Source organism: Quercus lobata, chromosome 5, assembly GCF_001633185.2.
Source record: "Quercus lobata isolate SW786 chromosome 5, ValleyOak3.0 Primary Assembly, whole genome shotgun sequence".
Lineage (NCBI taxonomy): Eukaryota > Viridiplantae > Streptophyta > Magnoliopsida > Fagales > Fagaceae > Quercus > Quercus lobata.
The window spans coordinates 63550116-63694294 of NC_044908.1; the positions used below are offsets into that span (position 1 = coordinate 63550116).

The following is a 144179-nucleotide window of genomic DNA, read 5'->3' on the forward strand; positions in this document are numbered from 1 at the left end:
AGTTACAAAACTTGAACTAGTCCTAGTTACAAGGTTTGTAGAGTTACAAAGTTTGTAGTGAACAAGGGTGAACAAGGCAGTAGTAGTAGAAGTAAGGTGAATTCTCTTTCTAAGAAGGCTTCCTGAGGGAAAGAGTTCTAAGGGAAGAGAAATTTGAAGTAAACTTGAGTTAAAAACCTTTAAGGGACAACCCCCCTTAAATAGGCAAAGTTTCGAGTAAACAGTACTTGTGAACAGTAAAAGTTAACAATGAAAAGTAAAAGTTGGTGTGACTAAAAGTCACGTGAAACATGGAGAATCACCTTTTCAGAACATTATCATCAGAAGTGGAAAATAATAGTGGAATTTCAACAGTAAGTAAACAGTGTAGCATTTGGCCTTTGTGCAGGCCAGACAAATAAGTTCAATCTTCTTGAAGATCTGGAGTGTTATCCTCATCATGCCCGAACAGCTCCTGATCATATGGGAAATAGGGGTTGTGGGCAACATATTCTTCTAAAGAAGGTTTGGATTCTTCTAAATTAGCAACAACTTCTTCTGCCCATTTGAGTAAAGCCAGAAGAGCATCAGGATTTTTTCTCAAATTGTCAATAGGGGAGCTCTTGTTCTTTGCTGGAGGCTTAACATTCTTGCTGGAAGAAGAAGAGGGAGCATCAGTAGGGGCAGGTGTTTGAACTAGGGAATGATCCTTGGCAATAGGCAAAGCAGCAGCAGATGAAAAATCTCTGGAAATAGTAGCAATAATACGTTGAGTGTGAGGGAATTTGCCCCACCATTTTACATACCAATGCCTAGAGAGAACATCACCTTCTTTCTCATATTGCCATTTTAATATCCAAGGTATTTTATGTTTTTTTAACAAAATGAAGCAAAGCAGGGAATTTGGCTCCATAAGCATCACACCTATAACATTTCTTGAAACATTTGAAAGCATCAAGCAATGGCTCAAGAAATATTTCATCAATAGGACCAAATTGGGTGCACCAACGGTTGAACCAAAGAGGCAAATAACCAGTGAAATTTTTGTCAAAGTTAACAAACCAGGAATGAGACATGTTTTCATTCTGATGCAGCATGAATCTTAACCAAGCAGTGATATAATCATAATATAAATAGGGAATGGGGGAACTTGGCATTATCCTGGTAGAAGTAAGAGAAGAGCCCCATTTTTCTTCAGAAATAAAATTGACCAAGTAAACACTGTGGTAAATAATTTTGGAAGTATCAACTCTGTCAGAGATGGTGTTAATAATAATATATTTTTCATGACGTAGAAGATCAGAATAATAATTTAAATTCTTTTCTCTGTGCTCCGGAATCCAGTGAAACATCGGAGGGAAATAACTTTTAGCAAGTTTCATCAGTAGAGACACCACAAAAAATGGCATTAATAGCTTTGCTATTGGCGTTTGCCAAGCAAGAGTAGCCTTATCCCATTCGGATTTGGCTGTTGTGGGTCTTACCCATCCATTCTCAACAAAATCCCACACCGTCTCATCAATAGCATAAAGAAAAGCACGCATACATATTTTCCAAAAAGCATAGTTACTCTTGTCAAAGTAGGGAGGTGCATTAAGAGATTGAGATTTATCTATCTCACATGGGATCTTAGATCACACTAGGATATTGAAATTCGACAAGTGTACCCATTCTGATACCAATTAAAAGCTCAGATTTGTGCTAAAACACAAGAGCTTGTTCAGACCCACAATTAAAAATTATGGCTAAATTGCTTTTACTCTAACTTAGACTAAGTGCGGAACAAGAGTAAATAAGCGCAATGAACCAATAACACTACCCTAAGCCAAATTCATCCATCATCAACAATAAAATGAAAGTTTAAAGAGTTGAGAAGAGAGATGCAAACACAAAAATAACACCGAGACGTGTTATCAAAGAGGAAACCGAAGAACTCTGCAAAAAACCTTTACGCAACCCTCCAAGTCGAAATCGATTCATTAGAGAATAAAGTTGGAGTACACGAATAACAAAAGACCCTCCAAGCCTAGTCTACCCCATTTACTTGAACCTCCTAAGCTCCTACTACCAACAGACTTCTTAAAGTCTTGTCTTCTCTAACTTCCTAGATCCCACAATTCAGCCCAATTGCATCTGCCAATAAATGGCTCCTTCCAAAGCTTCCTAACAACACCAAAATCTCACTTGACACTCAAAATGGATGTGGTAAGTGTTTGTATTTCAACTAACAACCTCGCAAAGATTTAGAGATGGAGAGGTAGGAGTTGAGAAAAATCACAAGAAAATGTGTAAATGATTGTGGGTATAACAATCTCTAAATCTCAAGTGTATTTGCTAGGGTTTTCTCTCTGAAAAGCACTCCTTACAATTCGTGGATAATGAAGGTATTTATAGTGTGAGTAAAGAATTTGGTAAAGCAATACAACTTTTTGCCAAACAGAAAGTTTCTCGGGTACTTTGCGGGTTGGCCCTTCTTGCGAAACACTCGCGAACTTGACAGCCTGGCATGACTCCTCAGCTTCCAGTCATGTGCTCTATACGTGGCCTTTTCGCGGATTGCATCTTGCTAGCTACTCACAAGCTAGTTGCGAATTCCACTGATTCACCTTTTGATGTTTGATTCTTTACCGATTTCTCACACTCATCCCTTACAAATAAACCCACATACATACAAGGAAAAATGATTGAAGAAATTACAATCAAATTTGGCACAGAATTAAAATCAACACAAGATAGTTGAAAATTACAACTTTACAGATTCGAACACAAATATGCTTCAATTTGTTTAAGGAATGGATGGAAAATTTTTAAAACAGAATTATAACGAATTTCTAGCTATGAGCTTGTTAGAAATCCTTTATTCTTCATGCATTCTTCCTCTTTAAAGGTTTGTGGTGGAAATTCTTTAGGGCTTTGAAGGTTTGAATCCATAAAGCTTCTTCGATTTATGGTTTCTTAAAGTTTATAGAGGCTTTTGAGCTTGATTCCCATGAACTTTGAGATATAAGAAAATAATTTAGATGATATCTCTTTCAATGTTCTTCTTATTCCAGCAGAGCTTCTACATTGCTGAATCTTCTTGATGCTGCTTGTGTTGTGGGTGTCTTCCTTGATGTCTTAGTGTGTCAATTTGTGATAGGTCGGAAACTTTCCCTCTCTACACCCCCTACTAAGAAGCCAATTTTTTGATTTTGCACAAGGCAATGGACATGCACCATTTTCAAGCATTGGTTGCACCCCATTTTTTTGGTTTTCGAAATAAGATTTGGTTGGGTAATTTTGTTTTATCCACAAGGGAAAGGGGGTTACATTTTCCATTGAATTAGTTAGCTCCTTTGTGAGGATGAATGAAGGAAGCCTACTTTGAGATTGCATGGGTAGTTGGGCAATAAATGTATAATATGTTGCTTTTAGAGAAAAAGGAAAAGCAAATTTAGCTGTATAGGTCACATTTTCAGTTGTGTTTTGGGCATCAAGCATTTGCACACAAGGTATGCAACTAGTTTTTCCCTATGGAATTGAATATACCCGTTAACGCCCTTGGCTCGAGGGCCCCCAATATGGCACTTAGAGTGCGTTTGGGAAGCGCATTTTGCGCTTCCCAGACGCACGTTTACGTTTCACAAATTTTTTTTTTTTTTTTTTTTGTCAAGCAGTAACTTTTTGACTTTTCTGGTGTGAACAGTGCTTTTATGTACCATTCATGGGTCCCACAAAATACACTTTTCAGCAACTTTTTCATTAAAAATGGGTCCCACGATACTATTCACACATTTAAAAATTATTTTGCTACAGTGTTTTTCAGTTTCAGTTTTCAGTTTTCAGCTGTATCCAAACGGACCCTTAGTTAAAATGAAAGGACAGCATTAATTATACACACATCTATCCACACAAGTAAAAAACAACTAAAATCGTGCATTGAAGACATAATTTCAAGTTAGAAATCGTGTCTTCAAAGCACAATAAAAGTTTTTTTTTTGCGTGTGTCGGCAACAGATGTTACAAAAAAATGAAAATGGCACATCAGCAAAAGAGAACTCCATATATGCCTTAATCATCTAGGCGTTAGTAGCGATTGATGGGCTGGTGTTGTATTAGGTGGTAGTGGGCCAACAGATCCTTCGTTTTGTTCATCCATTTCTCCATCTAAATAGGCCTCATTTCATCTGTTCATTTTCGGCTTAAAAAAGGTGCTTAGTTTCGTCAATTTGGGCTGGGCCTTAAAACTCAGAGAAGTCAGTCATGCAAAAACTTTCAGCCCTCAACAAATAATATATATTAGTAAGTTGCTCGTGCAACGCGCAAATAATGTTATAATTTTTTATATAATTTTTTTTTTTTAGAAAATGTTATACATAGATTATAGTATATTTGTTATAAAACTTTGCCAGTAATGAGTTTAAATAATAAGCACAAAAAAAAACACTTTGGAATAATTTTGTATAATAAAAGATGATAAAAACATTAATTTATTTCATATTATTGATCTTTATTATGTGATGTAATAAAGAACTTCATTACTAAATCTTGTTTTGTTTTGTTTTTTTTCTTCAATGTTTTGTTATTGTGGTATGGCGATGCTTGGGGGTTATGTACATCATCATCTATTTCTTTATTTTCAATGTTTGAAGTTTGGTCCACCCCTATTTGTTCAATTTTTGAGCTTTCATCACTTTTTCCTTTTGTTGCATTATTTGTATTAATCACTAATGAATTGGTACTGAAAGACTCTTGACTGGATCTTACAAAGTTTGGATTTGCAAATTTGTTGTCGCTAAGATTTTTCTTAAGTATTTGCATTCATATTAAATTTCAATGATATGACAGTTTTTTGTAAATGTTTTTATATTTTTTTTTTTAATTTAGGAATAGTGTAGCAAAAGAGTTAATATAGCACATTGGGTTGTGTATTTTTTTTTCTTCCATACCTTTTTGTTATTTGAAGGTGAATCAAAAATCATAGTAACTGTGTAATTTTCAAAACCATTCTATAGATTGAATTCATTCAAATGAAGTATGAAAATGAATTTTTTTTTTTCCTAAAATTTTCTTCAAATCATGTGGGATTCCTTCTCTAATATCAATATGCATATGAGGAATTTAATATATATTATGATCAATAGTTTTACAATAATTTAATTATTTAAATAAGTTGTACCTTAGTTTATTTCTCAACATCTTAATCACAAAAGTTTTTTTTTTCAGTTGCATCAAAAACTTCAATTTGAATCTTGTATCAATGTTGCTTATTGTTCCTATAGAATCATGTTCTTTATCATTCCTATCATTGGATTTTTTTGAAAGAAAATATTATGTAAATGACATTTTGTGAGATAGTATATGCTATTTATTAGACTTTTTTTATTATAACTTTTAGAAATATGCACTTATGAATTATTTCAGCCACCTCAAGAATCTCAAGATATATATATATATATATATTTTTTTTTTTTTTGCACTGGTCAATGACAAAGAGGATTTGCCTACATAAATTGCATAGAACATTGTGAATAGACAAAAGCATATTGAATTGAAATTGAGAAAAAAAGGAAGAGATGATTTCATGAGAATGAAATTTTCTAGAAGTATCATTTATATGGGGGAGGAGGAAGAAAGTTTGTAAGTGAGTAAGAGATTTAGTTTTGATTCACTTGTGGGAAGGGTTAGACTTGAATCATAATATGTAAAGTAATAACTAAGCTCAGGTTTGTCATAAGGTTTGGTCAATTTTTAAAAGGAAGTCAATATTATAGAGAATAACATTTAGTCTAATTGTCAAGAATAGCCCATTTTTTATATAATAGTAAAAATAAGTTAATATGATTTATTGGGTAATGGTAAAAATGGCTAAATACAAAATTAGAGCGTCACATGGCAGGACCTTAAGAACTCTCGCATGAGCTCTTTGATTTTATATATATATATATATATATATACACTAGTATTATGCCCGTGCAATGCACGGCTTAATCAAAATTCATATGTAAATAATTATTTTATTAATTTACTTAAAATAAATAATAAAAATAAATGAATATTTTACTTTTAAGTTACATAATGAATGCATGATGTGTGAGACTAAGGTATCATAAAATGCATATATATATATATATATATACATATATTATTGAATGGAAGATGGTAGAGGTACCTAAAAAATATACTTCGTATATAAAACGATTTTCAATAATACATTGAACTTTAAGGCTCAATTATTCACATATATTTAAATAGAAAACCCTTGAATTTAATAGTTAAAAACTATCCAAAACAATAATTTAAATCATGTTTAAGTAGAAACCTCAATTCAATAATAAAGAACAATCTAACTTTATTAAACATTTAAAATTTAGAAGTAGAGAGAGACTCACATGAGAATTTAATTTTTGTCCTTGAAAGCATGGAAGAAGAAACTTAAAGTTTAAGTCATGTGCATTGCATGCTAAATGTGTGTGTATATGCATGAAAAATGATATGAATTTAACATTTATTATAGAAAAGAGGTGATGAAGTCTTAGCCCTATCTAGTTAATTCTTGTTATAATCCATTTGTGTAGCATGTGTATATGCATGAAAAATTATCTTTAAAAGTTTGAAAATTAGAAAATTACTTTAAAATTACTTTGAAAATTAGCTTGTGTAGCATGTGTAGCGTGCATATAATCCCTTTGTGTAGTAGTTAATTATTAGAAAATTACTTTGAAATTTTTTAAAACCAATCCCTTAAAAAAGTTTTAGCAGAATTTAAGTCACATTAATAAATTATGTCTCTTCAATTTTTTAAAAAAATCATGTTAATAAAAAGTTACTAATAAAACTATTATTAGTAAACATTTCTTAAGCTTATCTATTTAGCTTTATGGTCAAATTTATATAAACTCTTTTTTTTTTTTTTTCTGAAGAATATAAAACAACCAAAAACCTATGAACAACTATTTACATTGAATATAAAGAATATAATCAAACTTATTCATAATTTAAATAAGAAATTAAGACAAATTATAAATTAAGATATAAATTTAGAAAAATAAAAAAGAATAAATCTGTTTGTTTTCTCTATCACTTTGAGAGATGAAAGAATGAGTATGTAACTAAAACCCAAACTAATTATTGTAAAAGAGAATAAATGAGTACAAAAGTTTAATATTATGAATTGGGTTAAAACATATGTGAGAAGTTTTTATTAATTTTTTTGAAGTTAAAGAAAAATAGCTTAAACAAAATGAAAAAATAATAATAAAGAAAGAATGCATACCTGTCATGGGATTTAGGCATTCACGTATTGGAATAAACTTCACTTCAAAAAGGATATATATATAGGTAGAGTTTCATTTTATATAGAATATAAATCCTATTGGAATTAAGATTTCTAATCAATTTGTTTGTTGCTATCTCATAAATCCCATAAAAAGCGGAATAAAAAAAGGTCATATGAATAGAAAGAAAAAAGAAAACTTTTTTTTTTTTTTTGGAAAAAAGGAAACTTTTCTTTTATAACTAAAACAAACAAACAAACTCTTTTTTTTTTTTAAGAAGAACAAACATTTATTATATATAGATACATTTTTTTTGGAGAAGAAAGAGAAGGTGTTTACTTTAAACTCAAATACTTATCACCTTATTTACAATTTTTTTTTAACTTTATCCAAAAATATTTTTGGTAAATCGGTATGAACAATAATTATCTAAAAAAAAAGTCACATGTGAAGAGGAAGATTTTGTTGTTGAATATGTTGCTTTTTTTTTTTTTTTTTTACACGAAGTAATATAATTTTAATTTAAAAAAGGAATAGATGATAATTGTTGCTGTTTTTTTTTTTTTTACGTGTATTATGTTGTTGTTGTTTTTTTTTTTTTTTTTTTAATTACATATAGTAATATAATTTAAATAAAAAAGGATTAGATGAAGAGTTTGAATTGTAATCAAATTAAAAAATTTTATCAACTTATAAATTATAATAATAAAAGGTTTAGATGAAAAGTTTGGATTGTAATCAAACTAAGATTTTTATCAATTTAGAAATTATAGGAGAAGAAGATAAGTACAAAAAAAAAATTATATTTATTTTTTTAAAATTTTAAAAAAGTTTATGCAATGTGATATAGCCATTTGGTACAACCATAGCTTCTAAACTCAACTTTTGTTATATAGTATATGATTGATTGATTGATTGATTTGATCCATTCTATATTGTAACAACAAATTAGATCAATTCACCAGTCATATTTCACTTATTAAACATCATAAATTCATTTTTTTGTTTTGTTTTGTTTTGTTTTGTAGAAGTTGTTCTCCTTTTTGCTGATTATTTCAAATCAATGCATTCTTCAAAATAAAAATAAAGAAGTTTTTAAGTGAAGTGAAGCACTTATATGTATGTACCGTCCTTGTAACTTGATGACATATGTAATGTAACAGCAGGCCTTATAATAGGTTTTGGAAAATTAGATATCTAAATTTAGTTGCCTTCTTGCAGTTGCAGGCACACTGTAATACTACCAATTCTGGTACAGTCTTAACTGGCCAAAGACTCTTTCTTTCTTTGATTTTCTATTTTAATTGTGTCTTAATTTACACTATACTCTCTCTGCCCTCACCTTATATATATAGGAAGCTACATACATAAGTCTTTCACAACCAAAATCTCAATTGCTTTTATCTCCCTAATCCTTTAGAACTCCTTCTTCCTTTGATTCAAAGCTTCCAGATGGCTTCCCCCATTCTCTTCTTCGGACTTTTAGCTTTATTTTTCCTTGCTGCATCGGCATCTGATCCTAGCCCTCTCCAAGATTTCTGTGTTGCGGATACAAATAGTCCAGGTACAATATGAGCCTTAAACCTGTATACTTCTACTGAAAATTTCACCCTATAAGGTTAATAGCAGTAGCTCCATAAATATTTGTTCAAACTCCTTTTCACCCGCTCGCACCACGATATTCACAATTGTACACATAATGTATGCATTTTTAAAAAAGTAATGACAGTGACACACTACTTGTTATATACTCACCTTACACACACTACCACATAAATTAAAATCATGATTTTAAAACATAATTTCAAAATAAAGTGTGTATGTAGTGTGCAATAATAAGTATTATTTAATAAAAGATTTTCTGATTTAAAAGTTTAAAACATAGAAAAGGAATATATACAACCGTGTGAAATAAGTTGTGCGAGAAAAATCATTATCTTTAAATAGTATGGCTTTCATGTTTCTTATTTGCAAATGTGGTGGTTGGTGGCAGTGCTCCTAAATGGTTTGGCTTGCAAGGATCCTAAGACGGTTGAAGCCAATGATTTTTCAAGCAGTGGACTTCATATAGCAGGCAACACATCAAACCCTGAAGGGTTAAGCGTGGCCTCTGCACAAATACCAGGACTTAACACTCTTGGAATTTCCCTCCTCCGTTTTGACTACGCACCAGGGGGTATCAACGCTCCCCACATTCACCCTCGTGCCACCGAAATCTTAACAGTCTTGGAAGGTAGCCTTGAAGTTGGGTTTGTTACATCTACTCCTCCAAACCGTCTTATCACAAAGGTGCTACAGAAGGGTGATGTGTTCGTATTCCCAATTGGTCTCATCCACTATCAAAGAAATGTTGGTAAAACAAGTGCCGCCGCCATTGCTGCTGCAAGCAGTCAAAACCCTGGTTTTATCCCAATTGCCAATTCAGTGTTTGGGTCCAAGCCTGACATTCCTAGTGACGTTTTAGCTAAGGCCTTCCAGGTGGATAAAAATGTTGTCAACCATATCCGGTCTAAGTTCTAGACAAGCTATGATTATTTTATTTCATTAATTTAGGGTACGTTTAGTACACTGAATGGAGATTACGACAGAAATTGTAATCTTTATTATTAGGAATAAAATGTGTTGTAATGTAATAACTAAACTTATTCATTAGTTTGGTTATTAGTTATAACATTAGACTGAAACTTAACATTTATTTTAGGAAATTTCTTACTCATACAATTATATCTCCTTAAAAATTGTTATTTTTAAATTTAAGAGAGATATGTGTTATTTTTTATGATTTTTTATTTTTATAATTGTTAGATATATATATATATATATATATATATGGAAAGTTTATTCACTTGGAAATATATTAAAATTTGAAATTATTGCACTTACTAAGGAATAGCTAATACAATCTTTTAAAGATGAATAGTTATTCCTCATTTTGAAGAATAGCTATTCATAAGGAATGATTATTTCTTGTAATAAAAACATAATTAAACTAAAAAATAACTAAACCATAGGAATAACTATTACATTACAGAACCTATATTACAGTCTACCAAACATGCCATTAATTAATGATAAAGAACCTACTCCTCTCCACATTCTGTTCGAGTGTGTCAATTTGTTATTTTACAACCTCATTGGAAGTTTGTACGCATTGTTTTGCTGTTTCTATGTTATATTTGTAATTTTATTATTATGATACTTTAGGTTTCCTTTTCGATTTTATTTAATAAAATATAGTTTTTATGAATTTTCCTCTTTTCTTTTTCTTTTTTTTTTTTTTAGAAGATTTATGTACTTTCCTTTATTCGTCTTCCATTCCATCTAGAATCCTTTGCTTCAAATTATGAACCACGTTAACAGCATTTTTTTTTTTTCATTTTTATATAATTTCCTTAAAACATTTTATTTTCACATCACAATAATTATCAAATCTGAAAGCAATAATTATGAAAATAATAAAAGTCACATGAAGAACTTCTTCAAATGAAGAAATTGTTACGGTAGCTAGTTCAGACACAAGGTACAAGCCTCCAATTATTCGCATATATAAGAGGAGGAAAAAACAGAAGACAGCCCAACCTATAACCTTATGAATGGAGCCTAATAGTAATTGGGCATGAAGATTAAGCAAACCTAAACATTTAATAATCAGGGGTTCTTAATACACTTCGTTGTTTGCTATTTAAGCACATTTTTTTTTTTTTTATTGTAAAAGAGTTTCGTTTATTTTGATCATAAGATTAAATGTGTATTTCTCTTACACTGGTGCCAACTATAGTTTTGTTTAGTGCTAACTCTAAGCAACCCTTAGGTGCTTACTCCTAAGATTTATCCTTTGTTTTGCAAATGTTTAATTTTCCCATTGATATTGTGTTGTTGTCCTTCGTTAGTAGTCTACTTACAAAACCTTTGTAACTAGACATCTTTGTATCCTCAACAAATGATCCACTTGCCTTCCTATCATAGGGATCCCCTAACTCTGGATTTCTTCTACATAAACTTTTTCCACAAACAATCCTCATCTGCAACAACCTGGACTTTTGGTGTTCCAAAGAGCTCTCTAGAAGTTTTCTGACCAATGAACTTACTGGCAGAGGATTGTAGTTTTTTTCTGGTTTGGATGAAGAACACTTACAATCTTTTAATCTCACATATAAAGTTCAAGGTTTGATTCTTGATATGCTCTTGTTTGGCAGCCTCTCTCGAAAAAAAAAAAAGTTTTTATAGAAAAAAATGGGTTAAATTAAAGGCACAACAAATAGGTTTATTATTCACGCAATTCACTCGAGCGAATGTCAAGCAAAGGTCTCGCAAACATCCTGTTCAACTTTTAGTCAACGAAGTTTGTACAAGGTCTCGTAAACTTTATATCTAAGGCTCTAACATTCACTTGAGCGATAATGATTTCACTTGATTGTGTCTTCTGAAACTTGAATTTTTCAATTTTCTTCTAGACTCAACTCAATGTTCTTTTTGTGACGATTTTATGGAAAAACATCACAAAACAACAAATCAATGAAATACAAAGTAACTTTATAACTCACTGAAAAAGAATTAGGACTACTTTCTATCACATGAGACTTGAAACATGCCTTCTTAAAATATGAACAAATACATTAAACTCATAGAGAACATGTATGGAAAAAAAATGACCAGCATAAAATAAGCCTTAGATACATAAGATTGTATTCAAAAACACGGGAAATTATTGTGTACTTCCGGAGTACCATAAGTGCGTACTCCCTTCTCTCACATAAATGGTGGATTCCACTAATTAAATTAATGGTGGGACCCACTATTTATGTGAGAGAAGGGAGTACGCATTTATGGTACTCCGGGAGTACCTAATAATTTTCTTCAAAACACATGAAATTAAGAAAATTAGCATCAACTCACAATACTACTTCCCCTTTTAAAACGAAATGACAAAGAAGATGAAGTGTTTAAGTTCTTACTCTTAAGCAAACAAATTTAGGACTCCCCCTTAGTATTGACCCTCTCTATGCTTTCTTTTCTATGGGAAAAATCTTTTTGATTTCAAAATAAACTTTTATAAAACTATTTTTAGGAAAAATTTTGGAAATAAGAAAATATCCTGAAAGCAATGAGAGTTCACAATGAATGGTAAATAATACTCTCTTTCACTATATGCATATTGAAGCTCATGTGACTCAAGTAGATATGCATGGAGACACATCCAATTATAGTTATTTACGACTATGCATTATAGCTTTCAATGATATATAGTTCATACATGCAAATTAATTTTATTATTATAAATCTGTCTCTTTTTTATTTTCTTTAATAAAATATGATTAGATTCTATAAGGATCCTAAGTTAAAAATCATTACATACCATCTCATAACATTACGCCACATTTGAAATTTTCAAAGAAAAGCATTGGGAATTTGGGTTTAATACCGAAAATCATGGTTCCAATTACCATATTCAACTAATATAATAAAAATATTAAATAAAGAAAAAAAAAAAGTTGAGAAGCCCAAAAGATTTTGTTGGAGACTGGGTCAAAGTCAAACTACTAAAGTTGTCCAGATACAATTAATCCCCTGGTTAGTAATTTAGGGTCTAAATCTTCAATGAGAGAGAGAGAGAGGGGTAAAACTTAGGGAAAGTTCAATTAGAATTCAATTTTGCATTATATATCTAAAGAGAGAGAGAGAGGTAAAACTTAGAGAAAGTTCAATTAGAATTCAATTTTGCATTATATATCTAAATTTATATGAGAACCACACCATAATTATCAACTTGAGTTTGTGTCATTTGTCCACTTAAATTTTTTTAATATTTATGTCAAGTGACTTAATAAGTGCAAAATACTTAGAATTTAATATTAATGAACTATAAAATATTTTAAAAAAATCAATCACATATCCTCAATAAAAATAACCATAGGACAAAGATCACCACTCCTTCTATCTTATTTAAAATTATAATAAAAAAATTATCATAAGTAGTATTAAATTTAGATAAAAATTTTAATATGTGACTAATTATGTTTACTTTTTAAAAAATTGACTAATTATTATATTTTTATGATAAAAATTGTGTTTAATTTTAAATGCATATATATGCATGCATGTGTTACATGCTTTTTTTTTTAATAATTTGACTAATTATTTATATTTTTATAATAAAATTTGTATTTAATTTTAAATTCATCCATGCATTTGCATGGGTTACATGCTATTTTATATATATTAATAGATAAAGCTAAGAGAAAATCAAATTAGGTTTTAAATTTGATTCCAATTATTGTCTAATTATACACCACGTGTCTTTTTTTTTTTTTTTTTTTTTTTTTTTTCTGTTCTAGGTAAGCTAATGAGGTGCAAAAGACGAATGGTCTAATATAAATAAATCATCAAAACTCGAAAAAAAAAAAAAAAAAAAAAAAAAAAAAAAAAAAGTAAAAGTAAACACATGCATATATCCAAAAGAAATTAAAATAAAATAAAATAAGAGAGAGAGAGAGAGAGAGAGAGAATAATTTGAATCCATATATGTGTGTAATTGTAAATTTTTTTAAATTTTATCATGCATATGCACCGATTATACACTAGTCTATATATATAATAATAGGTGAAGTTGAAAGAAACTCAAATTAGAATTTCAAATCAAAATTCCAATTTTGTGTCATGTGTCTTGAATTATTTATTCTTAAAGAGTATTATTTCGAAATTTTATAATCAAATATGCGATCACATCATAAATATTCATCCAAGTAAGTTATTAAATAAAAAAACTAAAACGTCTAAAATAAATTAATCGTAAAAATAAATAAATAAAGTGCTTCACTATAATAATAAAAATATATATATATATATATATATATATATTTTGACAATTTACATTTTATACCTAATAATATCCATACAAAATTTTATAAAGAGTTAACAAAATATAAAAATGACTATTAATAGTATTTAAATTATATATATATGAATTATATTATGCGTCTTATTATATATTTTTAAGTATATTCATACATCTGCATAGGGTTACAAGCTAGTATATATTAATAGGTAAAGCTTAGAATAAAATTCAATTAGATTTTAATTGGATTTTTAATTTTGTGCCACGTGTCTCATTTAATTTTTAATTTTTTGCCAAGTGAATTACTGAATATAAAAATTGAAGAGTTCAAATCCAATTAGATTCTAAATTGGATTTCAATTGGAGTCTAATTTTCTGCCATGTGTCCATCTAAATTTTTTTTTTTGTAGCAAGTGAATTATTGAGTACAAAAACCAAAGAATCTAAATCCAATTAAATTCTAAATCATATATATAATGAGAAATTATTACATATTTTAAAAATGTATGGTTTAAAAAAATGTAAGATAATACCATGCATAATTTGAACCTCTTCTAAAAAAAAAGTAAAATTTGAACCATATAATTGTAATTGTTTTTAATTTTATCCATGCATATGCATGAGGCTAAACATTAGTATATATTAAAGTAGAACATCCAAATATTACAATAATTGCACAATAAGCTGTCAATATCATTGGTTCAATACCTATTTAACGCTTTAAGACTTAGTAGGGTGTTGTGAAATTTTAAAGTACTCGCAAGTGTACAAACCATACCAAAGTATAGTTTGACAAGAACGAGATCAAACCCACAGGGACTTAAATGAACGTAGAAAAATTTATCAAATCTTAACCAAATTAATCCTAATCTAGTTTAATAAAAATTGGTTGTTTGAAATTAAATATACTAAGCAAAGATGTAATATGAAGCAGTAAAGAAATGAAAAGAATCTAGAGAAAGGAATTAAGGTTTTGGAATCCGGCTTGTTAATTCATATTAGCATATATTTACGATCATTAATTTTTCCCAACCACTACATGATAATCTAAAAATCAATCTTACTACCATGGAGAATATTATCATTAAAACTTCTATTTAAATATCTAAAGCATGCTCTTCTTCGCTTTCGAGGATTAAAATCAAATCATCAATTATATCTATAGCCAAACAAATCACAAGAGATATCCAATTTTAAAATCAAGAAATAAAAAACTAAGCATTCAATTAATTAAGGCAAATCCTAAATCATGAGAAAAACATGATTGAACTCATATCTAAAATCCTATCTTAGTCAATTGATATGAAGCAAAAACAATTTAAATCATTAAAGAACAACTATCGTGGGAAAAATCAAATCACATAATTATTATTGATAATCCTTAATAAGGTTTCATCCTCGATCCTAATTTTAAATTTAGCTACTCTTGGTAATTTAAATAAAACACAATAATAAAATACTAAACATTAAACTAGACAAATAAAATAGAGAAAGAAATAATCACAATGCTATCATGGAGAAAAGCTATAGAGAAGCCACATGTGGCACTACCTCTTGCTCCAATTTTTTGTTTTGCATCCCAACCCTAACACTAGCTTCCTCTAAATTTTGCCCTAAAGAGCCTTTAAATAGATTAAGAAATCTTATTGCAAGTTGAATTCCCGTTTGAAGAAAATCGAAAATTTTTAGGCTTCACTTAACCGATGATTTTGGCCCATTTAAGATCAGAATTTGGACTTGTGGTAAACACAAAGTTGTAGCCCTTTAAGTTAACTTTCCAAGCCAACTTGAATCATCTCGATTGGACATCTAAGCCAAAAGTTATGCCAAACATACTAACTGATGGGCAAGCTGGAATCCTAATCTGAATTGGACTTGGATTTGGTGCAAATTTCCTTTGATTCCTTGCTCCAATTGGATTTAAATTTAATTGGGTTGGCCTTCTTTAACTTCATCATGGCCCCTGTAAAAGTAAAGTCTATTAGCTATCTTCTTTGCACAAATCCATTTATTTAATCTCATTCTCCTACAAAAGAAAAATTCACGCGATAAAATTCAATTAAGCACAAAATTGATTATTCAGCATTATTCAAAAACCAAATATAAAATACATGAATTTTCTCAAAATAAATATGATAATGCTTTCTAATAATGATATAAATGTGCAAAATTAAGCTATTATCAATGCATATCATAGGGTATGGAACTAAAATGTCTTATGGAAATTATATCAAAAAGAAAAACGACATTTTCGAACGTAGTTCTTAATTTTAATTAGCATGAGATGGAAAGCCAAACACTTCCTTCATTGCAATTAGAGATTTCGTATATACAGTCTTAAACTTTTCCTAACACGAAAATGGTTGAATTGCTGGGATAGAAAGGCTCCAAACACAAAAAGAGAGAGAGAGAGGGAGAGAGAGATTTGGGATGTTACTTGGACGATGAGATGTCTTCTAGCTAGATGGATAAAGGGTTTATGCTAAGTGTCTGAATAATCTTTAGTGTAATCTTCTCCTGATTTTATAGTGGGGATTGGCATGAATGTAGGAAGCCTACTTTGAGATTGCGTGGATAGTTGGGCAATTAATATGTTGTTTTTAGAGAAAAATGGAAAACAAATTTAGTTGTATGATATGGATAAGGGTAATGTTATTGCACACGCTATGTGCAATTGCATGCTGCCCAAAACACAACTGAAAATGTGACCTAAAGTCACGTTTTCAGTTGTTTTAGGCAACATGCATTTGCACACAAGGTATACAACTGGTTTTTCCCTATGGAATTGAATATACCCATCCTAGACTCGAGGGCCCCTAATATGGCACTTAGTTAAAATGCAAGGGCAGTGTTAATTACACACACATCTATACACACGTAAAAAAACAACTAAAATCGTGCATTGGAGAAATAATTTTAAATTAGAAATCGCACCTTCAAAGCACAATATTAGTTGTTTTGTTTTGTTTTGTAGAACTTGTTCTCCTTTTTGCTGATTATTTCAAATCAATGCATTCTTCAAAATAAAAATAAAGAACTTTTTAAGTGAAGTGAAGCACTTACAAATATGTACCGTCCTTGTAACTTGGACTTGATGGCATATGTAATGTGACAGCAGGCCTTATAATGGGTTTTGGAAAATTAGATATCTTAATTTAGTTGCCTTCTTGCAGTTGCAGGCACATTGTAATACTACCAATTCTGGTACAGTCTTAACTGGCCAAAGACTCTTTCTTTCTTTGATTTTCTATTTTAATTGTGTCTTAATTTACACTATACTCTCTGCCCCCACCTTATATATATAGGAAGCTACATACATAAGTCTTTCACAACCAAAATCTCAATTGCTTTTATCTCCCTAATCCTTTAGAACTCCTTTATTTGATTCAAAGCTTCCAGATGGCTTCCCCCATTCTCTTCTTCGGACTTCTAGCTTTCTTTTTCCTTGCTGCATTGGCATCTGATCCTAGCCCTCTCCAAGATTTCTGTGTTGCAGATACAAATAGTCCAGGTACAATATGAGCCTTAAACCTGTATACTTCTACTGAAAATTTCACCCTATAAGGTTAATAGTAGTAGCTCCGTAAATATTTGTTCAAACTCTTTTTCACCCGCTCGCACCACGATATTCACAATTGTACACATAATGTATGCATTTTTAAAAAAGTAATGACAGTGACACACTACTTGTTATATACTCACCTTACACACACTACCACATAAATTAAAATCATGATTTTAAAACATAATTTCAAAATAAAGTGTGTATGTAGTGTGCAATAATAAGTAGTATTTAATAAAAGATTCTCTGATTTAAAAGTTTAAAACATAGAAAAGGAATATATACAACCATGTGAAATAAGTTGTGTGAGAAAAATCATTATCTTTAAATAGTATGGCTTTCATGTTTCTTATTTGCAAATGTGGTGGTTGGTGGCCAGTGGCGGAGCTAGGATTCTAGTTTAGGGGGGGCAAGATGAAATAAAGAGTTGAAGGCAAATAAATTTCAATTTTTTTAATTAGTATAATTAAAAAAATACTTAACTAATTTATCAAAAAATTTGATTAGCATATAAAATATAATGTAAGTGATAAGTTGTTTCTTTTTTTTTTCCCCTCGTGCATAGCATTAGATTTATTTATTTATTTTTAATTTTTTTTTAAATTGATTGTATGGCATTTTTTTTTAAATCATAAAAGTATTGATGTTTATTAATTCTATGCTATATTGTGTTTATCGTAAAAGCATTATAGAAGAATTAAAGAAAGCAACATAAAAAATTTGGCATATTGGTTGGAGATGTTGTGATAATATACCATTTTTTTAGTTCCAAGATTACATAGAGTACACATAAGAATTTTTCTCTTCATTACATTAGCCGAGTTTGAAATATTTTCAAAATAAAATTTCAGGTCAAAGCTATTATTACTAAAAATGATATTTGTAGGGGAATATAATGAGCTTCTTGGTAATCATGAGCCAAGAAAAGTACATTACAAGTGGAGCCAAAAGTCACAACCCAGTAGCACAATATTACATGCAGAGTTGCAGAATATAAACTTATAGCAAACAGAAACATACACAAAGAAAATATAGGAAGATATGTATATTAAGGGGGTATGAGTTTGGGTGAGGTCAGGGGGGGCAATTGCCCCCTCTCGACCCCCCCTAGCTCCGCCCCTGTTGGTGGCAGTGCTCCTAAATGGTTTGGCTTGCAAGGATCCTAAGACGGTTGAAGCCAATGATTTTTCAAGCAGTGGACTTCATATAGCAGGCAACACATCAAACCCTGAAGGGTTAAGCGTGGCCTCTGCACAAATACCAGGACTTAATACTCTTGGAATTTCCCTCCTCCGTTTTGACTACGCACCATGGGGTATCAACGCTCCCCACATTCACCCTCGTGCCACTGAAATCTTAACAGTCTTGGAAGGTAGCCTTGAAGTTGGGTTTGTTACATCTACTCCTCCAAACCGTCTTATCACAAAGGTGCTACAGAAGGGTGATGTGTTCGTATTCCCAATTGGTCTCATCCACTATCAAAGAAATGTTGGTAAAAAATGTGCCACCGCCATTGCTGCTGCAAGCAGTCAAAACCCTGGTTTTATCCCAATTGCCAATGCAGTGTTTGGGTCCAAGCCTGACATTCCTAGTGACGTTTTAGTTAAGGCCTTCCAGGTGGATAAAAATGTTGTCAACCATATCCGGTCTAAGTTCTAGACAAGCTATGATTATTTTATTTCATTAATTTAGGGTACGTTTAGTACACTGAATGGAGATTACAACAGAAATTGTAATCTTTATTATTAGGAATAAAATGTGTTGTAATGTAATAACTAAATTTATTCATTAGTTTGGTTGTGAGTTATAAAATTAAATTGAAACTTAACATTTATTTTAGGAAATTTCTTACTCATACAATTATATCTCCTTAAAATTGTTATTTTTAAATTTAAGAGAGATATATGTTATTTTTTATGATTTTTTATTTTTATAATTCTTAGATGTATATGGAAAGTTTATTTACTTGGAAATATATTAAAATTTGAAATTATTACACTTACTAAGGAATTGCTAATACAACATTTTAAAGAGGAATAGTAATTCCTCATTTTGAAGAATAGTTATTCATAAGGAATGATTATTTCTTGTAATAAAAACATAACCAAACTAAAAAATAACTAAACCATAGAAATAACTATTACATTACAGAACCTATTACAGTCTACCAAACATGTCATTAATTAATGATAAAGAACCTACTCCTCTCCACATTCTATTGATATATATATATATAGAGAGAGAGAGAGAGAGAGAGAGAGAGAGAGAGAGAGAGAGAGAGAGAGAGAGAGAGAGAGGGAAAAAGTTAAGAAGCCCAAAAGATTTTGTTGGAGACTGGGTCAAACTACTAAAGTTGTCGAGATACAATTAATCCTAGTTAGTTATTTAGGGTCTAAATCTAAAATTTTCAATTATATAAGAGAGAGAGAGAGAGAGAGAGAGAGAGAGAGAGAGAGAGAGAGAGAGGTAAAACTTAGAGAAAGTTCAATTAGAATTCAATTTTGCCTCATATGTCTAAATTTATGTGAGAACCACACCATAATTATCCACTTGAGTTTGTGTCATTTGTCTACTTAAGTTTTTTAATATTTGTGTCAAGTGAGTTAATAAGTGCAAAATACTAAGAATCTAATATTAATGAACTATAAAATATTTAAAAAAAAAATCAATCACATATACTCAATAAAATTACCATAGGACAAAGATCACCACTCCTTCTATCTTATTTAAAATTATAATAAAAAAATTATCATAAGTAGTATTAAATTTAGATAAAAAATTTAATATGTGACTAATTACGTTTACTTTTTAAAAAATTGACTAATTATTATATTTTTATGATAAAAATTGTGTTTAATTTTAAATGCATATATATGTATGCATGTGTTACATGCTTTTTTTTTTTTAATAATTTGACTAATTATTTATATTTTTATAATAAAATTTGTGTTTAATTTTAAATTCATGCATGCATTTGCATGGGTCACAAGCTAGTTTATATATATATTAATAGATAAAGCTAAGAGAAAATCCAATTAGGTTTTAAATTTGATTCCAATTGTTGTTTAATTTTACGCCACGTGTCTTTTTTTTTTTTTTAATTTGTGTTCTAGGTGAGCTAATGAGGTGCAAAAGAAAAATGGTCTAATATAAATAAATCATCAAAAACTGAATAAACAGAAAAAAAAAAAAAAAAAAAGAGTAAACACATGCGTATATCCAAAAGAAATTAAAATAAAATAAGAGAGAGAGAGAGAGAGAATAATTTGAATCCATATATGTGTGTCATTGTAATTTTTTTTTTAATTTTATCGTGCATATGCACCGATTATACATTAGTCTATATATATATAATAATAGGTGAAGTTGAAAGAAACTCAAATTAGAATTTCAAATCAAAATTCCAATTTTGTGTCATGTGTCTTGAATTATTTATTCTTAAAGAGTATTATTTTGTAATTTTAGAATCAAATGTGGGACCACATCATAAATATTCATCCAAGTAAGTTATTAAGTAAAAAAACTAAAAAGTCTAAAAAAAAATATTAAAAAAAAAAAAAGCGCTTCACTATAATAAAATATATATATATATATTGACAATTTACATTTTATACCTAATAATATCCATACAAAATTTTATAAAGAGTTAACAAAATATAAAAATGACTATCAATAGTATTTAAATTATATATATATATATATATATATGAATTATATTATGTATCTTATTGTATATTTTTAAATATATCCATGCATATGCATGGGGTTGCAAGTTAGTATATATTAATAGGTAAAGTTTAGAATAGAATCCAATTAGATTTTAATTGGATTTTTAATTTTGTGCCACGTGTCTCGTTTAATTTTTAATTTTTTTCCAAGTGAATTATTGAATATAAAAATCGAAGAGTCCAAATCCAATTAGATTCTAAATTGGATTTCAATTGGAGTCTAATTTTCTACCATGTGTCCATCTAAATTTTTATTTTTATAGCAAGTGAATTATTGAGTACAAAAAACCAAAGAATCTAAATCCAATTAAATTTTAAATCATATATATAATGAGAAATTATTATATATTTTTAAAATGTAAGGTTTAAAAAAATGTAAGCTAATACCATGTATAATTTGAACATCTTCTAAAAAAAGGTATAATTTGAACCATATAATTGTAATTGCTTTTAATTTTATCCATGCATATGCATGAGGCTAAACATTAGTATATATTAAAGTAGAACATCCAAATATTACAATGATTGCACAATCCAAATATTACAATGATTGCACAATAAGCTGTCAATATCATTGGTTCAATACCTATTTAACGCTTTAAGACTTAGTAGGGTGTTGTGAAATTTTAAAGTACTCGCAAGTGTACGAACCATACCGAAGTATAGTTTGACAAGAACGAGGTCGAACCCACAAGGACTTAAATGAACGTAGAAAAAATTATCAAATCTTAACCAAATTAATCCTAATCTAGTTTAATAAAAATTGGTTTTTTGAAATTAAATATACTAAGCAAATAATTAAACTAAGCAAAGATGTAATATAAAGCAGTAAAGAGATGAAAACAATCTAGAGAAAGGGAATAAGGTTTTAGAATTCGGCTTGTTGATTCATATCAACATATATTTACGATCATTAATTTTTCCCAACCACTACATGATAATCTAAAAATCAATCTTGCTACCATGGAGAATATTATCATTAAAACTTCTATTTAAATATCTAAAGCATGCTCTTCTTCGCTTTTTAGGATTAAAATCAAATTATCAATTGTATCTATAGTCAAACAAATTACAAGAGATATCCAATTTTAAAATCAAGAAATAAAAAACCAAGCATTCAATTAATTAAGGCAAATCCTAAATCACGAGAAAAACATGATTGAACTCATATCTAGAATCCTATCTTAGTCAATTGATATGAAGCAAAAACAATTTAAATCATTAAAGAACACAAAAATAAAATACTAAACATTAAACCAGACAAATAAAATAGAGAAAGAAATAGTCACAATGCTATCATGGAGAAAAGCTATAGAGAAGCCACATGTGGCACTACCTCTTGCTCCAATTTTTTTGTTTTGCATCCTAGCCCTAACACTAGCCTCCTCTGAATTTTGTCCTAAAGAGCCTTTAAATAAATTAAGAAATCCTATTACAAGTTGAATTCCCGTTTAGAGAAAATCGTAAATTTTTAGGCTTCACTTAACCGACGATTTTGGCCCATTTAAGTTCAGAATTTGGACTTGTGGTAAACCACAAAGTTGTAGCCCTTTAAGTTAACTTTCCAGGCCAACTTGAATCATCTCGATTGGACATCTGTGCCAAAAGTTATGCCAACCATACTAACTGATGGGCAACCTGGAATCCTAATCCGAATTGGACTTAGATTTGGTGCAAATTTCCTTTGATTCCTTACTCCAATTGGATTTAAATTTAATTGGGTTGGCCTTCTTTAACTTCATCATAGCCCCTGTAAAAGTAAAGTCTATTAGCTATCTTCTTTGCACAAATCCACTTATTTAATTTCATTCTCTTACAAAAGACAAATCCACGCAATAAAATTCAATTAAGTACAAAATTGATTATTCAGCATTATTTCAAAACCAAATATAAAATACATGAATTTTCTCAAAATAAATATGATAATGCTTTCTAATAATGATATAAATGTGCAAAATTAAGCTATTATCAATGCATATCATAGGGTATGGAACTAAAATGTCTTAGGGAAATTATATCAAAAAGAAAAACGACATTTTCGAACGTAGTTCTTAATTTTAATTAGCATGAGATGGAAAGCCAAACACTTCCTTCATTGCCAATAGAGATTTCGTATATACAGTCTTAAACTTTTCCTAACACGAACATGGTTGAATTGCTAGGATAGAAAGGCTCCAAACACAAAAAGAGAGAGAGAGGGAGAGAGAGAGATTTGGAATGTTACATGGACGATGTCTTCTAGCTAGATGGATAAAGGGTTTATGCTAAGTGTTTGAATGATCTTCAGTGTAATCTTCTCCTGATTTTATAGTGGGGATTGGCATGAATGTAGGAAGCCTACTTTGAGATTGCGTGGATAGTTGGGCAATTAATATTTTGTTTTTAGAGAAAAATGGAAAACAAATTTAGTTGTATGATATGGATAAGGGTAATGTTATTGCACACGCTATGTGCAATTGCATGCTGCCCAAAACACAACTGAAAATGTGACCTAAAGTCACGTTTTCAGTTGTTTTGGGCAACGTGTATTTGCACACATGGTATACAACTGGGATTTTTCTATGGAATTGAATATACCCGTCCTAGACTCGAGGGCCCCCAATAGGGCACTTAGTTAAAATGCAAGGGCAGTGTTAAATTGTTAATTACACACATCTATACACGCATGTAAAAAACAACTAAAATCGTGCATTGGAGAAATAATTTTAAATTAGAAATCGCACCTTCAAAGCACAATATTAGTTGTTTTTTGCGTGTGTCGGCAACAGGAGTTATTAAAATTGAAAATGGCACATCAGCAAAGAGAACTCCATACATCTCTTAGGCGTTAGTTACAAGGACTGGTGTTGTTTTAGGTGGTAGTGGGCCAACAGATCCCTCATTTTGTTCATCCATTTCACCGTCCAAACAGGCCTCATTTCATCTCTTCATTTTCGACTTAAAAAAAGTGCTTAGTTTCGTCCATTTGGGCTGGGCTTTAAAGCCTAGAGAAGTCAGTCAGGCAAAAACCTTCAGCCCTCAACAACTAATATACATTTGATCCATTCTATATTGTAACAACAAATTACGATCAATTCACCAGTTATCTTACACTTATTAAACATCATAAATTCACCTTTTTGTTTTGTTTTGTAGAACTTGATCTCTTTTTCGTTGATTATTTCAAATCAATTATCTAATACATTCTTCAAAATAAAAATAAAGAAGTTTTTAAGTGAAGTGAAGTGAAGCACTTTTGTATATGTACAGTCCTTGTAACTTGGACTTGGTGCCATATGTAATGTGACAGCCGGCCCTATAATGAGTTTTGGAACATTAGATATCTTAATGTAGTTGCCTTCTTGCGGGCACACTGTAATACTACCAAAGACTCTTTCTTTCTCTGATTTTCTTTTTTAATTGTCTTTACACTATACTCTGTCTGCCCCCACCTTATATATATAGGAAGCTACATACATAAGTCTTTCACAACCAAAATCTCAATCACTTTTTATCATCCTATTCCTACACAACTCCTTCTTCCTTTGATTCAAAGTTTCCTATACTCACAATTTGCATATGGCCTCCCCCATTCTCTTCTTTTGACTTCTAGCTTTCATTTTCATTGCTGCATTGGCATCTGATCCTAGCCCTCTCCAAGATTTCTGTGTTGCAGATACAAACAGTCAAGGTACAAAATGAGCCTTAAACATGTATACTTCTACTCCCTATAGGCTTAATGTTAAAACCATAAGTAGTAGCTCCGTAAATATTTTTTCAAACTCTTTTTCACCCGCTCGTATCACAACATTCACAATTGTACACACAATGTATGCATTTTTTTAAAAGTAATGACAGTGAAATACTAATTATTATACACTCACCATATACACACTACCACATGAATTGAAATCGTAATTTTAAAATATAATTTCAAAATAAAGTGTGCATGTAATGTGCAATAATAAGAAGTATTTAATAAGATTTTCTGCTTTAAAAAGATTAAAACGTGGAAAAGGAATATTTACAATCATGTGAAATAAGTAGTGAGAAAGTTGTGTGAGTAAAAATCATTAACTTTTAATAGTATGGCTTACATGTATCTTCTTTGCAATGTTATGGTTGGTGGCAGTGCTCCTAAATGGTTTGGCTTGCAAGGATCCTAAGATTGTTGAAGCCAATGATTTTTCAAGCAGTGAACTTCATATAGCAGGCAACACATCAAACCCTGTAGGGTCAAGGGTGACTCCCATGACCGCTACACAAATACCAGGACTTAACTCTCTCGGAATTTCCCTTGTCCCCACACTCACCCTCGTGCCACCGAAATCTTAAGAGTCTTAGAAGGTAGCCTTGAAGTTGGGTTTGTCACCTCTAATCCTCAAAACCGCCTTATCACAAAGGTGCTACAAAAGGGTGATGTGTTTGTATTCCCAATTGGTCTCATCCACTATCAAAGAAATGTTGGTAATGGAAGTGTCATCGCCATTGCTGCTCTTAGCAGTCAAAACCCTGGTGTTATCACAATTGCCAATGCAGTGTTTGGGTCCAAGCCTCAAATTCCTAGTGACATTTTAGTGAAGGCCTTCCAGGTGGACAAGGATGTTGTCAACTATATCCAGTCTAAGTTCTAATAAGCTATGATAATTGCCATAAAAAATTACTATACAGAACCAACTTCTCCCAACTTACTTTGCTAGTGTGTCAATTTGTGTGCCATACCCTCATAGGAAATGTGTGTCCATTGTTTTGCTATTCTTTTGTTTTGCTTGCTGTGTATTCGTTACATTTGTAATTTTATTATTATAATTCTTGTTGTCTCCTTTTGATATTCATTATTAAAATGTGATTAAAACGACTATTTGAAAGATTTGTGAAGTGAAGTCTGAATGCATTTAGAGAAGGTATCTAAGTTGATGAGAAATGAGATTTATTCAGATTAATTATGATGCAGTGGGTGCTCTGTTCTTATTTACACGAAATAAAGCCCCTTTCAGTTACAACAAACTCTAACATAAAGAAACAAATTCTTCTCAAAATAAAATAAAGTAAAGAAGCAAACCAACAGTCAGTAATAAAAAACAGTAACAGATTTGACAAAGTGATGAACAGCTAACTAACTCTACGACATGTAGTTTACAATGTAGACTATTAGTCACGACTTGTAGTAATGCAGAACAGAACTCAGCGTGGATAGATGTTCTAGCTTAACAAAACTTTGATGAATCAAGGAGAAAAAGAATTGTGAATTCACCAGAAATTTGAGAAATTTTCCGAGAAATATTTTATTTCAGTCTTCTGACAGGCTTCTAAGAAAGTAAAAAAATTACAAAAATATTTTTTAAATTTCCTATGACTTCACTAAAAAGACCAAATTTCTTGAATGAAATAAGCTAAAATAAATTTAGGCCTAAATATATTTAAATAAATAAATAAATAAGCGAAGAAAAATTATTTAATCATACAACCTAACTTCTACATATCGAACCTCTCAAGAAATTTCAATAACACTTGTTCTACATCTCAATCTCCTCCACTTATGAAGAACATGCCCTCAAATTAATCTTTGGATAAAGTGACTAGTATAAATCCGCCATATTAAATTTCTTTGAAATTGTCATGTCACTAGGAATTAAGATCAACTACATGCGCATTGTTAATGATTTTCTTCATAATTTCGTAAGGGTCGTATTTCGTTGGCTTCAGCTTTTTGTAGATACCAATAGGAAACCTCTCTCTTTGCCACAAAAGAAAAAAAAAAGAATACATCGTGCTCTTAAAACACCTTGTGCCTTTGAAGTTTGTCGGCTGCTGCCTTACACTTTACATTGACTTCCTCAAACTTCTTCTTTTACCTTTGCTTGAATTAAATGTTTCATCATAGTGTTTGATGCAGTGCTTAAACTAGGGACTTTAGGCAATCTGACTATAAGTCCAATGCATGCTTTGGGACCTTCTAGTAGTGATCATCCAATAGAATTGTGGGTAGCATTGTATTAGGCAAATTTAGCTTTGTGCAAGTGCATTATCCCATTGCTTTGGCTTATCCTAACAAATACTACGAATTTAATTTCTCAAAGTTCTACTCATCACTGTTTGCCCATCAAAATCCATGCTTCTATATTTAAAGCTCTTGTCAAATCTCCTCCACAAAGTGAGCAAGACGTTTTAAGTCACAATCAGAAGTATTGGAATTTGGAATTCCATGTAACCGCACAATGACCTTGAAAGCTTTTTTTTTTTTTTTTTTTTTTTTAATGACCTTGAAAGTTGAAAGAATACTTTTGCAACATGCACCGTATTGGAAGCCTTAAGGCAGGGAATAAAATACACCATCTTGGAAAACCTGTCAACAAATCAATCACAGAGTTTACGACCCTTTGAGTCTTTGTAAGTCCTAAAACACAATGTCCTTGTTCCAAGAAGCCCACCTTACATACAATTTATTCAAGTTCCTTTGATTCCTGAAATACTTCATTGATTTATGATTAAAAAAAAATTACAAATACCTTCGGGATTAAATATTGTTTCCAATGCTTCAAGGCCCAAATGAAATAACTATATATACTATATAGGTCTTGTTCATAAGTCGAACATTTATCCTAAACTTTCAAGCATCACACTCCAATTCAAACACCTTATTAGAATTAGGGAGTGTCAAAATTGGTGCTAAAGTTAATTTGCTAGATCTAGGAGAAGAAACATTTCTAACTTGTTCAATGGAACTCATATGATCAACTTTCACTAGTTAGTCTTTGGAGTAGAAAGTAGTTCTTTTCTATCTTAATTACAACTTTCCAATACAATGAAACAAGCGTGCATGGCCCCACCCGGAGTCATTGCATGGTTCCGCCAATTTCGTTGCCTCAACCCACCTACAGTATATATATATTTATGTACATATATTGTCATTTATCAAAAATACGTAAGTACATAAGTAAATTGCTTATGATACTTGTAAGGACACGATTTAGTAACGAACCTACACAGTATTGGGTTCGCACATAAAAAGCCCAGACAATATGATTTGTAGAGCGTGGGTTTGAAAGGTTAGGCCTTGGTCACCAGGCGGTGGGTTTTTCGTGGTGTTCATGCATGGTTAAGTTTTCTTCACCCCTGGAGTCTTTCTCCTGGAGGTGGGTTGGGAGGCTCTGGTTTTTGGCCATTATTCCCAGCCTCTTCTTTAGATTGCTTATTTTTCCTTTTATACTAGCCTGCGTTCACTGTCCTTCGTCCATGTATAGAGTCAACCTTTCCAAGACTGATACTTGTCCCATCAGCCCATACCCAAAGTCGTTGGGGGTGGTTGTAAAAGTCGAAAAATACGGCTCTGTCAGGTTCAGAGTATTGAATGGCAGTAAGGGCAGCTTTCCCTAGATATTTTAGATTTTTCTTCCAAGTTTTGGTCCTATACCGTTTTTACCCCTCTTTCCGATGGGACTTTGGGTCTGCCGAGGACTGAACTGTCCTCGGCTGTATCTCAAGGCTATCTTGTGCTTTATATTATCGAGCTTGGGCCATAGTCCTCCTCGGCTTGGGCCTTTGAACTCCCCACGGGTAAATGGGTCTGGCCCATAAATTATTTGGGCCCCACAATACTATTTATCGTTAGGTAGAGATAAACACTGCAAGATTTTTATGTTTATTTTTATTTACATTATTTAAGTTTACCGTACGTGTAAACTGATATTTTGGAAATAATAAATATATCTAGATTAGGAGAAATTTCTATATAAACCTTTCCTCTCACTAATATGTGGGTCTTATTTGTTAATGGAAGAGATGATGCACATGAATACGATATACCTTCCCTTAAATTAGGCTCTTAGAAGTAAATTAAATATACATGTCAATGAGAGAGAAATGACGCAAGAGAATACGAGATACCTAATTACATTTATGAATATAGAGTTTTATTGTATTCTTAAACCAAACTAAACTAAATGTTGACCTAATTACATTTATGAATATTAAAATTCTCATGCATCATTTTTCTAATAATTTAGAAAATAAAACATAGATTTCTCAAATTAAACGTTACATTAAAAATTATATAATTGATACTGTCTTAATAAGATATAATTAGGAGGAAAAACTTTTTGGAGAGTGATTGAGAGGGAGAGAGGGAAAAAACATTTAGGCCCACCATAAATTTTTCTCCCCAAATTGGGGAGAAAACTAGGAGGAGGGGGGAAGTCTAATTGAGGCCAATTGATGAAAATGTCATGTGCCTTACACATAGGCTTTCATTCAGTACGTTGCCCCTTTTTTGTTTGTCTGGTTCCTTTTTTTTTTTTTTTTTTTTTTTTGCTATTTTTTTTTAAAAAAAATTTGAAGTGTTCATACACAATTTTTTTAATTAAAAAATGTGTTATTTTTTATATTATTTAATGGGGATATAATTGTAAGTTTATACTAATTTCATTTTCCATCATCTCATTTTTCTTCTAAACCAAACAAATAAGTGTTTTAATCGCTCTATTTTTCCATCCTCCTAACCAAACACAAATAAGCCAGAAGAAAATTAAATTTTTTTTATCCTCTCACTTTGTCACTCCTCCAAGCAAACAAACCCTTAAATTAGGCTTCTAGAAGTAAATTAAACATACATGTCAATGAGAGAGATCGATGATGCACAAGAATATGAAATACATTCCCTTAAGTTAGGCTTTTGGAAGTAAATTGAATATAGAGTTTTATTATATTCTTAAATCAAACAAAACTAAATGTTGACCTAATTACATTTATGAATATTAAAATTCTCATGCATTCAATTTTCTAATAATTTAGTAACTAAAACATAGATTTCTCAAGTCAAACGTTACATTAAAAATTACATAATTGATATTCTCTTGATAAGATATAATTAAAGTTTCAAAAAAAAAAAGATATAATTAAAAAAAAAAAGATAAAGGTTGTACGAGTTTTTTTTTTATATTAAAAAAAAAATTAACCGATATCTAAGAACACAAGTTACACTGTATAAGTTTATTTAAAAAAATAAATAAATAAACAAAATTCAACTGTACAGGCGTGCCTTGCTAAGATAGTCACTATTAAAAGAACAATAATTAGGTCAAAAACAGCTGTAATCAAAAGAACCCAAAAACAATCAAGCGAAAAAAGGAAAAAAACAAAAAATCAAAGAGAAACAAAGCAAAACAGGACAAAATGTCAGTCAAACGTCATCATACCACGTGTTTCTCACCATGATAATGTCTCCATCACTTGCGTTTTACACTATCAGTATTTTGTTTTTGTTTTTTCAATAAAAATTCCACAACCTTTTTGTCTCTAATTATTATTTGAAAAAAGGAAAAGCAAATTGATACCTTGTGTGTGCAAAGCGGCCGGGCCCACTCCTCTTGCCGCCTTGGCTTCACCTTCACACAGTAACATTCCACGTGCCCACTGCACCATGTTTCTTTTTTTTTTTGAAATTTAAACTGAATTTCATTCCATAATGAGAAAGGAGTACAACAAGGAGATAAAGAATACACTCAAGGAAACTTAGTACATACAGTGAGAGTAGAACAATCCAGCTAACATAGGAGGACAAACACCTAACCAAACCTGAGAAGTTTCCTGCAGCCTTGCAAATTGAGCAAGGGAGTGCGCTGCCTTGTTGTAGTCACGTCTCACATGATTCACTTTCCAGCTGCTGAATGAAGCAAGGACAGTACAAATTCCTTGATAAATATGACCAACACAGCCACCAAAATTGCCATCTAGAACACCCGAAACAGCTGCCATAGAATCAGACTCCAATATAATTTGGGTAAGCATAAGCTCTTTGGCAAGAAGGAGGCCACATTCCATTGCTAGGCCTTCAACTTCCTCCACCGAATATCTGCCTTGAAAATATTTACAGTAGGCAGCTACAAAATCACCAGCTGCATCAATAATCACAACACCCACACTAGAGTTCTTTCCACTTTCCGAAGTAGCACCATCAACTTTGATCTTGAAAAAACCAAGAGGGGCTGCGTGTCCTATGTCAACTTGCCGAGACAGATCCTGAGGGCTAGCTGACAAAGCACTCCTCGACTCCAAAATAAATTTCTTTGCAAAACTCCAAATGTAATCCGGAATTTGGCTTGAGGACTCATACAGAATTCTATTCCTATTGGACCAAATAGCCCAAGCAGCCCCAAAAAAGAACTCCAATTCGTTGGACGAACCACTCCCCAAGATCTCCAAGGCAATATCTACAATATCCATGTTGCCATTCAACACCACAAGAGGGCAATCCAGCCAACATCTCCAAACTCTCTTAGCCATTTCACATTTGACAAAAACATGAGAGATAGTTTCAGGCTCCTTCCCACAAGTTGGACAAATATCACACTTTACCACCCCTTTACTTTGCAAATTCACAAGAGTAGGAAGAGCATTCAAACATAATCTCCAAGCAAAAATACGCACCTTAGGAGGAATGCTTAAATGCCAAAGTTTTCTCCAAAGAGCCGTCCTAGAGTCGCCATTAGAGCATTCCCCTTCATCTGAGGAATTCAATACATCACAAGCAATGTAATAGGCACTTTTGACACTAAATTCCCCTATTTTATTACCCACCCAAATAATTTGATCATCCGGAAGGCTGTGGCAAAGGGGAATGTTTAGTATAGTTCTAGCTTCAAAAGGTAGGAATAGAGATCTTACTATCTCACCTTTCCACCTTTTAGTTTCTTTGTCAATAAGTGCCGAGACTCTAGGATAATCATCAAAAGACTTCGGGGGTGAGACCACTTTGAATGTGGTAGGAGTCGGAAGCCATTTGTCCTCCCATATAAGAATCCTTTCACCATTACCTACGCGCCAACGGGTGCCTCTTTTGACAACTTCCAACCCATTATAAATGCTCCTCCATGTGAAGGAAGGGCTGGAACCAAGCTTGGAGTGGAAAACATCCCCGTGTGGATAGTATCTTGCTCTATAGATTTTTGCTACCAGAGAGTTTGGATTTGAGATTAGCCTCCAACCTTGCTTTGCAAGCATAGCAAGGTTAAAAGCTTGAAGATTCCTGAACCCCATTCCTCCAACCAATTTAGACTTGCACATTCTCCTCCAACTAACCCAAGCTATTCTAGATTCTTGACCCCTTTGGCCCCACCAAAACTTTCTCATCATTGCTTCCATTTCAACACAAAGACTCTTCGGAATTTGGAAGCAGCTCATCGCATATGTCGGAATAGCTTGGGCAACAGCTTTAATAAGAATCTCCCGGCCACCTATAGATAACATTTTCTCTTTCCACCCCGACAATTTCTTCTCCACCCTCTCCTTAATTTCAGCAAAAATTTCCACTTTAGACTTCCCAATAATAGAGGGTAATCCCAGATATTTCTTATGGTGGGTATCTTGCATCGGCCCCAATAAATTCAGCACTTCCCTTCTTCTTTCATCAGAGGTATTGCTGCTGAAAAATATGGATGATTTGTCTGCATTAATCTTTTGGCCAGAAGCATCTTCGTACAGTTGGAGAATATTAACAAGGCTCTGACATTCTTGACTATTTGCTTTGCAAAATAGGAGGCTGTCGTCCGCAAAAAACAAATGGGTGATCTTGGGGCAGCCTTTGCAAATGGATATTCCACTAATCTTATAATTCCTGGCAGCATCATGGATAAGAGAGGAAAAGCCATCGTCCGGTCCCGGAGCTTTTGTTGGGTGCATTTGATTAAGGGCCACCTCAATCTCCTCTCTAGTAAATTCTTTAATGAGTGCTTGATTCATGTCCTCGCTGACTTTTGTTGGAATAGAATCAAGAACTTCCGGTATGCGAGTCGGGTAGGCGGTGGAGTATAAATTTTTGAAATAGGAAACAGCCACCTCCGCAATGCTGTCAGGAGAATCATGCCAAACCCCTCCATCATCCATAATACAGTTGATGGTATTTTTCCTTCTCCTATCTGAGGCCTTAGAGTGGAAATATTTAGTATTCCTATCCCCAAGTCCTAACCATTGAACCTTAGATCTCTGCTGCCATTTAATTTCTTCACTATCTAGTAGCTCATTAATTTCTTTTCGTAATTTATTAATGTCACCCCCCAGGCTGCCATCTTTGTCTCTGCTGACCAGATAATTAAGAGTTTCCCTCTTCTCCTTGATTTTCTTTGGGATTTGCCCAAACACCGTTTTGTTCCATTTGGAAAGATTTTTTGCACAATTCCTTAGTCTAGCAGCTATTCCAGAGGGGGAATGTAAGTCCTGGCTGTCAACCCAAGCTCCCTGTATGATATCTTTGCATTCCGCCCTTTTAGTCCACATAGCTTCAAAATGGAATCTACGCTTAAAGGATAACTCCTGAGTAACAGCAGTATCAGTTAAAAGAAGAGCACAGTGGTCCGAAGTGGATTCCACCAAATGGTGCACTTTAACATTCTTATAGTGATCAATCCACTCGGGGGTAGCTAATGCTCGATCTAATCTTAATAATACCCTGCTATCACCCTCTTGCATATTACACCAAGTGAACTCGGGACCCTCAAAACCAAGATCCTTGAATCCGCATTGATGAATAACTTCTCTAAAATCATCCATTTGTTTCTGCGATCTTGGAGCTCCTCCCAACTTTTCTTCCACTGAAACTACTTCATTAAAATCACCAAAACACAGCCAGGGCAAATGGTACATTCGGTTAAGGCTTCTCAAAAAATCCCAGGATTCCTTTCTACGCCAAGTTTCAGGGTTACCGTAAAAACCGGTAATACGCCATTTAAAACCCGACTCAACTTCAGTCACCACAGCATCAATAAAATATCTGGAGTAACTTTGGACTTCTAAATGTATATCTCTATTCCAAAGCATAGCTAAACCCCCACTCCTACCCGTACTAGGAACAATCAATCCATTCAGCAAACCAATTTTGAATTTTACTTTATTCATTTGGTAATTTTTCATCTTTGTTTCCGACAGGAAAACAATACCGGGCTTCCAACGTTGCACAAGCTCGCGCAACACTCGAACTGACCGGGGGTTCCCAAGCCCCCGACAGTTCCACCCTAAAGCAATCATTTATCTAGGCGGTGCTGCTCAGCAGTCACCGCCGTTTCAAAATTTTCATAAACATTCCCCCCCTTCTCACCGAAGCATAAACGCTTCTGTGCAGTTTCCTCAGAAGCAAATAAAACATCAGTTAAGGCTTTTCTTTTATTACTCACCTCTTGGGCTTTTTCAGCATTCACAGACTCTTGGGCTTTCCCTTTATCCCTTGCCATTCTCTTGAACTTCCTTCTAATTGTTTGAGCTAGCCCACGTTCCTGACAAAGAGGAACAGCCTCTTCCCCGTGACAATTAAGTTCTCCATTTCCTCCAGGCCTCATATCTTGAGCTGCATCATTAACTTTCAGGTCCGGCCCAAAGTTCTTTTCCCCACCCAAGCTTATAATTTTTTCTTTTAAAACAGGCCTTATCTTATGAGTAGCATTAAGAGCTTCCATAACCGGCCCACAATCCTTCTCCCCATTAAAGCTATCTGCCCCTTTTATTCTTTGTGGGCTTAAATGAACATCCACACTAATATCCGGGCCAGCCCAAACATCAACCATCTGCTGACTTACCAAGCAAGTTGGATTTGCGCTGGGCACTTCACGTGACTTCTGCACTTCTCCACTTCTCAAGGCATCAGCAACATCATCCTCTGTTCTGACCTTCTCTCCGTGTTCCCTGGGATTTGACTTCACACACTCCATCCGGTCAGTATCCATCAAGCTCACCGTCCCCTTCCTCCCTTCAGTTCCTCCGCCCACTGCCAGAGCTGGACAGCTATGACCGCTACCTCCGCCCACTGCCAGAGCTGGACAGCTATGACCGCTACCTCCATTTCTTTCTTTGATATTGCTATTCAGTCCCACAGAGTCAGCGCCCCTCATCTCTGCGTTGGCCTGCTGCTTCAGTTTAAAATTTCCACCTCCATCCTTTAATGCTCCACCCGCTTTCAGCCACTCACCATACTGGTTTCCTGCTGGATTCTCCATGGGATTAACTAGGCAATGTTTATCATCATGCCCAAGGATTCCACATTTGTAGCAGAAAATGGGTAATCTTTCATATCTAAAATCAACCCAAATCCTATCATTTTCATCGTTTTTAACAAACCCACCCCTCCGGAGAGGTTTATCCAGCTGCACTTCAACTCTTACTCTAAGGAACTTAGCTTGATCAGCTTGTAAAGCTATTTTGTCGACCTCCAATACCTTTCCGATTTTGCTGCCAATCTCTCTTCCAAAGTCTTCAACCATGTTCTCAAAAGGCAAACCCCAAATCTGAACCCAAAAAGGAGAGTGGGAAAAACAAATATTCTTTGAAGTCAGCCCCTTCCTCCATCGGCATAGAAGGAGAAGGTTATTTTCAAAGTTCCAAGGACCACTCTTTTCAACCCACTCCAACTGACATTTAGACCCAAACTTAAATTGCAAAATGCTATTCCCAACTTCCACAATTCTTAAGTCAGAACCCATCTTCCATGCTGCCCTAAGGGTATTCTTTAAAGCTCTAAGATTTTGATGACGATCTGACAGTAAACGACCAAACAGACTTAAAGAGCATTCTTCTAAATTTCCAGAACTACTACTATTTGCAACAACAATATCTTCCTCTTCTTCTCTAGTGAGTTTCAAGTTTCCTAGGCTATTGACAACTTCTTGATCCATAGAACAACAACCAAAAGAAGAAGAATAATAGACCAAGAGAGAACCCTCAGAAATCAGAGTTTATTGAGGAGGAAAGGCTCTTACCTAGGAGAGAGGAAAAAGGCTCTTACTGACAGAGAGAAAAGGAGACTCCTACGAGGGAGAGAGTCACAAACTCCACTGCACCATGTTTCTGCACTTTAGATTTATTTGCCCCCAAAACTGAATTTTTGAATATATAAGTTTACTTATAGACACAATTTTTTCAAATTTTTTATTACAATTATGAATTATCAGTCAATTGATAAGGTTTTTTTTTTTTTTTTTAAATTCCATAATTTCAATGGTGGGAGGAAGAATTTTAATTCTAAATGTTTCCGTTGAAGATACTAAAAAAGTCAATTAAGCAAGTTACAAAAATTTTAGCATTAAATTGACAAGTTTTTTTATTATAATATCAAATTTCATATTAATTTTTACTATGGTTCCAATAAAAATAATGCTACTAATGATTTCATGTAAAAATAATATTGCATTAATTATAATCAACCATCTTAAGAAATTATGAAATTTGCTGCAGTTGTAATCTTGAATAAATAATAAAATAGTAATAATAGTAGATTCATGTAAAAATTAATAACATCTAATCACTTTTGTGTGGGGCAAGATTCAAATATAGCGTGGCAACTGTCTCTACCGTAACAAAAAGGAGAAATAAGAGAAATAAGTGGTACCACTATTATCGTACCACTATTATTATTCATCCAGGACTTATGTAAGAAAAATAAAAAGTCCTGGATGAATAATAATAGTGGTACTTTCATCAAAAAAAAAAAAAAAAAAAAATAGTGGTACTTAATGAGAAATAAGAGAAACTCTTTTCTAATATTATTTAGAAGGCATCCTCGAAAAGACTAAAGAAGGATTATGGTGGATTAAGATCACACTTGAAGTTTCTTTACCATATTCTACACTTGTTCTGACCTCTTTTATAAGATAAAAAATTTCTGGATCCCTTGTGCATAGGGGATCTATTCCTATTTATACCCTTGGAGACACTCTCCCTGCCGTCCACCTGTAGGACCAATATAAAGTGGAGAAGATACTTGAGCATTATTTTGATATGTCATTCAACCATTAATTTGGCTTTATTGGTAGGTGAGGTGCATTTAATATGGAGGGATGGTTGCTTCCTCTAGAAACTTCCCTTTTCAGACTGAATAAGTCTATTGCCACAACTTGTATCATAACTTGTGTCACAACTCACTCATGTGGCGAGTTATGGTTGGTGGAGGGTCGTCTCCACATGGACCCACCATCACCCCTTCACAAACCACAACTTGCCACATGGGCGAGTTATGACACAAATTGTGTCACAAATTGTGACACTAGACTTATTCCTTTAGACTTCTTAGATTGCTTATTGTTTGGAACTTACAAACCCTTGCTTATATCTAGAAGCTGAGCGAGCTTCAACATGTCATCGAGGAGGGAACGCTCCTTGAATAGATTCCAAGGGATGGATCCTCGACCAGTGCTCCTTCTCGAGACTTGTAATGGTTGTCTCCTCCCTCCTTTTAAGTTGGTCTTTATGGAGGGGCCATTGGGGGCCATTTTGATTAGGCCTGTCCTCATTGGTCTAAGACTTCTCTCTTATTCCGGTCTTTTAGGCCTCGTAACCTAGACTCATTTGCCAAAACTAGGTTCTCTTCCCACAACTTTTACAAGTTGTAATATAGCCCCAAAGAGTTTGCTTAGTGGTTCCTAAGGCATCATGATATTTATGAGATTTTAGGTTTGAAACCTCCTACTAGCATCTTGAGACCTCTCCCATAGGATTCCTCCCTGTAATAACCCGATGTTAGGGATGACAATTTTGCCCTGTCTTGCTTGACCCGTCTTTCCCCACTTCGTCCCACGCAAATTTTCCCCTCCTCATAAAAGTGTTAGGGCGAGATTTTAGCCCCGCACCACGGGGCAAGGCGAGGCGAGGCGAGGCGAGGAAGGGTTTAGAACTTTTAGACCTAACCCGCCCCGCCTCACATTGATAAAAGTTAAACTGTAAATTTTTCATACTCTAAAATCCTATTATTTAAACAAACATATCATCAGCTTATTTTATTCTACCCAATAAGGATTTCTGCCCTTTTTTTTCTCTAGCAAGGTTGGAAATAAAGTACCAATTTTAACATTTACTTTTGTCTTTATTATACACAAATTTATATACTATTGAATCATTGATTTTGTATTATGAGATTTTTGTTTTTGTTGTGATATTATCTTATTAAACACTTTAATAAATTATTCAATTTTTTCTAAAATTAATTTGATTTGATGGGATAAATTTATTTGTAATTTCAAGTATATTTTTATTAACAAAACAAGTTTTATTAAAAATAATTGTAATAGTTGTGGATAAATTTCCTCGACATGCTGGGATGCTAAGCGAGGTGGGAATGAGGTAAGACAAAACCATGTGCCCGGGGAGAGGGGGGGTGAAGACCTCATCCTTCAACCCGCCCCACCCCATTACCATCCCTACTCGGTGTGTGTGGGACCAAGGGGCAGTTGCGCATGCCCAAGGAAATAGTCAAATACTAAAAGAAGTTTGAATACCGTGTTTATCAAAAATAAATAAGTTGTAATGTTTTGTAATAAAAGAATCCCCTATGTCATTCTAATAAACTATTTGTCATAATTGGGTTCTCCCCCCCCCCCCCCCAAAATTAAACTTTAATAGGTTGTAAAAGCATCCTTTATGTCATTCTAATCAAAAGGGTGATGTCTATTACTCTATGGCGCCCTATTGCCATCCCTACTTGGTGTGTGTGAGACAGAGGGGGCAGTGGCGGCTCTAAGAATTTTGTTTAGAGTGTTCCTTAGAAAGCATAAATTACACAATCTTATTTCTTTTTAGCATTTAGGTAATTAGGTTTGATTCAATGTTTTTAATTCCTTTCCGTTCCGGCCATAACGGCTAGAAAATACTGTGCTGGTAAACAAACCGAAACAATAACCCACCCTATTCCATTTCGGAAAAAATTCGGATCATTCCGGTCTATTTTAGGTGTTTCAGTAAATATTGGCCGAAATTCAAGATTCGGCCGGCATGAAGTTTGTGCTTAAAAAAAAAAAAAAAAAAAAAAAAAAAAAAAAAAAAATTGTTCTTAAAACCAAAACAAATTTGCATTATGTAAACCAAAAAAACCTCAAAAGGAAAAAAATGAAAAGAAAAGAAATGAACAAAAGTACCTGTATAGCTAAAAAAAAATCGTATTGAGAAATTTGAGACTCAAAACTTGAGAAGAGCCACTGCCGCACTGGTACTGGTAGAAGACACAGAAGTTACGAACAAGGAGGAAGACAAAATGTGGATGTAAAAGTGTAGACAAAGATGTGATAAAATTTAAAAGTATTAAGTGTAAAAATCGAGGAGACAAAAGATATGTGTGGTTAAGAATAAACAAGAAAAAATAATTAAAAATGAGAAGTAAGTAATATATGTCTAGTGAAGAAAAATAATATTGCAATAAAAAATAATAAAATGTTGAAAATTGTGTTGTATTGGGCATTGTGCTTAGTCGAAGAAATCAAGCCACTGCCCAGTCTGTAGTAGTTTTATTATAATTTTTTTTTTTTAGATTTTAGTTCAATTTTTTTTTTTTTTGAGTTTTTCTTTTTTGCTTGAAAGACTCCAATATATTGTTAAATTACTCAAATTATGGACCAAAATTTAATTTTATTGGCATGAAAAAAATTCAAGATGGTCCCAAAATTTTTTTTAGAGAAATATATATATATATATATATATATATTTTTTTTTTTTTTTCAAGTCAGGGTGGTCCTGGGACCACCCTGACCATAAGGTGGTGCCACTGTGAGGGGGGCTTGTGCATACCCAAAGAAATAGTCAAATATTGAAAGAAGTTTTTTTTTTTTTTTTTGAGAAACTATTAAGTGCCTTGTTTATCAAAAACAAATAAATAAATAAGTTGTAATGTTTTGTAATAAAAACATCCCCTATGTCATTCTAATAAACTATTTGCCATAACTGGGTTCTCCTCCCACAACTTTAATAAGTTGCAAAATTTTGTAATAAAAGCATACTTTACGTCATTCTAATCAAAAGGATGATGTCTATCACTCTATGGAAATATCTTTTAATTATTGGATTAAACAATGGTAACAAGTTGTGGAAGCGGCCAAAAGTTTTTCACTTTGAATTTTGTAAAGAGCCTTTGGTGGTAGTTTGCTATGCAGCGTGTTTTTAAGCTAATTATCAAATTCAAATTCCTAATCACTTTCTAAAGGTAACCAATTAAAGGATGGTTCCTATTATTGCTTTGTTGGGTTGAAAGATTTGTTAAATTAAATTATAATGTGAGTGCACCATTCTTTTTATTGCTTCTCTACATTTTCTATCCATTTTTTTGTCCACAAATGCCTTGTCCCCACTAAGGTTCCTTACTTCTTATGTAAAGATACATGTTGTTTGGATGTGTTTATTTTTATTGTTATATATTTATTAAAATAAAATTTTTGTAAAAATACACTTATAATGGAAAAAAAAATTAAAACTTTAAGTATAATATCTTAGATACAGTATATTAAAATTTTCAATCGAACTCAAACAATTAATTACATTAAATAACATTATTTATATCTTATTGGTCAATACAATCAGGTGTTTAAATCTATTTGAAGAATCTTTTGTTTTTTTGCTGAAATTTAATTGAATAATCTAATGTGTTATAATTTATAACCAAGGTATTGTATCTGATTTTTTCTCTTGTAAAAAGCATAGTTAACCACAATAAATAATACTAATAATAATCTAATATAAAGAACAAGAAAAAGAAAGTGACATGAAAGCTTTAAATAATACCTAAATTACTCTTTACCCTCCTAACCTTTCGAATTAACTTTTCTTAAAAAGTCATCCGACGTTTGCCAACTCTTTCAGATTAATCATATTTCCCATGTGCAACAATATGTATTGAAGAGCCGAATATTAATGCTCATTAGAGGGTTCTAAAGTTGAAGCCAGCGTTTTTGAGTGAAAAAAAAAAGGTTATTCAGAGAATCTGAGATGTTTGGTGGATTGCAACATTGTAATATTTCTTTCAACCTTTCAGGGATTTAAAAAGTATAAAATTACAGAAGGAAAACATAAAGAAAGAAAAGTCGACAGGAACTTATGAGTTATGACCTCATGCATAGCATGAGTAAGCTAATCTCTATTGATTCAACTAAAATTGAGCGAGAAATATTACAATTTTTACCATATAACCTTAGAAATTATTGATATATCACTAATTACAAAATGGTAAATCAAATATTCGTTTATTTTGTTGTTGAAGTCCACCAGACATACTTATTGTCATAAACATAAGTATGTCTACAATAAACTCTCCATTAAAATTATGTCTTTAAGTCATAAGATTATGATCATATAGAGTTCTTAAATTAATTCCATCATAGAATTTCTAAAATCAACCATTTTGAAAGTGTATTAGATTTTATGATGTTATCACTATTTAAACAAATTTGACTATTTTTATTATGATTTCTATATAAATTATTGATGATGTGATAAAATTTAATTAGCTCATTTTAAAATGGATAGATATAATTTTAGCTCGTAACTCTATAGCTACTGTGAAGCTATCCTATCCTAAAACCTCTAACTGTGATTTATCCGTGAATATAAAAAAATTACTGTGTGTCCTTTTCTTTTTTTTGTTTGAGATAGAATTACTGTGTGACCTTGATATTGTCTAATCAATGTAACAAATAATAAAGTTAATAAATTATTAAAAGGGTTATGATGTGACATGGTGGAACCCCCCTCATATTTGACATAGACATTATTTAGTTTGATCCATAGTCTAAGATGAAAAATACAATTAAAATGGAAAACCACTAGACGGTAGTGAAACCCAAGATAAAAATATAGCCAAAATTAGTGCTATATAACCCTCTTTACATTACTTCTTGAGCTAGATATACTCCACCACAAATCGAGAAACAATTTTTTTTTTCCCTAAATCCATTTATTAGTAAACAAAAACTCTACTAAAACCCAGTTATTGAAGTCCATTTTCCCTCTCTCCCTCCAAAAGAACTTACTATTTAGTAAACATCAAAACATTAAATAAATAAAATAAAAATAAAAATAAAAAATTATAACTTATCCATATGTGATTTGACTGAAATTTAAGTTGTCTATTTTTGGTTTAAAATTTGATACTTTACCACTTGAGGTTTGACCAAAATTTAAATTTTCTACTTATGATTTAAAATCTCGTGATACAAGTGTTCTGTTAAATTCTTTTTGATCTTGTATTTTTATATTTTTTGTATTTTTGGAGGAGAAAGTGGAGCAAAATTACATATTTAGCCATTTTTTTGACAGAGGTGAGTTACTAAACTCTAATTGAGCTAACCTCAAGTAGATAAAGTGTCAAATTTTAAATTATAATTAGGCAACTTAAATTTCAGCCAAACTATAGGTGGATAAGTTGTAATTTTTCTCCAAAAAAAAAAAATAATTAAACAATTAAAAAGAAAAAGAAAAAGACGTGAAAGAAAAGAAGGGGGAAGCTACCTACCAGAGGCTTTAGAGTTGAAACCAGCATTTTTGGTAAGGAAAAAAAAAAGTTATTGAGTTATGCTTGGTTGGTGGCAACATATTAATATTTGTTACAAGAATTTAAAGAAAGTTAAAAATGAGAAATTTCAAGGGAAGAAGCATCCTAAGAAATTTGGATAAAATTTAGTTACAAATTTGGTTGTAGATATTGGGTAAGGATTTGCTGCAAACTAAATTGCAGCAATTCCTACAAAATGCACACATGTCAAGTGGCTATTTGGTGGAAAATTCAATTTTGACATGGAAGTTTTTATTTAAATAGGTGTTTATCTAAAGTATTGATATACGTGCATTTTTGTAGGAGTTATTGCAACTTAGTTTGTGGCAAATCCACATCCATATCCATATCCATATCCGTATCTTAATTATGAAATGATTTTTGTCTATTTGAAATTAAATATAGAAAGCATAATAATTTTTAAGTCCTAGCATATTAACACAAGCTACGTCTTAATTATAAAATGATATTTGTCTATTCGAAAGCAAATATAAAAAGGAGAGTAATTTTTAAGTACTAACATCTTCACACATGCTATTTGAATGTTTAGACTTTTTTCCCCAATAAAAAATATAAAATTTTCAAATCCTAAAGTTTAAAACATGTTTGAATCCTCTTTCTCCGCTTACTGTAATAATGGAATTATCAAAAAGATAAAACCCTTAGCAAACACATTTATTTGTCAACAATATTATGAATTGTAAACAACTTCTTTTTATTCAATTTTAAAAAAAAAAAAAAAAAAAAAATCTTTGAAGAAATACACTTAAAAATATATAAGATTTCTTCATACCCATAACATCAAAATTAAAAATAAATTGTCCAACAGTGCTAGGGGATTCTTTAATATCAATACATATTAGTGGAGAATTTTTTTTTTTAGAATTTAGTATATTCATAGAACAAACAAGACACAAAGCCTACAGACTCTACAAAAAACAAAACTAACACCCTCTTGCGGACTTTACAACATGCAGATACCAAAAAACAAACAAAAATTTCAATTAGCACTCCTGTTAAAAATTGATACTAAAACATCTGCTTAAAGTTTAAACTATAGAATAGCACTAGTAAACACAGTTGGCAACAAGAGCCATTAGGAAATCAAAGGAATATACTCAGGTAACAAGGTGCACGCAATCCCATCTAGAACTTAGAACTTTGTTTAATGGAGATAAGTAAAAGGCTAGAATTAACAACAAAAGGAAAACATGTGCATAATAATAATTATTATATTTTTATTATATGATAATTCGATAATTTGGGAAGAAGAAATTTGAATATTGAATGTCTCCATAAATTATGCAAAGTTATGTCAATTGAGGTATAAAACTTTTGGCATACAATTTCGTTCTTCCATCTCACAATAATTTATTATTTGATAATTCAATTATTTGAGAAGAGGAAGTTCGAATATTGAATGTCTCCACAAATTACGCAAAGTTATGTCAATTGAGTTATAAAACTTTTGGCATACAATTTCGTTCTTCCATCTCACAATTATTTATTATTTGATAATTCAATTATTTGAGAAGAGGAAGTTTGAATATTGAATGTCTCCACAAATTACGCAAACTTATGTTAATTGAGTTATAAAATTTGTGACAGACAAATCCGTTCTTGCATCTTACAATTTTTATTCCCAACCACTTTAAGATTATTATTAGTTACAAGAATACTCTAAAAATTCCTTCTTATCTTAAGATTTGTAACCTTTGTTATATTCCCTCTTCTTTATATTTAACATTTACTAGTTTTAGTATAAATAAAAAATAAAAAAACATTTAAGATTAGTTAATCAATAATATCTTCTTTATATTTTAAATAAATACATATTTAATTATTGTTTGAGTAAAAAGGAAAATTAATAATAAAAAAAGTTCTAAAAAAAATTCACCTCCCCATAACTCAATCCACAAATCCGGGATAAAATATACGCAATAAATAATAATATAAATAAGCATTATTTAGCTTACTTCCCCAGCTAGATTTTCTCCTCCAAAAATTAGGAGACAAAAATTTGCTTTCCAGATCCAGTTAATTAAAAAAAAAAAAAATCTTATTTTAAATTCCTCCAATAGAATTTTATTAACAACATTCAAGGAACCGACCAGAAAAACAAAAAACCAAAAAACAAAAAAACAAAAACAAGAACAAGTATTAGTTTTTGTCTTCTGGTAAACGTTGAAGTTTCAAAGCTTTTGTAAAATTCAAAGCCAACTGCTAACACGCGGTTCTCATAAAAAAAAAAACTGCTAACACACGCGGCTATAGACTGTCTGACTCTCAATTTCCTATTTGACATTTTCCCACAACACTGTCTCAGTAACTTCCTATACTCGCTTTTCTTTGCTTTTGCTTTTGCCAAACTTCTTTGCCTTGGCCTTGGGTTCGATTACCAAACTTCTTTTCTTCGTTAAAATAATACTACTAAACACAACAACACACAATGTATAAGATCATCAAAAATCCACTCCATTTTTCTCACCACCAACAACACCAAGTCTCTTAGTACTAATAAGTATCATTGGATATACTATTCCTTTTATAAAACAAAACAAAAAACAACATCATAGGATTCCACAACTCACTTCCCAACCAAAAACCCAGAAAAGAACTACTCTCAAATCATCGTCAACATCAACTTCAACATCGAGATCAAAGAAAACGATGCCTCTTCCATGGAAGAAGCAGAAGGTGAGTCGTATATCAAGAATAGTGGCGGATCTTCAGTCCTCACCGAAGCGAGGTGGGTCTCTTGTTGTTCAGACTGGCTTTCCCACTTCTCTCATCGACCTCTTCGTCCAGAACCGTGACCGACTCAACAAAAACAAGAACAAGAAGAAGAAGAAAGAGAAATCTCCCTCCTACGAAGACGACATACCCACTAGTCCTGTTGAGATCCAACAAGAAATTCAAGCCGATCCGGCACTTTCAATTTCACCGACTCCATCTGGGTCGGTGAGTTTTGGCGTTGACGAGGATCTGACGCCATTGAAGTTGAAGGAAGCAGAGGTTAGCGAGGTTTGTAGCAAAGAAGATCAGGTTTTTAAGAATTTCGGTGTGGTCTTGAAATTTATGTTTGTGGGGGTGGTTGTGGTATTGGGTTTCATGAGTACTAAACGACTTGCCGTTTGTATTACCTTCTCCGCGTTTCTGCTTATTATCGCTGACTATCTTTGTAAGCGGTCCTGTTTCTTCTCGGCTAGACCTGCTTTGGAGTCTTTGGTTCAAAGGGTGCAGAAGGGTTTGTTGGTAATCAAGAATATCAAAACTTGTGAGGCTGTGAATGGTGTTGTGGAGGAAGTGATTGGTGGTGGGGCTGAATCGAAATCTGTGATCGACGAAATCCAAATTGTAGAGACTAGTTTTGTTGTTGATGATTCCAATGAGATTGTTAGTGTTGGACCTGAGATTGATTGCTTTGAAGATGAGACAAAAAAGGCGGCGAAGGAGGTGGTGGTGGATGGATCACAAGTGTTGGTTTGTACAGATGAGAGTTCCAAAGGTTGTAGTAGGAGAGGAAAAGCAAAGAAGATCTTCAAGAAATTGGTGCCGAAGAGGTTGCGAAATTTGAAGAAGGAAAAGAAGGGGAAGAGGATGATGGAGGAGGAGTCTATCAGTGAGGCATCGAGCAATTTGGGGGATGAATATGATACATTGGGGAGCGGAGTTGATGAGGAGAAAGAGGATGGTATTGGTATAGACCAAAATCAAAGCGTACGTAAATTAAATTCATTAGAAGAAGAAGAATTAGGTGGTGATGGAAATTCTAGTATTGATCAAGTATCACGGGCTGGCAATGAGTCGGCAGTGATTGGTGAAAGGAAGGAGGGGAGTTTGGGTTATATAACTCTCCTTGTGATTGTTCTTTCTGGACTTGCAGGAGGTAAAGTTGTGGCTTTGACAATCACAATTTCATGGTGTTTCATCTTGAAGTTTTTGAAGTTTATTGGAAATAGAAGAAGATCTGTAAATGTGTCTTAAGGCCAGGTGCTATGTCCCTATCTCAAGTTAGAGTTTTTGGGTAAAAAAATTTTCCACTTTATAGTGATAGTGTTGTTTCCATTTTGTTAAAGTGTTAATTGAATCCTCAAAAGTGTATTCCGAAAGCTCTGTATGATAGAAATGCCAACCATTTTGTTGGCAGTGTAGCCAGAGCTTTTGTACTTTGAAATGTAAATTCACAGATACGAAGTATAGTGCACAATTTTAACTCTTTCTTTGTATGTTTGTAGTGCTTGGTTGGCAGCTTTGGCCATCGGTTTCCTTTTATTTCAGTTTTTTAAGTTTATCTATGTTTGTCACTCAAACTCATGTGCCTCGATGTTCGGTATTGCCCTGTAAATTGCATAAACTACATGTATTTCAATGGTCCTTTCTCCTTGCCCCTTTGCTCATAATTTATTAGAGAATAAACAAAACTTAAAATACTATAAACTAGTTTAGGTTTCAGAATTTCTCAGGTGAAACAGATAATTGTATGCGAGTGATTCTGTGATTATGTTGAAAACTGTGGAATGAACCCTCGTGTAAAACTCTACTTAAACAACAACAACAGGGCCCAAACTCCAAAGTTGTGGCAGAGTCCTGTGTGTTTCATTTGGAAATGTAGAATGCACAAAATCTCACCCATTGCTCATCACAGTTCTTATATTACAAATATGTGTGAATGGGATTTAGATTTCTTCTTCATGTATCATTATCTTAGCCTTGTACATCTTCTTAAAAGAGAATTAATTGCTTAGAAATTTGGTATCCACCTTTCCATTCTAGTTTCTGTATTGGCAGATTGAAAATTCAGTTCTACATCCTGCCTACATATGAACTTGTCATCTGATGGCTTTGTAACATAAATTGGGGAAGGAATGGCATCCTTTAGATTTTTAATTTTTCCATTTTGGTTCTGCTTCCCTTTTTTCTCCTTCCATTCCATTCCATTACTTAGATTTCGACCACTTGTTATTCAGATTCTCTTCACTTTTATGTCTCCAATTCATAGAACTGATGCCTGCCTACTTTTTCCTACAAAGTTTTAGACAATTCTTGTCTCTGCAAGTCCATCCATTGACTAGCAATCTACCACTAATTTGAAGGGGCAAGATTTAACAACAGTCCATGAAGTTTCCCTACCAATATCCCCTTTGCCATGGAATCAATAAAGTTTGTTTTTTCCTTTTTATGAAGAAAGTCCTAAGATACTCCTTTGCAATTTACGCCTCGTGCAACGCTAAGTTATTCACTTATTTGAATAACCAATCAATAACTCAATTAAAATCCCAGCATAACAGAAAATTTGATTCCCATATAACCTCAAAAAACATATCAATAATAGTATTCTTTTTTTTTTTCTTAAAATTTGCTTCTGAAAGGACTATAGCCGACTTAAAACTTTTCATTTTTTAAAACTCGGATTGATATCATTGGATGCCTATCATAGAAAGTCATTCTATTTTTTCAGTCTATGTATTTGATTGTTTTGGTCCCCTGCTGTATACTTCCTGACCTGATATTTGGGTGACTCCTGTTTATGACTTTGAATTCAATTTTCTTTACTTATCAGAAAAAAGTAATAGTTATTATTCTTGGCAAAGACATTTCAACATCTGTGGAACTGCATTAGAGTGGTTCCCCAGTTGGTCTCTCCAAGTGCCATACAAGTCTAAAATTGTTATTTTGAGAGCAAAATCATTAGTATCTGGTAGGCTTAAAACTACTAATAATAAAAATAAAAATCTCCCAATTTGCCTTTATCCCACATCAGAAATTACTCTTATCATGAAGAGGAAATCCTGCACGTCTTCTTGGTGAACCAAATTTGTCATTATATATTCAATTCTTAATAAATTTTGTCTTAGTCTGTTTGTCATTACTTCTAATAGTGGTTTCACATTGTTCCCCCATCAGCAACCAGATAAAATTGTAAATGGAAAGTTGCACTATATGTATAAAAAAACATTGTTTATGCAAAGAAATTTCAATAGTGCTCACCAACCAGATAAGATTTTATTCTCTTCACTAAATCCTATTGTCATTTGCTGTCTATATTCTAGCGTATTGAATTTTGTTTCTAGATTGCTAGTGTTATTAATTAAATCTAAAGGAAATCTGAATGTTCAGAAGGATTACCACACCTATAATATAATGGCTTTTACAAATATTAAATGGAGTATGAACTTTCACGATGCCCACACAGGGGCGGCTTGATGCATTTGGGGGCCTAAGGCGAAAATTTATTATCTTGTATTAGATGCAAATTTTTTTTTTGATAAGTGTATTAGATGCAAAATTAATACTAATTAATATGAACTACGTAGAATTTTTTCTTTTTTTAGAAATTTTATAGACAAAAAAAGTTTAACAAAATTTTTCATACTTGTTGATGTGCCAGATTAATAGTGGTAAGTAAAAAAACAGTGTTAGTGGTAGACTTAGATGAAAACTTAGATTAATATTTTTTACAACAAATTCTAAATTTTAAGTTGCTTTTTGTTTTCTATTTGAAAATATCACTATAATTATTATTTTTTTCCATCAATAACAACCTACTACTTAACATTAGTTGTAAAAGTGTTGTAAAAAATATTACAAACGTTGCATTTTTCTCTCTTTTTTATTTGTTTTTCATCTGGTAAAAAAATATTATTTTATTTATTAATTATAAATAACCCTATTGGTTAAAATTTGAGGGCTTTTTTTTACTTGGGGCCTTAGGCGACCAAATTTCTTGCTCTAGCATTTAGCCGGCTCTGTGCCCACGGTGACTGCAAAATTTGCAAGAAGGTTCTTTCATCATCTAGATAGAGCAAAGCTTTGGTTTAGTACATTGGACCGGACACTATGTGAACACATTAACCAATTTTAGATAAGTGTTTAAATTGTGTTCAAATCTTCTGTCCTACTTTTTTTGCTTCACTCTATATTCCATCAATAAAAACTTGTCACGTATTCACCTAATTAATTAAATACTATCATTAATTAATAATGATAATATTAATAAGTTAATAATGATAGTATTTAATTAATTATGTTAACACGTGACAAGCTTTTATTAGTAGAGTATAAAGTGGAACAGAAAAAGTGAGACATAATATTTGAATTCGTTTAAATTGTGTCAGGTTCAGTGTACTATACCCAAGCCAAACCGGTATAAACTATAATATATCACTTTTGACTATAGGAATACAAACATGGTCCATGACACAGACTTGAACCCATATTCAATTGATTACAATCCCAAAGCCATGGAGATATTTGCAAAAGCAAAAACGTGATAGTCTAGAAAACTAGTGTCGTGTTTGGCCACGATACTTAGAACCTGTTTGGATAAGCTTTTTTCATTACTCAATTTTCGTCACTCAATTTCCATCACTCATCACTCCTTTTTTCACACTCATTTGGCAATATTACTTTTATTTTCATCACTCAATTTTTTCATACTATTCATGGGTCCCACACCTATCAGCCAGTACAATTTTTTTTTTTTTTTAGTACCCAACTCACCGAAGCTAATATAAAAAATAAAAAAAAAAACCCAAACAGCCAACCTTGGAAAGAAAAAGAAAAAGAAAAAAAAAAGAACAACGCCAACCTAGAAAAAAAAAAAAAAAAAAAAAAAAAAAAAAAAAAAAAAAAAAAAAAACTGAACAGCCAACCCAGAAAAGAAAAAAAAAAAAAAAAAAAAAAACAGCCACCGCCAACCCCAAAAAAAAAAAAAAAGTCAAAAGGTGGTCAAAAGTTGCGGCGATGGGTCCCCTATGTGTGTTTAATTACAATATTACCATTGAGTTATGAGTTATGGAAACTGAAAACAGCTAAAAGTTATTTTCAGTTTCCATAACTCATAACTCAAAAATCAGAGAATTGAGTGATGGAAACAGAGTTATTGTTTGCCAAACAAACTTTTTACTATGGGTCCTATCATTTTTGAGTTATGAGTTATGGAAACAGAGAATTGAATTATCAAAAAACTTAATCCAAACGGACTCTTAATACTTCAACACTCAAGTCAGATTCTCTTTTTCTTTTCTTTTTTCTCTTATTTTCTTTTTCTTTTTTCTTTTTTTCTTTTTTGTGGGATAAAACGAAACTTTTATTGAAATCACAAAATAAATCCATGTGCACTAGGGATGTACTATAGGAGATACAATCAGGAACCCATATTACATATTACAATGGTCAAGCAAATTAGGAAGAGAAAGACATGAAAAGAGTCTGTAAGGCAAAACTCCAATCTAGCAAAGTATGAAAAAATAAAGACTTAATCTTGAAAATGGACCGTTCACATCCCTCAAAATAAGATTAGTTCACGGATTATGTTGTTTTTTATTTGTGTAAAATTGTATAAAACAGTTTGTATGTAAATTTTCTTTCTTTCCAATTAGGCCACCACCGATTATGATCTCTATTTTGTCCCACTTTCCTTTTTTCCTATATGGAAAATTTAACAAATGTCCTAAAAGTATTAGTTTAGAAATTATTTTAAAAAAAAAATTTATAGGAAAAGAAAAAAATAATTGATTTTTGGGATAAATTTTTATATTTTCCAAAAAAATGACAACAAATATTCTAAAGGCTATATGGCAAAAATCCAAAACTAATTCTCTAATTTTCAATTTTTTTCATTTTAGTCTTCTAACTTTCAATTTTATCAGTCCTCTAACTTTTAATTATTGTCAATTCGGTATTTTGTTAACTATTTGTTAAGTGGCTCCGTTAAATGAGCAAAACGATATCGTTTTAAATCTTTTTTTTAATTTTCGTAATTAAAAGAAATTAAAAAACTGTTATTAAAATAAATAATAATAATAATAAAAAAATAAAAAAAATAAAAACTTCACAGACTGTGTTTGTTAAAACAATGGTCCCCATAGGAATCGTGTACGACTCGTTCAACGGAAAATCCTTCGCCGCGATGTGTGGGACCAAAGGCGTCGGAGCTCTGTACCTCAGAATCTCACGCGCCACCGCGTGCGTGTACTTCATTTGCGCTATCTGGTCGCTGGTTATCAAAGAATCGGACTCTAGCAGCCATATCGACTCGACTTCTTCGCGCACTTTTGCCAAAACCTCCAGATGCGAGTCTAGGAGAGTCACGGCCCAGAGGAGCGATGAAGTGGAAGCGTCCTGAGCAACGAAGAGGTAGCTTCCGATTTCGACGTCGCTGGGCAGCGCCGTGGTTTCGCCGGATTCGGATAAAGCTGTTAACTCCTTCACAGTCTCTTGCATCCAGAAATCGATCAAGCACGTGGGTTCTTTTCCTTTCTTCATGTTCTCGTTGCTCTGTTCTACACAGACAGAGTTTTTACTAAACGGTCAACGCCGAGCCTCGCGTTTCGAAACGCCGTACCAGGAAAATCGAAGGGTAGCTTCATGAGGCCAACATTGAAGAAGTTGTAATCGGTGTTAAACCTCTCACGTGCCTTTGGGCCAGATAAGGCCCAACAAACACAGTCTGTAAAGTTTCAAGCTTCATCAGTCAACCTTTTTTTTTTTTTTTTTAATTTTTAATAACAGTTTTTTTAATTTCCTTTAATTACGAAAATTAAAAAAAAAAAAGTCCAAAAAGGCTGAAAGTCACCAGATGATTAACATAATACCGAATTGATAACAATTGAAAGTTAAAGGACTAAAATGATAAAACTAAAAGTTAAAGGACTAAAATGATAAAATTGAAAGTTAGAGGACTAAAATAAAAAATGCTGAAAGTTAGAAAGTTAATTTTGAATTTTTGCTTATACATAATGCAAAGATAGAGTGAGAAAGGAGAACTTTTTTCCATAAAAATTAAACAGAGCTTAATACTTCACCTTTCTTTTTCTTTTTTTTGTTTGATTCTAAAAAAAAATTAAATAGAGGAGGGGATCTCAAGAATTATTGGTGGGTTAGTTTATTATTTTGTTTTGGGACTCAGCTTTTTTTTTTTTTAATTAAATCTATCCGTACGTTTAATTTTTAAATTGTACGGAACCCATTTTTCATAGAAGCACTCATCATTGAACCCTACAAAAATGTCTTTTGAGGGAGTGCAATTGCATTCACTCACCACAACGTGGCTTGGTCACTGCTTATCGTTTCTTACCAGGGTTGTATGAAAGGTTATAGGTAGGTATATATAAAAAGTAAAATTGAAAGAGGTGAAAATGGTGAATTAAAATGCAAAGGGTTTTGTGTGTACGTGTGAAGGATGAAAAATCTTGAAACACTGAACTAAAAGTTACAAAGAATATTTATTTTGTAATTAGAAAAGTCTTGAAATGTTAAACCAAATAAAACAAAATGTCAATTGTGGGGACCGGCCTAGAATAACAGGTTGGCTAGGCCTTGGGCCCGTCCGAGGACCATTCTGTCCGAGGAGACGTCACGGCCCAGAATCCCTGCTCAGGCCCACTGGAGCAAAGAGAACACGTCCGAGGAGTAATTCCTCCTCGAACATTCCAAAATCCAGGTCAAAGGTGCATCCCAGCTACTGTAGTCCTCCCTCCAAGCACGTAAGAAGAAAGAAGTCCCAAAATATCCCAGCAAAGACTGTCACCACCACATTAAATGCACCATAGCTACTCTCCTGGCCGCATTAATGAAGAGAAGACCCCTGAACAGTGCTACATTGGTCACTGCAACTCACAAAGAACTGATAAGGGTGTCTGATGGGACAGGTGCTCAAGTAGGGGTTTGGATGATTAACAAGTGTAAGGCCCAGATGATAAAAGAGGGCCTATATAATATGTAAGAGTCCCCCAAGAGAAGGGGACGGAGAAAAAGAGGAGAGAAGAAACAGAGGAGCAAAGGTTCATTGTACGAATGCATGCCCATGAATAAAATTCCACCCTTCACATCCACTTTCTTCATTCTTGTTTCTGTATCTCTTGAGCCCATGCAACGAACCGTTTAAGCCAACCGGAACCAAGTTCTTCAGCCCACACTCTACAAAAATTCATTGTGTGGGACCTTTTGGGCCAAGGCCTGACCATCCAGGATCGGGTCAATTAAAATCGTGTCCCTACATCAATATTTAATTTGTTTTTATCTCTGATTTGGCATTTGAGAATATTTCAAAGTTTTTTATATAAAATGCGCCACTTAGCAAAACCTCATACTTTCCCATATTAGGCCTCTTCTTTATTTTTTATATATATATTTATATATTTTGATTGTGAAAATTTAGAAATCATTGTTGACAAATTAGAGCAGCATGGCAATAAGCTTGCAGCTTATAGCTCTTTGACACTTTAAACAGTTTCGCCTCTATTAATTTTGCGCCTCTCTTCCAATCCTATTGGTGATAGCACCCAAACTTTTGACAACACAAACTGAATAAAAATTCCCATTCCCAATCTTTGTGTTTTACTTTGTATCATATGTTTCTTTTTTCTTTTTTTTCTTTTTCCATTACTTAGAAAAGATGCGTAGCAAGTTAGATTGGTATCATGTAAAGTAGAACACTCAAATTAGAACAAAAGTGTAAGCTTGCTTTCAGAACATTTTCATAGGAGTATTGTTTATTACACACATTTCATTTTTGAATTGAAATCGTGAATTCAAGTCACAATTTTAGTTCAAAAAATAAGTTGTGTACAGTGTTTGCAATAAGGTGTGTGCATTAACAATTACTTTTTTTTTTGCTAGATAATTATGGGGGATAGAAAACCCGAGCTCAAAGATACACATGGTACCGGGTACCACCGAGCTACAAGGCCCAGTGATTGACAATTACTCTTTTCATATTGTCAAGACAGTAACATGCATCAAGCTACAGAGAAAAGAATGATATTTAGTTAAAAATATAATCCATATATTATAGAAATTGTAGGTGACATATCATGCAACCTTAATCAATGAAAATCCTAGTACAACCTTAGAAAATAAATTTGTGTGATATAAAATTAGCATAATGAAAACACTCGCCTAGTAATATGATGGCTTAGAGCTTCATAGTATTCTGCTCGGCTAGAATTTTACTTGAAGATAATCAATTACAGACTTGTCCACCTGGAAAGCCATGGACAGAATATCATCTGCAATGGATGGTTTTGATCCAAAAACGGCATTAGCAACAGTAATGATTCCAGGGTTTTGGCTACTCAAGGCAAAGATGGAGATGGCCTTTCCTTGACCCACATTTTGCTGGAAGTAAATGAGTCCAACTGGAAAGACAAACGCATCACCCTTCTGAAGGACCTTTGATATGAACTAGTTGTTGGGATTAGAGGCCAAAAAACCAACGTAGAGGCTGCTTTCTAGGACTGTTAAAACTTCGGTAGCACGAGGATGAAAATGTAGTGGAATAAGACCCCATGGAGCATGGTCCAAGCGAGCCAGTGCAATACCAAGTGTGTCTAGTCCAGGAATTTGAGCAACAAACACTGGAGTAACGCTAGAGCCAAGGGGATTAGACGTGTTGCCTGCTTTGTCTAGTCCACTAAGGAAGAAGTGGTCTGCCTGTGCAAGTTTAGGGTCCAGGCAAGCAAAGCTGTTAGCTGCCATAATCACACTAGCACAAGTAAGATTTTAATGCAAAAAAAAAAAAAAAAAAATTGAAACAAAACAAAACGTAAACTGTTTTAATTTTTGAAGTTTAAAGTAATCGATTTTAGTCTCTAAAAAGCTTAAAATGAGCGATTTTAGTCTCTAAAAATCTAAATGAAATCAATTTTGGTCCTTGACAAACTTAAAGTGATTGTTTTTCACTACTATGGAGTTATGACGCATCAGTATTTAGTTTGGTTGTGCCATCTAAGAGACTAAAAGCAATCATTTTAAATTTCATTGACTAAAATCACTCATGTACTAAACTTGAGTTTCCAACCATGTATTTAAACCTACAAAAAATTTGAAGTTTGCATTATGGATAGAATAGAAGACAGTATGAATAATCTTTAATGCAAAATAAAGCTAAGCATGTTATTGTTGGGCCACAACCTGAGCTAGTAGGGTCTGCAATGCAGAAATCCTGCACAGGACTAGGATCCGATGCAAAGGCCACAGCACAAGCGAATGCAAGCAGGCTCAATACGAAAATAATGTGGTTTGCCATTTTGATCTTGGTTTCTAGTAATTTCTGTAAGCTCATAGAAGATATCAAATTTAACTACCGAAAAGAGTTTGAGATGTGAAGCAATCCTTACATGAACTCTCTATATATAGACTAAGAAGACAGAACTTCATAGGCATATGAGTAAGAATGAGTCCAGATGAATGCTGGACAAGCTGCCGTCCTAATACCAGATGCTGAGAAAAAGTCTGAGACTCTCATCTTAAGCCAATTGTAGCTAATAGCATTTTCCAAAAGTTTATTTATGATATGCACCAAAATAATTACCATGTCCTAATATGTCAAATGCAACAGTCCAGATTTCAGATTAATTTTTTGTGAAAAATCTGGTCTAAGAGAATTTTGTCAGTTTTTTTAATGCCTCAACAAACACCACATGCTTCACTGCTATTTTTACTTAACATAATCTACATAATATAGTTAAGAGAAAATTAAGCTTGCCGTTTAAGAATAGCATATTAATTAAAAACATTATTCTCAAGATAATTGCTTTTGTTCAGGATGCAGGCCTGGTTTGGGTTTAAAATGTTCAGATTATGACTTGATTACAATGCAAGAGAGGTACGTCATCCTTAACCTAAAGAGAACCATCACCACCATCATATAAGTTAGATTCATAATCCAAATTGGCCGAGTGGTTGAGCACTCGGTCTCAAAGTAACTGTCTTGGGTTTGACTAGGAGCTCCCTAATTAAAGTCCGGACACCAACACTTTGAAAAAACTCCCTGGGCCAGCAATTTACCCCGTTAAGGGCCCACAATTTAGTCTCTGGTTGAAAGATTTGAGAAAACACCGTGGGAAACCAAAAAATAAAAATAAAAAAAAGATCTTCCTATGTTATACTATTTAATTCTCGACAATGAATCAATTAATTTGATAGCTTAGATATTGTTATTCATAAAGAGTCCATGCACTGAGAATGACAGCACTGTATGTTGTATGAGAGCGTCTTTTTGAATGAAGTCTTTCTAAATAAGATGAAGTCTTTCTGAATTAAATAGCAGATGAAGTATGATTCTCATAAATGAAGTCTTTCTGATTCAAATCTTACTTCAGATCTCTTAACAACTGCTTCCCAGCTTTCTCATAAATTTTCATAAATTATTTAGTGTGTGACCTAAGGACACACAATGGTAAACCAATTTTAAAAAAGTTTTATCATAAATTGAAAAAGTTTTGACAACTTTTTCAGTTTCCAATAAAACTTATCCAAAAATGAATTTATTAGAGCATACATTAACCGGACCCTTTCCAAAATTTTGCACATGTTAGTAAAATCCATTTAATAAAGCAACCTCAAAAAAAAATCACCTAAACGTCAGAGAAAATCACCTAAGAATCTTACTAGTACTCAAAGTAGAGTCATCTCTGAGAACTAAATAGTAGAGTCATCAAAGTAGAGTCATCTCTAAGAACTAAATAGTAGAGTCATCAATCAAGAAGTAGCTGTCAACTCATTTAAGGTTGCTACCAAATATAAGAAAATGAGATTAGTTTTATAGAAAATACTCTTTGAAAAATGACTCATTTTTTAAAAAACATTTTCATCGAAATAAACAGGGTGCAAGAGTTGGTTAATTGCAAAAAAAGAAAAAGGAAAAAAAGAAAAAGATAAAAGGTGCTTGTGTATTTAGGAAGAAGTGAAAATGTTAATAAAATTTAACAGATTTTGAATACCTCAGATTCCTATTTGACATTTTTTGTTGGAAGTTTTGGTATGAAACAAAATTCTGTTCAAACTCATGTGCCTCGATGTTCGGACTGTCAATCTTATTTGTACTTGCATAAGGTACATGTATTTCAGTGATCCTTTGTCCTTATCCCTTTGCTCATAATTTATTAGAGAATAAACAAAAATTAAAATACTTTAAATTAGTTGAGGTTTCAGAATTTCTCAAGAGAAACAGATAATTGTATACGAGTGATTCTGTGATAATGTTGAAAATAATGTGGAATGAAGCCTTGTGTAAAACTATACTCAAACAACAGGGTCCAAACTCCAAAATCATGGCAGAGTCCTGTGTGTTTCATCTGGAAATGTAGAATGCACAAAATCTCATCCATTGCTCATCAAAGTTCTTATATTACACAAATATGTCTGAATGGGAATTAGATTTCTTTTTCATGTAACTTTATCTTAGCCTTGTACATCTTCTCAAAAGAGAATAAATTGCTTAGAAATTCGGCATACACCATTTCATTCTAGTTTCTGTATTGCTAGATGGAAAATTCAGTTCTACATCCTGCCTGCATATGAACTTGTCATCCGATAGCTTTATAACACAAATTGGGGAAGAATGGCATCCTTTAGATTTTTCATTTTGTCTCTTCTTCCTTTGTTGTCCTTCCATTCCATTCCAATACTAAGATCTTGACCACTTGTTATTCAGATTCTCTTCCCTTTATGTCTCCAATTCCATAGAACTGATGCCTGGCTACATTTTCCTACAAGTTTTAGACAATTCTTGTCTCTGCAAGTTCTTCCATTGACTACCAATCTACCACCAATTTGATGGGGCAAGATTTAACAACAATAGTCCATGAATTTTCCCCACCATTTCTCCCCTTTGCCATGGTATCAATAATGTTTGTTTTTCATTTTTATGAAGATACTCCTTTTGCAATTCACGCCTGCAACGCTAAGTTATTCACTTATTTGAATAACCAATCAATAACTCAATTAAAATCCCAGCACAACAGAAAATTTGATTCCCATATAACATGAAAAAAATATATATATCAATAATAGTAGTAGTTATTATTCTTGGCAAAGACATTTCAACATCTGTGAAACTGCATTAGAGGGTTCCCCAGTTGGCCTCTCCAAGTGCCATACGAGTCTAAAATTGTTATTTTGAGAGCAAAATCATTAGTATCTGGTGGGATTAAAACAATTAATAATAAAAATAAAAATCTCCCAATTTGCTTTTATCCCACATATACCCTTATCATGAAGAGGAAATCCTGCACATCTTCTTGGTGAGCCAAATTTGGCAATATATATTCAATTCTTAACAAATTTTGTCTTAATTTTTTTTGTCATCAATCAATCAATATATATATATATATCAAAAGCAGAAACCTCATGTGGGAAAGTATAAGGTTCTGCCAAGTGACGCAGTATATGCAAAGAGAATTGAAATATTTTCAAGTGCCACATCAGAAATAAGAACAAATTAAATATTTAATTTTTGTTTCATTTGATTCAATGTTTCAAGATTTTTCTAATTAAAAAAAAAAATTCTTTGTATGCTTTGGTTCAATGTTTTTCAAGATTTTTCATCTCTCACACATATTCTTTACATTTTAATTCACCATTCTCACCTCTTGTACTTCTACCCCTTTATATATACCCACTCATAACCCTTCATGTCATCCCATGTCAACTACACACCAACCAAAAACTATGTCATTTATCTTCAATCTTTCAACAACACCTACCTAGCTCTAACATTGTTGCTTCATCTAATGCTAACCCATATGAGTTGGCTACAATCAAGGGAGGCTTGCATTTTATATCGAGTGACAACGACAATTACGATTTTGATATTAAGGCCAGAAGTTGTGAATTTGTGGGTTTTGCAAATGATGTGATTGACTGTAGGAGTTTAGAATGTGTATTTTGTTTTAAAATTAAGGAGAAAGAGAAATGCACATTCTATATCAACTTTTATTCTATAATATTCCTTTAAAGTTTTTTTATTTTATTTTATTTTATTTCTCATTATTTCAATTGAATAATTATAATGGATATATGTGTGCAATTTATAATTATTATTTTTCATGATGAATTGATTACTAATAAAATTCTATAACAATTATGCTATAATACAGATACAACGTTCTCCAAAACCATTTTACATAAAACATTACAAAATTATCCGTGCATATCACAGGTGACTTATTAGTTACTTATAATAGTGGTTTCCCATTGTTCCCCCATCAACAAACAGATAAAATTGTTAATTGAAAGTTGCATTATATGTATAAAAGAACATTGTTCATGCAAAGAAATTTCAATAGTGCTCACCAACCAGACAAGATTTTGTTCTCTTCACTAAATCTTATTGTCATTTGCTATCTATATTCTAGCATATTGAATTTTGTTTCTAGACTGCTAGTGTTATTAATTAAATCTTAAGGAAATCAGAATGGTCAGAAGGATTACCAAACCTATAATATAACGGCTTTTACAAATATTAAGGGTCTATTTGGATAAGCTATTTGAAAATGAGAATTTTTAAAATGTGCGTTTAGAAAACAAAATTTTAAAAATTATATTAAAATGTTTGGTAAAATTTGTGTATAGTATTAGTCTAAAATTGTTGTTTTGGTGCAAATTACCAAAGAGAACTGGAAAAGACTTAATTCTGATGATATTATTCTATCATATTTGAAGTAGCTTATAATAATAATATTAATAATAATAATAATCACTTCCCCTCTAGCCTTTTCTTTAAATAAATAAAAAAAGTATTATTATCAAAAGCAAAAGCTAAATTAAAATAGGGATTTACTAACGTATACCCTTAGGGCATATATTAGTAAACCATTTAAGGAAATTTTTTATGAAAAAACGAAAAAATAATTAACTATTTTGACAGCTTTTTCAATTCTCCATAAAAATAACCCCAATTACTTTCTCTTTCCCCAAAACTAATATTAACCACAAATAATGAAAGTGAAAAAGAGATAGCAGAGAGAGAAACCAGAGATTTCCTTCACAGTTATTGCAAATATGGAAAAAAGAGCAAGTGGACATGTTGTTCCTGTGAGTGGTGCTTTCTTATTTCCATTTTCGATACTGCAACGATTGGGCTCTTTCTTTTGTTGTGATAACATTCTCCACTGCTGTTGCAACTTCCGCCTGAGACCCTGAGCACAATGTTGTCGCTAAAAAAATCAGGGAGGTAAGGTTATTTGTTGGCTAGTGGTTTTGTCATTTAGCAAATGCATAAGGGTATATTAGGTATTCAAGCCTTAAAAAGTATTACAAGATCTGCGTTTTAAGTGCTATTTTCAAAAAGTTAGCTAGTACTCCAGTTTCAAAATGTGATATTTTTTGTTTGAAAGAACGCAATTTCTAGTAAAATCACAATGCCAAACATACGCGTATTTGCGTTTTTATTAAGAACACGCGTTAAGGCTTTTAGAACAGCCTATTCAAACGGGCTCTAAATGAAGTATGAACTTTCTTGATTCCCACGGTGACTTCAAAATTTGCAGGAAGGTTCCTTCATCATCTAGATAGAGCAAAACTTTGGTTTAGTACATTGGACCGGACACTATGTAGATACAATGACCAATTTTAGACAAGTGTTTGAATTGTGTCAGATTCAGCGCACTGGACCTAAGCCAAACTCATATAAAATATATCATTGAGATACATGAAGTATTCAAAGTTAAAACAACAATATTTAATTGAAGAATTTCAATAAGATATAATATATCACTTTTAACTATAGGAATACAAACATGGCCCATGATTTGTATAATACCATAGACTTAGATGCATATTCAATTATTTCTCAAAAAAAAAAAAAAAAAACATATTCAATTGATTACAATTGCAAAATCACGGAGATATTTGCAAAAGCAAAAAGGTGAAAGTCTAGAATACTAGTGTGGTGTTTTGCCACCAATACATCATACTTCAACTCTCAAGTCAAATTCTCCTCTTTTTTTTTTTTTTTTCTTTTTTCTTTTTTTAACGAAACTTCTATTGAAACCACAAAACAAACCCATGTGCACTAGGGATGTACTATGGGATATACAATCAAGATCTCATATTACAATGGTCAAATCAAATCGGGAAGAGAAAGACATGAAAGAGTCTTTAAGGCAAAACTCCAATCTAGCAAAGTATTAAAAAAAAAAAAATTAAAAAGTTAATCTCGAAAGTGGACCATTCACATCCCTCAAAATATGATCAGTTCAGGATTTCGGTTGTTTTTTGAGCTGCGTAAAACTATGTAAAATAGTTTTTATGTAAATTTTCTCTCTTTTCCTATTAGGCTACCACTAACTCAAATCTTTATCTTCTCCCACTTTCCTTCTTTTCATTTTTTCCTATATTAAAGACCCCAATTTACTATATATATATATATATATATATAATGCAGAAGATAACGTGAGAAAGGAGAACTTTTTTCAATAAAAAAGAGATCAATACTTCACAAAAAGATTCCAAAAAACTTTAAAATGGAGGAGATCTCAAGAATTATTTGAAGGTTAGTTTTTTTTTTTTTTTTTTGGGACTCGGTCTAACTTTTTTTTATTAAATCTATCCGTACGTTTTAAATTGTACGGACCCTATTTTTTACCAAAGCACTCACCATTGAACCCCACAAGATATCTATTGAGGGAGGGCAATTGCATTCACTCACCACAACGTGGCTTGGTCACTGCTTATTGTTGCTTACACACCAGGTTGGGTAATGTAGCTAATGACTGGTCTGTATGTGGAATCATCCGCCAAATTGCTTCTAATTGTGAAAATTTAGAATGATGTTAAGAAAACGCTGTTCATCATATAAGTTTGCTGACAAATTAGAGCGGCATGGCAATAAGCTTGCAGCTTTTAGCTCTTTGACACACTATACAGTTTCACCTCTGTTAATTATGTGGTTCTCTTCTAATACTATAGGTGATGGCACCCAAACTGAAAAAAAATTCTCATTCCCAATCTTCGTGTTTAAATTTGTATCATGTGTTTCTTTTTTCTCTGACTCCTGCAATTTGAACCTTTTCTCCCTTAAACCTTAGACATTTTGTGTATGGGGAGGTGTCAATTCAACTACATGGCCCTCAACATATAAATAAATAAATAAATATATATATATATATATCATTTAATAAATATAGAACTTCTTTTAAAAAAAAATCAATCTGTTTATAATAATTAAGGGAAATCTTAATGGGTACTTCACTTGAGCATATGTGAAAAAGGCATATACAAACCACAAATGGTAAAGGAGAAAGAAAAAGTTGCTAATCCCTTTTAATATGGTTAATTGCTTTGCCTCAATCAGTTGCCCAAACAACATACTGCTTATTCATACCACAACCACAAATGACAATGCAGCATTAGCCATCTGTAATTGCTAATCTGAAAGTATAGATTTCTTTAATAGCTCTATCTTCGTTTCTTTTGGCTAATATGTCTTTACTGAATCAAAATCAAACCACAAAAATCATATAAAAGTCACGAAATTAGAGTTTAAAATTATAATTAAATTTTTAAAAGAAATCTAGGCACAATTGCACAAAAATTCCATGTAACTAAGTCACACTTAGGAATATTGGACCATTTTTCCTTTGTATAGATAGGGGGGTCCCAATGGGATGAGGGGGCTAACAATTTTCTTTCCTTAGGAATATTGGACCATTTTTCCTTTGTATAAATAGGGGGGTCCCAATGGGATGAGGGGGCTAACAATTTTCTTTCCAAAACATTTATTGTAGGAACATAAAAGTTTTTCATTGTAGACTTTTCACGATTGAAGAATATGACTTGCCAACTAATCAAACTAGAGTTTTTAGTACCGACAACAATTTCACAACATCAAGAACAAACCCCAGTGTATATAGTGTCAAATTCCATGGTCTCTTGTTACATCAAATGAGTGTTTAATTTTTCTTGCAAATTATTGAATAGTAAATCTTCTGGGCCATAGTCTCAATTACAACTTTCAATCATGTTGGACTTGGATGACACCTATCAACACCATATCATTATGAGATGTAGAAAAAAATTGGAGTGTACACAACATTTAGTGTGGATGGAAAGAAATTTCATCCTATTCCAATTGGTTAGGTTAGTAAGGGACCTATTCCAATTAATGATCCTAGAATTTTGTATACAAGTAATAATCAAGGAAACTTCTACCTAAAATAAGTCGGACTTTTGGCAAGAGAGAAAATTGATGTCTAGACAAATCAAGCTAAGGTCGACTAAAATGGACCATATTCTTAATTTCTTATCTCTATTTGTTCCATGTACAAGACTTATAGTTAATGCTTGGCATATAAAAGTTGAACATCTTATCTATAGTCCATCCTTTGAAAACTTGAGAAAAAATTCATTTAAACCAACACAATATATAAATTATAAAGGAATCAAAGAAAAATTGTCAAAAATAATGAAAATTTAATATATGCTTAAATCTTATAAGGATGAACACAATAGCAATATCCTTATTTTAAATATAAAATATATATATATATGCTTATTTTGTACATATGCTAAAGTCTTATCACAAAATTTTTTGAGACTCATGTTGATTAGTGATTAGGAGTTATCAAGGAATAATCATCAATATATATATATATATATATATAAGCAGACATCTCATGTAGGAGCACATAAGGTCTTGTCAAGTGACGCTCTAATTTTGCATTTAGCATTTTTTTACCTCTTTCAGTAAGTTTTTTTTATTGTTACCCAAAAGTTTATATTAACTTATTTTACTGTTATCTCATTAGTCTCTCATTAATTGCCTAAGATTTCATCACACATTTCTCTCTTTTTCATGTCTTTTAGCATGCCCACCATTTCAATATTTAAAAAAAAGCAAAAAAATAACAATTAAGGATTAATAGTAATAACTAACCAAATAAGGCCTTGGAGAGAGATAAAGAAACACAAAAATGTTGTGGATTGTTAAATAAAATGCATTGTTTCACTACAAAATCAAAATGTATTGTTTCACTATAAAAGGCCTAAGACTAACAAAACATTTGAAAGAGAGAGAAAGAGAAATCTGAGGGGCCACCGCCTCCGTCATATTGGCCTCCCACCACCATCAAGATGCTGAAACCCCTATGAGTATTTTTTTTTTCTTTGTAATTAAGGGATTAAATATGATTTAGGTTTGGGTAATTTGGTTGGATAGTTTTTGTTTTGGGTATATAAGTAGAGAGAATATCTGGTACGCAATGTAAAGCTATATTCTACAATGGTTTTAAATAATCTATAAGACACATGCATACACACTTGCCCACACCATGTTTTAATGTCGCACTATTGATGAGTGGAAAACAATCAGAGAGTTGACTATACTTTTATTTCATAGTATGAAATATGTGAATACAACACAAATTAGTTTATTTTCGTGGCCCCATTATTCTTTTGCATTTATTTTTGGTTTCATGATTTAAAAAATAATAATCTTACTTTAAGAAGGCTACAGATATGCAGTGAAGCTACTAAACCAATTTTTAATATCTCTAAATGTATATATTTCTTTACTCCAATTTAGTTTACTTTTTCTTTATAATTTATGTACGACATTATTAAAAATTGTTTTACATAAAATATCACAAAATTATCCGTGCATCACACAGGCAACTTACTAGTTGTAGCTAATGGCATTTTCCAAAAGTTTATTTATGATATGCACCAAAATAAATACGATATCCTAATACGTCAAATGCAACAGTCCAGATTTCAAATTAATTTTTTTGAAAAAACTGGTCTAAGAGGATTTTGTGTCAATTTTTTTAATGTCTCAACAAACACCACATGCTTCACTGCTTATTTGTACCAAATTAACTTAATCTACATAATTAATAGAAAATTAAGCTCGCCATTTAAGAATAGCATATTAATTAACAACATTATCCTCAAGATAAATGCTTTTGTCTAGAATGCAGGCCTGGTTTGGGTTTGAAATGTTCAGATTATGACTTTGATTGAAAGAGTGGTATGTCATCCTTAACCTAAAGAGAACCATCACAACCATCATATAAGTTAAGAGTCCGTGAATTACCTCAGATTCCTATTTGACATTTTTTGTTGGGATTTTTGTATGAAATGAAATTCTGTTCATTGTTAAATAAGAAATTGAAATTCCTAATAATTGTTGTTGTATTCGTTGTTCATCAAGGACTTGATTGGACCCTAATATGTAAACAGTATTATAAAGGGTTTATGGCTTTAGCTTAAGAATGCTTTCATAGAGAGGAGAATAAAACTCTTAAAAAAGAACAGAGTAAAATAGAGAGAAAAATTGTAACTTGAGAATCTCATAGTTTGAGAGGCTGAGTATTTTAATCATATTGAGTATAGTAGAATTGATCTCCTCTCTTATTGAAATCAAAATGAAATAGAAAAATATTGTAGAGAAAATTAATATTGAGATGCCGAAGTAAAAGAGATAGAGTACACGAGAGTTATGTGGATCTCCTCTCTTATTGAAATCAAAATGAAATAGAACAGTATTAGAGAGAAAATTAAGATTGCAATGCCAAAGCAAAAGAGAAAATGTACACGAGTATTACGTGGTTTGACCTGGTAGTCTACTTTCTCAAGATAAAGCCCTTAGTAGCTACATCTTTGATATTAGCAGTGTGTCCCATTTTATTATTATAAAATTGGTTGATTAGTTATTACTTTGTAAAACTCTCTCTCTCTCTCCATTTTACATTAAAAAAATTACGTACACATGGGTTAGCAACCATAAAAGGGAAAAGGAAAAGTATGTCAATAGGCACCACTTCAACTGTTGAGCATGAATATGTTGGAATAGTGGCTAGGAAGTAAATTGGATGTTGCTTTAAGTGTATAAACAACTTGTGAGTTAGAATACTCTTTTTGAAATGGGCTTGGGGGTTACACCCATAAGGCCTTTATCTACTCACCTTTATCTACTCGCCTCCTTCTCCTATTATTATTATTATTATTTAGTACAATGCACTCCAAAATTTAGGACTAAGGCTTCGTTGTTGTAGTATTATTATCTAATACGAAATTAAACTGATTTTGTGAGACTATTTTGTTCAAAAAATGCCCTAACCTATTTGCCACGAGTTTAGAAATTATATCATAGCTAACATTACAGGCTAATTGGTATAAAATGACCAAAAACTTTTGCATTCACAATCAAAAGTTTGTTTGCTTCAATGCAAGCCTCCCAATTATCTTCCAGTGAAGTTGCTGTCCAATTTCCTGTTCGTATAGCATTTCATATAAGTAAGAATAATGATTTGTACATTAGTCCCAGAATCAACAATCTAGACAAAAACATGCATGCTAAGAATTTTTTATTAGATATTTTAAATTTGCGTAAAGGAGTAAGCAAATACTAAATAGAAATGTATTTAACGTATGTTTGCCTCAATAACAAGCCTCCCACCTATCTTCTAGTAATGCTTAAAGAAGAGACCACGAATTCCATCAGGCCCTAAACAATTAATTTTAGGAGATTCATTTAGTGCCTAACTCCTCTTTATTTGGTATTTCATACAATAAGAAAATGATTTCTACAATTACAAGCATCAACAATCTAAACAAAAACATGCGTGCTAAGAACTTTTTCTGTTAAATATTCTTTTTTTTTTCTTTTTCTTTTTTTTGAGAAAGTTCTGTTAAATATGCTAGAGAGGAATTAGTAAATGAATTTTGGACGAAATTGACAATCCTAAACGTGAAAGGATTAAACTGCAATTTATTTGTTATCTTTCTATCCTTAATTCATTATTCTACAAATTACTTAGAATTTAGAAATAACATACATGTAGTCATTGAAAAACCAACTGCAACCAATTGATGCTTAGTCCAACGTTTAATAACATGCCGTATTTATTGGTTCCCGAGTAAAAAAAATAGAGAGAGAGGCATGGGCAAGGGTTAGGTTCAGTGCACAAATGGACTGAACTCATGACAATTATTAAAAATGTGTCCAAATTCCAACAGGTCTAGTGCAAAAGAGCATTAAACATACGGCAATTCCAAAAGCCACATAGCATTCACAGTGAGCTCAATAAATGTCTTTTGCCTTTTGTTTTCTTTTTTTTCCAAATTTTGATTAATCAATCCCTAATTTTTATTCCAAGATGCTCAATAACTCGTCAACAAAATATTACAAAACTACAGTACCTCAAAACCTATAAGCTTGCTAAATGATGTCTCTCTTCAATCGTTTATTCTCTACCAACTCTTTTTCTACGGTACCAAACAATAAAACGTCTGAATGAAATAAGGAAAAAAAAAAAAAAAAAGTAGAGAATTCATTGGAGTAATGTATTTTTTTTTTAAAGTTGGATTGCTAAAATAGAAAAATGACTGTCTAGTAAAAATTGTTAGAAAATTGGCTAGAGTTCATTGTAAATGCCTAAAGTGGTGTCTGCTTAAGAAAAAAAAAAAGGCATATAATGAGCAATTATTAAGCTGGTTGAAACTTGCAATAGGATGAAATAGAAAATAAAGCAAATGCTCCCCACGCCCCTTTTTGAAGTTACAGGCTAGAATAAACGTAAAGCAAAACCATCTACAAACGTAATTCATATACAAATCAATTAAAGAGAAAAAGAATAATATCCCAGAAGATATGTTAGGCACAAATATAATGATGATGCAAATTTTAACATTACACCATTTGCAACATATGTCACACGAAAAATAAAAGTTTTCTTCTTCAAATGAACAATGGACTGAACTATGAACTACTAACTGCGTATCTCTCAGCTTAGTAAGCCACTATTGGACCAAAACAAAATTAATCAAAAGAATAATATTACAAGTCAAATAATATGGTCACAGACTGCAAATACAACTCACTGTGACATGGATTCGTTTTATATCAATAAGGTCAATCACTCAAATGTACAGATATAATTCTTGTAGTCCTTTCTTCTGTTCTGTTCTATGCAATTCTTCACATCCCAGATCAGGATGGCTGATTTTTTCTCTGTGCACCTAAACGTGGAGCAGCAGGCTTGGCTCCTCGACCTCGGCCAGACGATAAAGGCTGAGCCCTTGTAGCTGGTGCAGGAGCAGCAATGGCATTCCAAAGGTCATCATCTGCTGATGCAGCTCTTCTAACATTCAAAGGCTTTGATGTTTTTGGAGCTGGCGCGGCTATGGAATCCCACAAATCATCATCTTCCTCATGTTTGGTCACCGTTGCTGCATTTTTCGGTCGTAAACTTGTAGCTGGGGGAAGGGGAATGAGAAAAATTCCATTAAAAGACTTGCTGAATGCAAGACCAAACACTAAAAGCAACGGAGCAAATGGTATAAATGAGTAAGCATTTGTGTCTTCTACTATTCGCACACAAGTGATGAGAAGGATTTTCAAGTACACAATAGAAACAAGATAGAATAGCAACAGCAACTATAAAGCTTCTATTATGGAAAATATGGTTGTTAATGTGCAAATATTGTGTCAAGACAATCTAAAACATAGCCATGATCCCAGAGTTTTGGGGTCAGAATGGATACTCAACAAAGCATTCGGGGTCGGCCATGTGTATTAGGGGACACCCCAAGTTGTGCCTATAAGGATTTCATTTAAATTAAAATTACTAAATCATATGATGGCTACCAACCTATGACAACCCTCCTTTTTCCATGCTTGTGAGTTGTGATCAACTATGAGCAAAATATATGACACTAAGCACTGATATAGGCAGAGTTTGTCAAGACACATATATGGGGCAAAATAATAAGTTGCAAGTTGCTATTACTCTAGAGAAGAAACACATCCAAGTCGCAATCAAAAATCCAAGAAGAAATGTCTTCTTTTTTTTCATATGAGGCATGCCAAATGACAATAGCGAAATGCACACTTCTAAATGAGAGGTAGTTCAAACAGTAATCAGACTTCCCACCAGTAACAATTATTTTCAAGCTGGACTAGGCTACCAGTTGCGAAGCCAAAAAATAAGTCTACTAAGACCAAGCTAAATATATCAATATTTATTTTGCTAGGTATATAGGAGGAGGGGAGATGATGGGGTTTGAACCCCAGTGCCCAAGCACAAGAGGGGTGGAACCACTGGGTATCCCTCGAGCCTGTAAAAATATCAATAATTTTTAAATCCAGAATATAAAACATATTTTCTTTCATTATAAAGTCATGTGTAAGTATCCTTTAAATTATATTAATCACACTTAATATCTTTAAACATTTTAAGTCAAGATTATTTTTGGTTAAATAAATTAAAGATTACACATGAAATGAAAGTATAACAATAGTTTTAGAAAACATAAAATCTATACAAATCAATTAATTTCAGCTACATTAAATAATGTCACTTTTATATGCCTTAACATATACAATATAATATAAGAGAAATATAACAATAATATAAAATGAAAATTTTTCTTTTATTTATGGATGACAACAGAGACAGATCCCCCCACCCCCAACTATTGATGTATAAAAAAAAAACATTTTTTTTATCCCTAACTCTCTCTATATACAATATGAAAAGGAGATTGTTTTTGGAAAAGAAAAAGAGAATTTACTAAAAACATTTTCTTGTATACTTTTAGAAACATATGCTTTAAATGCTCCTAAAGTTGAGTTCTATACCGCAAAAAAACTGCAAAGTAAATGAGACATTAGTACTTTAAATGAGTGTTTGCACAAATTTTTTTTTTTTAATATGAAGGGAACATTAAGTAAATTTACACATAATTTAACATTTCATTAATAAATTTATAGGGAGTATGGAGGAATTTTAAAAAGCCAAGGGGGCCTGTTCCCCCCCTCCCTCTGCCTGTAGGCTACACCAAGCAACTCAAGATTAAATCCATTGATCAGGCATAGAATGCATGTGGGCAACACACATATTGAAATTCAAGCAACTCAAGATAAATCCATTGATCAGGCATACAATGCACGTGGGCAAGACACATACTCACTGAAATTCAATGTATGTGTGTGTCAAAATCAAATTACATCTAGTGTAACTCTTTATTCATGTTACATCATTTGGTATCTTTTTATTAGGTTAATATTTTGAAAATCACAACATTAAATTATACATTCTATTTGTTCTTTACACGCACGCCCAATTTGTGTTATCAAATGTATTTACTATCTCATCCCCAAATTCATGTTTTGTAGATAATTCTAAAGTACAAAAAAATAAAATAAAATAAAAAAACCTGAAATTTAATCATGTGATAAATAACAGTCATTGATTTGGCATAGATGATATCTGGTGTATCTAAGCCATCAATTGATCAAGCATAGAAGACACATTGGCGACATGGGTCAAGATGAAGTTATATCCTGTGTAACTCTTTATTAACGTTACACCACTTAATTACTTTTTATTTGGTTAATATTTTGAAAATCATATAGTTGGATTATAGGTTCTCTTCTTAACATGTATACCAAATTTCGCATTAATCAAATTTATTTACTATCTAATCTATAACTCATGTTGTGTATAATTTTAAGGTACAAAAACTAAAATTTAAACATGTTATAGATGACAAGGAAGTTGATCTCTAATCATCTTGGTACTTTGCAACAATGGCATGTGTGTGTATATATATATATTATTGGTGAGTTACACACACATTTAATGGGTCTTGAACTCACAACCTCACCCTCACTTAGGAACTTAGGAACTTATACAAAGAGAAGGTGCCCTTTGAGTTAGAGCTCATTCACACTTTGAAGAGATAATTTATAACATAATGGTAGATTTTTATAATAAAAAAATACATCCAATAAAAAGTTCTTTAGTAGTGTAACATTGACAAAAGTTGCACCAATATATATACATAGTGCCGGAGCGTGTTAATTGATTTATAAGGCTTTTGGAAATTTATAATTGATTCTAAACTAAAGTTTTTTAGTAATTTCTATATGTGCAGTTAGACAAAACCAAACAATTGAGGTGTAAATTTGTCTCAACAAAATAATTATACATGCTACATGATCACATATAATTATATAATATAATAAACAAGCAAATTCCAATAACTTATTTTTGGGGGGGTGGGGGGGGGGAAACCACACTTAGTACAATTACTCAAACCATATTTATCAAATATAAACATCAAATAAACCATAAAAAGCCAGCCGCAAATATCAAATTTAAATTTAAATAAAAATTTTAGATTATAAAAAGATGCTAGCTGTTAACCACTTGTTTATATTTTAAATATAATAAACACAATATACTACCAATATCAACTACGCGTCATCTACAACAGTAAGAGCATAAACAGTAAAACAACTAAACATAAACTCCTAAACTAACCACAAGCACTCAAAACATACTGACAGAGAGATTCAACTGCGGCACTTTCATTGAGTCTGGCTATAGTACAACCAGTGAGTTGAGGTGCCAAAACAATGACTTGTAGAGGCAAAGTCTTGAGATGTCACAGCATGGCTACTATGGCTGCCATGTAAGGGAAATTTTTTATGAGTTTTTTTTTTTTTTTCCTTTTCAAGTAACATTACATCTATATATGTGTCTGTTAGAAACTTTCTTCTCTTTATTGTATTCGGACAAGTCCTTATTCCTGATTTACATAGAAGAGGAATCCTAATTTGGATGGGAATCTTTTTGCTTATATTGCAGATTTGAGATTTGGTGCTTGGATTTGTTAAGATTATGGGCCAGATTGTATTTTATTGGGTTGTTTCATTTTTTTTTCTTTTTTTCTTTTTCTTTTTTTGATATTTTCTTGTCTCAGAATCTGGGAGGGCCGGTAAGTTAATTTCCCTAAAAATCTAAAAAATTTCCCATTTTATCAGTATTATAAATGGAAATTTTGAAAATTCAGGGGGGCCTGGCCCCTCCTTAGCTCTGCCCTGCGTGTGTGTGTGTGTGTGTATATATCTTCCGGTCATAGACCAGTTGGGGCAGATGGATGAACCATTTTAACTCCTATATCCACTTTTACCAAATGGTAAATACTGTCAGCAACTAGAAGTAGAATGGATAATCTACCTTGTTTTGGGCGGGAAGCAGATTGTGAGACTGGCCGCTTTTGAGCTGCTTGAATGTTTGCAAGAGAGGGAGATGGCTTTGGCTCTTCAAGTGGTTCAATATCATCCCAACCATCCTTGTCATTTTCATGCTCTTCATGGATTCCATTTTCAAGCTCTCCCCATCCATCCGTTGAGGTAGGAGATGGAGGTAGAGGTTGATCAGCAAAATCTGGGGTGGAATTGACACGGATAGGTGCTGTACTTGGAGTATCCATCACTAGGATTCAAGGAAAGTAATTACAGTGAGATTGAATTTCAAATAAATGCACTCACATAACCTTATGCATCCATTGGATGTCATAATCAATTAAGTGCATTTTCTAATATTGGTGCCAGAATGCATATATGTAACTTCAGAGAGACGAAAAAATTAGCATAATCAACACATTTTGCTCCACACTGTTCCTGTACTGTACATAAAGTAAGCCCTTATGTACCAACCCACCCTCTTTTTTTCTTCCAACAGCACAATAGAAGCAGTCTACAAGAATATGCATGTCCCAAAACTGTTCCACAATCAGTAGCCAATGCCTCCTTGACAAAGATAGACGCACCAGACCTCATTTATATTTATTTACTAAAAAACCTTACAGAATTACAGTCTGACAGATACCACATAAGCTATTCAATTATGAAACTTGAACAAAACAGGCTTTATGGCTCCATTAATTACCGGTTACCACCATAAGCTCTCTTGCCATGAAATATCTAAAAATTTATCAAATTTAATCCAGTCATTCCATGTAAGTCTATCCAATAACCCATACATGGGCAATAGTAAAAAAAAAAAAAAGTGTTATCACAAGGCCTAGATTTGCAATAAGGTGGCAAAGGAAACAAAAAGACAAGTTATCAACACGCCTACCTGAACTGGCATTGGAAGAAGTAGAAGTTAGGGGAGCACTGGAAGTCACAGAAGCAAGTGGAGCTTGTTCAGAAGGTTTGCCCTTGAGAGTCAAGGAGCTCATGGCCCATCTGCATAGGTACCATTAGTTTCAAGTCAATAGTAAGGTAAAGATGCATTTTCTAATATTCTGAGTTGAGAACCAATTATGGAAGAATGGAGTTGAAAATCAAGGTATTAATAGAACTATTCAAAAGCAATTGAATTTACAATACAGGCACAAATGGAGATTAATTAGGGGCATGTTTGGGCTTTCTTTTTTGGGTAAGTTACACACACTCTAGGTCATGAACCCACAAACTCACCCTCCATCCCATTAATATGGAAGGAGTATGTGCAATTTGAGCTAGAGCTTATTTGCATGGCATATTTTCACATTTGGATGTCCCATGTCTTAATAAAGGTTGATCTTGTAAAATGCCATCTCTATATAAACACCAAAAAAATTATTATAAATCATTTAATTATATATAGAAAATGCCTTCCTTCCAGCAAGCGCTAGAAACTAGCCAATAGATTTGATTACATGCTATCAACAACATAATAAAAGAGATATTTAAGATCTGAAATTTAAAATTAAAAAAAAAAAATCCATTTACAAGTTACAATTTAGGATTAGCAATAGAGTGGAATGATACATGATGGTTTCACCCGTGCTTTTAGTACCCAGTTTCACATAAAAGACAACAGCTTGGAATCATTCCAACAATTTGTCTCAATTTTGAATAAAAAGAACACAAACATACATACATATGTACATTCACAACTCACCCAAGTAAACTAGCATTTCCAGGTATTGATGACAACCCAAGGCCTGCACCTCCAGTATCTCCTGAATTTGCCTATAAATGAACACAAAGGGGAAATAATCAACATAAAAATTATGAAAGAATGGAATAAAACCAAATATCAGCATCATATATTCTAGTTTCAGACTCATTTATTAAAAATATATATATTCTAGTTCAGACTCAAGACCTTCTTTCCCTAAAAATTAACTACTTCTTAGTAAAAGTACAACCAAAAGAAAGAAATAAAGATTGAAAGGAGAGACAGGGAGACTTTTCCAAAAATGGAAAGGAACAAGATAGACATATTACTTTCTTCTGATATCAAAAGCACCACTAAAAATGCACAAGTCATAAACCATTCACTCTTGAGTCTTGAGTCTAAACTAATATACATATCCTTCTACATTCGGCCAAGAACATCACATGTATGATAAGAAGCAAAAAAATAAAAATAAATAACACAACAAAGCAAAAACGTTAAGGGCAGAAACCCTATCTTAAAATAAAAAATATGCTATCTGATTTAAGCATAATATGCATACTTCAAATAAGTTGTGTTCTTCTTAAGCAGATAACTTTCCTTAACAAGCAAGGAACATTTCACAACATTAATTTTGCACACACACTCTGGCCTCACGCACATGGCAAAAGAAACAATAAGCTTCAGCTCTGTAATTCTTTGAGGGAACTTTGTGAACACAACCTGTGAACATGAGGTCTTTCGTCTATTTTTAATATTTACCACTTATTTAAAGTAAAAACCAATAAACTTCAGATCAGTTTGTATCAAGAACTTTTCTTCGAGCAGGTGGGATGCTGGAGTCGCAAGGAAAAATACTAGCTGGGGGGTGCTATGGTCAGCCAAGGCGGGAGAGTCAAAAAAAGATCTGTGTAGGTACAAGGGTGTCTGTACTACAATGGCCATAGAAACATAATATCACAGACCATGACTTCACCAACTCTTGCATCATAGATGTGATGTCAACAGGAAATACATAAGAATTGATTCAGGAAAAAACGTGGAAGTCCGTTATCAAAAGGAAAAAAGTGGAAGTCAGTAAACGTAAGCTACACTCATGCACACAATACTTATCTCCTCAAATATACATGCAGATTTTATAAACAGAAGTTGTGCTTTAAACCAAAATACAACGAATCTTTTTCATAAGTAAAAAATAATTAGAAATAACAAGAATTAAAAAGCACACCTTCTCTTGGAATTGCTTCAGCATCTGCAAAAATTGATCAACAGCTTGGAATGCTTTCGAGCGAACATCGCTGTTCAAAATTAAAAAGGAAGACAACACAATGGCTCAAACACTGAAAATACTTCAAGGTCCAACAATAAAACAAGTAACCATGTTAAGAACATAAGACAGAATAGAAACAAAGAAATTGAGTACAAAAGAAACAAGAAATAATAATAATAAATATTTAAAAAAAAAAAAAAATCCCCACAGGGGGTTAAAGTAGCATCATAGAAATTCATCTTTTTATGAATATGATTGTTATTTTAATGTTTACAGATAGAAGAAAAATTATTGCACCTAATGATCCTATCATTTTTTTTTTTTTTTTTTGATAAGTAATAAAGATGTATATTCAAAAAGCTAACTCATGCATAAAGGCATGAGGCAGATCAAATATTACAGAAAGAGAAAAGAAAAAAAAAAGAAAATACTAATTACAAAAGAGAGAACTAAGAAACATAGGGAGAGAATCACCAAAAGCGAGTCTCCAAGCCCTAGACCAATCAAAAAGGGAGCCACTGAAAGAAGCACGCAGCTGGTTGTCGGAGCTTTCCATGTCCTCAAACGTCTGCCAATTTCGCTCCCTCCAAATACACCACATTAAGCACAACAGAACCAAATTCCAAATGCTAGACAAATGCTTTCCAAACCAATTCCACCAACCAAAAAGAGTATTTGCAACCGATCTTGGCAAGACCCATGAAATCCCAAAAGATATAAAAACTAAACTCCACAACCAATAAGCATTTCCAGTTTCCACAGTGAAGTAGCAAATGATCCACTGTCTCCCCATTACAACGACACATAATGCACTAGTCAACAAAATCAAACCCTCTACCCCGCAGATTGTCACTTGTAAGAACCTTATCCCAAACAGCGGTCCAAACAAAGAAAGAAACACACCGAGGAGCCTTAACCTTCCAAATACCTTCCCAAGGAAAGATAATGGGCAAGGGACCTCATTGCTTATTATAAAATGAGCAGATATCTAAATCCCCATTCTTCGTCAACTTCCATCTCATACGGTCTCCATTCTCAATTGGAGGTAAATTAGAACCCAAAGTACGAAGAAATTCATCCACAACACCCATCTCCCAATCATTTGATGCAAGAGGCAATGGGAAGACAAATTTATTATATTTTACTTGATTTTATGTATCAAGGGCATTTTTGTAATTTCATAATATTCTGGAATGGGTTGTGCTGGGTTGTGCTAACAGTCCATTAGATCTTCTTTTGGGCTTTATTTTAAGTTTGATTATTTAGTTGGGCACTTGGGCTTAGTAGTAAAAGCCTGAGTCCAAGTCCAAGTCTTATTAGGGTTAAGAAATCCTAGTTCAACTAGGATTAGGTATTAGTTTTCTATTTAAAGAGTTCTAGAACTTTCTATTGAGTTGATTATTAATGAATGTTTTCAAAATTTAAGAGCTATGAAGCTTTCTTTTATATTTTGTGTGATGCAACCTTGTCCAAGGTGTGATGCCAAGGAACTCTAGATGTGATGTTTAGGAAGTCCGTGCGATTCGTAGAATTTATCTATTTTCTTTAATTTTACCATTTACGGTTACTGTTTACATCACTGTTCACAGCCACCCAAATCTTGATTTTCACCTTTGTTTTCATTCCCAAACCCTATTAATCCTTGTCCCCTTTGAAAACCCTATAATCCCTATTATTTTCTAGCCTATTCCCCACCAAAACCTAACCCTAATTCTTCGAAACCCAAGCTATACCAGACCTGCCCCTGGTGTTCTAAATCAGAGTTTGTTGTTCCCCCTTGTCCTTTTAAAGGAGCCCCAGGAAAACATGTGTGCTATTAATTAATAGTTAAAACATCTAAGGAGGCCAGTGTTCAAAACCACAAGCATTGTTCTCCCAGAATTAACCATGTCTGATTTATAAAGTAATCCTTACTATCCGCTCCTACCAATAAAATATTACTGGATCAAGGGCACATTTCTTAGGATTGACAGGCCACTGGACAGTTAGTTGGAAAGGAGAAGACTTAATCAACATAAGAAATAAAATAGGACAAGCAAAAACAGTTTTATAAAAGGAAATGAGTGTTAAAAAAGCACAGCCCCAAACATTTACACCAGGAAAATGGCTAAAATAATAATAGGCAAATCATTTGAAGAATAGTTAACCTGTCAGGATCAATGGTAAGTACAACGATGTTCGGTAGAATCCGAGTTGCAATCTCAGTGACGTCATAATAAGCACTGGTGGCACATAGAGCCATGATCCCTGACACAATAAAATTTTGAATTGGTCCATAAACTAACTGGTACAACAACATTGGAGTTAATCAACATCCAACATTTAAAGAATTGAAGATGGAAGATAAAATGCACAATTTTTTTATTGACAAAACGTAGAAATATTTTTAATGCCCAGAACTTCATGAATAATGAGGTGAAAGAGTTGCCACAGACAAATATCATAGAGTTCTGATACCTGCTCCTCGGGCAGGCGAGAAAGTATCACGCAATGCACGAACAGTAAATGCATTAATCAAAACTCTCTTCCTTGTCTGCATTGTAGATATTAACCCATCAGTTGACACTCACAAAAGGAACATTTAGCAAAATATGCTTATGACGGCCAATTAGACCATAATGAAAAAAGGAAGAAAGCATGATGTTTGAGAGCAAGCATATCAAACAAGAATATCAAGTTATTCAGGATGCCAACAAATCAATAAAATCCGAAATTGCTGATACTAACCCCTTCATTTAGGTGACTTGCAATATTTCCAAGTAAAATGGTAGTATTTGTTCTGATTGCTGGCTCTTCATCAACCTGCAAGATTAACAAAACTGAGAAACCTATTGAACAGAAAAGAAAAAGAAAAAGAAGTCATCGTCAACTAAATCAATATAGGCATTTAATGATCAATAAAACCAACTTAAGTCATTAAACAGGAAGTCTAAAATATGAGTGAATAACCAGCTCTTTATAGGCTCCACTTCTCCAAACAAATGGTTGAAACTATTACCTGCAACTTTGAGAGATACTTCAATAATGACCCTGAAATAGTACGTTGAGAAAGCTGCAATGACAAGTGAAATAGGAAGACCATTTAGAAAGGAGTCAAAAAAAACACAAATAATTATCTACCATTGATTAATAAAATGACCGGGGAAAAAAAACCCATGAAATGCAGACTCAAGATGATAACACAAGGAAGAGAAGTGTGTTGCATCATTTGTCCGTAAATATTATGGTACTAAAATTTCAATCACAGCATTAAATTAGCTTGAAACAACAATTCGTTGAGCATGGATAAGAAATACTGAACATCCTCTGCCATTTTGGCTTCCATCTAGGGTCATATTCTCCATCAAATCACAAGCCATCATGTGTTTTTAGTTCCTTAACCTTTCTTTCTCTGTATTCTTTCTCATCCTTGAAGTGAATTCAACTTAATTCAAACCACTCTAATTTAGGCATGAACCAAGCAAGTTAGAGGACATTCTCTCATCTTGTAAGACATGGTGCAAGACAGCTTGCAAAGGGTGGCCTAACTGTATGGTGCCCCACCAAGAAAAAGACAGAAGCCCAAGAGTCATTCAAATAGGTATGCCAATGAGCTATGATTCAAATGACACTACCTCTCACAAGAATGGAAGGAGGGTGAGCTAGTGGGTTCAAAACCTACAACATGTTTTGTACAGCAACAAAGCCTTAGTCCCAAAACTCAGCTTCGACTCCTCAACAAACTAATTAGACTAATGCAACAAATCAACACTAATTATTTCTGCACTTTTTAAATGCAATTCATTATTCCTTCTCAAAAAATTCAACACTAACTACCAGAATTACTGCAGTATATACCTCATACATTAAAGGGCTCTCATCAAAATCAACATTGGTTTTTCTCAATAAATCCATTACACAGAAAACAAAGGAAATAGGAGTCCTAAAACCAGAAAATATGATGCACAAACCTTAGGAGCCAGAGTAAGCATGGATTTAAGAGTCAGTTCACGAAGGAAAGCAGATGTGTCCGAGAACCCGGTAGCAACATGAGGGTAAACCTAGTTGAAAACACCAAATGGAATTTTAGAATTTCCACATAATAGAAGAAAAGTAATTAGAGTTTGCATGATTGTTAAAGACATTAAAATCATTTGTATCATTGACCGCATACTTGTTCATCAACAATTTGTGCTGATAACGACTCTCCATATTGATCAATATGTTGCAAGAGACCAACTCGAATAGCTCGGTCATTGGAGGCAAATAGTTTCACAATTGTTGGCAGCACCTGCATATAATTAATTTGAGTCAAGTTAGAGTAAGATCTAGAGTGAAAAGAGGACCAATAAAGGAGGGTGGAGTAAAATAGCAATAGTGCCACAAACACTTTAAAAAACAAAGTAAATTTTTTGTTTGATTGGAAAACTATACAAGCACCCAGCAGGTCTTGAACCGATAACCTCACCATCAACTTTGCTCTTACAAAGGGAGGAGGTGTCAAGGTAAACCAATGGACTATGAACAAATTATAGACTATAACTTTCTTGCTTATTAGTTCTTAGTTTTTCTTATTTTTCTGTACCAAACTGCCTGTGTGCTTTTATTTTCATTGTATTGTTCTCTTCTTTACCAATGAAGTTAATTACTTATCCAAAAAAAAAAAAAAAGCTCTGTACCTCCCCTTTTCGGTAGATAATCTTGAGGAAAGACCTAATGTGTGTTCTATTATTTTAATAAAATAAAAGAATTTTGTGTGTAGGAACAAAAATAAGTAGATTCATTCTATACCTGATAAGTACCAATACACAATGGTAGGATGATTGGTGGTATACTTTGATCATGGCTATTCATTAAATAACCATGTAAGCCACCTCTGGACCATTTTTAAGGTATTAAATGAAGAAACGTCTCTATGTAAAGTAAGAAAATTGCTCCTTTGCAATTGTCAAAATTTTACCCAAAGCTGATTGGTGCTGTATGTGCAAATGCAATGGTGAATATGTTGATCACCTTTTAATTCATTGCCCTATTGCTTCATATTTGTGGTCCATGATTTTGGTTTTGTTTCGAGTTTCATGGGTGATACCAAAATCTGTTGTTGAGCTTTGAGCTTGTTGGGAAGGTCTTTTTGGTTGTCATCGAAATGGTCATATTTGGATGATTATCCCCCATTTTTTGATGTGGTGCATTTGGAGGGAAAGGCATACTTGGAGTTTTGAAAACACCGAAATTTCTATGCATAATCTTAAGTTCTTTTTTAGAACTCTTTTGAATTGATTGTCAGCCACGAGGAATCTCTCTTTATTTTGTATTATTTATTTGTTAGATTTATGCAATTTTTGTAACTATTGTTTAACCCAGTATGTTTCCTGTATAATTGGGTGACTCATCTTTTTTTATTTATATAATCTTATTACTTATCAAAAAAGGAATTTCTCCTTTGCACATACATAGATCTTATTCCTAGGGCATCACAAAAACCACTAGTTCATATAGAGCCATCAAACTGGCCGAACCAGCAACTAGAGCTCTATGCATTATATGAACAGATATCAATCAACCCAGATCATTACCAGACAAAAATTAACATCTGAAAATAAGGATATTGTAAAGGTACTGAAAGAGAATGACCTTGGCACTGAATTCTTCTGTCGAAAGCCAGGAACCCATTTTCAACAAAGCAGCCAAAGCAGGGGCAGCAGCTGAACCAAATTCGAGTGCAGAAGCTAATAATGGAACTAACTGTAGAAACAAGAAAACAAAAACATAAGCTGGCATTCAAAGACATTTCAAGTAGATATATAACATTAGAATTTCCATGTCACACCTTTTTCAGGACAATTGGACGAGGAAGCTGCTCTGCTAAATTTGGAAGCTTGCGGAAGAAGGTATCCTTTTCAACACTGTCTTTTAAATTTAGAATCTCCATAAAATGTATTGTGTCCACCAGTTTATTTTGGAAATATTCTGTCAATCCATTGGTTGAAAAACTTTATAATAAGAGGAAAAAGAATGGCGGAGAAAAGAAAATCCAAGAAGCAACATTATGCCAGAAACAGAAAAGCAGAGCTGAGTATAAGAATTCATAGTGAATTTCATCAAAATAGGTACACCACTTGACATAGCCACCACTCACAAGGCACATCATGTAGCAGGTTACCAGGACTAGAGTTTCTCCAAAATTATTAAATACAATGAAGTTTAAGAACTCACCACTATTTTCAATAAGCTTTGATGTATTCAACCTACGAGAAGGCACGGCACTTAAAAGCCGCTGATAATCTGGAAGCAAAGACTGTGAGGCAAGAAAACAGATGCAAATGAAAATTGAATCAAAGCAACCAACACGTGCATAAACAAAATAACACAACAACTAATATACTACTACAAAATAGAGGTAATGAAAGGAAAGGTTGGGTGGAGATAGTGTAGCGAAGAGGCAGGAAAATAACTCCAGAAGCATACAATAAGTCATCACCAACCTGTCCATAGCAACAAAAGGCTAACCTTTGGAATGGAAGCAGTGTTTTTCAGCTCCTCTGTTCTGCCCAACTTCATGCCGGAGAAGAGTTCATATATAAGACAGCCTATCAATTAAAATAAATAGCTCAGATTGCTTAAAGAAGCCTATAATTTAATATTAATAATAAGAAGAAGAAGAAGACATCATTTACACAAAAGCCAATGAGGGTGTAGAATTTGTATCAGATAAGTAAATAGAAGTTCTTTTTTTTTAATACATGATAAGTAGAAAGAAGTTCAGATAATACACAAGAATATGTTCAAAGCAAATATAGCATCATCGACACAGATCAGCCCGACATATTATGGGTCACAACAAGATTTAAAATACATGTATACCAACAACCACCGAGTGCAACAGTAAGAAAGAATTTATGATCCATCTCATGTAACAACAACAACAACCCAGCCTTAGTCCCAAAATTTTAAGGTCGGTTATTTATTATGTATGATCCACCCCGTGTACCAAACTAATTATCACATTTCATTCAAGCCAAAAAGGTAGCCATGAGAAGCTTACCCAAGCCCCAAGAATCAATAGCCCATGGTGGTGATTTTCGGATTGCAGCCCAGTCTGAATTCACCAACTCTGTCGGTTTATATTGTGCTCCAACAAGCCATGCATATGGCTGAAAGGAATATTAAAAAATATCATGTGAGAAACAAATCCAAATCAAACAATCACCAAGCCACTTATGCAGGAAGCACGTTTTAAATTATGATTAGACAACACACTTTCTTTGATGCCCCATTCATTAGAATTTTTGCTTCTTAATTATTATTTTATAATCATTTCCATGCATGAATTTTGTTTTAATTTCTCAGAAAAAATACAATATATAGCATTGCATAAGTCAAGAACAAATTGCAACTAATGGATTACATCCAAACATAAAGATTACCAGCACTGGTACAGTGGAAGCTTCATTATTAGAATCAAACTCAGATAGAACATCAAATGCATGCAACTTCCAGTCCAAAGTTTGTGTGACAACAACACTTGCCAAGGAAACATTTCCATGGACCTGAAGTAGTCAAAGTGAGTCAAATAGTAAAAAAAAATGAACATTATAATAAGAGAGAGAGAAAAGTGGAAGAAGAACAAGAAGCTGGACCCAAAAAAGAACAAGCTAATATATTAAGCAGAAATCACAAACACATATATCTATGTAATTTAATATCAATGATACAAGTATAGTCCACTTAAGGATACTTACAAGTTTACAATCATTATTTAAGAAGCTCACAGCTTTGGCTATCTGGTTCAGTCCCCACGCATAATACTCATCCCTGTAACAAAGTCAAGTCACTATATGTCAAAATGATTTAAGACCACCAACCAATTGATCATTGATGCTTCAAACAACTGCCCTATATTTGGCATTGGACTCACACATAGAGACGAATAGACAGTGTCTATCTATTGCCAAACTATAAATCAACAAAAAGATGGCAGATTTAAATTATTTACAACAAAATGCTTACAAAAGGAGAATCTATGGCAAACAACAAAGTAATAAGTCATTAATATAAGTTTAAAGGAAACTATGATACCCTAATATGTTCAAGTGAGTGAAAAAATCTAGCCAATAGATATTCGGAAATTTCTGAAATTATCCAAATGCAATCACATTGGGTAAACTATGATAGATACAGATGACTAGATTGCCCATACCTTTGTGTACCTTCTAAGCCAAGTTCCTTGATCTTTTCCGACAGTGGCATAACAGGCTCCGTGACAATGTAGATAGTAACCTTTGCAGTAGAACCGTCAAATGTTTCAGCCTCAGTACTGTGAAGAAAGGATAAGATATTGGGATGTCTGACCTGAAAAGGAGCAAAAGCAGCTTTATAGAGAATGCTAAAGCTTCTGGAATGTCAAACAATCAAAAGTAGTAGATCTGGAATAAAAAATAGACGGTAACACATTAGAAAAGAAGCTTCTGGTGTAACTTCAAAAAGCCCACAGGTAGTTTCAGATAGACTTTAGTGGGCATGTGAGTGCCCAGGCATGAAATGGAATCCACTATGCTCTGCAGTGAAGTATGGCAGATTAGGAGCAAAGAAGTTGGGCAGGAAATTTTAATCAAGCATTGCCAGAGGAATGATTATGGCATTTTGGTGAGGAAAGAAACCATCTATGGTGATGTGTTATTGACTTTAAATATGGAGAGGAATGGAGACAATAGACGACAAGGGTGACAAAATATACTTATGGATGACTGGATGTAACCTATGGAGAAGAATAGGGGCAGGCTAGAAGAGATTTGCAGACCATACTACTTTGGGGTTGGGCATGGTATAAGAGTGATTTTGGAATGATACTTGGAATTGGAATCAACCATTGAAAGCATTGTTTCTAGACAGTTCGTAACATGGATCTTTTCGCTAATGATACTCTGATTTTTTGTGATGCTAATATTGATCAAATTCTGATTCTCCGTATGGTGCTCATTTGGTTTGAGGCTGTGTCTGGTCTGAAGGTAAATTTGGATAAGTCTGAACTAGTGGCTGTGGGGGTAGTTTGTAACATGGATATTTTGGTGGCTGTCTTAGGCTGCAAGCAAGGGTCACTCCCAATGAAATATTTGGGTCTTCCTTTGGGGGCAAAATTTAAGGACAAGTCTATTTGGAATCCTATTCTAGAGAAGATGGAAAGAAAATTAGCAAGTTGGAAAAAATTATATTTATCCAAGGGAGGTAGAGTCACTTTAATTAAAAGCACTCTCTCTAATCTCCCTACTTATTTTCTTTCTTTATTCCCTATTCCCGCTTCTGTGGCCCACCGAATTGCTAGGCTTCAGCGGGACTTTTTATGGGGTGGCCTAGGAGACAAGCCCAAATTTCATTTGGTTAATTGGTCTACAATGTGTACTCCGCTTTGGGGATTAGGAACCTAAGAACCTTCAATGTAGCTTTATTAGGGAAGTGGTTATGGAGATTTGGGCAAGAAAAGGATGCTCTATGGCGTCAAGTGATAGAGGTGAAGTATGGTTGTGATTGGGGTGGTTGGTGTTCTAGCTCTTTCTCTGGTCCTTATGGAGTTAGTTTGTGGAAAAATATTAGAAGGGGGTGGCACTCTTTATCTTGGTTTATTCTATATGAAATTGGAGATGGATCAAAAGTGCAGTTTTAGCTAGATCGTTGGTGTGAATCTTCTCCTCTCGCAGACCACTATCCTGATTTATATAGAATTTGTTGTAACTAAGAGGCAAGTGTGGCGGATCTAATGTGGTTCACCAATGGAGTCCTCCATTGGGATTTTCAGTTTTGTAGAGAGGTGCATAATCGTGAATTGGAAGCTTTTAGAAGCTTCATCAATTCCATTTATTGCACTCTTGTAAAGGGGAACGGGAAAGATAAGAGATGTTGGTTTCCTTGTAAGAGTAAGGGGTTCACAGTCAGTGCTTATTACCATCTTCTAGTTGGCCATAGTGAGCAGTTTTTCCCTTGGAAAAGCATTTGGAAGCAAAAGATTCCCTCTAGAGTGGCTTTCTTTGTATGGACCGCAGCCTTGGGGAAATGCCTGACAATTGATAACTTAAGGAAAAGAAAGGTTTGCATTTTGGATTGGTGTTATATGTGCAAGTGTAATAGTGAAACTATTGACCATCTTTTCCGTCGTTGCCCGGTTGCTTTGGAGTTGTGGGATACGGTTTTTGGGTTATTTGGAGTTTGCTGGGTTATGCCATTCTCTGTTGTTGGGTTTTTGGCTTGCTAGCAAGGTCGTTTTGGCCGCCATCGTAATGGAGATATTTGGACGGTTGTTCCTCATTGTTTGATGTGGCGTATTTGGAAGGAGAGAAATTGTAGGTGTTTTGAAGACAAGGAGCATTCCATGCCTGATCTCAAGCTTCTTTTCTTTAGAACCTTACTTGATTGGTTCTCTGTGTGGAGAAACCATCATTTTTCTTCTATTTTGGATTTTCTTGATTTTTGTAATGTTTGTTTTTAATTTGTTCTCCCCTGTATACCCCCGGTGTACTTGGGTGTCTTTCTCTTTTTGATATCAATGAATCTTTATTACTTATCAAAAAAAAAAAAAATTGTTTCTAGACAGATACTCAATTGCAGCAGATATGCTTTTGTACATTCTTCTTTGGAGCCTTTGAATGAAAGGAGCACACGCACATTGTTTAACATCTAATATCGCTAGTGGAGAGGGTTCAAATTGTTTAAAGTGGAGGCTAAAGATGATAGTAAGTTTGATATTTGCTCGTATTATGAAGTAAGAGGCTCCAATGTCATAAGTTTCCCATGGAAGAGTATTTGATGAGCTAGGGCACCAAGCAAGGTACAGTTTTCGTAGGGAAAGTAGCATTGAGTAAAAATTTGGCAAGTGATAGTCTTATTAAGAGAGGTATAATTTTGGCGGATTGGATTGGTATTGTATGCAAAAATTAACAGTGCAACTACGGATCATTTACTCATCCATTGTGGAGTAGCCTATAACTGTGGTCATTTGTTCTTTCTTTGGGATTTTCATTGGGTGATGCCAAAAACTGTTGTGGGTCTACATTTGGTTAGAAAAATTGGTTTGGGAAACAGAAATCCTCTGTCTGGAATATACTTACCGTGGGTAATATGGCGGGAGAGGAACAACTGTACTTTTAACAATGTGGAGGATTCAATGGTAGAGACAACTTCATTTGTGAGATTGATATTCAAATGGTTTAGGATCCTTTGAGCTAGTGATATGTGCTTTATTGTAGACTTTATATACTCAGTTTCTATTAATAATAACTTTTCCATATTGCCAATGAGCTATAGCTCAATTGGCACTTCCTCCTATAATCATGGGAAGGAGGGTGCGGTCATGGGTTCAAAACCCATTGTGTGCATGAGTAACTTACCAATAAATAAAAAAACTAATTCGTCCATATTTGTAATTCTTTGGGAAATTTTATGCATACATAAATATCTCCTCATTGACTCATTCTAATGTAACAATAATAATAACAACAACAACTTATAGAAAAAAACATGGATTGCCAAGTACATTAAGTCATAAACTGGAAGCATATTAAGAGCAGTTTCCCATGTTGGGAAGGTGGAAAGAGAAGAATAGAAGAATCAACTTCAATTGGCAGTACTACCATTGGATGAAACCACTATGTCACCTTAGAGACTCACTGCCATGAACTTCAAAAAGGGATCCTTTTTGCACCTGCTAGTGTTTTTCTCTCAAGTATATACACAATCATCTATGCTTATTGTATCATTTCAAATTTTAGACCCTCACAATCTTTAACCAGGCTAGAAAATTGAGTAGACCAATATGATCAAAGAATTATCAGTTAAACCCCAAAAGTGACCATCAAAAGAAATTCTGATATTTAAGTATCCATTTGGGAACAGCTTATCTAGCTTTTTTTTGAAAACTTTTTGTTCAAAGTATGCTAAAGTATACTTTTACCTTGAGAAATTTTGAAAAAGTGATAAAATGCGGGAAAAAGTAAGGTTTTAAAAAGTTGTACATAAAAGTTAAAAGCTAAAAGCTGAGCTTATAAGTTGATGCCAAACACACATAGTATCTTTTCAAAGTTCCCAATATTTAAATGACTTCCACATAATAAAAGCTTCATTAAGTGTTATTCTGACCTCAATTTGTTAATATGCCATGACAAGACACAGAATTCTCTCATCCACAAGGGATAACAACATTGCATTTTTCCACATGAACATTTTTTGTTGGATACAATAATTTCAGAAACAACCAAAAAGGTCAAAGCAAAGAACCAACTCTCAGGATGCCAATGAGCTCTATCTCAAATCTCCTCTCCTTGTAAGAGCAAGGTGGAGGATGAGGTCATGGGTTAAAGACCTACAGCGCGTGTATTGTAACTTACCAATTTTTTAAATAAACGAAAGACCAAAAACAAACAACCAACTCTCTGGACTCAATCATATCTACACAGCTATAAAGTTCAAAGCAACTATTCATTCCTCAAACTCAGCCTTAAAGAATGCAACTCTAGCCTTTAGTCATTGAACTTAACAACAAGGGGATGCCTTAGTGCAATACTGCAATTAGAATATTGTTCGAATGAAGTTTGAGAACCCCACAAACATGTTGTTGGATATCACATATAATCTCCAAATGCATTTATAGGATGACCAATGAAAACAGGAATAACCATCCCCCAAATCCAGCCTTGGAGAATGCAAATCTATCCTATAGTCATGGAATTGGAATTTCACATTATTAAAAGAGATGCTTAGGTGCAGTTAGAATATTGTTTCAATAAAGTTTTAAAACACAAACATGCAGTTGATTATTGCGTATAATTACTCTATAAATGGCAAGGATGACTGCCTTTGGAAAAATGAAAACTGATTGCAAGCTAACCTATTTGAGTTTGAAAAACAGAATCATCCACATTGCATCATGTTCCTAAAATGTAGTTGGGAAAATAAGAGTATCAATCAAATAGTTAAACTGCAAATAGAAAATAATTTACAATAGCTATTAAAAGCTTACAGTGCGAAGACGCTTGACACCATTTCGACCTGCAGCTAAATGTCCATCCTGGGCATTACTCCCGGAAAGAGAAAATATTGACACTAGAGACCCATCATCCTGAAAGTTACACCAGAATTAAAAAAGCACATCAACTTTTATGTGTGTGTGTGTGTGTGTGTGTTTGTTGGGGGGGGGGGGGGGGGGGGGCGCAATCAAGTAACTTTCAATAAGAAAACAGTGAAAGAAAAAGACAAAAAAGCATTTCTACAGCCTAGACTTTAATGTGTTCCAGCATGGTTTGTAATAAATAATCCCCAAATACCAAAAAAAATTATTGTAATTATATTAACGAAATAACCTATACTAAATTTACATGAATCACACTGAATCTTTTTACAAGCACATTGGCTCCATAATAAATCATATACAATTCAGATTCCAAATTCCTTACTGATAAACACTAAATTTGCAATATTAGTTTCTATTTGAGATAGCTTATTTTGGACAACTTGTTTTTAAAGGTGAGGCTCGTTAAAAAGTGCAATTTAAATAAGTTGTACCTAGAAAAAAGTGAGGCTTTTAAAAATATCTAGCAAAATAAGCTAGGGAAAATAAACTGGCCAATATACCATAATAAACAGTCAGTCATGTTATGTTTAACATTGACAGAAAATAGACAAAAGATATACAAAACCTGTTTTCGAGGGGAAGAAAAAACAAACTCTAATAGATAATAGTAGAGAAAAAAATTTTTGATAAATAACGTAAGAAATTTTATTAAAAAAAATAGCCAACCCAAATACACTAGAAATCTACTACAGTGGCAGAATTTAAGAACCAAAATTACAATGATCAAGAAGGACAGAAAGGGATAAACAAGAACATTAAGGCAAAACCAAGCTCCATTCAAGGAGAGTACAGAAGAAAAAAGACTTTATATCAAGGATAGACCATTCACAATCCTCAAAGCATCTAGCATTCAATTCCCTCCATAAGCACCAAAACAAAATGTGCGGCACAATCCTCCATAAATCTATATTTTTATGTCTTCTGAACTTGCCCTGCCAAGAAGCTATCAACTCAATAACTTTATGCGGCATAACCCAATGAAACCAAACAAACAAGACCATAGACCACAACTCATATGCAATAAGCCAATGAGGAAGAAAATGGTACACCGATTCCCCACACCTTTTGCACATATAGCACTGCAATATGTCTAATCCAAAGAATATTTGTAGTTAAAATCTTACCTAAAGTGGCAATCAAAGAAAAGAACGCTACTCTACAAGGAACCTTCGATTGCCACACCATTTTCCAAGGAAAAGAAATGAAAGAAGAAGGGGATAGAGAGTGATAAAAACCTCTAACCTCAAAACCTCTTCTCATTGCTAGCTTTCAACAAGCTTTATTAGCACCATAGCCTCGTACATCCGTGGAATAAAGCATATCCAAAAACAAAGCCAAACTCCCAATCCTGTACTGGACGACGGAGTTGGATGTCCCAATGAAGCCTCCCATCAAAGAAACGCATGACCTCCAACACAAAAGACTCCCTTGCCAAGCTAATACTATACAACTCTAGAAAAGCTTCTTAAAGAGAACAATCCCCACACCATACATCCTCCCAAAACTTCACCTTAGTACCATCACCCACATCATACCAAAGAAACTTTAAAAAAGCCAACCAACCACTTCTAATGGTTTTCCACATACTAACACCATAGGTCCCTAACATGGGTTTTGTATACCAATCACCCCTAATAGTAAAGAAAACTAGAAACACCAAAATGATGTTTTCGTTTCATTTCCTCACACATTAACCATTCATCCCTCTCTCTTCATTGGAAGTAATTGCTGCCAGCAACGATGATAGGTACACCACCGCCACCATGGAGAAATTTGTCTTCCCTTCCGGCTCTTCTGTGTCATCACACCAACTTGGCTTGTTTGACAAGGTCATCCAAAACACCACAGCAAAACCCAGACAACCAATCAAACTTTGCCAAGGTCCATTTTCCCCACAAGATTTCGGTTTCTTGTTGGGATTGCTATAAAGTCATGGCAGCTTAGTAATGACAGAGTTAGGATGGTTTCAACAGAAAATCAATGGTGATTGGCAGTTTGGGTTGGATTCAATGATGATTTTAGTTGATTTGTTTTTTTATAAGAAAAAATGTATTAAAAAAAATGCAAAGGGGTGCTACCAAATTACCCAGTAAGTATAAAAGCAGAAGTCAAAACAGAAAATAAAAAGTAAAAAAATAATAATTAATTAATTAATTAACGAAAACTCAAGGTATCCAAAGTCCACAGTAGAAGAAGTATGAGAGGTCGATATGCATTCAAATAAGATCTTCACAAAAAAAAAGTTTAAAGCAACACTCATTCCGTTCTTTTCAAAGACACCACATAGAAGAAGTATGAGAGGTCAACATGCGTTCATATAAGACCTTCAAAAAAAGTTTAAAGCAACAGTCATTCCGTTCATTTCAAAGACACCACATTAAATACAATCAAACAGCTTTCCAAATGCCCCCCATTACTCCTCTAACCAAAAAGTCCCTTCCAGCATGATAACACCTCCATCACAAAATAAGGCCCAAGGGACACCAACCAAACAGAAAATCATAGACTACAATTCCCGAGCCACCACACAATGTAAGAAAAGATGAGCGACATTCTCTCCATGGATTTTACACATAAAACACCAAGCTACAATAATTATCAATCCCTTCATCAGATTGTCATTTGTCAAAGTCCTCCCTAATGCCACACACTACAAGAACAAAGCTACCATATGCAGTATACAAGCTTTCCAAATTCTTTGCCAAGGAAAACCTTTACATCTGCCCTCTTTGAACGCTTTGTAGTAGCCTCTTTACTTGGAAAGCTTGCTTTTTCAAAGGAAACCATTCCCACTTATCTACTTTCCCACATCAAAAATTTGCTGTGTATGTCTTTCAGTAATTGTACCAAATATTCTACTTCCCAATCAGGCACTAATCAAATTAATGTAGGATTCCAATAAAGGCAACCATAAAGGCAACCATTCTAATAAAGGCAACCAAGGAAGAAGGGCATCTTGTTAGTTGAGCGGATGATTGTGATGGTGCTTTGGATAATGTTTCTGTTGTATTTGGGTCAGATTGTGAGTTGGGGGACTCTGATGGGGGTCTTGTAAACTAGGAAAATATTAAAGAACCACTAGTTGTGCAACCTTTGGCCATGGCTAACCCAATTGCTCCACTTGTAGAAGTGGCAGTTGCCTCCACCCAATTATCTCCTTGGGTTGAGAAACGTATTAAAGCCTTTAGGAAATCTGTAGGTACTTCCTTGGAAGGCTTCAAAGCAGAAATTACTGGGATTTTTTTAGCTTTGGAGGCTAGGAAGAAAGCTAAAATGATGCAGGTTGAATGCTCTCAGAAAAGAGAGCTTAAGACAAGTTCTAAAGGGCGTCGGGAGTTGAACAGTCTACTAAACTCTTGGAACTTTGAGAATAATTTTGATTTGGTAGGTAATGCCAGTGGGGAACAGGATTTTGTGGTGCCTCAATGAACCTGAATATTATCTCCTGGAATGTCAGGGGGCTAAATGATTGTGAAAAAAGGCTTTGAATTCGAAATATGATCAAAGGTTGGGGTGCAAACATTATTTGTCTTCAGGAAACAAAAATGGAATTGATAACAAGGAGAGAGATTCGGAGCTTGTGGGGTTGTCAACATTTGGATTGGCTTTATTTGGGCTCCATGGGTGCGTCGGGGGGTGTTTTGGTGATGTGGGATAGAAGGATGGTGGAAAATGATGTGGGATAGAAGGATGGAGGAAAAAATTGACGAAGCAGTGGGAAGGTTTTCTGTCTCATGCAAATTTAAGAATGTGGTAGATCATTTTGTATGGGCTTTCACTGGTGTATATGGACCAAACTATGATCGTGACAAGCGTTACTCTAGAGTTTATGGTCCTATTATTGATGGAAACATAAGGCAGCTTTGGGAGGAGTAAGCAGGATTGGATAGTTGGCGCAATGTACCTTGGTGCATTGGGTCGGGTGCCGGGGGGGGGGGGGTTGTGGAGGGGAGGAATTTACCGTTGTCCATTTTCCAAGTGAAAGGTGGGGCAACAAGAACCACAAAGATGTGGGATTTTCTGAGTTTATATTAGAACATGCTTTGCTAGATGTTCTTTTGGAGGGAGGTGCTTTTACTTGTTTGAATAATCATGATTCACTTTCAATGTCTAGGTTAGATAGATTTTCGGTTTCACCTTATAGGGAAGTGTGTTTTTTTCTAATCTGAGTCAGAGATTAATCAAATGACTCTTATCAGATCACTTCCCGATCTTACTTGATAGCCATGGGGTAAACATAGGTAAATGTTTTTCAAATTTGAAATTATGTGGCTGAAATCTAAGGGCTTTGAGGATAGAGTGTGAAATTGGTGGGGGGATCATGGAAGGAAATTTATATGCTGAAGAGAGGATTAGTAGCGAAGATAATAAAATGGAGTTGCAAAAATTAATCGTTACGAAGCAAAAAGTTGAAGATAGAAGTCTTGGGCTCTTTGGCTAGAGGAAGGAGACAGAAATACTGAGTTTTTTTTTTCATTGGTTGGCTGTTGTCCAACTTGCATAAGCAAAATAAATTTGTTGGCTACTTAAAAGTTGTCAACGCACTCAACAATGATCATGCTGTTATAAAGGAGCACATTTTCCATTTCTACACTAATCTTTATCAAGAATCAGAAGTTTGGAGATTGAAGTTGGAAGAGATGGCTTTTAATGCCATATATGGAGAAACAAGATCATATTTTAGAAAGCCAATTTGAGGAGGAAGAGGTTCTTTTGGGCTTGAAAAGTATGGATGGGCAGTATTTATAAAATCATTTCCAAGTTGTTGGCTAATAGGCTAAGAAGGGTGATTTTTGGAATTATCTCTGAGTCTCAAAATGCTTTTGTTCTAGATAGGCAAATCCTAGATTCTGTCTTAATTACTAATGAGTGTTTGGATAGTAGGCTCAAGGCAAGGATTCCTGAGGTTTTATGTAAGTTAGATGTGGAGAAAGCTTTTGATCATGTCAGCAAGGATTTTTTTATGTATATGTTGCAGCGTTGTGGATTCTCTGAGAAATGGAGAAAGTGGATTCTGTTTTGTATCTCCACAGTGAGATTTTCAATTTTGATAAATGGCTCCCCTAAGGATTTCTTTGGGAGCTCTAGGGGGCTGCGCCAAGGAGATCCTCTCTCCCTGCTCCTATTTGCTATTGTTATGGAGGCGTCAAGCCATTTGTTGGATGGTGCGGTTCTGGCTGGACACATTTCAGATTTCACTGTTGGTACAAGGTCTGATACCCCCCTCATGGTGACCCATCTTCTCTTTGCGGTTGACACTTTAATTTTCTGTGATGCTTCCGCAAGTCAGGTTGAATATTTGCGGGAGATCTTAGCCTCCTTTGAGGCGGTGTCAGGGTTGCACATTAACTAGGCTAAGTAAGAATTGGTTCCAGTTGGAGAGGTGACTAATATGGGGGAGCTTGTGGCATTGCTGGGTTGTAGTCAATCATCTTTGCCAATGACTTACTTGGGACTGCCTTTAGGCGCTAAATTCAAGGATAGGGCAATTTGGAACTCTATCCTAGAAAGAATGGAGCGAAGATTAACGAGTTGGAAGCGATCATACTTATCAAAAGGTGGTAAGATCACCTTAATCAAAAGCACTCTCTCAAGCTTGCCAAATTATTACCTATCTCTCTTCCCTATTCTTGTGGATATTGCTATTCGTATTGAGAGGCTTCAAAGGAATTTTCTATGGGGTGGGATAAATGAGTCTCCTAAATTTCGGCTAGTAAAATGGGCCCAAGTTTGTTCTCCCTTGCAGTCTGGCGGTTTGGGTATTAGAAATTTGAGAGCCTTCAATCAAGCTTTTTTGGGTAAATGGCTGTGGAGATATGGAAGAGAGACAACCCATCTCTGGAGGCGGGTTATTGAGTCTAAATATGGGAATGATTGGGGAGGTTGGTGTACAAAAGAAGTCTCTAATCCTTATGGTGTTAGTCTTTGGAGAACCATAAGACAAGGCTGGCCAGTCTTTTCAAAATCCATTTAGTTTGAGGTTGGCGTTGGCGATAGAATTAAATTTTGGCATCATGTGTGGGGTTGGAGCTGTTCTCTCCAAGAGGCTTTTCCAAAACTCTATAATATTAGTTGTGATAAGGAGTCTTCCATTGCAGATGTTATGCACTTTCCTAACTAGAGGCTTCATTGGGATCTTCTTTTTTCTAGAGCTCCCCAAGATTGGGAAAATGAATATTCTTACACTTTTTTAGATCTTATCAATTCATTGCCCCTTAATGGTGAAGGTCAGGACAAACTTTGTTGGAAACCAATAGGGAATAAGAATTTTAAAGTGTGTGAGTTCTATCTCTCCCTTTCCTCTACTCTTGACATTTCTTTCCCTTGGAAACCTGTGTGGCGTTCAAAGGTCCCTCCTAGGGTTGCCTTCTTCTCGAGGACTACCTCATTAGGTAGGATTTTGACTACCAAAAATTTATGGTATAAGGGTGTCGCAATTGTTGATTGGTGCTATATGTGTAAAAAGAGTGGGGAATCAGTGAATCACCTTCTCCTTCATTGTCCTATTGCTTATGATTTATGGTCTCTGGTGTGGGCTCTTTTTGGTCTTCAATGGGTTATGCCGCATGGTGTCTCTGATTTATTTTCGAGTTGGCAAGGTTCCTTCGGTGGGCATCGAAGCATTGATTTATGGAGGGCTGTCCCTCATTGTGTCCTATGGTGTATTTGGCAAGAGCAGAACTCAAGATGTTTCAAAGGGAAGGAGCAGTCTACTTCAGATCTTAAATCTCTTCTTCTTCATACCTTGCTAGAGTGGAGTTCTTCCTTTAATCTCTTCCCTTGTTCTAATTTTTTAGAAATGCTTGATCTTTGTAATTTATGTGTTTGACGTACTGTTTTCCATGTTCACCCCCGGTGTACCTGGGCTTCTTTTTAATACAATTCCGTTATTTATCAAAAAAAAAAAAAAAAAAGTCATCTTCCGTGTTTTGGAATTCACAAGTAATAGAATACTCCCCCACTGCCTCTTCAACTTTTTCAACAACTCTTCTATCCCACATTAACAAAATACCACCAGATGCTCCTAAAGGCTCTAAATGAACCCAATCTACAAAGGTGTTCCCCCAGATGCTTCTAACAATATTTCTAGACATTGACTCCATTTTAGTTTCTTGAAGGCATAGAAATCTACTTTCTGCCATGTCATAAATTCTTATTTCTGTTTGTTTCTCCCCCCATCATTCCACAATCAAATTTTCAGATGCATAATGATTGTAATAGAAAGCCTTGAGCTCTTCTTGATGTTCCTCCACTACCTTCACCTTTTTTGTATCATAGTTGATGAAGCAACCCAATTTCTTCAATTTCCGCACCCCCTTAGCCATACATCTTGGGCTCTATTTGATTTAGTTGATTTGATGATGATTTTGGTTGATTGGGCTTTTGAATTGAAGGAGCAACCAGAATAGTTTTTTGCTCTCATCTCTTGAAACTAGTTTTTGAGAATAGAAAACTAAAAACACTCTCAAACAGGGCCTAAGTGTTTTTATCAAAAGAAGTAAGGACTACTAAGCCATGCAATGCCCAGAGCAGCAGAGCCTCCGTGTCTAGTTCAGTTAAATTCTTAAATGAATGGTGTGCTCAAATGTTTCTTTTGAAACATCCCATGTGATTTTAGTCTATTACTCTCTCCTCACCCAAAGATCTATATTAGCTTATAAGCTTGATTTGAAAGCAAGCAAAACGACATCCGAAGATATGGGAATAACAAGTTACATTATCAATTCCATAGAAAGCCTTTAATGGGGAAGCTATCTAAAGATTTACCAAGTATAAACTAAAAACGCCAACAAGTTCTAGCTCAACTGGCGCCTCCTCCCCTTATAAGTGTGGTCATATGTTCACAACTCACTGGGTGCGCGCGTAATCAAAAATTAAACTAAAAAGATATATACTTTTTTACTTCCCAATCAAAATAGTTTTTTGGGCAATGCCAATCTAACAAGATCCAATAATAATTCATTCCCAGCTGTGGCTTCCTTCTACTGAATTCTTCTAAAATTGAAAACTTTGAAACGAAATCCAATGGGGTTTCAAGTTTCATCACACACATACACACTCAAAGTCACTAGAGTTTCTTCACCATCACATCACAGAGAGTAAAAAAAGAATCTTTACATTTCAGGGACGCGCAAAATCAAATCAAACCTCTAAAATAAACCAATTAACTTAGGCAGATCAAAACGTAACTACACAAAAATTTAAAGCATATGAGAGAGAGAGAGAGAGAAATTGAGAACCTTGGAAGTGCCACGAAAGTGAGTCCAGGAGCCCCAAGCAGAGGAATAAGGCTCGCCAATGTTGTAAGGTAGATCTTTGATTCCCGTGCCAGATCCACCCACTACCCCCTTCAGGAACTTGAACATCTTCTTCTTCTTCTTCTTCTTCTTCTTCTAAAGAAAGAGATAGAGATACGATCTGTGACTGATTGTGTGCGTGTGAAGAGAGAAGGACGAGAGAGAGGATGAAAGTGGAATCCAAATCCAATCGGGAAATTGGTTTTCTGGGATTTGGAATTCAATTAGAAACGAGTGAAGAAACAGTACCCGATCAGAAAGACCTACTGGAATGGAATGGTTTGGTTATAGAAGGATCGGTACTCAGTATTCTATTCGGGTTTTTTTGTTACATGGAGGAGATCCCAAACCAAAGTGACCAACTAATTAAATCAAATTCCTAATTCCTAGTTTATCAAAAAAATCCTAATTCCTACACACTAACACAACACATGCAGACATACATTCTACGAAGTTACTTCTATCTGGACTTTTTTTTTCTTTTTTTTTTTTTTTTTTAGTGCACCTATCTATTTGCCTGTATCTGTGCCTAAAAAATATATCCCTTAAAATTCAGCAAAACATGTGTGTGTATATATATATATATATATCCCTTAAAAGTGTTATTCCCTTTTTTTTCTACATAACCTTTAAAAAAAATAAATAAAAAAAAAAAAAGAGGAAATACCGAAATAGTGAGCTTTTTTTATTATTATTTTAAAGAGTAGGGTTATAGTCACAAACTTTTTAACAATATTTTTACAAAACTGTTGATCTGGCAAACTGGCATATTTTTACTGATTCTCATTTGGACCCACAACTAATATCACTTTTTTATTTACTAATAATTACCCACTACAAAAATCCTTAAAAAAAATATATGAATTATTGAATTAAGGGGAAATTAGACTAAACCCACATGTGGTGAGATTGATTTTAATAGTGTCTACCTACGTTTTGGGATGTGTTACTTTACCCATCTGAAATTTCTACTGTCAAGTTTCCATAACCCACCTCAATTTCACACTATTAAAAACAGGGCTAAACATGTCTTTTTCCTTCCCTTTTATATATCTCTCCTTCTTAGCAGTTTATGGATTGAAGCTTAATGGATTCGTATTATATTCGGGTTAACACGACTGACCCATTTAATAAACATATCAAGAACATGTCCAACCTTTTTTTTTTTTTTTTTGAGAATCCAGAACATGTCCAACCTATGGAAACCATTAGACCCGTATGACCTATTTAATTAAATGACATTTTACTTATACACCCTTCAAACCTTAGGTATATGTATTATTAGTTGTTGTGATTTATTTTCTTTGATATATTACGACTGATTATTTATGATATTGAGATATACTTTTGTTTTGAATAATTATTTGTGATACAGTTACTTGTTAGTTCTGAATTTTATAATAAAAAATTAGTTGTTTGGTTTTTCATAGTTCAGATCAATTTGGTTTATGCTAAAATTTGTAAAAAAAATTTCCACTTTGATAAAATCTAATAAATGGGTCAACAGAACTAACTCATTTAATAAACATGCCATATTAGGGTTAAGAAATCTTGACACGTTTTTAGTGTTGACCCATAAAGTCGAATATTCATGTATCGACATGACACAAACCCGACACGCAAACATGAACTGCCACCCCTGGTTATGGGTTTGGTTTTACGTGAAGGCATTGTTTTGGGTATGAGCTTGAATATCAAAATGGGTATGTTCTTGATTTTTATAAAATCCTAATGTTTTGATCTTCATTTTTTTTTTTTTTATGATTTTTTTTTTTAACAATGCAAAGTTGAGGTGGATTACAGAAATCTGGCGGAGAAAATCTCAGGTAAGTAAAATGACAAACTCCAAAACACAGGTAGACACTATTAAAACCGGCCTTACCACAGGTGGATTTAGTCTAATTTCCCCTTAGATTAAAAGGATAGGTGTAGTATTTTCTAGAACGTCAAAAATAACTGTTTATCATGTTTTTAATTTTTTTTTCTTGTGCTGATAATATGTATTAAATTCTTTAAACTTAACAAAATAATAATTAATAATCTCATGCTTGTTAAATTGTAACCAATATTGCATGGGTTTAGGCCGGTGGTCCCATGCATGCATACATATGGGAGCTTTGTATCTCTTACTATACTTTTTGTAATCTCTTTTTTATCAACATTATTAAAATTCTATCTTTTAATTAAAAAAAATATATATATATAAGAACTAATGTCATATAATGATGTTGAAATAGTAAAAAGAATAAATATTTTTAAAAAATATAATAAAAAGAAACGAAACTATTTTTTTTTTAGTAAACAATAATACTTATTAGAACACCCGAAAATAGTAATACTAATGTTTTAAACCAAGTTTATAATACATTACATAACCATAGTACAACTATAAAAGGGTCTAACCTTTGTGTAGGGTCACGTTTTGCAGCTCAAGATGTATGGGATCTTGGACTAGTGAGTCCGGTACAATAAATTTGTAGAGAGTGGGTCGAAGAGTTAGGTTTTAGTGCATGGATAATAATTAATATGGTAAATTTCACAGTCAAGCAAGGATGAACTAAGTTTATTAGAGAAGGTTGGTCCTCGGCACAGTCTGAGGAGCTTTTTCTAGTGCCTCTTGAGTGATAGGGGTTTCAGCCCCCCATTAATACCTCCTTTCACCCCCTTTTATATTAGCTTCCTTTCTCCCGATTTGAGTTCCTAGTGCTGATACTTGTCCTATTAGTCCTTCCTCCAAGTTGTTGGGAGTGGTTGTAAAGGCAGAAAAGTATGGCTATGTCAGGTACAAGGCACTGAATGCAATAATGGCAGCTTTTCCCTTAGATATTTCTATTCTCTCCGTTGTCATTTTTTGTTTTAATATTTTTCCTGTTCCATGGAGTGACCTGGAGTGCCACTCTTAGTGATAGGTCATTCCCTTTGTCCTCGGCCATACCTGGCCGAGGAGGAATTCTTCCCATAGCTGAGGAGGGGTTCTTCCTTGGACTGGACCCTTGGCCCAACATGTATATTGGTATGGACTCCCCAGTCTGTTACCCCCACACTTTGTAATTGTAGAATGAGGTTATAAATAACAGACACTAAACAAACACAACTAACGCGAGATAAACATTCCTTTTTTTTTTTTTAATAAACAGTAATACTTATTAAAACACACATGAAAATAATAATGGTAGTGTTTTAAATTTAAACTAGGTTTATAATACATTATATAACCATAGTACAACTACAAAAGGGCCTAACCTTTCTAGTTGTAGACTAGAGTTATAAATAGCAGACACTAGACATACAATCAATGTGGGATAAACATCCTTATTTTATTTTTTTAGTAAATAGTAATATTTATTAGAACATACACGAAAATAATTAGTGTTTTAAACTGAGTTTATAATACATTACATAACCAGAATACAACTAAAATTCTTAATTCTACCCATATTTATTTTTTATCTATCAATCTCTCATATGTTAACAATAACAGTTATTCAAAGTATATAACTACAAATTTTAAGTTGCTTTAAAATATTTAGATTGTTACACTGTAACACCGTATGCTGAAATTAACATTTTTTTTTTTTTTAAAAGTTTAGGCTAAAAAAATTGACTTTAAATCACAAAGAGAAAAGAAAGGACAAGTCTGAACGCATATATATATATACAACTTATCTAGTACCATTTGAATTTCTTGCAAATAGATTTGTACTGAAGTTTCTGCCCACACCAAAATTATATAGTGCTTTTTATAGAAAGAAAAAGGGGGAAAAAAAAGGTATGGAAAGAATTTAACAAGGAGAGAGAAAAAAAATTGTAGTATTAATTAGGTAATGAGGGGAAAAGAAATAGCATTTAATGATTTTTTTTCAACTGTTAGATCTTTTAAAAAATCTACGGTATAAAAAATATGTAACTTTTGTAAAGTTATACAAGGTGTAATTTGAACCCATTTTTCTCTCTCTATATATAAATAAATAATTATATATATATATATATTTGATAAACAGACACACACACACAACACAAGAGAGAGAGAGAGAGAGAGAGAGAGAGAAAGGAGTTCTAATGCAAAGGCAAACAATAAACTCCACTTAAAAGTCATGATAAGTCTGAACGTATATTAAGTGTGTAAAAATGCTAATTAACTTTTGTCTATTTATTCAAAGTCCCTATTTTTATTTTTATTTTTTTGAAATGTTCAAAACCCTCAATTTAAATTACAGTAATTGTCTTGTAATTAATATTCTATTATTTAATATTTTTTAAAAATTAACTCCATTTTAGGTTGTCTAATTAAGTAATAATTAATCAAGCTTGAAGAAAGTTTCCATAGTCCCAAATTTTGCTAGGTGAATCCTAATGATTTGATATCTTTATGGATTTTCTTTTGTGCACTTTTGCTACTAGATATATGTTAAATGCCAACTAAAATTTAGTATGGACTATGGACGCATAATTTATTTATGACAAAAAATACTAAAATTATTACCAATTACATCACAAGTTGCTTACAAACTGGCATTTTTTATTTATTTTTTATTTTTTGATAATCACAAACTGGCATGCTAATGAATATAATTGATTTGGTGGGGGATATTGGGTTTTTGCCCTTATTTTGCAAAAATAACAGCAATATATTCTTATTTTGAAACTATTTAGGTCTGTGTCCCTGTTTTGAAACTCGATTTTAGCAAAATCGAGTTACAAGTAGAACTCGACATTAGTAATGTTGAGTTCTATGCATATTTTGCCACTTAATTTCTTTTATAAAAAAATTAAAGCGAAACTCAACTTTGCTAAAGTTAAGTTTCAGTTAAAAATTTACATATAACTTAATTTTAAGGATATCGAGTTTTATACTGAACTTGATTTTATTAAAATCGAGTTTCAAAAACAGGGATGCGGACCTAAATAGTTTCAAAATAGGGACATATTGTTGTTATTTTTGCAAAATAAGGGCAAAAGCCCAATATCCCCTAATTTCATGCCAATAATATAATAAATTAATTTATGAATGACTTTCTTTGTTCATGTTTTTTGTTTTTTGGGTGATAAAATGTTTAAAAGTTTATTCATAATTTTTAAACTTACATAATAAAGGCAAAACTATGCTTTACATCCTTGGAATATAATACATGTTCTGATTTAATCCATACAAATTTCCAAAGTTCAATTTTGGTCCTTGACAATTTAAAATGTCACCCATTATGTTCTTCCATCCATTTTCCTTAAATTTGTTGTCAAAATGGCTAACAAAATACATATTTGGGGTACGAAAATGTTAGAAACATTCACTCACGACACCATATACTACCCAAAGCTGGAGCCCTTGTTCATGCAACAATCCCATAAGACCCCAATTTAAAACTACAACTAATTTACTCTGCAGACTTATTTTAGAACCAATTTTTTATGGAAATATATATTTGTCAAAATGTCAAATTTTAAAGGAGTAGTTTTTACTTGTTAGAAGAGTATGGGCCTATTTGGATAGGCCATTCATAGTTTTTACATTTTAGAAGAATATGGACCTATTTGGATGGACTGTTCATACAGCCTTAACGGGTGTTTTTAGCCGAAACATGATTTTATAAATTGTTTGACTCCGGATCCATGAAATCAGCAAGATTGCGTTTTTTAAACGGTAGATTTTCACGTTTTAGAAAACTCACAGCTTCGCTCTGCTTTTTCAGAAACACACAATTTGCAATTTTAAGTTACCGCTAATTTTTCTACAGAAAACCTTATGTAAGTGAAGATACCAATATTTGAAAACTCATTTTTGAGGGGAATACATACGTTTGAAAGAATAAAAATTTTCTTATGGGATGATATCTTATCTAATTTTAATATTTGAACTCAATTAAAGAACAAAAAAGGCCCACCAAACTAAAAGTGGTAAGAATCCGATTATATTACTCCTAACTTACCAGGATCTATAACATAAGCCGAAGTGCCAAACACCCCTTAAAAGCGCTTTGGTTTGGATAACAAGTGCAAATTAAGCATTTGAGAGTGGATCAATCATTAATCTTTTGGTTTTCCACATACAAAATGGGCATTTTTCAAAGAAAGACTAAATTCAATTTGCATGCCACACTCACAATTTCCCTTGGAAAAATCTACTACCACTTGTAACCAAGAAAATAATGCCTATTCCAAAATTTGTATTAAAAAAAAAAAAACTATTTTGAACAACAATTTAACAAAAATCAAATCCCAAAAAAATATAAGAATAAATAGGGCTCAAAAAATAATAGTAATAACACCCCCTCCATCCAAAACAATGGGGAAAAACACATACACTTAAAAAGGGGAAACACTAGAAAATACAAAATTCATTTTTTTTTCCAATGAACTAACAGATTTCCATCTAAAAAAATATCAGTACAACAATTTATACTAGAAACAACTTACAACACATCTTGAATAACTTTTATAATTCTTCCCTTCAAAAAGTAGTAACCCACTCAGATGAGAACTTTATGCCATAGAAGTTACTCGAGAGACAAAAAACGATCGAATGAACAAGCAATCTAGATTTTAGACAATTTGGGAAGATATGAAACAAGAGGAGACTTTTTCCTTCTTAAACAAACATGACATAGATTCCATTTATACAGTACTTTTCCCCCTGTATGGAAGGAACACCCAAAAAACTGACTTGTCCACAACATGCAAGCATTCAGCTATCCAGGAAGGTATTTCTTGGATTGACATACTACATCAAATAAATAGACAGCAGATTAAAGAATATTTAGAGAGAAAAAATGTTAAAAACCCCAGAAGCTCGCTACTCAAAACCAATGAACAGATGCTTCATTGAGATAAATTATCTACTTTTCGCAGCAGCTTTCATTGGGGGAAGTGTTCCGAACACCTTGTCCCAGAATGATGATGTGATCCCATAGCCTTTGTCCTGGATTCTGAAATGATGGTTTAAGTGGTATTTCTGCAAAACACAAGCAAACAAAGCCTTATTTGTTGGCTCCAACCAGATTGATTTGATAACCTGCCCTTCAATAAATCGATATGCCTTTTCTGATAATGTGATTACATATCTAAAAATGACAGGTTAATGACCTCCTAGGATTCCAAAATTTCAAATTCTTTTAGACACCTGAAAAGATAAACTTCAATTTTACAAATAACTTCTTCATTGAAAGATATAGGGGGAATCTAACACGGGAGAGGCAAGTTATAGACTACCACTTGCCGCCCCGCTCTTACCTTGAGATCTTTAGGCACTTTGCTTGTTGGTTGACCATGGTGGACGTAGTAATGGGTGCAATCATATATCACATAACCCAGTAAACCACCTCCAAACAAAGCAGGAGTAGTTGTAGGAGTAGACATAAGTTTGACCAAGTTCCAGAACTGGCAGCAATGGAAAGTAACAGTTGGAATTAGCAGACAAGAACTTTATACAATACATCAAATATGTGAAACTATGACAAAAACTTATCAGAAGTCTAAATGTGAACTACCTGGAACTTCATTTTGCACTCTAGAGATTAATTAAATGTATACAAAGTCAGTAACAATATACAAAGTAAGGAATAGTACACAAGTTTGTCTCGCCTTTTCTCATATAAAAGGATACTACAAACACATGTAAATACACGTAGTAAGTAACAATATTTTAGTCCAGACCCACCCATAAAATTTATGTTCAATCATGATAGTGTTCATACATTGAAATTTCTTAATTTGTAGAATCCTGAATCTTCACCTATCTCAGGCTACAAGTGCCCATAAAAACATGTGCCAATAGTTAAAATACATTCACATGGAATTGGTTAGAAGGTCAGTATGTATGAGTGGGAATACAGTACATGGATTTGGAACTAGAATTGGATTGGTTGCTATAGAATGTTTAAGTGGAAGACCAATATTTCAAGAAAAAAAGATCCAGTTAATTAAGTCTAAGGCAAGTCAATGAGCTCCAGCTCATATGGCATGTCCTCTCCTTGTAAGAGAAAAGTGGAGGGTGAGATCGTGGATTCAATACCCACTGGCGCTGTGTGTGTAGCTCACCAATCAAAGAAAAATTAAGTCCAAGAAAAACTATATTAAGGCACATAGTATACGCACAAGTTGTTCTATCTGTCAATCAGAAAATATTAAGTCAAATGCTTCAAAATTAAATGCATAATTTATTTTCTATTTCAATAACTAAAAAAGCAGCTCTTATTACCTATAAAAAAAAAAAACTAAAAAGGTAACTCCCTGAATTCTTATAAAAGGATATTGGATAAGGCAGAATAGACGTACTGGAAATAAAAGGATAGCTGTTGCAGCCGGTGGGAAAACAAGTCTCAAGCCATCCATTGGGTGCTTGTGATGGCAGCCATGAAGAAGATAATGAATGGTGTTTCCCCTAAATAAAATTTAAAACAAACTTAGTGCAAGCAAATTTTGATAACAGACAACTAAACTCTGGACAGATGCTAGAAAATTATACAAAATTTTAAATGTCTACATGAACACACATGAGAGAGAGAGAGAGAGAGAGAGAGAGAGAGATCAAAATAATAACTAACCAATAGCTCTTTGTATCGATGTGAAAAAGGAAACGATGCAATGAGTACTCGATAAGTGTCCACAGAAAAACTCCACAGACCACCAGGAAAGCTATAAGAGGAAGCGATACACCCATTTGCATAGACTTGGAGATGGCCCAGCATACAACTGGCAGCCAAATGACTGGAATTGCCCACCAAACAGTGCGGGTCAAGAACTGTTTCAAGTAGTAACGAGTCAAATTTGCTGCTGTATCTAATCTCCAAAAAAGAAAAATTAAACTACTAATTATACAAGTGCATAAACATAAGCATTCTTGCAACTAAATATATGCATGTTGTAACCTATGTCCTAATGGAAATAAGGTTCCTATGTGCAAACAAAGAGATTGTACCTCCCAAAAATCACTCTCAAAAAATCGAGGGCCTTCCTTGCTAACAATAGGTTGGTGAACCCACTCCTGATAAGATTCACCAAGATAGCCGACCTGTGAAAGATTGTTTTAAGTTAACATGCATACCAAAACCATTAGCATAACAACATTTATGTAAATTCAAATTAAAATATGGATTGACATGCTTTTGCCAATGAATTTAAAAGTTCCAATAATTGGTTGAGAATAAAAAAGCGGTTAACTTCTTGCAAGAAAAAAGCTTCAACCCAGGAAACAGTAGCATAATTTGGTTAGGTGAATACCATTACTATAGATTTTATGAGAGACTTTATGGAAATGTAACAGTACCTGGTAGACAAGGGGCTTATTCAAATCGACTGTAAACTCCTGCGCAACCATTTTGGCAGCTTACAATGTAGCTGCAGAGAAACCAACAGAATGAATGAATCAGCTAAGAATCAAACTGAACAAACCCCCTTTCTATTATAAAGAAGCATGACATGACATAAAAAAGAGGCTCAATTTTGAAACTTTTAATCATTAACTAATTTATCCCAATTTTAAGCTAAACGAACTCTTTCCCTTTCAAATCATGAAAAAGAGATCTTAAGTCAAAAGAATTCCTCTTTATAAGGATATCACAATCAACCTAGGACTAGGATCTTCCTTTGGAGAAACATCAGAATAAACCAAAACACACACACAGAGGATTAAAAGAATATTTATTCTTTTTCTTTCCATTATCCTAATTTTCTTGGAAACCAAACACAAACTTGATAAAGATTTCAGCTTTGGAAGCAAAGCAAATAAAGAAGCAGCAGTAAATGTTCATAACAGTCAAGAAAACAATGAATATAAACCAACAATGTATCTACTTTAAAAACCCACATCCAAAAACAAATCAACCCAGAAAAAAAATTGTCAAGAAAATCAAACAACACAAAAAACCCAGATCTACAAATGATTCTTTAGGAACCCCAGATGAGAAAAAAGAGGAGAATAGAATAGAACAAACCCGAGACACAATGCGGGTCGGATCCGAATCCAAAAGAACAAGACCACCACCACCAAGAGTACTTGGTCGTGGGGATTTTTTTTTTTTTTTTTGGGTGTGTTGCTGCAAATAGCAACGAGGATTCTCAACTGTGTTGAGTGGCAATTGAGAAGGACCTTTTTCTTCTTTTTGGTGTGTGTGTATATATGTATGCGTGTTCGTGAGGCAGAGTGGTTTTTCAATTTTTGGGTGATAAGTGTAAGGTGTTTTTTTTGTGTTGTTTTGTTTTAGGAAAGAAGGGTTGGAAAAATCTGGGCCGTTGATTTAACATGAGAGGAGCATCCGAGGTCACTATCAATCTTCAAGATTCTTCTCCCACGTTGGAATCTAACGGTTGCCAGTCTGGCTCAGCTGAGATTACAGCGTAGCCGTTTCCTGGATTTTTTTTATTTATAATTTTATTTTTTAAGTAAATGGTTTGAGTGGGGATGAGGTGGGGGTGTTTGAGATTGGGTGAGAAAATTGAGCCAGTTTTAACGCCATTAGGAAATGTTTTCTAATAACATTGTTTTGTATTTTTTAGAAATACATGCCGGTGAAAAAATATATAAAAATACATATAATATTGTTTAAATACTGAAAATTATTGTTCTAATTACACACTTACACTACCAAACAGTTCCAATTTTCAAATTTTGAATATGGCTTGTGTCCAGTGGTCAGTGGTCACTGGACACGTTAGGATATGAACATATATCCAATCTTGGACATGTGTCTATATTGCAACGTGTCCAGTGGCACTGGCCACTGAACACAAGCTTCACCCTCAAAATTTTAATGTATTTCGTTTCACTACTTAAAAATGCAATGTTTATAATATTTTGGGTAAACTACACAATTGGTCCCTATCCTATACACTATATTTCAATTTGATCCCTAACTTTTCAATTGGGTCAATTTGATCCCTAACATTTTAGTTTCGTGTCAATTTAGTCTCTAACGTTATCTTTTGGATGAAAATTTATAACTTGTCTAATGGTCAAAGCAAAAAATTAGCTTATGTTGATGAGACAATAAACTTAAATTTTATTTTGGCCGTTAGTCATGTTAGTAATTTCCATCTAAGATATAACATTAGGGACTAAATTAACACGACATTGAAAGGTTAGGAATTAAATTGACACAATTAAAAGATTAGGAACTAAATTGAAATATGATGTAAAAATTAAGGACCAATTATTTAGTTTATCCTAATATTTTTATAATAAATTCTACGTCTTACTGGTAAGCAATATTAAAACTCGTAACGGTCCGCAATCTAAGATCTACTGTGAAAATGTCGTAGTCGTAAACCCAATTTATTGAATTTTGTGTGAGGACTCTTAACCGTTAAGTTTTCATACCTCAACATCCAGTCAGCGCCAACAGATAATGCTAAACAACCTTTCTCTAAATACCGTTGGTTTGAATACGAAATCATGATGACCAAGACCAATAAATATTGCCTCTAGTTTTCCATTCCCTCAAAAGGATTATTTGTAACCATTCAATGTCATAAACTCAGAATATTCCACAACTGTGTATTGTTTTCTATTCTACGAATCTACACACATCAAGTTATTATCAAAAATAGAAAGGATTTTTAAAGGTGGTTTCAAGACTTTGATTATAATTTTCAAACTCAAAACATCATAGATTTTATGAGATTTTAAAAACCACTAAACCAATTTCTTAAAACCTGTTACCTTCAATTTTAAAACCGCGTTTGTTTAAGTTTTTTTACCTTCTTTCTTGAGACTAGCCCACCAAGTGATAAGAAGAGACATTTGTGTGTTTTTTAGCTGTGAAGACCTGCCATTTTTTTTTTTTTTTTTTTGATAATCAACCTGCCAATAAAATTAACTACAAAATTAAGTTAATATTCATAGGAAATTCAGTATAGGTGGTCCATATTTGCTAAATTCAAAAGTCATTTTACTCATTACACATCTTGTGAAAGCCTTCAAAAGTTCTTTCTTCTGTTTTTTAATATATATAATATTTAAAGAATCAACCCGTATTATTTGGGTTTGAAGTTTGCACAACAACTTCTTCCATTGCTAATGAAGTCTTTTAAATACCTTCTAGAAGTCATTCGATTTGATTGTAAATTTCAGGGAGCATAGTTCTTACCATGATTCAAAGGATTCCACAGTGTATGGAATAGTTTTATAGGACTAGGAACTATGAGAATTTTAAACTTGGCGGCAAAAATTTGATTCTTGATTCATGATTCATCCTTTTGTTAGGGAACCACGATTGAGGTATGGTGTAATAATTAAGATAGGATTATTTATTGTGCAAGCACCCTTTTAATAATTGAAATTGTAAGTTAAAAAATTCGCTTTTAGTCTTAATCTTTGGATCAATTTTTTTTTTTAAAACCTTTTTAATCATAATTGCACGATACAATAGTCCCAAATTCAAATTCAAATTCATATTGATATCGCTCCGAATCAGTAAGGTGGATGGCCTGGCTTCGGTGGGCTATCGAAACGGTTGAAGGCCTACAAGGAACAAAACACAATCAAAGAGGAGACCGGAGAAGATCGGTCGAACCCCCTCCGATGGAGAAGTTAGTCTCGCAGAGAAGGATGTTCCAAGTATTTGGGAAAATTGTCTCAGAAAAATCTTACCGCTGTCGGGTTCAGACCGGTCTTTTATATAGGGAGCCTGGGATGGTTATTTGTCCAATAACCTCCCCAGGATTTGTGGAAGCCAACAAGTCCGGAGTTAACTTCCTCAACGGCTATAAAACTGTAACCGCTAACGGAAGTTAACTTATTTGAAGGATTTGTTGAGATAGTTGCGGGTTTAGTCGAAAGTTCTAAGTGTTGCGCTTTCGTCCGTCTGGTGTAGGACGGTTTGGTCGTCCAAGGATATCCGATGATTGTTCATGGACGACCCTCATGGACGAGCATGTTGTCCATGGGAGACTTAAATTATAGAGTGGTGCTATTGTCCATGAACGTTTCTCCTTCTTCTGGGTTAACTCTTGGATCAACCTGCACTGTAGGCTCTGGACGATCCGTTTGGACGAGCTGGAGATGGATTATTTTCCGCTTCTCTATCAGTTGCCCCTTTGTTCAAAGGGTCGTCCAGGACATTGTTGTGATTTTAACAAAATTTCACTTTTTTGTACGCCACGTGTTGCGAAACTGTTGGTTGGCTAATCGTGTCGATCTCGTTTCCCAAAGGAATCGCCACGTGTCAATCTCTGAGTGGTGAGTGTCGTTTCGTTGATCCTATTGCTGGGGCCTATAAATAGTGCATTCTCTTTCATGCCCCTCACTTTTTTCCTCATTCTCTCTTCTGCCAACTCGTCCAAGATCCTCGTCTAGCTCTTGTCCTAGTTTCATCAGGTATTTCCTCTTTCTTTTTTAGGCTTCTCATTTTAAGTCCTCTACATTTCAACCATGTCTTCGTCTACTAGTTTAGAGAGAGAGATAGACGAGTACCAGGACGGTTCTTCTGGGAGTGAGGGTAGTGTAGATAGCTCGTCCTGTAGTGATTCCTCAGACGAGCATTACTCGTCTGGGGTTCCTGGCATTCCCTTAGAGGAATTTCAGGAACAACGACGTAGGGCGGCTTCTGGATCTGGGGCTAGTTCGTCCAGACAGCCATCTAGTCCCCCTCAAGACGAGGAAGAGGACGAAGAAGATGTTATCTATAGTTGTGCCCCAGAGGTAGCATCCACCTTAGACGGTGCAAAGTTAAAAACTCTTGTAGATAGATATCAAATCCCTAAAGAGCTTAACCCTCGTCTACCCAAGGCCGGAGAATGGTGTTGTTCTCCTTCCTCTGGCTTAGGGGTATACGTTTCTTACCTTTTGGCTGGTCTTAGGTTTCCTCTAAATTCTTTCTGCAGAGACCTCTTCCAAAGGTTGGGTATTGGACCTAACCAGCTCAACCCTAATGGTTGGAGGACGATAGTTGCCATGCAAGTATTATGGCGTAAGGCATTGGAAGGGGACCGTCCAATTACAGTGGACGAGTTCCTTTACTGTTATAAGCCCTTAGAGATAAAAAAATCTACTGGTTTCTACCAGTTCTCGTCCAGAGGTTCATATTACAGTTTAATAAAGGGCCATAGTTCGTCTGACCAGCTTTGGAAAAATTTTTTTTTTTATTATTTCTGGAAATTGGGCTGGGGACCCAGCTGATGTGGGTAATCCCCTCTTCCCACCTTTTACCAGCCCTCTAGGTCATCTTCGTCCTGAGGGTATGTTTTTCTTTCCATTTTATCCCGTTTGTCCTTTAATTTTTTTTTTTTTATATTTGTCAATCGTCTAACCCTTTCTCTTGGTGATGCAGCTGTTGTTCGTCCACACTTGGATAAGTTTTTCTTGGACCGGATAGAAGTGGTTCGCACCTTTTCAGGAAGGACTTTCCATGACTTAGTTACCCTTAGTCGTCTAGCAACTTGGGGACTTGGTCCAGTTCCTACTGCTGAGAACTTAAGTCACGAAGAGTTGACTCGTCGAAGTAAGTGTCATCCATTATATGTTATTACTCCAGCTCTCCTTTCTTTTTCTCTTTTTTTTTTTAAAATTTTTCTCGTCATAGGGATAAGTACGATGAGGGAAAATAAAGAGAAAACAGTGACTAGCGGGGACGAGGATGTTGCTGCCCCTACTGCCAAAGTGGCTTCCGTCCAGGCTGGGAAGAGGAAGTCTAAGCCAATCTCAAGTACTGTGGATCTGGACGACCTCCCGAGTCGTCGTGGTCACAAGAAGCAAAAGTCAAGTAAGACTCCCCTTCCAAAGGTTCCTAAGTTTGTACCACCAACAGTGAACTTGGACGAACCTCTGGTGGACGTGGAGCCCGTCTAAACAGTTCATCCTGTCCAGTCTGATCCTCCCCCTCCTCCCAAAGCTTCTCATAAGCCTAGCCCTTCTGAGTCCTCTGATCATCCACCTAATTTGGTTCTGGACGAGGGTTATGCATGGAGGACGTTCAAAAGGATCGTCACTGAGCGTGAAGTTAACGAATGTTACAACATGTCAGTGAAGGAGTTTGAACGCTATGGCATCCATGACCTTTTCAAGGTAAGTTTCTTCCTCGTCCTTGTGTATAAACATTTTATCTTGAATGAAATGTCTAACTCTTTTTCGTCCAAATGCAGGCTATGTCAAAGTTTTATATAGCAACCTGTCAAGCCAAGGAGCTTGCTTCAGATGCTAAGACGGCCAAGGATAAGGCTAAGGAGCTAAGCCATGAGGTTTTGCTCAAGAAGGGGGAGGTCATTAGGTTGACTAAGGATTTTAATCGTCTACTGGGAAGCAAGACGAAGCTGAAGAACGAAGTGGAAGAGCTCAAAGCTGACAACTTAGAGAAGGATATCCGCATCGTCCATCTCGAAGGACAAGTTTCAGAGCTTACCTCGTCCTTGGAGAAGGCATGTGAAGAAGCTATTGCGGCCTTTAAGAAGTCTGACGAGTATAAGAATCATCTAGATAGTCATTATGCAGCTGGCTATGAAGATTTCCGTGCCGATGCCAAAGAGGCATATCCTGATTTGGACTTCAACTCCTTTAAGCTTCCTTTTGCCACAGAGAGTTCCTAGTTGCAGACGAGTTCCGAGGACGTCAACATCATGGACGACGCTAATACTGAAGTCACTCAGGACGACCCCAAGGCTAGTTTGCCTAAATGATTTGCAATTTCCTTGAAAATTTGTTTTACTTTTATCTGGAAGTACCTGTTGTTTTGGGCTTTATTTCTTTTTTTTTTTATTCCAGTTCATACAAGTACAATTGTCTCGTCCAAGATTGTGGACGAGTTTTATGTACAGTTTCATTTTCACAACTTAAGGGGTTTTTGGACGTGGGTCGTCCACCCTTCTTTGAATTTCATGAAAAAAATGAATACTTCTATTTTCATCTTCCATTGTGTTTGAATATATACATTTCCAGCTTTATGTATGAAATTTTTATTTTCATAAGTCATATCATTTGACTGTGTGGTTCGTCCACCTAGGAATTCAGTTCGCCTCGTCTTGAGTATGGGGGTGAATTTTTATTACATCACCAAGATAGAGTAAATTGATTCCTTTTAGCTAGATTTTTTCATCATTCAAAATTATGGACGATCATTTTGTCGTCCTTGATGATTAGACTTTCCAGCGATTTCTCGTCCAATGCAATGGATTGTTAAGCTAGTTTTGAAGTCCTTGCTCGTCTGTGTCTAGGAATTCATCTCGTCTTAAGTTTTAGACGGGTATACCCTTAACTTAGGTTTCACCTCGTCTTATGCTCTGGACGGATGGACCTTAGCTTCATTTTTAGCTTAGGTTTCATCCCGTCTTATGCTCTGGACGGATGGACCTTAGCTTTATTTTTAGCTTAGGTTTCATCTCCTCTCATGCTTTGGACGGATGTACCTTGTTTCATTTTTCCTTTGGAGGAAAGCTTATGGACGATATATCCTTGCGTCCAAGGATTTCATTCGTCCATGCTTATCTTTCTTTTTTGTGGATCAATCTGAATGAACATACAAAGGATTCCAATAATATACTTGAAAACACAATATATATATTTGAAAATCCAAACTTATGTAAACATTCGTCCACAGGCATGGCACATGCTCGTGAGCTAGTGCCTTATTGAATTAAAAATACAAACCAACTCGTCCATGAATAGCACAAAAGTGAAAACACTAATGTACTTTCTAGGGGATTATTAAAATACTTAAAACACACGATAGTAGTAAACACTTCTGCTCGTCCAGGTATCTCGTCCAAGGACACTGGTGAAGAGTCAGCACTCATTGATGGTATTTCCTGAGGTGCTCAACATTCCAAGGGTGTTCCAGCCTCCGCCCATCCAAAGCTTCCAAACAATAGGATTCTTGCCTTTTGCAGTTGATAACCCTATAAGGTCCTTCCCAATTTGGGCCAAGTTTCCCGTAGGTCGGGTTTCTTGTTGCCAAGGTAACCCTCTTCAGGACGAGATCCCCGATGTTGAAACGCCTAGGCTTCACCATGGCGTCATATTGCCTTGCCATGAGATTTTTGTACCTCGCTGTCCTCTGTTCTGCATCCATCCTGACCTCGTCCATAAGGTCAAGGTTAAGACGGAGTTGTTCTTCGTTTTCTTCAGTTTGATACTTCCTCACCCTGTGGCTCGTCATGTGTACTTCTGTCGGTATAACTGCCTCACTTCCATAGGCTAGTTTAAAAGGAGTTTCTCCTGTTGGAGTTCTCGCTGTCGTTCTATAAGCCCATAAAACACATGGTAATTCATCCGGCCATATTCCCTTTGCCCCTTCGAGCCGAGTCTTGATGAATTTCAGTAAGGATTGGTTCGCTACTTCTGCCTGGCCATTGGCCTGTGGGTGGGAGGGTGAGGAGTAATGGTTCTTCATTCCAAGCTGTTCACAAAATTCCTTGAAAGGTGTGTCGTCAAACTGTCGTCCATTGTCAGACACTAGTACTCTAGGTACCCCGAATCTGCATACAATGTTCTTCCAGATGAAGTTCTTGACATTCTACTGCGTAATTTTAGCTAAGGGTTCGGCTTCCACCCATTTTGTGAAGTAATCTATTCCTACCACCAGAAACTTCATTTACCGAGTTCCAGTCAGAAAGGGCCCTAAAATGTCTAGTCCCCATTGCGCGAAAGGCCAAGGGGCCATCATTGGCGTGAGATATTCTACTGGCTGTCTGGGAATGTTGCTGAAGCGTTGACATTGATCACATACTTTGACATATGCCTTAGCATCAGCTTGGATGGTTGGCCAATAGAATCCGCTACGGATGACTTTATGGACGAGTGATCTGGCTCCCAAATGGTTTCCGCATGCTCCTTTGTGAACCTCCCTCAACATGTAATTTGCCTCGTTCGGACCAAACATCTTAAGAGAGGCTGGAAAAAGCCTCTTTTGTATAACACCTCGTCCATAAGTACATACCTAGCTGACTTGACCCTGAGCTTCCTAGCTTCGTCCTTCTCTTCTGGAAGCCTTCCGTCCTTTAAGTATGACACTATTAGGGTCATCCAATTTCCGTCACCCTCTATCTGCATCATTTCTAGAAGGTCTATACTTGGCATGTAATGCACTTCATCCATCTCGTCCAACGCTTCATTCGCAGACGCTTCCTTCGCCAGAGTATCTGCTTCCACATTCTCTTCCCTTGGGATTTGAACAAAATCTACTTTTTTGAATTTCTTTACAAGGCGTACTACCTTTCTTAGATATTTCTTCATTCTGTCTTCCTTGGCTTCACATGTCCCATTTACTTGGCCTATGACCAATTGAGAGTCTCCCAAGACAAGTATTGAGTCTGCTTCTACGGACTTGGCCAACTCCAACCCCTTTAAAAGGGTTTCATACTCCACTTCATTGTTAGTAGTCTGGTATTGCAAACGGGCCTTGTACTTTAATTTGTCTCCTTCTAGCGACTGCAAAACAACTCTTATTCCTCCAGCATACAATGTAGACGATCCATCTACATGGACGACCCATTTGTTATTGTACTCTCCTTCCCCCAGATCCTCGTAACTCGGAGTGAACTCTGCGATGAAATCTGCTAGGGCTTGAGCCTTTATTGCATTTCTCGGTTGGTACCGAATGTCGAATTCACTAAGTTCCACTGCCCACTGAATCAGCCGTCCTGCGGCTTCTAGCTTGTTCATTGCCTTCTTAAGCGGATGGTCCGTCATGACATTGATGACATGAACTTGGAAGTAATGTCTTAACTTCCTAGAAGCCGTTATCAGTGCAAAAGCCAATTTCTCTATAAGTGGATACCTTCCCTCTACTCCTCTGAGTGCCCGGCTAGTGTAGTACACTGATTTTTGTACTTTCCCCTCTTCTCTGATTAAAGCTGAACTTACGGCGTGTGGGGACACCGCTAAGTATAGGTACAGTTCTTCTCCTTGCATGGATGGACTTAATAATTGGGCAATTGTGAGATAGTCCTTCAGGTCTTGGAAGGCCCTTTGACATTCGTCCGTCCATTCAAATGTTTTCCTGAGGACTTTAAAGAAAGGTAAACATTTGTCAGTGGCTTTCGAAATAAACCTGTTCAAAGCGGCAACTCGTCCTGTGAGGGATTGGACTTCCTTGATACTCTTCGGTGGCTTCATGTCCAATATAGCTTGGATCTTGTCTGGATTCGCCTCGATTCCTCTTTGCGAGACCATGAACCCCAGAAACTTTCCCGACGATACTTCGAATGCACACTTGCTTGGGTTCAACTTCATCTTATATCGCCGAAGTGTTTCAAAGGTTTCTTGTAGGTCATCTAGATGGCTTCCCTCGTCTATGCTCTTCACAAGCATGTCGTCGACATAAACCTCCACATTCCGTCCTATCTGTGGACGAAACATGTGATTTACCAACCTTTGATAAGTTGCCCCTGCGTTCTTTAAACCGAAGGGCATCACTTTGTAGCAAAACAAGCCTTGGCTGGTAATGAAGGAAGTTTTTTCCTGATCAGCTTCATCCATCTTGATCTGATTATATCCTGAGAAGGCGTCCATGAAGCTCAGCAACTGATGGCCAGCAGTAGAGTCCACCAATTGATCAATGCATGGCAGATGATAACTATCCTTGGGACATGCTTTGTTCAAGTCAGTGAAGTCTACGCACATTCTCCACTTTCCATTTGCTTTCTTCACCATCACCACATTGGCTAACCAATCCGGGTAATAGACTTCCTTAATGAACTGTGCCGTGGTCAGTTTCTGAACCTCTTCCTTGATCGCCTTGTCCCTCTCGAGAGCGAATACCCTCTTCTTCTGACGAACAGGCTTAAAAAAGGGGTACACATTCAATCGATGAGTGATCACACTTGGGTCGATTCCTGGCATGTCGTCATGACTCCATGCAAAAACGTCGATACTTTTTCTCAGGAACTGGATGAGGTCTTTTCTTGCCTTCTCCTTCATACCTGTTCCAATTCTGGTAAATTTCTCGGGATCATCTTCTTGCAAAAGAACATCTTCCAATACTTCCGTGGGCTCTGCAACAACTCTTCTTTCCTCGATGCTCATTATCTGCACCTGCTCGTCCAAAGCCATCATGGCTAAGTAGCATTCTTTAGCTGCCAACTGATCTCCTTGTGCTTGCCCTATCCCGTACTCCGTAGGAAATTTGACTGATAGATGGTAGTAGAGGTTATCGCCTTCCAACTATTAAGAGTTGATCTTCCAATAATGGCATTGTATGAAGAGGTACAGTCTACCATGAGGAAATTGACTTCCCTGGTTATCTGTTGCGGGTATGACCCTACCGCAACTGGTAATGTAATGGTACCCACGGACTGCACCTTCATTCCTCCGAATCCTATCAGTGGTGAGCAAACTGGACGAAGTTGATCCCGTCCAAGTCTCATCTGTTGGAAGGCAGGGTAGTACAATATGTCTGCTGAGCTTCCATTGTCAACTAACACTCTCTTGGTTGTATAATCTGCAACAAGTAGTGTAATGACGATCGCATCGTCATGCGGGTGATGGATCCTTTCAGCATCTTCGTCGGTGAAGGAAATGGTTGGCTCGTCCATTGATCTCGTCCTTGGTGATCGTCTAGAGAGCTGGACGTTTTGTACCACTTTGAGATACGTCTTCTTCGACTTGGAAGATTGCCCCATTGAGTTCCCTCCGACGATAATCCTTATCTCTCCTAATGGGGGCCGGGATGATTCCTCCATTTTGCCTTTCAACTTCTCATCTTTATGATCCCTTCCAACAAAGTGCCTCAACTTTCCTTGTCTGATAAGGTTCTCAATTTGCTGTTTCAGGTCATAACACTCATCCGTGTCATGCCCATGGTCCCTGTGAAAGCGACAATATTTGTTCTTATTGCGCTTATTGGGACCCCCCTTCATCTTCTCTGGCCATTTTAAAGAAGGATCGTCTTTGATTTGCATGAGCACCTGATCAAGTGGAGCGTTCAGGGGCGTATAATTCTGGCTTCTTCCCAAGGGACCTGTCTTCCTGTTATCTCGTTCCTTCTTATCTTCCGTCCGTCCCTTCTTTGGACGAGGGGCTTGTTCTGAGTGTCGAGCTGGGTGCGCTTCCATCCTTTTAGCTCTTTTCCTCTTCTTGGCTATGATCGCATCTTCTGCATTCATGAAGTTCTGAGCCGAATGGACGAGCTCGGCCATGGTTTGAGGCTCCTTCTCATATAGCTTGTGGATAAATAGGTCAGAGTTGATCCCGTTATGGAAGGCCGCTAATAGAAGTTTGTCATCTACCTCATCCATACTAAGGGCTTCTCTGTTGAAACGAGTGATGAATGATCGCAGGCTTTCGTTTTCCCCTTGTTCTATGGTGAGCAAGCTGGACGAAGAACGCTTGTGCCTCTGTCCTCCGATGAAATTGTTAACAAACAATTTGCTCAACTCTTCGAAAGAACTTACGGAACTTGGGGGTATTTTACTGAACCAAACTCGTGCCGGGCCTTTAAGGGTAGTAGGGAAGGCTCGACACATGATTTCATCAGGGACCCCTTGAAGGTGCATCGTTGTCTTGAATGTTGCAATGTGATCAAATGGGTCATGCGTCCCATCATACGAGTACAGGGAAGGCAGTTTGAACTTTGATGGTAGAGGGTGGCCATTGATGGAAGCCGTAAAAGGAGGGTCAGTTCTGTGGACCAAATCTTCTATAGGATTCGTCCTCCTCATGTTCTCCTTCATCTCCTCCATGACTTTCTTCATTTGGTCCATCTCCTCTTTCAAGTGTGGCACCACTCGTGAAGTGGTGCCTCTAAACTGACTTCCAATCTCAGTATTCTCTCTGTCACCATGGCCTTGTGTCTATCCTCCTCCTTCGTGTTCCTCACGTGTCTGTCTTCTCTGATTGATCTCCATTTTTAACTCCTGGTTTTAGCGAGTCAATTCCGCCATTGCAGCCGCCATGGATTGCACATGCTGAACGGACGACGTCTGCATGACTGGTGCAGATTGGCGATCACGCTGGGGATCACTTGAAGCGCCTCTGCTTCCCTAACGGCCAGGGCTAGTAGCCCTCGACCTGGTCCTGACCATCCTAACCCTTTGTCGCGGAAAAGAAAGTCGCAAAACAACCTCTTCCCACAGACGGCGCCAACTGATATCGCTCCGAATCAGTAAGGTGGATGGCCTGGCTTCGGTGGGCTATCGAAACGGTTGAAGGCCTACAAGGAACAAAACACAATCAAAGAGGAGACTGGAGAAGACCGGTCGAATCCCCTCCGATGGAGAAGTTAGTCTCGCAGAGAAGGATGTTCCAAGTATTTGGGAAAATTGTCTTAGAAAAATCTTACCGCTGTCGGGTTCAGACCGGTCCTTTATATAGGGAGTCTGGGACGGTTATTTGTCCAATAACCTCCCCAGGATTTGTGGAAGCCAACAAGTCCGGAGTTAACTTCTTCAACGGCTATAAAACTGTAACCGCTAACGGAAGTTAACTTATTTGAAGGATTTGTTGAGATAGTTGCGGGTTTAGTCGAAAGTTCTAAGTGTTGCGCTTTCGTCTGTCTGGTGTAGGACGGTTTGGTCGTCCAAGGATATCCGATGATTGTTCATGGACGACCCTCATGGACGAGCATGTTGTCCATGGGAGACTTAAATTATAGAGTGGTGCTATTGTCCATGAACGTTTCTCCTTCTGGGTTAACTCTTGGATCAACCTGCACTGTAGGCTCTGGACGATCCGTTTGGACGAGCTGGAGATGGATTATTTTCCGCTTCTCTATCACATATAATTAAAATAACTTTTTTACTTATTACTATCAATCTGTCATTTTAACGTGTTTTAAATTTTTTACTTACGTGTTTTAATTTTTTTGCTTTTCTTTATTTCTATTGCTAGCCAATCAAACAAGGGGAAGGAAAAACAAAGTGTAATCTGACCTGTCAAGTTGGCATACAGATGGCAAATGGAATATCCAAAAAGAACTTCTCGAAATGCAAGACATTAGTTGGAGAAAAATGGGTGACCACGTTGTTTACTGAGAAAATGTACAACATTTCTAAGTCGCAAGATATGCTTTTGTAGAAAAGCTTATTATAAAAAACAAACATGGCGAAAATTGTGAATGGATAGATGATTTAGCACCTCGTTGGCTTGTTTCTATAAAGGGAGAAATTTTTTGTCAAAGATGCGTTTTCAATTAATTAAATTGTTGGAATATTCTAAAATTTTTGCAAATTTCTCTCTCCAGATTGAATGTCAAGTTTTATCCTCCAAGCAAATGTCACATGGCATGATAAAACAAAGTGATAGACTTCGTATTAGTTGCTTGACTACGAAACTGTGGCCTTTCATTCCTTGTCATTGATGTGCCATAGAGTCATAGACCAGTGTGACTGATATGTTCTTCGGTTTTCAATAATTCTTTTAGGGACACATTTTACCATGCATTTTACCACAACTTGTATATTTGTGAATTTGTGATTGGATTATATCATTTATATATAGGATATTAGGACCATCATAGGTACTTGGTGAAAAATAATTTAATCACTATTTGACACATGCATAAGTTATGAATAAGTGTGTGACAAAATTTGTGTCTATAAACTTTTTGCTACGTTTTCCACCACAATTTGTGAGAAAAGATGCATAATTAGTCTTGGCTTCATGTCTCCAACAAAACAGCGAATGGTTTTAGGTTGCTCTCAAAAACTTGAATTTGAATTTAGATTTGAATTTGTAATCATTAAATTTAAAATGTCTTGATTTCAAATCTAAGGATTTTGAAAGTTTATAAATTTGCAGTGAATTTTGTCAAATTCAAATCTTGGATGCTTTAAAACTATCCAAACAAGTTATTTGAATTTTAATCACTCAAATTCAAATTTGTAAGGTTGAATTTAATCAACCATCTTGTTGGCTTTATTCCGTGCCAAATTTGCTTGTATTTCAACAATTATAACGCTGTATTTAGGTGGGATTTTTGTAAGGGTAGTGAGTGAGATAGTGTGAAGAAATGCTCAAGAGTGTGCAAGAAAAAACAAAGACTCGCGATTGGATCTCGCGGGTGACTCGCGGCTGCAAGCCGCCAGAAGTTGCACACGTGCCAAGCATGCCAGAAGTTGAAGTGTCATGCTAGCTGGAGCACTATAGGACAAAACAGGACAACTGGCTGTTCAATTATCTCGCGGCTGGATCTCGCGACTCAGTCAAGTCGCGAGCCAGCCCTGTTTTGAAAAACCTGACTCTTCATATTCCATTCTCACCGCAGTATAAATACCCCTCATACCCACGAAAGAAAGACAACTTCCAGAAAGAATTTTGAGAGAGAAACCCTAGAGTAAAACAAGATTGATTCATCCACAATCTTCACATAAGAGACTCTTCAAATTCCTTTACTCTCTTCCTCTCCATTGTTAAATCCTTGAGAGGCCTTTTACCAAAATATTTTCTCACCATATCCATTACTGTGAGAGGGCTGTTTGATGTTCTGGGAAGCAATTAAGATGGAACCAATTTCACATTGGTTGATGTTATGGTCAAGTAGCGAAATCCGAAAAGTTAGAAAAGAAATAGATTCAGCGCAACCTTGTTGGAGTAAGAAACTTGAAGGGCTTAGGTACACTAGGTAGATTAGACTTGGAGGGTCTATTGTTGTTAATGTATCCCAACTACATTTTCTAGTAGATTATTTACCGCTTGAAGGGCGGCGGAGAGGTTTTACGCCGAGGGCTTCGGTTTCCTCTTCGATAACACATCGTTATGTTGTCCTTGTATTTGCATCTCTCTTCCCTCAATCTTTGCCTTTTATTTTCTGATGTGGATGTGATTTTAATTGGCTTAGATTGTTTACCAATTCTGTTTATAGCTTGTGTTCATTTTTCGCACACTTGTTGTTTGTCATAAAACTTGAATTGATTATTTTGTAATTGGAAGTCTAAACGTTCAAGGGTATTTTATACACTATTTGAACTTTCAAAATTCATTTGCCTAAATCCTGCTATATAAACACACTACATCAATGTTTTCAAATGATATGCATGACTTAAAATTTTGGTTAAACCAAACATGTTTATTGTCGACCAAAAATATAGATTTTTGACTCTTTTGAGTGGTGTAAAATTTGCAAAGCATTTGCCAAAAAACCAACGATAATTTGATTAATCGTGCACCATATCATTCTCAAGACTCAAGAGTACCTAATAAATTTACATAATTCCCAGTTGTGAATTGATCCTCCTAAAGTCTAGTTAAAAGTTACTCAAAAAAACAAAAATCTAGTTAAAAGTCGTTCAGAGCTCCTTTTTCATATCAATTTTATTCAATGAAGCCCAAACCCAATATAATAATGGACGACACAGCACATATATGGGCCTCGAAGTCCAATGATATTAATGGACAACACTACACGAATTAGACCTCAAAGTCCAATGACATAGAAAACGATATTGGACTGTATTGGGCCTTTAAACCCAATGGAATAAAAAATTTCTACAGAGTGATATAGTGGCTCTTCTAGCCGAATAAAGTAACTGATGGAGGAAGGCCACGAATTTACTAGGAACCACCACTAGAGTTTTGGGCTTCTTGGGCACATAATCTATAAACCAAAGTGTATTGGGCCTCCCAGTACGGTCCTTCTCATGAGCACTTTCAACCTAAACTCTCTAGTCTCTAGCAATGCAACTGGTATTCCTCGAGTCCCAAATACTTGGGCAATCACTTTTTAAGATCTTTTCCAACATTGGTTATTAACCCAAGCCTGTGGGTTTGAAATTAAGGCATGAGGGGACATGGTCCGGTAGGCGTGGAGGACATAATTTTAAGTTTAGCACCATGGTGGTAGTCATGTATAACATTGCATGCTTGCTTAGGGGCATTTTTATTTTATTTTATAAATTTGATACTATGATAGTTGGAGGAGGGGTATTCAAATATTGAATTTCTTATTTGAAAGTACCAAGAAATGTCAACCAGTTAAGTTACAAGCTTTTGACATATATAATGGGCAAAAGTAGTGTGTAATTATGTATTCTCGATTATTCTCCCTTAAGGGGTATATTTTTAGCAATCACCTTAGATTAGGAAATAAAGACTAGAACAAACCCTTGCAATTATGCAATCATTTTGCTCCAAACCCCAAAAGTCATGTTCTCTCACAGTCGTTTGCATCTACTATTTTTTTTTTTTGTTAATCAATATTTACAATTAATACAAAAATGTCTGCATTTTAAACATGAAAGTGAATGTAAAAAGCTAGATGTAAAAAAAAAAAAAAAAAAGTGTAAAAGTATCATTGTCATAAATAAGAGAAGCATCCCAGGGTAGATCACCATCTCTAACTCCTCTTACGCACTATCCATATATCAAACAGTTTCAAAAATCCATCACTCCCAAAACCATCTTTACTATATCATGTTTGGGGAAATTTGACTTCCCTTAGTCTTCTAGCAACCCCCCTACTTGAGGTACCACTTGTTTTTAACATGAGGAAGAAATCAATCATATGGATTGGTGGGTGATGCTTACAAGTTTTATGACTTATAAATTAATTATAAGTTTTCATCAACTACTAATTGAAGACCCGTGCTTTGTGCGGTTTTTGTTACAAACCATTACAATGTATAATTTTATTGAGAAACAATAATTAAAAAAAACTGTTAATATAAAGTTAATAGTAATATATATATTTTTTATATTCAACAAATTTTATTAACAAAGGAACAAAAACAACAAACTAAAAACAAAGGAACAAAAACTGCAAACTAGAAACCAGAATCTTAGCTTGCTCAAGAGCTAATACATCACAAAAAAGAAAAAGAAAAAGAAGAAGCAGTAGAGCTAAGAATAAAACAACTTTAGTACTTATTTTTAAAAGATTAGGGAGCCAAAACACGATCGGCTTGATTTGCTTCTCTAGGAGCCCATTTGAACTGAATAGACTGACAAAGAGCTGCTAACTTGGTAGTGTCTGAACATAGAACCTGGATACTCCATGGAGATGCTATGAATGGTCTATTAATAACATTTATACAAATCTTTACATCACTCTCAACAATAGCTTGACTAATAGTGGATATCCTATCTAGTTGCCTTGTGTACTACATAATAATTTATTATGTAGTACACGTGGCAATTAGATAGGATATCCACTTGGTACAACCATGATATATATGATTGGTATCTTAAATGATCTATCTTGTATGAAAGTTGAATAAAAAAGTGAAGGTCATATAAATAATTAGAAAGCAATGATCAATAAAAGGAATCTTGTAGAATATCAATAGTTGACAAGTAAATCACATAAACGTTAAAGGAATCACATAAAATGAATTAAAAACTTATTTATAGAAGCTTTGAAGTGAATTGGATAAGAATGAGGAGATTATAGATAATTAAGAAATGATAGTTATTCATTAGAATTTTAAATTTTGTGGTAACCTTCATATCAAGTGAGTGATTTCCTCATCTAGGAATCCATGGGGAAACCCTCACCTTGAATTAGAGATGTCCTTGCCTCGAACTCTATTGAGATACCCTTGTCTCGAGTTAGAATGTCCTCCTTTGGACTTTATTGGCAAATTACTGTCATGGGTTGGAAATTTCCTCATCTCAAACTATAGAAAGAAACTCTCATCTCAGGTTGGAAAGGTCCACATCTTTGACGATATGGGGAAAATGTCTGAAAGTGCATTAGTCTAATTACTAGGTGCAAACATGACCCCCAAATTTTAGGCTAGATTAAGTTTAACCTAAACTCAATTAATTTACATGATTATTAGATTAATCAATTGAAGCTATCAAATAAAGCATGGACATATATAATTGACAAAAAAAAAAAAAGTAGTAAAGGAGAAGAGGGTGCAAATACAAGATAACACCGGATGTGTTATCGAAGAAAAAAACCAGAGAGTCTAGCATAAAAACCTCTCTACGACCTGACAAGCTAAAATGATTCATTATGAGAATAAGTTGGAGTACAAGGATGAACAAGAGACTCTTCAAGCCTAATCTACCTATTGCACTTTGGCCCTCTAAGCCGCTGTTACCAACGGACTTCTCGGAGTTCTTTCTTCTTAAGCTTTTCGGATCCCACAACTCAAACTGGTTGCACCACCAAAGATTGGTAAAGACCCAATGCTTCCCAAGGCTCCAAATCACACTCAACACTCAGATTTTGTATGGGTTTTGTTTGAGTTAAGCTCCTCTCATAGTATGAAAATTGGAGAGGGAATAGAGTAGAGAAAATCTAAGAGATTGGTGTAGCAATTTATAGGCTCACAATTACTAACTCTAAAATGGTGTTTCTATAGTTTTCTGTAAGAAACTCTTTTTACAATTTCATAGGTAATGAAGGCATATATAGTGTGGGTGAAAGAGAGGAAGAGTCATACAAAAATGAGCTATCAAAGTTCCTGGAGACTCATTAGTGGGTTGGCCTACACGCGAGCCAGTTGTTAGCCACTTGGCATAACTGAATTTCAAATAATCACATGCTGCTCACATGTCTTCTGGCGGCTTGATCTAGGATCAAGTCACCAACTAGTCGTTAGAGCTCCTGTTTTGAGCAAATCTTCACCAACTTGAAATCTAAATGTAGTATAATAAACCCCACAAAATATAATGATTGAAAGATTTACAATCAAATTGGTACAAAATAAAGCCAACAAAACTAACATGGAAAAATCACAACTTAATTAACACTGTCATCTCGGGTTGATTATCGTATCAATCTCTTTGGAGAAACCCTTGTCTCAGTTTGTACATGTCCTCATTTTGGACTCTTTGGGGGAAACCATCTTGTCTTGAATATTAGTTTATCTTCTTGCTTCTCAAATTTGATAGAAACCCTCGATATGGGTCGAAAACACCCTCGCCTCATACTTCATCCACTAGTTTTTTTTTTTTTAAAAAAAAAAAAAAAAATTAAAAAACATTAGAATTATTATTATTATTATTTTTAAGTAAAGACCTTATAAAGATATGCAATTTATTCCTCACATATATAAATAAGAATATATTGAAATTCTTACACCAACATTTGACTTCATTACATTGGTTACACACAGTTCTTTTGTTTTAATGTATAAATCAATTTTAAACTATATATACAAGACACAAAAAAACCTTTGAAGTTTTTAAACTATTTAAAAAAAAAAAAAAATCAAAATTTGAAGATATCCGGTCTTGTTCCCCCCCCCTCCCCCCCACTAATTTTTATGGGTACTTTCCTTAACTATGATTTGGAGCTAACAAAATAAAAGAAATAAAGTGTTCTATCTATTTTCTACTAATATTAAGATACAATGGTCCCTTAAGTTATTTCTTTAAATTTTCAAAATTCACATTATTTTCATCAAGTATTTTTGTTAACAATGATTTGAAGCTAGCCATAAAAAATAAATTGATTCATATTATTTAAATATATTCACACACAAAGACTCCTTTAGGTATGTCTTCAAGTAGTGTTTGAAGTCTATATCCTTTTCTTTTAATATTTTCGTGAGTTGTGATTTGAAGGTAATCACCTGAACTAAAAGTGTTTCATTGATTTTCTAACATATTCTCACACAAAGCTCGTTCGGAAATATCTTCAAGCAAGGACGGACCTAGAATTTTAAGTTAGAGGAGGCCGAAGTATAAGCCAAAAAAAAAAAAGAAAAAAGAAAAAAATTCCAAATAGGCATTCATATAGTATTAACAAATTATAAATACACAGAGTCTTTATATAATAATAATAATAAGTTTTTTTTAATACTAGGCTCGCTAGGATTTTTATTTTTTTGAGGTTAGAGCATTTACAGTAGTAATGGTAAAACATTTAGCTTTTAGTAACTCAAAAAACTACTTTATCTATGTTACTACCTCAATTTACGATACACCCAATATCAAATGTTTTTTTTTACCACTTCTTTTAAAATAATATAAAAAACTTATTAAAATAATAAAGGAAGAAAGAGAATTTGAGTTTTTTAATTGAAGGAAGAGAGATAACTTTTATAAGCTATTGCAATTTATTTTTAACAACTTGCTACAGTTATTCCCTCAAAAGAAAAAAAAAAAACTTGCTACAGTCAACTAGTATTTATACCAGTTTACTATTTGCAAAAAATTATCTTTAACTTCTCCAATAACATATGGTGTTTTGGTTCTTTGATGGTAAAATAGTTTTTTTGCTAAAATACAATAATCATTGTAAATGCTTTTATTATTTGTGTAAAGTTTTTGGGTTAGATAGTTGTTAGTTGTGCTAGGCTAACTATGCTGATTGGGGAGGAGGGGGGCAACTACAAAAATGAAAAATATAATAAGTAAAAAAAAAAAATTTGGGCCAAAGGGGCTGGGCCCCCTTAGGTCCCCACCTAGGTCCATCCCTGTCTTCAAGTGTTCAAAAGCTCCGCCATCTTTTTTTAGCTATAAAAATAATTGAAATATGTAATATACTAATTGTTAGCCTCTATTTATTTAAAATTCTCTCACTAAATGCATTTTAAACTTAGTTTATTTTTAAATTCCTACATAAGAGTTATATTAAACCAATTATCTAGTGCTTAAAATAACAAAAAAAAAAAAAAAAAAAACTTTAATGCTACAACAAACTCCAAAACATGATCAATGAAAGTACAAAAAATGGAAGCACACACCAAAAATAAAATCAGATAATCTTTGACATTGAAATGTGTATGCTCAAATTAAAGGCTTTTCATTTTTCTAATATGTGAAATTTATGTTGGTATTTTTATTTGTGAGGGTTGGTTAGTCACTAAAGTTATTAAGGTCGAGTTAATTGGGCCTGTGGCCCATCTGAGGAGGCAAACCTGCCCGAGGAGGCAAACTTGCCCGAGGAGGCCCGTATCAGATTGGAGGGGCAACCAAACGAGGGGAAGAGTGAGTATCACGAAAGGAGAGTTCAGTATTTGTCTGAGGACAAAACCCTTCTAGGCAACGTGAGTCCGAGGACGATCAGGACGCCATCTGGCTATGAACATACCTCGGAGCTACGTCACCACTCAAGGTGGGATAAGGGACTAAAGGTGAGAGAGAGCGGAGGCAAACAAATATCTATGGTAACAGCTGCCTCCGCATTAATTGCCTCTCAATCAACTCTCTGGCCGCATTAATGTGGAAGTGATGCCTGAACAGTGATGAAGTAGCCTTACAGCTGCTGGAAGGAGGTTCCAGAAGGTGTTAGATGAGACAGAAAGAGATCCCCTGAACCCAACCTACACGTGTGTGGTGAAGATGGAATATAGAGGGTGGTATATAATATGAAAGAAGAACATGCAGAAAAAAGGATCGGAACATAGAGAATAACAAAGAGAAGACTCAGGAAGAAAACTTGAAAAACAAAAGAACTGTATCTATTTCAAAGAAAAACCGATTGTTATATCAGCTCTGATCCATCTATAAACGTGAGGTTGAATCTTTTTACTTCTAGAGAGGTTAATTTGGTTCTTGAACACCTACGCTCTACAAATTATATTGTTTGGGCTTTTTTACGTGCGAACCCAATATCATTTTCTGGTTGTTACTAATTGAGTCCTTACAATTGGCGCCGTCTGTGGGAAGAGCTTGTATTAACTTAAAAGACTTCCGGTGCAACGTTTATAATGGAGGAAGCAGGCCCACATCATTACGCGGCGGGACCGCAGCAGGAGGATGTCAACCTGCACCAGGCAGAGTCAAGGGGCTCCCAGCATGGTGATCCCCATAGGAGTCCCGAACGGAGAGAAGGTCGTGAGGGGAGTGTACGCACAACTCGTACCACTAAGAGTCACTCTCGTGGGAAAAGTCACGTCTCCCATGCCAAGCATGACGGGAATCTGCAACGTGAGATTGCCGATTTGAAGAGAGAGTTGCGTCATGCCCAGCGGGAACGCTCCCCACCTTGCTCCGAACCATCATCCGAGGAGTCGGATGAAGCTAGTTATAGGCAGAGATCGAGAACTCCGCCAAGCGAGACTTTTTCCTATGAGGAGGAGCACCGCCATCGACGTAGGCGCAGAAGTCCACCTAGCAGGGGCTTGGGTAACAATGCCATGAATAAAGCCTTGAGCCAAATTTCCAAATCACCCTTTACGAGGAATATAGACGATGCAGTTCTTCCTCGGCGATTCCATCAGCCTACGTTCTCCCTATATGATGGCCGGTCGGACCCGGTAAAATATGTAAGCTATTTTAGCCAGAAAATGGCTATCTACTCCAGGGACGAGGCTTTGATGTGCAAGGTCTTTCCATCAAGTTTAGGTCTGGTGGTGATGAGATGGTTCAACGGCTTAAGGGCCAATTCTATTGAATCTTTCAAAAAATTGACCCGGGCTTTTGGTGCTCGTTTTATTACATGTAGCAGGGTTCCTTGGCCTTTGGGATCTTTGCTGACTATGTCTATGCGAGAGGGTGAGACTCTCAAGGCTTATTCGGATAGGTACTGGGAAATGTTTAACGAAATAGAAGGAAAGAACGATGATGTGGCCATAACCACTTTCAAAGCTGGCCTCCCAGCCGATCACGATTTAAGAAAATCCCTGACGGGTAAACCTGTTACCAGTGTACACCAATTGATGGACAGGATAGATAAGTACAGAAGGGTAGAGGAGGATCAACTTCAAGGAAAAGGGAAAGCCAAGGTGATCCCTCAGGAGAGGAGGGATTTCAGGTCGGACCGTTATAACAGTAACCGACCCCGGAAGGATTTTGTCGGGTAGTCGGGTTCGGCGGACACCCAGGTGGTTAATGCAATATTTCGAGAGCCAGTGTAGCAGGTTTTGGAGAAGATAAAGAATGAACCATTTTTCAAATGGCCGAACAAGATGGTGGGAGAGTCTAGGAAACGCAACCCAAACTTATATTGCCATTATCATCAGGATCATGGGCACACGACGGAAAATTACAGGAATTTATGGGACCACTTGGAACAGTTGGTCCGAGAAGGGAAATTAAAGCAACTCTTGCATCACTTCAGCGGTAGGGCAAGCCAAGCAGGTTCAGAGATGCGTGGGGACGTTTCTTCAAGACTTCCACTGGGTATGATTAACGTTATCTTTGCGGCCTCGGGGAGGACTGGATCTTGCCATTCCAGGGTACTGTCAGTGTTCCGACCCCCGGCCGAGGAGCATTCCCAAGTATCGAAGAGAGCCAGGGTGGGTGTCCCCCTGATTTTGGGCTTTTCGGATGAGGACATGGTTGGAACCATACTGCCCCATGATGATGCTTTGGTGGTAACGCTGAGAATTGGCGTGTACGATGTCAGAAGGGTGATGGTAGATCAGGGTAGCACTGTGGATATAATGTATCCAGACTTGTACAAGGGACTAGGTTTGAAGCCAGAGGATTTAACAACCTACAATTCCCCTCTAGTAAGTTTTGAGGGAAGGATGGTCGCTCCCAAAGGATTGATCGGGCTGCCTGTACAACCAAGTACGGATGTGGTGGAGGTGGACTTTATTGTCGTAGACGTTTTCTCTCCGTACATGGCTATTATGGGCAGACCTTGGCTACATACTCTTAAAGCGGTCTCGTCTACTTTGCATCAGAAAGTGAAGTATCCGTCCGGAGGCCAAGTGTTGGAAATAGTAGGAAGTCAGGTGGCTGCTCGGCAATGCCTAGTAGAGGTTATACAGCATCGGCCAGAGGCAGAAACCTCGACTACGGCCGATAACGAATTATAGCAATTAAAGCCCCCAGCACTATGCTTGGATGTACCAGCCGATGAGGTAGAGTGTGAAGATTTGGAGAGGGTAACTGTTGCTGGTGATCCGGAAAAATTCTTCCAGGTTGGGGCTAAATTGCCTTTGCAAGAGAAGGAAAGGTTGCTTGAATTCCTCCGAGCAAATGTAGACGTGTTTGCCTGGGACCCATATGAAGCCCCAGGTGTGGACCCGGATTTCATTTGTCATCGACTCAATGTGAATCCCGCCGTTATTCCTAGGAGACAGCTTCCTCGGCGACCATCGAAGGAGCATGCCGAGGCTGTTAGGAGTGAAGTGGCCAAGCTCAAACAGGCTGGGGCTATCAAGGAAGTTTTTTATCCTCAATGGTTGACCAATACGGTGGTGGTAAAAAAGAAGACTGGAAAGTGGCGGGTGTGCATGGACTTCACGGACCTCAATAAAGCTTGCCCCAAAGATCCATTTCCCATGCCGAAGATAGACCAGTTGGTGGATGCAACCGTAGGTCATCCTAGGATGAGTTTCTTGGATGCCTTCCAAGGATATCACCAAATACCGCTGGCCGTGGATGATCAGGAAAAAATTGCTTTTGTCACCCCAATTGGGAGCTATCATTACAAGGTGATGCCTTTCGGTTTGAAAAACGCCGGATCTACCTACCAACGCATGATGACGAAAATGTTTGAACCACAACTAGGTAGAAGTATTGAAGTTTATATCGATGACATGGTTGTGAAGAGTAAAGTGGTGTCCGAGTATGTGGAAGATCTCACGAGTATTTTTGGGATACTGAGAAAACACAAGTTACACTTGAATGCTTCAAAGTGCTCCTTTGGTGTGGGTTCCGGGAAGTTCTTGGGGTACATGGTGACCCATAGAGGAATTGAAGTTAACCCAGATCGGATTAAGGCCATTAACGAATTACAAGCACCTCGGAATCCAAAAGAAGTGCAGAAACTGACTGGAATGACTGCTGATTTGAACCGGTTCATCTCCAGGTCGGCCGAGAGGTGTCATCCTTTTTTCCGTCTATTGCATAAGTGGCAAGGATTTGAATGGACCGAGGAGTGTGCTGTAGCGTTCCAACAGTTGAAAGAATACTTGTCCAGGCCGCCTATCATGTCTAGTCCTGAGATGGATGAGGTATTGTTTGCTTATCTGGCGGTTGCCCCTCATGCAGTTAGTTTCGTCTTGATACGAGAAGACAATGGCGTCCAAAGGCCAGTTTACTATGTAAGTAAATCCCTCCATGAGGCCGAGGTGAGATACTTGTCATTAGAAAAGGCCATCTTGGCGGTGGTCCATGCAACACGCAAACTTCCGCATTACTTTCAGGCCTATACCGTGGTTATCTTGACCCAACTACCTCTCAAGTCCATACTCAAAAGTGCAGACTACACCGGAAGAATTGCTAAGTGAGGCACGATTCTGGGTGCCTTCGATATCAAGTACATGCCTCGCACCTCTGTGAAAGGTCAAGTCCTTGCCGATCTGGTGGTCGAGTTCGTCGAATGCCCAGAAGAAGTTAATGTGAAGCAAGACCACATGGATGAAAAATCGGTTGGCCTAATATCCACACAAGGCGGGTCTTCTTGGAGGATGTACGTGGATGGGGTAGCAAACCAATGGGGAGCAAAATTGGGATTAGTATTGATATCCTCCGAGGAGGTCATAATCGAGAAGTTGTTAAGGTTAGGGTTCTCGACTACTAATAACGAATCAGAATATGAAACTTTGTTAATGGGAATGAGTATGGTCCAAAAAATGGGCGGAAAGGTAGTGGAATTATTCTCGGACTCGAGATTGGTAGTCGGCCAGGTGAGAGGAGAGCTGGAGGCCCGGGATCCAAGGATGCAAGGGTATCTGAGTCGGGTTAGGCGTATACAAATGAAGTTTGAGTCTTTCGGCTTATCGCATATTCCCTGAGGTGAAAATACTCACGCTAATTCCTTGGCAACCCTTGCCACCTCCTTGGTACGAAATTTTCCTCGGGTGATCATTGTTGAAGACCTGTGTACCCCCACCTCACCATAAAAGGATGTTTGCCAAGTCAATCAAACCAGTCTATCGCCGAACTAGATGGATCCCATATTGAAATTTCTTGAAAGTGACATATTGCCCGAAGAGAAGGTAGAAGCTGAGAAAATACGGAGGAAAGCTCCTCGGTACTGGTTAAATTTATACAAACGGTCCTTCTCTGGGCCATACCTGCTCTGTGTGCTTCCTGAGACTGCAGAATCAATCCTAGAAGAATTGCATGAAGGCATTTGTGGAAGCCATACAGGGGAAGGTCTCTATCATGCCGAGCCATCACACAAGGATATTGGTGGCCAAATATGCAGAAGGAAGCGCAGGAGTACGTTAGGAAATGTGATCACTGCCAAAGATACGCTCCAAATATCCATTAACCAGGAGGAGTTCTTAACCCTCTCTCCAGCCCTTGGCCTTTTGCTCAATGGTGGCTGGACATTATTGACCCTTTTCCTAGAGCCCTAGGAAACAAGAAGTATCTGCTGGTCGGCACAGATTACTTCACTAAATGGGTCGAAGCTGAGCCCTTGGCGAATATCAGAGACGTAGATGTGAAGAAGTTTATTTGGAGGAACATTGTCACGCGATTTGGAACTCCACGCACTCTTGTCTCGGATAATGGATTCCAATTTGATAGCAATGCCTTTAGGCAATACTGTTCGGACCTGGGTATAAGAAACAAATATTCCACTCCGGCTTATCCTCAAGAGAATGGGCAGGCTGAAGCTGTTAACAAAGTAATAGTCAATGGGCTTAAGAAAAGGCTGGATGATGCAAAAGGAAAGTGGGTGGAAGAATTGCCACATGTTCTTTGGACATATCGAACAACACCCCGACGTTCAACGGGGGAAACTCCCTTTTCCATGACCTATGGGGCAGAGGCCGTCATCCCCCTAGATACTGGATTCCCAACGTTAAGGACTAGTACATTCTCTTCGGACAATAATGATGCGATGTTGGAGAAAAGTTTGGACCTGATCGAAGAGCGAAGGGAGAGCGCGATGGTTCAACTAGCTTACTACTAGCATAAACTCAAGCAAGGCTATGCCTATGATAGTAATGTGAAGCTGAGGCCGTTAGCCATAGGAGATCTGGTGCTGAGAAAAGTTTTGGGGACCACCGAGAATCCAAATTGGGGAAAACTGGGACCTAATTGGGAAGGGCCATATTGAATCACTTCTGTAGCAGGAATAAGAGCCTATTATCTGGAAGACCTAGATGAAAAAGCTGTACTTCATCCTTAGAATGTAAATAATCTCAAGAGGTATTATTATTAATAAAAGTATTTCAATTCAAGTTTTTCTTTTAATTTACGTTAGGCATACATCCTGTGTTCCTACATCCTATGATGTATATTGAAATGTTATACAGAAACTAAGTTATGTCAGGTCCTCGGATCACAAACTTGGTGGAAATTAACGTCCTATGATGTATATTGAAATGTTAAACAGAAGCTAAGTTATGTCGGGTCCTCGGATCATAAACTTGGTGGAAATTAACGTCCTATGATGTATATTGAAGTGTTGAACAGAAACTATGTTGTGTCAGGTCCTCAGACCACAAACTTAGTAGAAATTAATACCCTATGATGTGTATTGAAGTGTTGAACAAAAACTAAGTTGTGTCAGGTCCTCAGACTACAAACTTAGTGGAAATTAACACCCTATGATGTGTATTGAAGTGTTGAACAGTAACTAAGTTGTGACAGGTCCTCTGATCACAAACTTAGTGGGAATTAACGCCCTATAACACTTATTGGAGTATTAAAGAGGAATCTATGAACGTCATTTAATGTACAATCGAGATACTGAAGGCATAATTTTATTCAGTTTTTGAACTTTTGTAAAGAGCTGCAATTGATTGGAAGGAATACGTGCGTATCTAAAACGTCTCCCTAAGACCCCGTTGTATTAATGCTTATAATCTATTTTTAATTGCCAATTGACGATGTGTATAAGTAGAATTGCCCCATGCAAGCAAAAGATAGTTGAAATGAACCCATCCAAATTACAATAACACAGTGAACGAGTACAGAAATAACATAAAGCAGCAAGAGCGGTAAGAAAATGAGCATGAGAGCCCTTACTAAATTTCTAATTAGACTACAAAACAAGTCCTACTTTTTCAATTTCAATTGGATCTTTGGGTTCTGGCTGGCAGATTTGTCTGCCTCTGAAGTGGTGATTCCCTCTTTGTCCTTAGTAACGCCCCTAGTTGGCAAGACTGTGGAGGCCAAATCCTGTTGAAAACTTTGGGAGGTTGTCTTTGCCTCCGAAGCAGTGGCGATCTTGTCCAAGGAAGCTCTTGGAGGGGTAATCCCCCCTTTAGCTGATTCTGGCTGGCTAGGGAAAGGAAAACTATGAGGCAAAACCTCCTCGTTGGGGTTAATGACTGAAGGAGGAGCATCAGTCTGATGGGGTAGAAGAGCTGAGGGGCGGATCGCCTCAGGATAGAATACGTTCTCTGGCTTACGTAACTCAGATGAAGCCTCCACCCCAACACGGTTAAAGGCCTCATCCCAAGTTTTTGCGCAGTAGATACGACACACCATCGGAACCTCGGCTTTCAAAGCCTCCTTAGTCTCAGCTATGCCAACTTCATAGCCTCTCTGCTCAGCTTCATTCATTGCCCGTTCGGCCTCGGTTTTTGCTTTCTCGGCTTCCTCCCTGGACTTTTCAGCTTGCTCCCTTAGATTTTGGGTTTTCTCCTAGTGCTTCTTTAGAACTAGGACTTGTTCCTGAGCCTTCTTCAGTTCGGCATTCGCCTCACGCAAGCGGTTCCCCTGGTCCTCGGCCTGCTTTTGATAGCCTTCTAGGGCTGATTCGGCACTCTTGCGAGCTTGCTCCTCAGCAAGTAACTTTTTCTTCACATCAGCTAAGTCCTGCTCAAATTTGGACAAGGTCTACGCAGTCGTTACCCGTCTCCTCCTTTCATCATCTAGCTGATCAGAGCAGATATTGAGCATCTCATCTAGCTTGAAAGTATTTTGGATAATCTGCAGGAAAGAGGTTGCTACTATAGTCAGTGAAAAGTATATATTGGTGAGTAATGATCTTAGAAGGAAAGAAGAAAAGAGTCAGTCTCTTACCATGCCCAAGTATCTTTTATTGTCAAGGATGAGTTCATTCTTCCTCACATTCTTTATTTCGGCCATATCTTTTGGGAGTAATAAGGCCTCCTCTATGGCCGAGGCTACGTGACACCCTATGCCGCCGTTGAAGTCCCTTATAGATGTATCTTCTCGTAGGGGCTCCCCGCCGTGCATAGGTACTGGCAGTCATGCTTGTGGCTCAGAAAGTTAGGAATCAGACCTTTCCTGACCCCGCAGAGCTTGGTGTCTGGTTTTTTACTGCTTTGCAGCTCGTTGGGCATCCTCCTCGCGAGTAGAACGAGACTTGCCAACGTCTGCCACCTTCTTGCTCTTCTGTTCCCTGCACCTTTTTAGCTCGGTGGCATCAGGACGGGCTGGTTGAGGAGGTTGGCGAGAAGGCTGGCGAGGAGCAGGAGAAGGAGACCTAGTGGAAAGAGATGGAGCCTGGGGTTATGTTGGTTTTGCTGGCGCACTCTTCCCGGGCTGACCTTCCATCAACTCCAGCAAGCTCCTTTGGGGTTTTCTCTGTATCCCCATCTCGTCAGGATCTTCCCCGGAACTTATGGATTGATGAAAAATCCCAAAGTCGTCCGAGGAATCAGGGACCTCTACAACTTCTTCCTCGTCTTTTTCCTCTTCCTTTCTCTCTTCTACTTCCTCTTCTTGAGGGGTAAATTGGGACGAAGAGCCTCCTGCCGAGACTTTGGCCACAAAAAGAGGCTCGGTACGGGATGTATGTTGGGGAAGTGGAATACCTTCTAGGACTATGAACCCTGTATAGGCAACACTGATACGGTGAAGCCAAGGATCGCGGGCTCTAATAACGTACTTCGGCACTTGGAAAGCGTATGATAGGGGGGTGTAGCCAAGGATTAAATGTGCCGCCCGGAGCTGGCCGTCAGCTTCGTTCACATATATCTCGGCTCTCAATACCTTATCCAAGCTCACCTTATTGACTAACCTAAGGTTGGGTTTTGTGTAATGTCTATCTGCAAAACCATTAAGTTGAAGCAAAGCGTTGTTAGAGGTAGGAATCCCGAGACAAAAAAAAGAAAAAAAGAAGAAGAGCGTATACATAAACCAAACGTTATAAATCTCGGACTATGCTTCCACCTAGTATTCCTTTCACCATGGGGCATGGCAGATCATTGTGCCATTCCCCGAAGAAGATAAGGAAATCCTCCTTTAGGTTCTTGTTCGAAGTGGGAAGGCACTGGATCAGCCTCACCTCTGGATATCTCGACCTAAGATAATACCCCTGCCCTTTTAGGTGATGGAGATTGTACACTCAATTCACATCATGGTGGGTTAGTTTTAGGTCCATCCTTTCGTTCAAAGCTTCTATGCTTCCCAGAACTCTAAACATATTTGGGGCACACTGGGTGGGGGATAGCCTAAAGAAACTAAGATAGCTCCTAGTAATACTACCCATGGGGATGGTCATCCCGCCTTCTATGAAGGCAATCATGGGAATAACCACTTCTCCTGTTTGCCTAGCATCGACCCATTCCCCTTGGGCTGCGTATCTCATACCCACCGTGGAGGAAATCCCGTATTTAGAGCGGAAATTTCTGATACCTTCCTCGGACTCAACTAGACACCGAAATGGACTTTTCTTTTTCCCCATTTTTCTAAAGAATTTAGTAAAGAAATTAACGAATTTAAGATAAAAGTGGTAAAGATTTTGAGAAGACTTACAGGTTTAAAAGAGGGACCTCGGACAAGATGTGATTATTTGTAGGCGCTAGGGAAATGATGAGAAAGGAGAAAGGAGAAAGGCAGGTTCAGTGTATGAGCTTTGGAACTGTGTGGTCACCAAAGGTAAGAAAGAGAATTGATTTGAGAACGCCTTTATAGTCGTGTAGAAATTATGAGCGGCAAAAGTCCCGCTCATGAAACGAGATAGGCCTTCTACCGTTTGATTCGCATCTCACCATTGAACGTGGGGGATAAGGGTGTCGCCAAAATTTAATACTACCAGAATCGGGATACTGAAGCGCCAGAAGCATGCCTAAAAACATGACTGGGTATGGACTTATGACGTCAAAATCCATCTTTTCTCCCGAGGAGTCGAAAAGCAAGATTTTGAGGGGCTATTGTGAGGGCTGGTCAGTCACTAAAGTTAATAAGGTCGAGTTAATTGGACTTGTGGCCCACCCGATGAGGCAAACTTGCCCGAGGAGGCCCATATCAGATTGGAGGGGCAACCAAACGAGGGGAAGAGTGAGTATCATGAAAGGAGAGTTCAGTATTTGTCCGAGGACAAAACCCTTCTCGGCAACGTGAGTCCGAGGACGATCAGGACGCCATCTGGCTATGAACATACCTCGGAGCTACGTCACCACTCAAGGTGGGATAAGGGACTAAAGGTGAGAGAGAGCGGAGGCAAACAAATATCTATGGTAACAGCTGCCTCCGCATTAATTGCCTTTCAACCAACTCTCTGGCCGCATTAATGTGGAAGTGATGCCTGAACAGTGATGAAGCAGCCTTACAGCTGATGGAAGGAGGTTCCAGAAAGTGTTAGATGGGACAGAAAGAGATCCCCTGAACCCAACCTACACGTGTGTGGTGAAGATGGAATACAGAGGGTGGTATATAATATGAAAAAAGAACATGTAGAAAAAAGGATCGGAACATAGAGAATAACAAAGAGAAGACTCAGGAAGAAAACTTGAAAAACAAAAGAACTGTATCTATTTCAAAGAAAAACCGATTGTTATATCAGCTCTGATCCATCTATAAATGTGAGGTTGAATCTTTTTACTTCTAGAGAGGTTAATCTGATTCTTGAACACCTGCGCTCTACAAATTATATTGTTTGGGCTTTTTTACGTGCGAACCTAATATCATTTTGTGGTCGCTACTGATTGAGTCCTTACAGACTATTAGTTGTTATGAAAAAAAAAATAAAAAATAAAAAACAAAACAAAATTGACTATTAGTCTATTATAAATAATTGTGTAGTACATATTAACAAAATTTTAAATACTTTTTGGTAGCTTTCTTGGATTAACCACTAGAATAGAATATTTTAGTATCGATACATACTTGTGTACCATTATAGGATTATTGATATTTGTAAATATATACATGCACTTTATATTTGTAAAGATACTCATAAAATAAATAAAAGAACTAAATAATTAATGTCATCTCATTACTCAATATAAAAGGTTTACAACTTGAAAAAATCATTACTAATAGCCAAATCATTTCATATACTCATCTTAGAATTATGCTCAAAATAAAATCAAAAAATTAAATAAAAAAAAGAAAAAGAAATAACCAATCAAAAAATGAATTTTACATGAGTAGGTCTAATTGGGAGAAAAAATTATCGAAATACCAAAAGTTAGGGGAAAAAAACAATTATAACTCGGCCCAAATTCTGTTTTGATTCTGGTTCAAAAAAGAAATTTCTTCGTAAATGGCTTAAATAGGCCAAAATGCACTAAAAACCGAATATGGAAAAAGAGTTTTGTGTACTGAAATATGCACTTGCATAAATAATATAAAATGAAATTCAAAACATTGCAAATTAGCATTTTGGGGAAAATGAGCATTTTTCCCTAATTTACAAACTATGCAACAAAATGCCCATGTTTTGAAACTATTTAGCAAAATGTCCTTATTTTTTAAACTTGATTTTAAAAAAAAAAAAAAAAAATCGAGTTACAGGTGGAACTCGACATTAGCAATGTCTAGTTCTATGCATATTTTGTCACTTAAATTTTTTTGAAAATTTAAGTGGAACTCGACATTACTAATGTTGAGTTCCACTTAAAAATATTCATATAACTCGATTTTGAGGATATCGAGTTTTACACATAACTCAATTTTGTTAAAATCGAGTTTAAAAAACATGAACATTTTGCTAAATAGTTTCAAACAGGGGCATTCTACTGCATAGTTTGTAAATTAGGGGCAAATGTCCATTTTCCCCTAGCATTTGAGCAAAACACCATTTCCCCCTTCTTAACTCGACCAACCATAGTAAACTCGAAAGGTCGTAGTTGATTTTGACCACTCGGGAGGTCAGATGCAAGTCAAACAAGGGCTTGAAATTTGTGATTTAGTCGGATTGTAAGTCTAGATAAGAGCCACCTAGTAAACTATACCTATTTATATATGTGTGTGTCCCCTAGGTGGAAATGTCCTACTCGTTCCTTAGATTGCACTTTCTCTAATCTAGTCGAATGAGATTTTAACTTTTTGGAAAAAATACAATTTACACCTGCTAATTTTGTCCCAAAATCATTTAGTCCCTTTAAGCTTGAGGTTGATCATTTTAATTTAGTAACTTTACCCAAAAATCATTTTAGTCCTTTAAGTATGAAGTTAGTAATTTTAGTTGAGTAACTTTACCAAAAAATTATTTTATTAGTCATTTAAGTTTAAAGTTTGTCATTTTTGTCAAGTAACTTTACCCAAAAATCATTTTAGTTCTTTAAGGCTAAAAGACTAAATTGATTTTGTATGACCAACTTCAAACTTAAAATGATTAAAATGATTTTTGTCCATCTCTCTGTCTCTCTCTCTCTCGACCCATTTAATAAGTCCCCTCTCTCTCCCTTGCACAAACTCACTCAACATCTCAGTTGATCCATTTAATAAGTCCCTAAATCTCTCAATTCTCACACACTACCTCTCTAAGCCATCTCCCTCACTTAGCCTTCTCTCACTTGTTGATGATGTTGCCGTGTAGTCCATAAATTGTTCCTTATTCATTTTTCTTTCCAAAATTTTTTAAAAATTTAAATTAGATTACTATATTTTGAACCATTTAATTCATATATTTTTTATATTACCCATGGATTTGTTTAATTTTTTGTAGTTGTATAATTCATTTTCCCTATAGTTGGCTTTTAGAATCATTTGGAGATTTTACTCCCTTTGTCTAATTCATTGGCTTATGGGGTATTAGGACTTGGAAATTTTATCTTCCCATGCTTTGTACAAACAAATTTTAAAGTTCAATTATTTGTTGAAAAATATTTTTATTGTTAATTTCTCAATATATACAAATTGAAACTACATCCCAATGGTGGAAGTTGTGGTTTATTGTTCTTTCTAGTCTTGTGGAGTTGCTGACCATTAAATCCTTCAAATCAACTAAAAATCAAAATCTTCTTCCTCCTATGGATGTTGGAAACGCAACCCACTTTATTAATATCAATATTCAACTAAAATATAATATGTCTCTAATGTTTTTAAAAGTGAGGCTTTAGGGCCTTGGATTAATACCATGGACCTATATCATGTTCCTTTATGAGTTTTTTAGGTTATTATAGTTGTTAGAAGCCTTTTTAATAATTTTTCTCATTGACTCCATTGTTTTCAATGTTTTGATTCCTATGTCATTATGAGAAATAAGGATCCGATATTAATATTTCTGAAAGGGATAACCCAATTGTCAATATCATACTCTCTAGATTGATGGTTTTACAATTTGAGTTGACACTTGTTAAGTTGTTATGTTTATGTTTATAAAGTTTTTATATATATAAATATTGTATTCAAAACATATGGTTCTTAATTCTCTACTTTAGTAATCCTTTAGGTCTTTTAACATGGTATATGAAAAGTAAACTAGATATGTTAAAATTGATTAAGCATCTTCCAAAAAAAGATAATAACAAAAAATTCAAATATTGAAATATAAAAATTAATTAAGCACAAATACAGTTCATATGTATGTTAATTTTTTTTTCTTTAGTATATGTTTTGAGTGTTTGGTTTCTTAAAAAAGAAATTAGTATTTGAATATCATATTTCCATGGCTGCTTATTAATAGTGCACAAATCTTTTCATTGATTTTTTTTTTTCATTTAAATTTTCTTTCTTTTGGAAAAACAAATTTGTATTGGGTTTAGAATGTGAAAGTCATTTTCAAACTCACCCAATGCAACCTCAATTGAAAGTTTTCATAATTGCTGTGCTATATGCTGTGGTAGATAGAAGTAAGTGATAGAGTAAATATCAATTTATTTTCAATAGATATTTATAGCCTTCAATGAGCATATAGGAAAAATTAGAATATGTTTTACACTTTTTCTTAATAAGAATTATGATTTTAATATCACTCTAATTATGATTTTAATATCACTCTAATAAGATTAATGATTTTTTTAAATGTATTCACTAGGAGATTATTTAATTAGTATATGTTAGTACTTAGTAAATTACATCTTTTTTTAGACTTAAAAAAATGGCGTGGTTACTGAACAATGGAGTACATACTTGAAGGAGCATTCATATGTGAATATGCTGGGGTATTTGCTGGAGTACTTGTAAGAATTAAAATAAAACTAAATAAGGTCGAATATCTTAAAAAACTGAAACTTTTTTGAGGGGTTAGTAGTCTCTCATATTTACAGTATAAAGTTGTTTTATATTTTAAAAACATAAGAAAATTTGAGTATAATTCATGTTTAAATTTGAAAAAAAAAAAGTAGCATATGTTTATAACTTGAAAATTTTCAATGTTTATGTGTATGTTTATGAAACTTTTGTTTAAAACCTATATTAAAAAATTGTTTTAATTTTCTACCGTTGTACTCCTTTAAGATTTTTAGAAAATGTATATGAAAAAAAAAATTAGAATTCTTTTGGCAAGTTAGAAAAATAAAATAATGTAAGGACTCAATTAGTAACGACCACAAAATGATATTGGGTTCGCACGTAAAAAGGCCCAAACAATATAATTTGTAGAGTGTAGGTGTTCAAGAACTAGATTAACCTCTCTAGAAGTAAAAAGATTCAACCTCACGTTTATAGATGGATCAGAGCTGATATAACAATCGCTTTTTCTTTGAAATAGATACAGTTCTTTTGTTTTTCAAGTTTTCTTCCTGAGTCTTCTCTTTGTTATTCTCTATGTTCCGATCCTTTTTTCTGCATGTTCTTCTTTCATATTATATACCACCCTTTGTATTCCATCTTCACCATACACGTGTAGGTTGGGTTCAGGGGATCTCTTTCTGTCCCATATAACACCTTCTGGAACCTCCTTCCAGCAGCTGTATGGCTGCTTCATTACTGTTCAGGCATCACTTCCACATTAATGCGGCCAGAGAGTTGGTTGAGAGGCAATTAATGCGGAGGCAGCTGTTACCATAGATATTTGTTTGCCTCCCCTCTCTCTCACCTTTAGTCCCTTATCCCACCTTGAGTGGTGACGTAGCTCCGAGGTATGTTCGTAGCCAGATGACGTCCTGATCGTCCTCGGACTCACGTTGTCGAGAAGGTTTTTGTCCTCGGACAAATACTGAACTCTCCTTTCGTGATACTCACTCTTCCCCTCATTTGGTTGCCCCTCCAACTAGATATGGGCCTCCTCGGGCAGGTTTGCCTCCTCGGATGGGCCACAGGCCCAATTAACTTGACCTTAATAACTTTAGTGACTGACCAGCCCTCACATAGTCAATTATTGTCATTTGTCAACAAAACATTAAACATAAGATTAGTTTTATATAAACTCATCTCCAAATAAAATGCTATATAATTAAAATTGTGTTCCACACACTGTGTTTGTGCAGAATGAATTTTCTCTCTTTTTGATTCTTCCCCCCTTATGTCATATGAATCTCAAATGTTAGCATTATTGTTTGATATTTTGATTAATTTTATATCAACTTTAGTCTTTTACTGCTGCTTACAAATTACTCGAGGTGGATCTCAAGATATTGCTGGTAGCTTGAAGTGAATATACCTTACTTCTTAGATTAGGGCTTGGGGTCCAAATTGCTTAACCTAATAAGACTTTTTGACAAATGCGCTGGTTAACAATGAGAATGAGAAATCCTAAGTGACTAAGATATGTAACTGAGAACTGAGTCCAAAAATGTGTTTTGTAATTTTTGAGTGATGGTGAGGTTTGAGTAGGGAGTTATGAGTTTTGGGTTTGAGTTTTGAAAATTGAGTTATGAAAACTCAACTATCTCTAAACCAAACGGGCCCTAAGTTCCTAATTGACTAAGTTGAATTATTTGCCTAAGTTACCAAGCTTACTTGTATGGTCCGTTTGGATTGAGGGGGAGGGAGGGGGAGTAGAATAGAGTAGAGTAGATTTAGCACAAAATTAGCTTATTTTTAGCCAACTCTACTCTACTCACCCTCCTTACCCCCTCCATCCCAACAGGCCAGTAGTGTACTTTTTTTTTTTTTTTTGAGGAGAAAGACGTTGAACACTCGTAGTGTACTTAATAGCGCAAAGTGCATCATCTTGAAATTAAACAGCGCAAAGTAAATAATCTCTAATAAAATAAAAACAAAGCAAATCATCTCAAATTAATTGCAAGAGATGCAAGGGATTCAATCCCTCTTAATTACTCACACTAAAATGCTTCGAAATAAACAATATTTTTTTTGAGAAACAAATAAACAATAAATTATACTAAATTCAACAAACAACTAAAAATTGCATCAAATTACTTGACTACTTGATTGAAATGAAAACACAAGTACAAGGAAATTAAACCCACTTGATTACAAACCACTCCTTAAGGGGACGTTTGGTTCGCCGTAATATTACATTACACCGTAATATACTAATATTAAGTTATTATAATCTTACATTAATCTAATCTCAATATAAGAATACAATATTACATTGTTTAGAGAAGTTATGAAATTAAGATGATGTAATTTTATATTTTGTAATTTTAAATTATGGAAATGTTAGAAAAAAAATAAAATAAACCAAAAACTTTAATGTCATATCATCGTAATGTGCATCACATTAAGGGCACATCACAGCAAACTAAACGCCCTCTAAAATCT

At 34.9% G+C, this 144179-nt stretch overlaps 7 protein-coding genes and 2 pseudogenes across 8 annotated transcripts; 4 read left to right on the top strand and 5 right to left on the bottom strand.

Moving 5' to 3' along the window:
• Window positions 1-8687: 8687 nt before the first annotated feature.
• On the top strand, window positions 8688-9755 carry LOC115988490 (putative germin-like protein 2-1). The gene is made up of 2 exons (XM_031112062.1): window positions 8688-8799; window positions 9229-9755. Exons 1-2 carry the CDS (start codon window positions 8688-8690, stop codon window positions 9753-9755), a joined length of 639 nt encoding a protein of 212 aa, XP_030967922.1.
• Window positions 9756-17469: 7714 nt separating this feature from the next.
• On the top strand, window positions 17470-19291 carry LOC115988471 (putative germin-like protein 2-1). The gene is made up of 2 exons (XM_031112044.1): window positions 17470-17581; window positions 18765-19291. The coding sequence occupies exons 1-2, from the start codon at window positions 17470-17472 to the stop codon at window positions 19289-19291; spliced, it is 639 nt and encodes a 212-aa protein (XP_030967904.1).
• A 5627-nt stretch (window positions 19292-24918) lies between these two features.
• Window positions 24919-25973, top strand: LOC115988393 (annotated as a pseudogene).
• A 4876-nt stretch (window positions 25974-30849) lies between these two features.
• LOC115990926 lies at window positions 30850-34356 on the bottom strand. Its single transcript, XM_031114692.1, has one exon. The coding sequence runs from the start codon at window positions 34354-34356 to the stop codon at window positions 30850-30852; it is 3507 nt and encodes a 1168-aa protein (XP_030970552.1).
• Window positions 34357-44916: 10560 nt separating this feature from the next.
• Window positions 44917-46849, top strand: LOC115993117. Its single transcript, XM_031117395.1, has one exon. The coding sequence runs from the start codon at window positions 45293-45295 to the stop codon at window positions 46607-46609; it is 1317 nt and encodes a 438-aa protein (XP_030973255.1). The 5' UTR covers window positions 44917-45292; the 3' UTR covers window positions 46610-46849.
• Window positions 46850-54527: 7678 nt separating this feature from the next.
• Window positions 54528-55861, bottom strand: LOC115993017 (annotated as a pseudogene).
• A 12126-nt stretch (window positions 55862-67987) lies between these two features.
• LOC115989100 (probable inactive serine/threonine-protein kinase scy1) lies at window positions 67988-97235 on the bottom strand. Of its 2 annotated transcripts, none has more exons than XM_031112762.1 (21): window positions 96701-97235; window positions 88350-88448; window positions 83544-83695; window positions 83086-83158; window positions 82771-82893; window positions 82389-82497; window positions 81854-81933; window positions 81560-81641; window positions 81174-81313; window positions 80978-81088; window positions 79518-79634; window positions 79315-79404; window positions 78363-78416; window positions 78092-78166; window positions 77822-77897; window positions 77512-77611; window positions 75323-75392; window positions 74095-74165; window positions 73285-73394; window positions 72379-72636; window positions 67988-68608 (listed from the first exon to the last, which is right to left on the bottom strand). In XM_031112762.1, exons 1-21 carry the CDS (start codon window positions 96824-96826, stop codon window positions 68343-68345), a joined length of 2382 nt encoding a protein of 793 aa, XP_030968622.1. In that variant the 5' UTR covers window positions 96827-97235; the 3' UTR covers window positions 67988-68342. The 2 variants fall into 2 exon arrangements, with proteins under 2 accessions (XP_030968622.1, XP_030968623.1); XM_031112763.1 differs by lacking the exon at window positions 96701-97235 and adding an exon at window positions 88218-88262 and having other exon boundaries at window positions 88350-88441.
• Window positions 97236-103275: 6040 nt separating this feature from the next.
• Window positions 103276-106934, bottom strand: LOC115992598 (dihydroceramide fatty acyl 2-hydroxylase FAH1). Its single transcript, XM_031116822.1, has 7 exons — window positions 106684-106934; window positions 106017-106087; window positions 105669-105761; window positions 105295-105491; window positions 105026-105131; window positions 103982-104128; window positions 103276-103703 (listed from the first exon to the last, which is right to left on the bottom strand). Exons 2-7 carry the CDS (start codon window positions 106065-106067, stop codon window positions 103584-103586), a joined length of 714 nt encoding a protein of 237 aa, XP_030972682.1. The 5' UTR covers window positions 106068-106087; window positions 106684-106934; the 3' UTR covers window positions 103276-103583.
• Window positions 106935-116776: 9842 nt separating this feature from the next.
• LOC115990928 lies at window positions 116777-117727 on the bottom strand. Its single transcript, XM_031114695.1, has one exon. It carries the CDS (start codon window positions 117725-117727, stop codon window positions 116777-116779), a length of 951 nt encoding a protein of 316 aa, XP_030970555.1.
• Between the last annotated feature and the right edge of the window lie 26452 nt (window positions 117728-144179).

Bases quoted from the DNA above. Each gene is read 5' to 3' on its own strand.
- LOC115988490 (XM_031112062.1), top strand. From the start codon at position 8,688: ATGGCTTCCCCCATTCTCTTCTTCGGACTTTTAGCTTTATTTTTCCTT. The intron at 8,800-9,228 runs GTACAATATGAG...GGTTGGTGGCAG, and splicing joins TGCGGATACAAATAGTCCAG to TGCTCCTAAATGGTTTGGCT.
- LOC115988471 (XM_031112044.1), top strand. From the start codon at position 17,470: ATGGCTTCCCCCATTCTCTTCTTCGGACTTCTAGCTTTCTTTTTCCTT. The intron at 17,582-18,764 runs GTACAATATGAG...TGTTGGTGGCAG, and splicing joins TGCAGATACAAATAGTCCAG to TGCTCCTAAATGGTTTGGCT.
- LOC115990926 (XM_031114692.1), bottom strand. From the start codon at position 34,356: ATGATTGCTTTAGGGTGGAACTGTCGGGGGCTTGGGAACCCCCGGTCA.
- LOC115993117 (XM_031117395.1), top strand. From the start codon at position 45,293: ATGCCTCTTCCATGGAAGAAGCAGAAGGTGAGTCGTATATCAAGAATA.
- LOC115989100 (XM_031112762.1), bottom strand. From the start codon at position 96,826: ATGTTCAAGTTCCTGAAGGGGGTAGTGGGTGGATCTGGCACGGGAATC. The intron at 82,894-83,085 runs GTAAGTATCCTT...TGACTACTTCAG, and splicing joins TAAATAATGATTGTAAACTT to GTCCATGGAAATGTTTCCTT. The intron at 81,314-81,559 runs GTGAGTTCTTAA...ATGGATTGACAG, and splicing joins AAAGCTTATTGAAAATAGTG to AATATTTCCAAAATAAACTG.
- LOC115992598 (XM_031116822.1), bottom strand. From the start codon at position 106,067: ATGGTTGCGCAGGAGTTTACAGTCGATTTGAATAAGCCCCTTGTCTAC. The intron at 105,492-105,668 runs GTACAATCTCTT...TACTTGAAACAG, and splicing joins TTGAGAGTGATTTTTGGGAG to TTCTTGACCCGCACTGTTTG. The intron at 105,132-105,294 runs GTTAGTTATTAT...AATTTTATTTAG, and splicing joins ATCGATACAAAGAGCTATTG to GGGAAACACCATTCATTATC.
- LOC115990928 (XM_031114695.1), bottom strand. From the start codon at position 117,727: ATGGAAGCGCACCCAGCTCGACACTCAGAACAAGCCCCTCGTCCAAAG.